The following is a 119,662-nucleotide window of genomic DNA, read 5'->3' on the forward strand; positions in this document are numbered from 1 at the left end:
GTTGTCCCTTAATAAATATAAAGAACTGAATTGTAAATGTATTTTTAATGAAGCTTCGTGAAATATCAATTCGATAGAAAATGAAACATGATAAGTATATTATTTTTTGACTATATCAAGCAGCAAGGTGTGAGAGATTCCTGACCAAACTGAGAGGAGCGCAAATGCTGAGGAGGCAGAGCCGATGTGTATAAAAGCAGCAGCTCTGGGTGTTTGCATTAACTGGCAGGCATCTAAAGCGGGTGAGTACAGTACAACTTTCTTCTACAGTTTCTCAGTTCAGCTGAGTAAATATGTGAATTAAGTTCTTCTACCATTTCTCTAGCTGTTGTAAGTTAATAGACTGCATGTTTTAATCTAAAGTTACTTCAATTTTCCTAAACATTTTGTATTTTAATATAACTCAGAGAATAAAATACTGACAAAACAATGCAAAACGTACACTAATCTATCTTTAACCTTATTTTTACAGCATCTTGACATACACAGGATCAAAGGAAATTTCTCTTTGCATCAGCCGAGGTAAATCCAAAAAAACAAAAACAATAGAAATTAATTGTGAGTTGTGTAATAAACATATGATTTATGATTTTTATTTTCAGTCTTCATTAAAGTGCCACTATGAGCACTGACGCAGAGATGGAGCAGTATGGCGCGGCGGCCATTTACCTCCGCAAGCCAGAGAGGGAGAGGATTGAGGCCCAAGCTGCTCCATTTGATGCCAAGTCGGCCTTCTTTGTGACTGATCCTGATGAGATGTATGTCAAGGGCAAACTTGTCAAGAAGGAGGGTGGTAAAGCCACTGTTGAGACAGAGGGAGGAAAGGTAGATGAATAATCGATGTACTTCACTCATGTGTTTAATATACAAAAGTTGAGGCTGATTTAGAATTTCTATTCAGACGGTCACTGTAAAGGAGGATGACATCCACCCGAGAAACCCTCCAAAGTTTGATAAGATTGAGGACATGGCCATGATGACCCACCTTAATGAGCCAGCTGTGCTGTATAACCTCAAAGAGCGTTATGCATCATGGATGATCTACGCAAGTTTTCACTTTCCTATATTCCTATAGGAATATTCCTATTCCATATTAAAATATCGTAACGATTTGTATATATTCAAATATTATTTATTCTCTATGATACAGACCTATTCTGGGTTGTTCTGCGTTGTCGTCAATCCCTACAAGTGGCTTCCTGTATATGATGCTACATGTGTAGCAGCATACAGAGGAAAGAAGAGGATTGAGGCTCCACCCCACATCTTCTCCATCTCTGACAATGCCTATCAGTTCATGCTCACTGGTAAGATCGATTTACTGTTAAAACTTTTAAATGAAAATTAAACCTTAACAAGTGGGCATTTTTTTTAAAAATTCTATTTGCTAATAATTACTTTCATAGCACTTATTATAATTGCTAAGAAACAACTCAGATTATTCAATAAATGATGGAAGCAGAACTTATGTGAAACTTGTATGTTTTCATTTAGATCGTGAGAACCAGTCTGTCCTGATTACGTAAGTATAATACGAATCTGAGTGTAAAATCTTTATGAACTTTAAGTTATTGAATCTGAAATCTAACAGTATGATCCCTAAACCCCAGTGGAGAATCTGGTGCAGGAAAGACTGTCAACACCAAACGTGTCATCCAGTACTTTGCAACAATTGCAGCTATTGGAGCTAAGAAGGCTGAGCCAACACCTGGCAAAATGCAGGTAGATTCATTATTTAGGATCAAAGTATTTGTGACAGAAAAAATAAATTTGGAACTTCAGCTCAAATAACCACTCTTGCAGGGCTCCCTTGAGGATCAGATTGTTGCTGCCAACCCTCTGTTGGAGGCCTACGGTAATGCCAAGACTGTGAGGAATGACAACTCCTCTCGTTTTGTAAGTTATTAAGACTGAGTTAATGTAAGTAAGATGTTTAGTATTTACTCACATAAACAGCAATATTAATAAAGCTCTACATCTCTAGGGTAAATTCATCAGGATTCACTTCGGCACTACTGGCAAGCTGTCTTCAGCTGATATTGAAACATGTAAGTTTGAACCAGTCTAAATTATAAGTAATTAAAGTTATCTGTGCTTCAGAGTATTTCTACTCACGCAAATTAATTCAGGCTGTAGGAACTGAGAAGTAAGCTAATACTTCTAGGACACAGAAAAGATGTGGGTTTATTTATTTTGTAATGAATATATTTAGATAATTGCTTGGACAGTACATCTGAAACATGATATAAACATATTTATAATTACATAGCAGAAGCTTAACTTCAAGTAGAAGTAATTTTGTATGTGGTAGCACAGGTACACATAAGAACAGTATTGTTACAACCAAGAAAATGTATATGAAACATATGTAAGAAACAGGAGCTACAAGTGGTGTACATCAACACACTAACTGACTGCCATCTGTTGGTCTAGCACACTTTCTATCATAATTGCAGAGTCAATTCACTTATACAACTGAAAAAAGTTCAAAACAATCCCGTAACACAGTATTGATGAGCTAAGAAAATGGCTGGATGCATGAGCCATGCTTTCGTTAAAACATAAAATGTAGTCTGTCATTTCTCATGTCTAAATTGTCCAAAAATAATTTGTTGTTCTTAGATCTGCTGGAGAAGTCCCGTGTCACTTTCCAGTTGTCTGCTGAGAGAAGCTACCATATCTTCTATCAGCTGATGACAGGCCACAAGCCTGAGCTCCTGGGTATGACAACTTCAATATTTTATGACATTTACTAACTGTGACATAATTCAATTCAGTTTTACTTGTACCACATTTATTAACACCATCAGTTTTATATTGTATAGTACTGTATTGCATCTTATATTTTAAGGTGAAAAGCCTGCAATAATAGAGAGAAACCCCCAACAGATGAGATTATTCCGTATGAGCAAACACTTGGCAATGGTGGGAAGGAAGAACATTTTAACCATAAGAAAAAAGTTCAGAAAGGGGTAGGAATCTATCATGATCAGTTGGGGGATGGGGGAAGGAGAAGCGAAAAAGGAGAGCATAGCGAGGCAATGAAAAAATATGGGAGAGAGAAAACAAAATTTAATGACATGTTGTCGATTATGTGGCACGTTGTGTTATGGAGTGCATTAAAAACAAATATGGAGTTAAAAGAGGTGAGTCCAGAAGAAATTCTCAGTACATTAACGCAAGTGTCCCAGCACTCTGAGCACAGTGTGACTAAAAGAATGTTGATGAGTGACCTGATCAAACCCAAACGTTCTTTTAAATAAAAGAGAGAAGTTTGCAGCTTAATATTCAATTAGAGGTTGTCCATCTACTGAATCTATGCTGGAAACTGGTTCCGCAGGAAAGTAGCATGATAGCTGAAGGCTCTGCCCTTTTTGGTTGCAAGATAGCAAGAATGCAAGAATTAAAGAAAATATAATAAGACAACTTAATTAATTTATTAATTTTTATTTTTTTTAGAGGCTCTTCTGATCACAACTAACCCCTATGACTATCCAATGATCAGTCAGGGTGAAGTCACTGTCAAGAGCATCAATGATGTGGAGGAGTTCATTGCAACAGATGTAAAATCACATTTCGTGTTTATCTGCATTCTTGCATTTGGGCATAAATGTCTTTTCTTTTTCAGAATATTTGTTTCTTTCTTTGTTTCTGAATTTCAGACTGCAATTGACATCTTGGGCTTTACTGCTGATGAGAAAATAAACATCTACAAGCTGACTGGTGCTGTTATGCATCATGGCAACATGAAATTCAAGCAGAAGCAGCGTGAAGAACAGGCTGAACCTGATGGCACTGAGGGTAACTGGCAAAACAGTAAAATTGTCATTATGAAGTCTTTTCGTTTATAATTGGGAGGATTGGGACAGTGGAGGGAAGTAACATTTGAAGAAATGTACATTAATTAGATATTGTGCTATTTTTCCTCAGTGGCTGACAAGATTGCATATCTCATGGGCCTGAACTCAGCTGATATGCTGAAAGCTCTGTGCTACCCAAGAGTCAAAGTCGGCAATGAGATGGTGACCAAAGGCCAGACTGTCCCACAGGTAATTTAAATACATTTTTAATAATGTTATATTAAAGATTTGGACATTATAGCTGTATTCATATGGTTTTGTATCATTATAAATTCTTGTTTGCCAGGTCAACAATGCTGTCTCGGCTCTGTGCAAATCTGTCTATGAGAAAATGTTCTTGTGGATGGTTATCCGTATCAATGAGATGCTGGACACAAAACAGCCCAGACAGTTCTTCATTGGAGTGCTGGATATCGCTGGATTTGAGATCTTTGATGTGGGCACTTGAGACATTTCACCACATTTGTTAAATGTTAAATATTGTATTGTCATGAAATTGACCATGTTTTTACTATTGCAGTTCAACAGCTTGGAGCAACTCTGCATCAACTTCACCAATGAGAAACTGCAACAGTTTTTCAACCATCACATGTTTGTCCTGGAGCAAGAGGAGTACAAGAAAGAAGGCATTCAATGGGAGTTCATTGACTTTGGTATGGACTTGGCTGCCTGCATTGAGCTTATTGAGAAGGTAAACAGCTACTCTGGAAGAAATGTACATGTGGGTGCATATGTTACCTATGTTGAAACTTTAATATGACATGTGACATTTTCTCAGCCAATGGGCATCTTCTCCATCCTTGAAGAGGAGTGCATGTTCCCCAAGGCCTCTGACACAACTTTCAAGAACAAGCTGCACGATCAGCATCTTGGCAAGACCAAATGCTTTGAGAAGCCAAAGCCTGCAAAGGGCAAGGCTGAGGCACACTTCTCCTTGGTTCACTATGCTGGTACAGTGGACTACAATATCTCTGGCTGGCTGGACAAGAACAAGGACCCACTGAATGACTCAGTTGTGCAGCTCTACCAGAAGTCTTCAAACAAACTGCTGTGCTTCCTTTACGCAGCCCATGCTGGAGCTGAAGGTAAGAAATAAAAGTGCTCATAAACTCCCATGTCCAGTATAGATAGTATATATCTGTCTAATAACTATAATGTGCATACTGCATACTAAGACTATACAGTGAAAAATAGTGACAATAATGACAATTACTGTGTATGAAAACAGAGGCTGCTGGTGGCAAGAAGGGTGGTAAGAAGAAGGGTGGTTCCTTCCAGACTGTGTCTGCTCTTTTCAGAGTATGTATAGATTTATATTTTAGGAAATCAAAATTAAATGCTCTTTTTAAAATATTTTTTACCTATTATCTAATGATGTTGATCTACAGGAGAATCTGGCCAAGCTGATGACCAACTTAAGGAGCACTCATCCTCACTTTGTCCGTTGCCTGATTCCCAATGAGACAAAGACCCCAGGTACCCCACAGGGCCCCACAGTCCTATTAACTGCAAAAATGACAGAGTGAAATGAAGACATTTTTGAAACGTTATACATTTCTGACTCTCAGGTCTTATGGAGAATGCCCTGGTCATCCACCAGCTGAGGTGTAACGGTGTACTGGAGGGCATCAGAATCTGCAGAAAGGGGTTCCCCAGCAGAATCCTCTATGGTGACTTCAAGCAGAGGTGACAACACATAACAATATTGGAAAGAAAAATTATTTCATTGTTGTTGTAAAGGGCAAACTTGAATATGATGGATGAAAAATCCAAGTAACAACATGATTCTCTCTTGAAGATACAAAGTGTTGAATGCCAGTGTCATCCCTGAGGGACAGTTCATTGACAACAAGAAAGCTTCAGAGAAGCTGCTTGGCTCCATTGATGTGGATCACACACAGTACATGTTTGGGCACACTAAGGTACACTTTGTTATATTAATATACATTAACAAAACACTGTCCATCTGCACTTGTACTTATGCTTTCAATGATTAAATAGGTGTTCTTCAAAGCTGGTCTGCTGGGCACTCTTGAGGAGATGAGAGATGAGAAACTGGCTGAGCTGGTGACCATGACTCAGGCTCTCTGCAGAGGATACGTCATGAGGAAAGAGTTTGTGAAGATGATGGAGAGGAGGTAACATTATCATACTAAACTCTATTGTATTCTCTTTTGTATTGCTTTCTTTATAAGATTGTACTATACTAAAAGTAACACTCTCACATTTGGTTTTTAGAGAATCTATCTTCTCCATCCAGTACAACATCCGTTCTTTCATGAATGTCAAGAACTGGCCATGGCTGAAACTGTACTTCAAGATCAAGCCTCTTCTGAAGAGTGCTGAGACTGAGAAGGAGCTCCAGAACATGAAGGAGAACTATGAGAAGATGCAGACAGACCTGACTACTGCTCTGGCCAAGAAGAAGGAACTGGAAGAGAAGATGGTTGCCCTGCTGCAGGAGAAGAATGACCTGCAACTTCAAGTGGCTGCAGTAAGTAGGAAACAAAAGAACAAATATACAATGCCTATAATGTCTTGTATGCAGGTTAGCTGATTCTGACTGTGTATGTGGCACAAAAGAGTGTAGATTTTTTTTAAATGAATAATGAGCAATTGCCAAGACACACGACATGACAACACTAAATTATACATTGTTGTCTGTTCCATGTGTTATATAGGAAGTTGACAATCTCTCTGATGCTGAAGAAAGGTGTGAGGGGCTCATTAAGAGCAAGATCCAGCTCGAGGCCAAACTCAAGGAGACAAGTGAGAGACTGGAGGATGAAGAGGAAATCAATGCTGAGCTGACTGCTAAGAAGAGGAAGCTGGAGGATGAATGCTCTGAGCTGAAGAAGGACATTGATGACTTGGAGCTCACCTTGGCCAAAGTGGAGAAGGAGAAACATGCCACAGAAAACAAGGTTCAATTTATCTATATTTGAGAGGAAAAAACAACTCTAAATTAAAATCTATTAATTTTTTCCTGAGACATATAGTTGTTAAGTTATATTTAAATACATCCTTTGTACAATCCTTAGGTGAAAAACCTGACAGAGGAGATGGCATCTCAGGATGAGGCCATTGCCAAGTTAACAAAGGAGAAGAAAGCCTTACAAGAGGCCCATCAGCAAACACTGGATGATCTCCAGGCAGAGGAGGACAAAGTCAACACTCTGACCAAGGCCAAGACAAAACTGGAACAGCAAGTTGATGATGTAAGAAAACTATAATCATATTGCTTTTTTAATGGAAAGAGTATTGAATCACTGTCATTCAAACTACTTTATTCAACTGACATGATTTTATAGCTTGAGGGTTCACTGGAGCAAGAGAAGAAGCTCCGCATGGACCTTGAGAGAGCCAAGAGGAAGCTGGAGGGAGATCTGAAACTGGCCCAGGAATCCATAATGGATCTGGAGAATGACAAGCAGCAGTCTGATGAGAAAATCAAGAAGTAAAAAAAAGTTACTGATAAAGTTCCTACACTTGCATTCTGAAGAGCCACAGAGCTGTCAGAGTCATTTCTTCTTCTTCTCCACTTACAGGAAGGACTTTGAAATCAGCCAACTTCTTAGCAAAATTGAGGATGAACAATCCCTTGGTGCTCAACTTCAGAAAAAGATCAAGGAACTTCAGGTAACACTAATGACCAGTGTCCATAAAACATATTGTGCATTTTAATTTAAAGGGATTACAATTTTAGTTTTCATTAATAAGCTTAATTAATTTAAAACTTCAAACTAGGCTCGTATTGAGGAGCTGGAAGAGGAGATTGAGGCTGAGAGGGCAGCTCGGGCTAAGGTAGAGAAGCAGAGAGCCGACCTCTCCAGGGAGCTTGAAGAGATCAGCGAGAGGCTCGAGGAAGCTGGTGGAGCAACAGCTGCTCAGATTGAGATGAACAAGAAGCGAGAGGCTGAGTTCCAGAAACTGCGTCGTGATCTTGAGGAATCAACTCTGCAGCATGAAGCTACTGCAGCAGCTCTCCGTAAGAAGCAGGCTGACACTGTTGCAGAGCTCGGAGAGCAGATCGACAACCTCCAGCGTGTCAAACAGAAGCTGGAGAAAGAAAAGAGCGAGTACAAGATGGAGATTGATGACCTCTCCAGCAACATGGAGGCTGTTTCTAAAGCAAAGGTGAATTATTTATTTGCGTTTCATGTTCATTCTTCAGTTGTAAATGATGAATTTACAAGTTTTAAACTTGAGAAAATCTACAACATATCTTACATTTTGTTACTGTAGGGGAACTTGGAGAAAATGTGCAGGACTCTTGAGGATCAACTAAGTGAACTCAAAGCCAAAAACGATGAAAATGTTCGTCAGCTGAATGACATTAATGCCCAGAAAGCGAGACTTCAGACAGAGAACGGTAAGTGACAAAGAAGTTGTTTTTTGGTGGCGTTATCAATTTTAAACACTTAGATATATTCGTAATATAGAGGTCACCACAAATTGCGACTAACCAAACGGTAAAATGAAGACAACTAATATTAGAACCTGTTTATTAATTACAGGTGAGTTTAGTCGCCAGCTTGAGGAGAAAGAAGCTATCGTTTCTCAGCTCACAAGGGGCAAGCAGGCCTTCACTCAGCAAATTGAGGAACTGAAGAGACACGTTGAGGAGGAAGTGAAGGTCTGAATTATTTTCTGTCTTCTTTTATATTATAGCACTTACTAATTTAAACACATAAGTTTTAAATCGGTTGGATTGTCCTCTAATTTAGTTCTTAGTTGTTGCCATCCTCTCAGCATTAGACTTTAAGATTGATTTAAACATTAAAGTTGTCCATCTGACATTGACTGTGTGTTCAACAGGCCAAGAACGCCCTGGCTCATGCTGTTCAGTCAGCACGTCATGACTGTGACCTGCTCAGAGAGCAGTTTGAGGAGGAGCAGGAGGCCAAGGGTGAGCTGCAGCGAGGAATGTCCAAGGCCAACAGTGAGGTGGCTCAGTGGCGATCCAAATATGAGACTGATGCTATCCAGCGCACCGAGGAGCTGGAGGAGGCCAAGTAAGTCATGACGCTTTCATTGTTTAAATTGGTTTTCAGACTTAAAACCAACCAATTCAGACTTAATTAAAACAACATTATTATAACAATAGGAAAAAGCTTGCCCAGCGCCTGCAGGACGCTGAGGAATCCATTGAGGCTGTGAACTCCAAGTGTGCCTCACTGGAGAAGACCAAGCAGAGGCTGCAGGGTGAGGTGGAGGACCTCATGATTGATGTGGAGAGAGCTAATGCTCTGGCTGCCAACCTTGACAAGAAGCAGAGGAACTTTGATAAAGTAAAGTTTTAAACATAACCAATATCATCAGAATACACATAAACCCATAATAACAACCAACTATATAACCCATATTAATCTAGGTCCTGGCAGAATGGAAGCAGAAGTATGAGGAGAGCCAGGCAGAGCTGGAAGGAGCCCAAAAGGAGGCTCGTTCTCTCAGCACTGAGTTGTTCAAGATGAAGAACTCATATGAAGAGGCTCTGGATCAACTGGAGACCATGAAGAGAGAGAACAAGAACCTGCAGCGTATGCTTATCTTGCTATAGATCATATGGATATGATTTTAAAGTTTATATTTATTTAAATGTTATGTTTTGGCAAAAAAAAAATATATATACATATATCAGCTCCAAGTACTCTAACTCTTGGCTGTGTTTGTTCTGTAGAGGAGATCTCAGATCTGACTGAGCAGATTGGTGAGACAGGAAAGAGCATCCATGAGCTGGAAAAGGCCAAGAAGACTGTTGAGACTGAGAAGTCTGAAATTCAGACAGCTCTGGAGGAAGCTGAGGTAATGCTTTATATATTACAAAAATATGTCTTTCCCTAAAAAAAAAAAAATTTAAGATCAGTCCTCGTCTGTGCAATTCAGATTATTAAGAGATTCTTTAGTAACAGTTGTTATATTTAATCAAAGGGAACTTTGGAGCATGAAGAGGCCAAGATCCTTCGTATTCAGCTTGAGCTCAACCAGGTGAAAGGTGAGATTGACAGGAAGCTGGCAGAGAAGGATGAGGAGATGGAGCAGATCAAGAGGAACAGCCAGAGGGTGATTGACTCCATGCAGAGCACTCTTGATGCTGAGGTCAGGAGCAGGAATGATGCCCTGAGAGTCAAGAAGAAGATGGAGGGAGACCTGAATGAGATGGAGATTCAGCTGAGCCATGCCAACAGACAGGCTGCTGAGGCCCAGAAACAACTGAGGAATGTCCAAGGACAGCTCAAGGTGAGTTGGTAGATCATTTGTGGGTGTGTGAATTTTTAATTAACCTCAAAGCATACAATGATAATTTCTTTTGTTTGTTTGAAATCAGGATGCCCAACTGCACCTGGATGATGCTCTCAGAGGACAGGAAGACATGAAGGAGCAGGTCGCCATGGTGGAGCGCAGAAATGGTCTGATGGTGGCGGAAATCGAGGAGCTGAGAGCCGCTCTGGAGCAGACAGAGAGAGGACGCAAAGTAGCTGAGCAGGAGTTGGTTGATGCTAGCGAGCGTGTTGGACTGCTTCACTCTCAGGTTGGTGTTCATTACTTTACAAGAACTTTGAGACATCAGAGAGTGAGAATCACATCATTAAAACTGTTCCTTTTTTATTCAGAACACCAGTCTTTTGAACACCAAGAAGAAGCTGGAGGCTGACTTTGTCCAGGTTCAAGGTGAGGTGGATGATGCTGTTCAAGAAGCAAGAAATGCTGAGGAGAAGGCCAAAAAGGCTATCACTGATGTAAGTTAGTACGTTACAAGCCTTCTTTTCTTTTCAAAATTCTTGTTCATGCTTGATCAGTAATCCCAACACCACCCATATTTTCAGGCTGCCATGATGGCTGAGGAGCTGAAGAAGGAGCAGGACACCAGTGCTCACCTGGAGAGGATGAAGAAGAACCTGGAGGTCACAGTCAAGGACCTGCAGCACCGTCTGGATGAGGCTGAGAACCTCGCCATGAAGGGTGGCAAGAAGCAGCTCCAGAAACTGGAGTCCAGGGTATGTACTGCATATATTCTTGAGTTATTATTCAAGTATTACAAATAACACTTTGATTCCATCAATTGAACTCTACCCTTTTTTCTCTGTACTCTAACATTTATTAAAAGCTGATTATTTATCATGGCATTAAAGGTCCGTGAATTGGAAGCTGAAGTTGAAGCTGAGCAGAGACGTGGAGCTGATGCTGTTAAAGGAGTCCGTAAATATGAGAGGAGAGTGAAGGAGCTCACCTACCAGGTGATTACACATTTATTTAAATATATTATATATATATATTTAAGTTCCTAAATTCTTTCTTCCTCAGCTATAAATAACAGTTTGTTATCTATGCAGACTGAGGAGGACAAGAAGAATTTGGTCAGACTTCAGGATCTGGTGGACAAGCTGCAGCTCAAAGTCAAGGCTTACAAGAGACAGGCTGAGGAGGCTGTGAGTAAAATGTTTTGTGATTTTACATATGGAATGCACAACTTTATAAATGATATATATTTAGCATATATGACCACATATTTTTTTTTAAAAATACAACATATTGTTACACTGAACAGGAAGAACAGGCCAACACCCACATGTCCAGACTGAGAAAGGTCCAGCACGAGATGGAGGAAGCTCAGGAGCGTGCTGACATTGCTGAATCTCAGGTCAACAAACTGAGAGCCAAGAGCCGTGATGTTGGAAAGGTAATTCATGTAATTTGTTTTACAGAAAATGTAGCTTTGTTTAATGGAGTTGTTTGATAGAAGTTCTATATAGTAATAATTTACTGTGGATTGAAGGTAGAAGAGAGTACAGATATTTTTATGGCCCGTTTAAATTTCAATCCAGCTATATACAATAAGATGGGACAAATTCTACAAATGTTTTTAATATATGTTGAATAACTCTTTTTTTTTTTTTTTCCCAGGGTGAAAGTGCTGAATAATGGACATCCTCTGAAACTTTTTGATGGCATTCATAAAATATGAACTAGCTGTTGAATTGACTTCTTATGATGTATTGATTTAATAAACTCTTTGATTATGATTTAATGATATTTATTCAGTATCATTTATTCTGTATTCTGTAGAAGTTCAATTGGACAATACAATGTTCAACACAGTAGTTTCTTCAGAATTGATGATTTATGATTTATAGCTACAGGACATTGTCCTTTCATATGGGGACAGTGCTTCTTCTTAGTGTTCTCCCTAGCTTTCAGCATTAGTCATGGCACGGTTAGATTAAAAACCGTGCCATTTAAAAAAAAAAAACGAGGTTCATATTACCACAAATTCAATCAGGCATCTTCAAATTAAACTGAAGATGCCTGATTTTGACTTCTAATTCTATCTATTTACAGTTATAAAAATATTCCTTGAGATACAGCAGTATATAAAGGCTGATAATAAAAGGTCCAAATGTATGTTATTACCAAACTTTAATAGGGACATTGGGTAGAAGTGTCAAAATAAGACCTCACAGTTGCAGTAACTTTTGAGAAACGCACATAAAAAAAGACAGTCTGAAATCTGTAGTTAGCATTTTAAAGTTTAATTTTGAGGCAGTTCAAGTGTGGACACAAAGCTATGCCACTGATATATTACTTCTATAAACCTAATATACCCTATGTTTATACAGTTAATTCTCTCTAATTCACTAATTTGTTTTGACAACTGTCAGTAAGATTGTCATGCCATACTACATCGCCTTTCAAGAGAAGTGTTGTTGAGCTTTCACAAAGAATAAGCATTACAGAAAGTAAACACAAATTTCTCTTATTACTGCAGCATGAAAACAAAGCTACATATTGCATATTTCCCAAAGGTTTCTTCAAACACTTACAGTATGAGCAATACATTCTAAATTGACAAATTCACAATTCACTGTGTCCTTCACATAAAACCAAAGCATGAGAATGTGATTAAAACACAAGCCACACATTACTGATTAAATCAGCCAACTGCACAGGCACATGGTCAACTTTATATATATTCCAGAGGTCTCTGACATCTGTTTATGCTTACTGACACATAAGGCCACACTTGCTGTGCTTCTCCCCCATGTCTGTATTTGAGTCTGCTCCACAAACACACCGGCTGCTCAGCCGTGACATGCTGGTGCCTTTCTATTTTTAATCATGCTGTAGAGCTTACCTAAATTGAATTATACAGGCCTCTAATAAAATCTGATATCTCCCCCACAGCACATCTCATGCTCAGAAGAAATGTCTGTCTGTCTGTCTGAGCATGACTCACAAGACAGGACCCTAACTACCCTAGATAGATAAAACATGACAAACAACAGAGGGACACGCAGACACCTAGACTGAAACACTTGACATAGGGACTGGACTACAGAAAACTTAACATGAAAGGTCTGGGAAACCAAATAGGACACAGAGAGGCCAAACAATCATAAGAACAGGACCAGGGAGACAAAGAATAACAAAACACAGAGACTAGACAGACTACAACAGAACACCCTGATGATAAGACATAGACAAGACCAGGAGCAGACTAGGCACAAAATGGACTTAACATAATAAAACAAGAACCAGGAACTAGAAATAACAAACTCAGATACACTAGAGAATTCAAAACTCAAGACTAACTAATACAGAAAACAAAAACAGAACGAAAACATGAACCTCTTAAATCCTAAAGAATGAATCACAAGAATATAACAAATTCAAAAAGTGGGTCAAAGACCCAGAGACTGTTACATCCATCTTCTTCTCATTAACACGTTTTTGTTTGTTTGTTTGTGTGTTTGTTTGTGTGTGTGTGTGTGTGTGTGTGTGTGTCTGTTTGTTTGTTTATTTGTTTGCTTGCTTGCTTGGTTCTACTGAATTTTCTTTTTCTTTTTAGTGTACTTCCAACTCTCCAGGTTCTCTTCCATCCACTTCCTATTTTCACTACAGATCACACTGTCATCTGCCAACGTCATAGTCTATGGAGACTTCTGCCTGACTTAATCTGTCAGCCTGTCCATCACCTTTGCAAACAAGAATCCGACCCACACCTTGGACCCATCTGTCACTTCTACTGCACACCTCACCAGAGGTTGTTTGGTTTTCCCCATGTATAAATCATGGCAATCATCATGGCACTTAACAGCGTACACTACATTACTCTGTTTGTGTCGGGGGACCCGATCCTTGGGGTGGACCAGTTTTCGGCACAGCATGTTTTGGGGATTTAAAAGTCACAGAGACACTGTGTTTAGAAAAAATGCACCTAGACTCAAGTCTTCTGTTGAATACTTTCCTGCACTCGTTCATTCCATTCCAAGATGGCGGCGCGTACAGACGCAGCGGCTTACAGCAGCTCTCCCTATTTGTGCCTTTTTGTATGTCTAGTGTGCTTATCGTACATTGTATGGGCATCTACCTACACAACTGGACGTTACAGTCGGCTGGAGATATTAGACATCGGTTTCCAAACGAAGATGACAATCACCAGCAACTTTCATCGCACACACAACATTCCAGACAGGACAGCGAGACCAGCGGGATCTCCGTGGATTGTTTTCGGATCGAAAATGCGACGCAGACAGCGAAGTGAGAGGAAGCAAAAGCAAGGCTGTAGGGCTGGATTACTGGCTAGACTAAGGAAACAGCCACTCAGACCTTTGCTGCCGAGCCTCTACCTTACAAACACCAGATCCATGGTACACAAGACGGACGATTTGGATTTACAGCTGGCTGGAAATCGCTATGTTCGGGACTGCTGCGTGCTTATCATCGCAGAGACCTGGCTACGTTCACAAATCCTGGATGCTGCGGTGCAGCTAGCAGGCCGCATGCTACACAGATGGGACAGGAACAGTGACTCCGGGAAGAACAGAGGAGGGGGACACTGCATCTACGTGCACAAAGGTTGGTGTAACAACAGCACTGTTGTGGACAGACACTGCTCTCCTGACCTGGAGTTCATGACGATGAGGTGCAGACCATTTTTCTTGCCTAGAGAGCTAAGTGCTGTAATAATCACGGCAGTCAATAAGCACCGGACCGAATGTAAACACAGCTCTCTCTCTGCTGCTAAAGGCCATCACTTCTCACCAGCGTGCCCATTCTAATGGCATCCACATCATAGCGGGGGACTTTAATAAGGCAAATCTCAAGACTGTTTTACCAAAATTTTACCAGCATGTAAAATGCCCAACAGGAGAGAAAAACACTCTGGATCATGTGTATTCCAACATCAAGCACACTTACAGAGCAGTACCCTTCCCCCACCTGGGCCAGTCAGACCACCTCTCTCTGCTCCTCACCCTAGCATACACCCCCCTCAGCCGGCAAACAAAGCCCATAAAGAGGACCATCACCACCTGGCCCAAGGTCACCCTCCCCCGATTGCAGGACTGCTTTGAACACATACAGTGGGATGCCTTCTACAATGAAGATCTGGCAACATTCACAGATATGGTACTGTCTTACATCAAGTACTGTATTGGGAACGTCACTGTGGAAAAACACATCCAGGTGTTCCCGAACCAGAAACCCTGGATGACAAGCCAGGTCCGTATGCTCCTCCGGGCCCGTAATAGAGCCTTCAGGTCGGGTGACAGAGCATTGTACAGCACCACTCGAGCCAACCTAAAGAGGGGCATCAGGACAGCCAAAGCAGAATACAAGAGAAGAATAGAGGAACATCTCAATGACCCCAGACAGGTGTGGCAAGGCTTACAGGCTACTACCAACTACAAAGGATGTTCTGTGACACCTGGGGACTCAGACGTGGGGGTAGCAGAGGAGCTGAACAGCTTTTTTGCCCGTTTTGAGTCTCAAACACAGCACTCAGCCATACCATTCCAACGACCACCACAACCCACACCAGCCTCTAGCAACCCCCTACTTACTCTTGAGGCACAGGATGTGAGGCGTGTACTCTGTGCAGTGAACCCCAGGAAGTCTGCAGGTCCCGATGGAGTACCTGGGAAGGTCCTCAAAGCATGTGCCGAGCAGCTAGCACAGGTCTTCACTGACATCTGCCTCTGGAACAAGCCGTCATTCCAGCCTGCCTGAAATCTACCATAATCATTCCCATCCCCAAAAAGTCACCCATAACCAGTCTCAATGACTTCCGTCCAATTGCACTAACCCCTGTCATCACAAAGTCCTTTGTCTACCCCCCACTCTGGACCCACACCAATTTGCATACCAGACTAACAGATCCAACGAAGACGCCATAGCCATTGCACTCCACACAGCACTGAGCCACCTGGAACAACCGGGGAGCTATGTCAGAATGCTCTTCATTGACTTCAGCTCAGCCTTTAACACAATAATACCAGACATTTTGATCACCAAGTTAGCCAATCTGGGGCTCCCGCCACCCACCTGCTCTTGGATCTTCTCTGTCAACAGACCCCAGCAGATGAAACTGGGTCCTTAACTCTCTTCTCCTCGCACTCTCAGCACCGGCTCTCCCCAGGGCTGTGTACTAAGTCCACTACTCTACTCCTTCTACACATATGACTGCAGTCCCACCCACACAGAGAACCTCATTGTCAAATTTGCTGATGACACAACAGTGGTGGGGCTGATCACAGGGGGAAATGAGGCGGCTTACAGAGATGATTACATGAAACTGGGGGAATGGTGTGCATCAAACAACCTGGCACTCAACATCACCAAAACCAAGGAACTCATCCTGGACTTCAGGCGAAACAGAGCTGCCCCTGCCCCCCTGCACAGATTGAATGTGTAGAGCGAGTGGAGTCCTTCAGATTCTTTGGTGTCCACATCTCTGCAGACCTCTCCAGTCAGCTAACACTACCGCCCTAGTCAAGAAAGCCCAGCAGCGGCTACACTTCCTAAGGATGCTCAGGAAGGACCAACTAAACATCCTGCTGCTGGTGAGCTTCTACAGATCTACCATCGAGAGCCTGCTAACCTATGCAGTGACACTGTGGCACGCCAGCTGCACAGAGGCAGACAAGAAGAGACTGCAGAGGGTGGTAAACACAGCACAAAAAATCATTGGCTGCCCCCTGCCCTCCTTGTCTGCCGTCTACAACTTCCGTTGTCTCAGCAGGGCCAGAAACATCTTAAAGGACACTACCCACTCCGGCTACCATCTTTTCAACCTACTGCCCTCTGGCAGGCGCTACAGATCCATACGGGCCAGAACAAACAGACTCAGGGATAGCTTCTTCCCCAAAGCTATCACTATACTCAACTCAAACTTGCACAAAAAGTAATCTGCACTGAAATATCATCAATTCTCTGCCTGTCTGTCTCTGTCATCCAGTACTGCACTGTGTATTTAAACTTATATTAAGTGTATAGTTAAATTATTGTATAGTTCTTATAATGTGCTAAAGCACGTGTGCACTTTTATAGAGCTGTTTCTAATCTCGTTATTCTATGTATAATGACAATAAAGGCTTTCAATTCAATCTCAATTCAATCAAGTCTCACCTCACTAAGTGTCCTTGTTTTCTTTCTTCCATCCAGAGGATAAACCAAATACCTTCTTGGCAGCTTACCTCACCATTTCAGCTGTACTGCATCTTCTGCATATGATTTAGTCCTGTGTCAGCCTTTCTCCACTCTTATACATCATCTGGTGTTTGTGCGTGTGTGTATGTATTAAATTATATGAATGTGAGGTCACTCATCTCTCCAAACAAAATCAAACTTTGGACTAAGTAGATCAGTCAATGGTTGGACTGCAGAGGAGAACTTTCTGCATAAATTTCTGTAATAACCAACCATTCCCAGAAACCTACATAGCTCACACCTTGTTTTAGTTGTAAGATAATTATTAACTGCCACAACTGTGGTGTTGATGAGGCGTGCCTCACCATGTCCCACTTCCCTGCCTAAGTATGTCACTGTGGCCTTGGCAAATTCACACTTTGCCAGGTTGAGAGTCAGAGCAGCTTGGGCCAACCAGTAAAATACTTGGCATAGAGTCTGCAAATGATCTTGCCAAGTATTTGTATAAACCACCACATCATCCAAACAGGCACTGCAGTTGGAGAGGCCACTCAAAATGTTATTTATCAGCCTATAAAAGATAGCAGGAGCATTACACATACCAAATGCTATGACAGTGTACTGTACAAAGTCATCTTAAATTGGCGTGACAAAGGCTGCGATGTTAATGAACCACGTTCATTTGAGGGGACTTGCCAGTAACCTTTAAGAAGGTCCAATTTGGTTTCATACCTAGCAGCTCCAATATTGTCCACACAATCTTCAGTTCTCGGGAGAGGATATGAGTCAGGCACAGCAACAGAGTTCACTTTAAGAAAGTCACTGATAAAGCATGGTGAACCATCTGACTTGGTCTCTGACAAACAATGTGAGCTCCAGGGACTTTGACTAGGCTTAGCTAAACCATGTTTCAGTAGATATTCAGTTTCCCGTTTCATTAGTGAGCATGCTGCTTGATGGGCTTTGCATTTTGGACATTTATATCATCTTCTAGCACCGTAGTGTGTGTCGGTACATCACCAAGTAAGCAAGTGTACTCATTAATTAGAACAATTATGTCCTCTTGGTGTTCCAGGAACAAATGGCCAAGCTGACTCTTTGACACCTTTAACATCTCTGAGTTTGCAAGACAGGGACTAGAACAGACGGGATAATTCAGTCTTAGACCACCAGCATCATTCATACACTCCACCTCTAGTCAATTTGAGGCTGTAATGGGAGCAGACACCCCATTAGGTTCTGGTGCAGGATGAGAGTGGTACAATTTAAGCATGTTTATGCGGCAAGCAAGCAACTTGCGTCTCCAATTAGGGGGACAGATTACATAGTTATTTTCCCCTATTTTATCATGGACCTCAAAAGGCCCATCATACTTGGCAGACAAGGCTGAGCCCGAAACAGGTAAGAGAGCTATCACCTGGTCTCCCACTTGAAAATCTCTATTGACAGAAGTCTTATCGTAATTGCGTTTCATGTTTCTCTGTGAAACAGCCAGATGCTTTTTAGCCAGAGTTGGCCTCACACAAACGCTCACGACACCTTTGCACATACTTTGTCACGTGCATTGGAGCTTTCTTTAGGAATCAAAAATTTCTCTTTCAGCGCCCTGAGTGTACCACAAGGTGTGTGAGCAAATACCAGTTTGGCTGGACTAAAACCAAGCTACTCCTGATCAGCTTCACAAGCGGAGATTAACACGAATGGGATCCCCTCATGCAAACTCTTTTCAGCCTCTGGGCAGTACTTAAGTAACATAGCCTTTGGGGTCTGCTCTATATTAACAGTTACACACTATATAGAACAACTTTATAGAATTATATTTGTTTGCAGATGTTGGCAGCTATCAGCGAATAGTTATCAGCTATTTTGAAACCAAAAAAAGACACTTTTTATCCATAACAAGAACAGCAAATGAACTGTACAACAGAAAATGCAAATGCTATTTATGGTCTCCTCACAACAATGATAAGAAAAATAAACTGTTTGTTAATACAGGGATACACATGTTAATGTGATCTCTGGTCTTCCACTCAGAGAGACAGGTCTCCGAGTGTCCAGCATTCAGACAGCTACCTGAGGACACGCTTCATGTGAGAGAAAATCTGCTCACACAGATATGTAGAACCAAATACTGTCAATAAGGCCTCTGCAATGTTCTGAAGACAGTTAACCTTTTCAGGTAGTTATGTCCAGCAGGTGAAAATGCAAGCTCCATGAACATGCACAGCTATGGATTCCAGCTGCGTTCGTAGATTTGCAAACTTTGACCCCCACAGAGTCGAGGTTTTCAGTTCAATCAGCTGCATTTCGATGTCGCATTAACTGGCATTAACTCAGCCAGTTAATGCGAGACAAATCCAGCTGCTCATTAAAGCTTTCTGGTTTGATCAGAAAAGAAAACATTGCTCCATACACCTGAAAGTCCCAAAAACCCATTGTGAATTCTGTCTCGAGTCTATGGATGTATCCATGTATTTACGTGGTGTTGATGCCGTGCTGAGCGGACAGCTCCTGAAGCATTTGAAGTGTTGGAATGTGGAAATTTCAACATCGCTTGAAAAAACTGCCAGCTAGCAACGTCCCTCTCACCGGTAGGCTAAGTTATTTTTAGCCAATTACAAGTTGAATCTGATAGTTGGGGTTGTTAGCTAAGATACCGTCATTAAGAAGCGGCACAACTAATGTGTGTATGCGAGCTAATTTGCGATGTGCACCGCTGGCCCGGCCATTTATTTTGTAATGCACCTTCTCAGATTAATTCACTGCGTGTCGTGCCAGGGCTGGACTGGGACAAAAAATTAGCCCAGGCATTTTAACTAGAGAGCGGCTCACCAGGTATTATAGGAAAAGCCATAAAGCCTTTGAATGAAAACAAACGCTGTGACAGTGATGTACACTGTCTTGTTGGTATATGTATGATTTCTATACATTTTACATCAGATAAAAACTTTGTAAGTTTCAGATAATTATTTATTAAAAGCTAGACATTTTAAATGAGAATAAGAAAGAAAAGTTTTTCTTTGTGCCCTCTTTTCTCTGTTAATGCCCTACCTGGCCCCCTGGCAAAACTTTGCTAGACCCGCCCCTGCACAGTTACCAGCTGTCAGCTGCGTAGAAAAAAGATCCTGGTGTTATTTGTCTTCCCTTCAACTCATCCATGTCACCTAAAAGGTAAACCTGTTTCTCCATCACCTGTTCAACTCTGAAGATTCAGAAAGGACATCTTACTGAATGTCCTTACTGGTTTCATCTTCATGTTTCCTTCTCACCAGATAACCAAACCGATATCATGACCAGCAGCTTTTACAGCTGTGGCTCCAGCAAACATCAGCTGATACTAGAAATTAATATTAAATAAATTCTAACAACAGCTTATCAAGCTTAAACGTGCTGCTGTTGTTTAGCGCGACATCCGCTGGTTTCCTCTTTCTGGCGAAAAGTGGGCGATAAATAAACAAGAGAGAAAAGCCGATCAGCTGATCATTGATCAGTTTCATGATTGAAGTAGCAACAGGAGAGGGAGGGGAGATTGTTTATACCGTTACAAAAACAAATGAATAAAAAATCATCGGCCCATAAAAACGAAAAATCACCATCCGGTATGCCCGATGGCCAGTCCAGCTGTGGTCGTGCCATCAGTTAACCCTTCAGGTGCCCAGGGTTGCCGACCCCTGCACTAGCAGTTTGAGTACCAACAAAAGGTGTGGGCAGACCAAACTTGATGAAATGACTGACTTCAGAACCAAAATTATTAAGTCAACATCGGACAAACTTACAAATTCTCTCGCAAAATGGATTGCTCTGGAATGTAGATCACTATCAGTGGTAGAAGACAGGGGGTTAGAAAATGTGCTACAGATTCAGATGAGGAAGCCCTGTGTAACAGGGCCCTGAGTTTTTACAGAGCAGAGTCCACCATCGGCGAGACAGACTTCCTGCTGCAGTTGTGGTCCAGTGGAGCAGGGACCCACCCACAGCTGTCTGTCCTGGCCTGCAAGTATTTGATTGCTCTTGCCACTTCTGTCCCATGTGAGAGACTGTTCTCACTTGCAGGTCATATAGTAACAAAAGCAGAGAGCTGCCTTGAGCTCTGAAAATGTGAACAGGCCAGTTTGTCTAAATAACTGGCTGAAAGAGACAGACAGTAAATAAGATAGGAGATATTGTGAGTCCAATGGGTTTGTTATTTTTTGCACTAAAATGTTCAATGATCACACTGTTTTAGCCTAATGTACAAAATAATGTTAATAAAAATATTACAGGAATTATGTGTAGGCAAAAGAGATTTAACTGTTTGATATGACATTATATGATATTATAATGGGCATATCAGACATGGGATCAAAAATGTAAAGTTTAAAATGCAAATTTCAATATTGCATAATTGCAAACCACAAGATAAAACTAAATCCAATGTATGTCCATGTTCATGGGTGGGTTCATGGGTACTGCTAAGTCCAGTTACTTAGCCACCTACAGTTTGTGTGTATCTGGAAGTCCCATGGGATTTTAGCTCAGTCTCAACAACCCTAGCGGTTGTGTCCCATTTTGTCCTCAGGACTTCCAGGCCATACTCAGCACAGATGTTCCTATATGTTATGCCAGCCACTTGGTTATGGCGTTTCATGTATGCCCTGTCTGATAGCATCTTGCACCCTGCTGTTATGTGCTGAACTGTCTCAGAGCCATCTTTGCACAGCCTGTACCTGGGGTCTTGCTTGGTGTGGCAGACCCTCTCTGACCCACCCTTTGGTGTGGTCTCTATGAATCTTGTGCCAGGAGCTTGTTCCTGTGATGCTATGATCAGTGCCTCTGTGTTATATTTCAGTCCAGCTATGTCCAGCCATTGGTAGGATTTCTTGATATCAGCCAATTCTTCTAACAGTGGTAGAAGGCAGGCACCATCCTTCCATGATGTTTCCTGTTCTTGTTCCTCTTCTTTTTTGGGTTTCAACTGCCTGATGTATTCACTAAGTACACTATTAGTTGTGGCCATCTTCCTGATGCACTCATGGATGTTTGTTGTTTAATCCTGGTGAAAAAGCATGATTCTAAGAAAGGTTGCATTGTCTGGTGATTCCACTGAACTGCATCATCTGTACTTACTGTTCTTTGATAAGAAAAGAAAACCTACAATCTTTTGTCTTTTGTTGTAAAAGCACCATATAGCATTACATTATGACAAGGCAAATATAAGAATTATCATGGAAGCAAAGAAGAAAGAGTAGGGAAGGGGTTAAGATGGTTCAGCAAAACCTTGACTTCACTCCTTGCTTTTCCTCTACCTTCTCAAACTCACAGTAATACTTTTAACTCTATCACTGTATTGTGTTTACTGTATTTAAATTCATTTATAAATCTAACCATGATGATTTTTTATGGTCAATATCTGACAAAGTCTGCCTACAACTTTTTTTATTTGGGGTGGTCGGGGTTCAATCAAATATATATTATGCCTGTATGGGTAGCAAGTGATAGCAAAGTGATCGTTTATAAAATGGTTTGTAAGGGAGTCATGCTCTTCTGTAATGCCAGGGCTAAAAGGAAGCAGATGAAGTCAGTTATTTTCCTGTTTTGGTTATAGCTCCTCCTTAATCAGATGTGTCTACTCTGCATTTTTTTTTTGCTCCGCTGCCTGGTTCTAAGAATTATAGTTAAAATGCACAACATCTTGTACTTTATCCCTTATCTATAACTCCATACTTTTTAGCAAATTAAATATGAATATTAAACAATAAAAAGAGAGAAAGAAAGTACATAAATTAAGATTAAGCTCAAGTTGGGTTATGGTGTTAATATCATTTCTAAATGTGTCCTATAAATATATCTTTCTCTTGTGCCAAACACAAATTGCTTCTCCTTCCCTTTGCTGGATTTATTTTCAAATAAGCTGGTAAGCTGCTGGTAAGATGGCAACTATTAAGCCAACTCCATGCAAAACTTGGAAATGAAAGTTAACCACAGGCTTTCTCTTCTGTAAATTATTTAGCACTCACTCAAGACATCAAAAATTAAAAGCTGTGTATTTCCCAGGAGATATACAACACTTGCCTGGCATAAACAGAAAGTCTTACAGTGAATTTTATTTCAGATGTCTGAGATTTTTATGCTCTGTAACAGAACACCAGTGACATTTCAAGACTTCTCCAAATTTAAACCCATTACTGGCTGCGATATTAAATTAACAGGACACACATGTGCTTCGTATAAACTATGTGAACTTAATATCAGTTTCCCTTCAAGATTTATATGAATAAATAATCTACAAACCATGCAATACACTATTATAATTTGTCTTGGACATTTTGTGGGCATTACGGATCTCCTAAAGATGCAATTTATATACCTTCTGTGGAATATGAATCAAATTACATTGGAATACTGTTTTTTTAATAAGAAACATAATTATATTGATTGTAAAAGTAGTTTTAATATTTTGTGCACTATTGCAAAAGAAAGATTTGAGTTGATGCCATTTAAGTTTAATGTAATTAATCTGCCATTATTATTACATATCATTTGTTTTTAAATAAAATAAAGAAATAAAATGTGTATATAATTATTATTGTATGTATTATTATTAAAATCCTCTGTAAAATGGTAATTTGATATGTAGAAAATGACGCATGATAATTAGCTTATTTTTGACCATATCAACCAGCAAGGTGTCAGAGAATCCTGACCAAACTGAGTGAGCTGCAAATGCTGAGGAAGCAGATCCGATGTGTATAAAAGCAGCAGCTCTGAGTGTTTGCTCTAACTGAAAGGCTTCTAAGGCAGGTGAGTAGAGTCAAAATGTTCCTCTGCCATGTCTCTGCTGTGAGTTAATAGATTACATGTTTTGGTAATCAGTTACTTAAATTATTTTACTCACTGATACATTTTTGTAAACATTTTGTTTTTAAATATATTCTTGAAGTCTTTTACAATATTTACAAGTCAATATAAAAAGTACACTAATCTACCTTTAACCTTATTTTATAGCGCCTTGACATACACGGGATCACAGGATACCAAGGAATTTCTGTTTGCATCAGCCGAGGTAAATTCCATAAAACCAAAACAATGGAGATTAATTGTGGGTTGCATAATAAACATATGATTTATGTTTCAATTGATCATATTTTCAGTCTCAGTTAAAGTGCCACCATGAGCACTGACGCGGAGATGGAGCAGTATGGCGCGGCGGCCATTTACCTCCGTAAGCCAGAGAGGGAGAGGATTGAAGCCCAGACTGCTCCATTTGATGCCAAGACGGCCTTCTTTGTGGTTGTTCCTGAAGAGATGTATGTCAAGGGCAAACTTGTCAAGAAGGAGGGTGGTAAAGCCACTGTTGAGACAGAGGGAGGACAGGTAGATGAATAATCGATGTACTTCATTCATGTGTTTAATATACATTGTGTAATTGTAAAAGTTGATGCTGATTTAGATTTTCTATTCAGACGGTCACTGTAAAGGAGGATGACATCCACCCTAGAAACCCTCCAAAGTTTGATAAGATGGAAGACATGGCCATGATGACCCACCTTAATGAGCCAGCTGTGCTGTTTAACCTCAAAGAGCGTTATGCATCATGGATGATCTACGTAAGTTTTCACTTTCCTATGTTTGCTGTGTGTAAAATGAAAATATCATGCTGATCTGTAAATGTTTAAATATGATTTATTCTTTATGATACAGACCTACTCTGGGTTGTTCTGCGTTGTCGTCAATCCCTACAAGTGGCTTCCTGTATATGATGCTACATGTGTAGCAGCATATAGAGGGAAGAAGAGGATTGAGGCTCCACCCCACATCTTCTCCATCTCTGACAATGCCTATCAGTTCATGCTCACTGGTAAGCTCGATTTACTGTTAATAAGTTTTAATACAAATTATAGACATTACCTTAAATTTCACTTTATTGAAGTAGTCATTAATCCTTGCAAATAAATAGTTTCTTAGCACTTAGATACTAATTAATCATATAATTATTCAGGAAAAGCAGAATTCATGAAGCTTGTATGCTTTTATTTTAGATCGTGAGAACCAGTCTGTCCTGATTACGTGAGTATATTACAAATCTGTGTGTAAAATCTATACAAAACTTTAAGATACTGAAGCTGAAATTTAACAATGTGTCCCATAAACCCCAGTGGAGAATCTGGTGCAGGAAAGACTGTCAACACCAAACGTGTCATCCAGTACTTTGCAACAATTGCAGCTCTTGGTGGTAAGAAGGCTGAGCCAACACCTGGCAAAATGCAGGTAGATTCTTTATTTAGTATCAAGCTACTTGCAACAGAAAAATAAAATAGAAACTTCAGCTCACATAAACACAATATATTCTTGCAGGGCTCCCTTGAGGACCAAATTGTTGCTGCCAACCCTCTTTTGGAGGCCTACGGTAATGCCAAGACTGTGAGGAATGACAACTCCTCTCGTTTTGTAAGTGATTAAGACTGAGTTAAAGTAAGTCAGATATTTACTATATGCTTTCAGAAAAGATCATGCTAATAAAGATTTTCCACTCTAGGGTAAATTCATCAGGATTCACTTCGGTACTACTGGCAAGCTGTCTTCAGCTGATATTGAAACATGTAAGTTTGAACCAGTCTAAATTGTACTTATCTGTGCTAGAAATGTTTCTTAACTACTCAATTCAATTTACTTTATATTTATATATTTAGTTCAATGCAGTACATAAAAAAAAGACTGGGGTACATAATTAGTAAATTATGTAATAAGTAAAGTAATAGAATTGAAATCACTCCCATGACTATCTTTTGATAAACTATGAAAATGGTAGGCTTGACATGAAATGTTAGTCTGTCATGCCTCATGTCTACATGACATGTCTACACTCTCAAACTGAATTTGTTGTTTGTAGATCTGCTGGAGAAGTCCCGTGTCACCTTCCAGTTGTCTGCTGAGAGAAGCTACCATATCTTCTATCAGCTGATGACAGGCCACAAGCCTGAGCTCCTGGGTATGACAAATTTAATTATTTCTGACACTAACTAACGTTGATTGAATTGAATTCAACTATATATGGACAGTTCATATAACAACAACAATATTTTTAAATTTTGTATACCAGTATATAATGACTATTAATTGCACTATTAAAATATAGTGCATTAATTATAATTAATCAATATTAACTAATTATTTATTTAATTATAGTATTAAAATACAAGTTAATTTTTGCACAATATCAGATATTAAATGGTAATGTATAAACCCTGAGGTATTAAAGAGAAAACCCCAACCGATGATGAGAATTGCCTATGAGCCGAAACTTGGCAATGGTGGAATAGAAGAACTGCATTTTAACAAGAAAACCAAAACTCTCCAAACCCAGGCTCAGAGAGGGGTACACAACTAGGGGATGTTTTACTCTGACCTGATCCATTCTTAACCATAAGCTAATTTAAAGATGAATTTTTAAGCATGATCTTCAAAGTAACAAACATGTCTTTCTCCTGAATATAAAGGCGGAAGGCTTTGTTTCCCATTTCATGTTTGAAAAGATTGTAAACAATATCCTAAGAAAACCTCATTGATTTTCGGTATTGCATTTTACAGAGGCTCTTCTGATCACAACCAACCCATATGACTACCCAATGATCAGTCAGGGTGAAATCACAGTGAAGAGCATCAATGATGTGGAGGAGTTCATTGCAACAGATGTAAAATCGCATTTGTCTTTGGATTTGTATACTTAACTAAAAATGAAGTGTTTAAAAAAAAAAAAATTGTTGATTTCATTCTTGTGTCGTACAGACTGCTATTGACATCTTAGGCTTTACTGCTGAAGAGAAGTTAAGCATCTACAAGCTGACTGGTGCTGTGATGCATCATGGCAACATGAAATTTAAGCAAAAGCAGCGTGAGGAGCAGGCTGAACCTGATGGCACTGAGGGTAATTGACAAAATAATATGATTTTTATTGTGAAAATTTTGTATAATGGACAAATAACTGAAGTGTATCTATTGGGTATGATATATTGTTTAATCCAACAGTGGCTGACAAGATTGCGTACCTATTGGGCCTGAACTCGGCTGATATGCTGAAAGCTTTGTGCTACCCAAGAGTCAAGGTTGGCAATGAGATGGTGACCAAAGGTCAGACTGTCCCACAGGTAATTAAAAAAAGGGAGACTTTTATTATCATATTATAATTATAAACATTATAGCTGTATTCATATGGTTTTGTATAATTATAAATTCTTGTTTGGCAGGTCAACAATGCTGTCTCAGCTCTGTGCAAATCTGTCTATGAGAAAATGTTCTTGTGGATGGTTATCCGTATCAATGAGATGCTGGACACAAAGCAGCCCAGACAGTTCTTCATTGGAGTGCTGGATATCGCTGGATTTGAGATCTTTGATGTGAGCACTTGAGACATTTCACCACATTTGCTAAATGTTAAACACTGTATTGTCATGAAATTAAACATGTTTGTAACGTTACAGTTCAACAGCTTGGAGCAACTCTGCATCAACTTCACCAATGAGAAACTGCAACAGTTTTTCAACCATCACATGTTTGTCCTGGAGCAAGAGGAGTACAAGAAAGAGGGCATTCAATGGGAGTTCATTGACTTTGGTATGGACTTGGCTGCCTGCATTGAGCTTATTGAGAAGGTAAACAGCTACTCTGGAAGAAATGTACATATGGCTGCATATGTTACCTATGTTGAAATTTTAATATGACATGTGACATTTTCTCAGCCAATGGGCATCTTCTCCATCCTTGAAGAGGAGTGCATGTTCCCCAAGGCCTCTGACACAACTTTCAAGAACAAGCTGCACGATCAGCATCTTGGCAAGACCAAATGCTTTGAGAAGCCAAAGCCTGCAAAGGGCAAGGCTGAGGCACACTTCTCCCTGGTTCACTATGCTGGTACAGTGGACTACAATATCTCTGGCTGGCTGGACAAGAACAAGGACCCACTGAATGACTCAGTTGTTCAGCTCTACCAGAAGTCATCAAACAAACTGATGTGCCTCCTTTACGCAGCCCATGCTGGAGGTGAAGGTAAGAAACAAAAGTGCTCACAAATTCCAGTGTCCAGTACAGATAGTATGTATCTGTGTAATAACTATAATGTGCATACTGCAGGCTAATATGTATACTGTGAAAAATATTTTTCCAATTCCAATAATGAAATTTACTGTTTATGAAAACAGAGGCTGGTGGTGGCAAAAAAGGTGGTAAGAAGAAGGGCGGTTCCTTTCAGACTGTGTCTGCTCTTTTCAGAGTATGTATAGATTTATATTTAAAAAAAAAATTAAATGCTCATTTTTAAATAGTATTAACCTATTATCTAATGATGCTGATCTACAGGAGAATCTGGCCAAGCTGATGACCAACTTAAGAAGCACTCATCCTCACTTTGTCCGTTGCTTGATTCCCAATGAGACAAAGACCCCAGGTACCCCACAGGACCCCACAGTACTATTAACTGCAAAAATGACAGAGTGAAATAAAGAAAGTTTTGAAATGTTATACATTTCTGACTCTCAGGTCTTATGGAGAACTTCCTGGTCATCCACCAGCTGAGGTGTAACGGTGTACTGGAGGGCATCAGAATCTGCAGAAAGGGTTTCCCCAGCAGAATCCTCTATGGTGACTTCAAGCAGAGGTGACAGCACATTACTGTATTACAAAGCAGAAATGGTTTCATTGTTGTTGTAAAGGACAAACTTGAATATGATGGAAGAAAAATCCAAGTAACAACATGATTCTCTCTTGAAGATACAAAGTGTTGAATGCCAGTGTCATCCCTGAGGGACAGTTCATTGACAACAAGAAAGCTTCAGAGAAGCTGCTTGGCTCCATTGATGTGGATCACACACAGTACATGTTTGGGCACACTAAGGTACACTTCATTATATTAACAGACATTAAAAAAAACACTATCGATCTGCACTTGTACTTATGTTTTCAATGATTAAATAGGTGTTCTTCAAAGCTGGTCTGCTGGGCACTCTTGAGGAGATGAGAGATGAGAAACTGGCTGAGCTGGTGACCATGACTCAGGCTCTCTGCAGAGGATACGTCATGAGGAAAGAGTTTGTGAAGATGATGGAGAGGAGGTAACATTATCATACTAAACTCTATTGTATTCTCTTTTTTATTTCCTTCCTCATAATAAGATCCTACGATGCAAAAAGTAACAATCTCATGTTTGGTTTTTAGAGAATCTATCTTCTCCATCCAGTACAACATCCGTTCTTTCATGAATGTCAAGAACTGGCCATGGCTGAAACTGTACTTCAAGATCAAGCCTCTTCTGAAGAGTGCTGAGACTGAGAAGGAGCTCCAGAACATGAAGGAGAACTATGAGAAGATGCAGACAGACCTGGCTACTGCTCTGGCCAAGAAGAAGGAACTGGAAGAGAAGATGGTCGGCCTGCTGCAGGAGAAGAATGACCTGCAACTTCAAGTGGCTGCAGTAAGTAGCAGAGAAAAGTATATATTACACCTATAGTTCAGGTATATACGTTAGATATAAAAGGACCACATGTTTGTCTCATCCTCTGATTATTTATTTGCTAAAACAAAAGTGTAGTTAAAATTACGATCAAGAAAAAACTAGGACAATGTGACTCACAAATAATCTAACTTGTGTGTTCAACATGTATTATAGGAAGTTGACAATCTCTCTGATGCTGAAGAAAGGTGTGAGGGGCTCATTAAGAGCAAGATCCAGCTCGAGGCCAAACTCAAAGAGACAAGTGAGAGACTGGAGGATGAAGAGGAAATCAATGCTGAGCTGACTGCTAAGAAGAGGAAGCTGGAGGATGAATGCTCTGAGCTGAAGAAGGACATTGATGACTTGGAGCTCACCTTGGCCAAAGTGGAGAAGGAGAAACATGCCACAGAAAACAAGGTTCAGTTCATATTGATTGTATTCTTAGTTCAAGTAAAGCATGTAATGTTGTTCTTTGAATACACACCTTAAACGTTCAAATATTCAGCAAATTCTTGAACAAAATGAAACTTAATGTATACACATTATGTCAGGTGAAAAACCTGACAGAGGAGATGGCATCTCAAGATGAGTCAATTGCCAAGTTAACTAAGGAGAAGAAAGCCTTACAAGAGGCACATCAGCAAACACTGGATGATCTCCAGGCAGAGGAGGACAAAGTCAACACTCTGACCAAGTCCAAGACAAAGCTGGAACAGCAAGTTGATGATGTAAGAAAACTATAATAATGATGTGTTTGTTTTTTGTTTTTTATGGAAAGAATTTTAGTACTAAATCATTGTCTTTCCAACCACTTGAATCAACTGACATGATTTTATAGCTTGAGGGTTCACTGGAGCAAGAGAAGAAGCTCCGCATGGACCTTGAGAGAGCCAAGAGGAAGCTGGAGGGAGATCTGAAACTGGCCCAGGAATCCATAATGGATCTGGAGAATGACAAGCAGCAGTCTGACGAGAAAATCAAGAAGTAGGGGCTTTTTTTGTAAATAATTTTCTTTTCACACACTGCATTGCAATAATCATATGGACTATGATCGTAAAACCTTTCTTCTTCCACACCAAGGAAGGACTTTGAAATTAGCCAACTTCTCAGCAAAATTGAAGATGAGCAGTCTCTTGGTGCTCAACTTCAGAAGAAGATCAAAGAACTTCAGGTAACACTAACGACCAGTGTTCATAAAGAATATTGTTCATCATAATTCATAAACCTAATTAAGTTTAGGTTCTAATCGATAAATCCAAATAATTTTAAACTAGGCTCGTATTGAGGAGCTGGAAGAGGAGATTGAGGCTGAGAGGGCAGCTCGGGCTAAGGTAGAGAAGCAGAGAGCCGACCTCTCCAGGGAGCTTGAAGAGATCAGCGAGAGGCTCGAGGAAGCTGGTGGAGCAACAGCTGCTCAGATTGAGATGAACAAGAAGCGAGAGGCTGAGTTCCAGAAACTGCGTCGTGATCTTGAGGAATCAACTCTGCAGCATGAAGCTACTGCAGCAGCTCTCCGTAAGAAGCAGGCTGACACTGTTGCAGAGCTCGGAGAGCAGATCGACAACCTTCAGCGTGTCAAACAGAAGCTGGAGAAAGAGAAGAGCGAGTACAAGATGGAGATCGATGACCTCTCCAGCAACATGGAGGCTGTTGCTAAAGCAAAGGTGTTGACATTGTTTATAGAGAACAGATTTTTTTTTTGTTTTGCATTTCAGGACCGCCAAAGCGGCTCATTAACTGTTAACATGGATATGACATTACTTGTTGACAGGGCAACTTGGAGAAAATGTGCAGGACTCTTGAGGATCAACTAAGTGAACTCAAAGCCAAAAACGATGAGAATGTTCGTCAGTTGAATGACATTAATGCACAGAAGGCGAGACTACAAACAGAGAATGGTAAGTGATGTACAACAAAAAAACAGTCTGTCTCTGGAAATTTGTCATTTAGAGGTACGTAAAACTACAACCAATCAGTGGGTGAAATGGAACAAACTGGGCCTAATACATGTGTGATATTTACAGGTGAGTTCGGACGCCAGCTTGAGGAGAAAGAAGCTCTTGTTTCTCAGCTCACAAGGGGCAAGCAGGCCTTCACTCAGCAGATTGAGGAGCTGAAGAGACACGTTGAGGAGGAATTGAAGGTCTGAACTATTTTCTATCTTCTTTTCAATTTCGGCACTTACTAATAAAAACAGAGACAAGTTTTAATCAGTTACAGAGACACTCAGTAACTCTAAGACAGATTATCCTTTAATTTCTTTCTTAGGTTTTACCTCTTAAATTTGTTATCCTCTCAGCATTAGACTTTTAAATTGATTTGAACAATAAAATATTGAAATCTGAAATCAACTCTCACTTCAACAGGCCAAGAACGCCCTGGCTCATGCTGTTCAGTCAGCACGTCATGACTGTGATCTGCTCAGAGAGCAGTTTGAGGAGGAGCAGGAGGCCAAGGCTGAGCTGCAGCGAGGAATGTCCAAGGCTAACAGTGAGGTGGCTCAGTGGCGATCCAAATATGAGACTGATGCTATCCAGCGCACTGAGGAGCTGGAGGAAGCCAAGTAAGTCATGATGCTTTCATTGTTTAAATTAGTTTATACAGTTGTTTCACTCTTGATCAATACAAAATTATTTTAACAACAGGAAAAAGCTTGCCCAGCGCCTGCAGGACGCTGAGGAATCCATTGAGGCTGTGAACTCCAAGTGTGCCTCACTGGAGAAGACCAAGCAGAGGCTGCAGGGTGAGGTGGAGGACCTCATGATTGATGTGGAGAGAGCTAATTCTCTGGCTGCCAACCTTGACAAGAAGCAGAGGAACTTTGATAAGGTAAAGTTTAAACATAACCTCTGTCATCAAAGGAGAAATACACCCATTACAACAACTAATTATTTAATTAATTTATTTTTAATTGATCTAGGTCCTGGCAGAATGGAAGCAGAAGTATGAGGAGAGCCAGGCAGAGCTGGAAGGAGCACAAAAGGAGGCTCGTTCTCTCAGCACTGAGTTGTTCAAGATGAAGAACTCATATGAAGAGGCTCTGGATCATCTTGAGACCATGAAGAGAGAGAACAAGAACCTGCAGCGTATGCTTATCTTGCTATAGATCATATGGATATGATTCTAATGTTTATATTCATTCATATGTTATGTTGTGGCAAAAACATTTGCATATGTCAGCTCCAAGTACTCTAACTCTTGGCTGTGTTTGCTCTGTAGAGGAGATCTCAGATCTGACTGAGCAGATTGGTGAGACAGGAAAGAGCATCCATGAGCTGGAAAAGGCCAAGAAGACTGTTGAGACTGAGAAGTCTGAAATTCAGACAGCTCTGGAGGAAGCTGAGGTAATGTATTCATATATTACAAAAATATGTATTTTCCTAAAAAAAAATTAGTCCTAGTCTGTGCAATTCATATTATTAAGAGATTCATTAGTAACAGTTGTTACATTTATTTAAAGGGAACTCTGGAGCATGAGGAGGCCAAGATACTTCGTATTCAGCTTGAGCTAAACCAGGTAAAAGGTGAGATTGACAGGAAGCTGGCAGAGAAGGATGAGGAGATGGAGCAGATCAAGAGGAACAGCCAGAGGGTGATTGACTCCATGCAGAGCACTCTTGATGCTGAGGTCAGGAGCAGGAATGATGCCCTGAGAGTCAAGAAGAAGATGGAGGGAGACCTGAATGAGATGGAGATTCAGCTGAGCCATGCCAACAGACAGGCTGCTGAGGCCCAGAAACAACTGAGGAATGTCCAAGGACAGCTCAAGGTGAGTTGGTAGATCATTTGTGTGTGTGTGTTTTTTTATTAACCTAAAAGCATACAGTGATAATATCTTTTGTTTGTTTGAAATCAGGATGCCCAACTGCACCTGGATGACGCAATCAGAGGACAGGAAGACATGAAGGAGCAGGTCGCCATGGTGGAGCGCAGAAATGGTCTGATGGTGGCTGAGATTGAGGAGCTGAGAGCCGCTCTGGAGCAGACAGAGAGAGGACGCAAAGTAGCTGAGCAGGAGTTGGTTGATGCTAGCGAGCGTGTTGGACTGCTTCACTCTCAGGTTGGTGTTCATTACTTTACAAGAACTTTGAGACATCAGAGAGTGAGAATCACATCATTAAAACTGTTTCTCTTTCATTCAGAACACCAGTCTTTTGAACACCAAGAAGAAGCTGGAGGCTGACCTTGTCCAGGTTCAGGGTGAGGTGGATGATGCTGTTCAAGAAGCAAGAAATGCTGAGGAGAAGGCCAAAAAGGCTATCACTGATGTAAGTTAGTACTTTACAAGCCTTCTTTTCTTTTCAAATTTCTTGTTCATGCTTGATCAATAATCCCAACACCACCCATAATTTCAGGCTGCCATGATGGCTGAGGAACTGAAGAAGGAGCAGGACACCAGTGCTCACCTGGAGAGGATGAAGAAGAACCTGGAGGTCACAGTCAAGGACCTGCAGCACCGTCTGGATGAGGCAGAGAGCCTCGCCATGAAGGGTGGCAAGAAGCAGCTCCAGAAACTGGAGTCCAGGGTATGTACTGCATATATTCTTGAGTTATTATTCAAGTATTAAATAAACACTTTGATGCCATCACATGATCTCCACCCATTTTCTTTCTACTCTTAATATTTATTAAAAGCTGATTACTTATCATGGCATTAAAGGTCCGTGAACTAGAAACTGAAGTTGAAGCTGAGCAGAGACGTGGAGCTGATGCTGTTAAAGGAGTCCGTAAATATGAGAGGAGAGTGAAGGAGCTCACCTACCAGGTGATTACACATTTACCTAAATATTTATTACATTTAAGTTCCTAAATTCTTTCGTCTTTAGCTGTCAGTAACAGTTTGTTGTTTATGCAGACTGAGGAGGACAAGAAGAATTTGGTCAGACTTCAGGATCTGGTGGACAAACTGCAGCTCAAAGTCAAGGCTTACAAGAGACAGGCTGAGGAGGCTGTGAGTAAAATGTTTTGTGATCTTTACATATGGAATGCACAACTTTATAACTGAAATATCTCTCATATATGACCAGATATATTTTTAAATAAAACATATTGTTGCACTGAACAGGAGGAACAGGCCAACACCCACATGTCCAGACTGAGAAAGGTCCAGCATGAGATGGAGGAAGCTCAGGAACGTGCTGACATTGCTGAATCTCAGGTCAACAAACTGAGAGTCAAGAGCCGTGATGCTGGAAAGGTAATTCATGTAATTCATTTTACACAAAATTTACCATTGTTTAATGGAGTTGTTTGATATAAGAGCTTTATGTTAATAATTTTCTGTGAATTGAAGAGAGAAAAGAGTGTAGATACTGTATTTACAATGTAGAATGAATTGTTTTAATGTTGATAATATGTGTTGAATAATTTTACCTTTCATTATTTTTTTCAGGGTGAAATCGCTGAATAAGACACATTCTTCTGGAACTTTTTGGCAGTGTTCATAAAATATGAACTAGCTGTTAAATTGTCTGCTTATGATGTATTAATTCAATAAACCCTTTCATTATGATTTCATGAAATGTAAAGAGTTTAATTTATTCTTTGTTCTAAAAAAAAGTCACATTCACATATACAATTTTTAACACGATAGTTTCTTCAGAATAATCGTGATTCATACCTACAGGACATCGTCCTGTGAAATGAGGACAGCACTTTTTCCTTAGTGTTCTCCCTTCTTGTGTTCAGCATTAGTGATGGCAGTGTTAAGTTAACCTTTAAAAGAAAACACATTTCACACAAACCAAGATACTTTTAATATACATTTTTCGTAATGCCTGATGTCAGCTCACTCTTTGCAGCTATAACGGCTTCAGCTGTTCTGGCTTTCCACAAGTTTTAGGAATGTATCTATGGGAATTTTCAACCATTCTTCCAGAAATATATTTGTAAGGTCAGACAATGATGTTGGAATTCACTGAGCTCCTGAGCGAGACCCGTTCTGCAATAAATGATTGGAGAAGAAGACTGCATGCCTAGGTTCTTGATTTTAAACATGTGTTGCCATGGAAGTTTTTGAAACAACTGAATTCAGTGCTTTGGGTGGGTAATTAAAAAATTCTCTGTAGAACAATATGCCATTCAGCATCTTTAGCAAGTTAAAGGTTTTAGGCTAAATATTACCACAAATTCACAGTCAAAAACTGATCATAGCTGAGATTGACTTCTACATCCAATCTATTTACAGTTATAAAAATATTCCTTCAGACAGAGCTGTATATATGTGTTTATATTAAAATGTCCAAATTAATCTTATTACCAAACTTTAATAGGTATACTCAACAACTGCCATAATAACATCACATATTTTTTTCTGGATAGTTTTTGCAGCTGCACTGCTCTATATATGCAACTCTGGTATACATTTACTTGTGAGAAAGGCAAAGCAGTTAAAAAAGACGGACCGATATCCAGTTAGCTTTTAAAAATATAAGTTGAATTTAAAGCAGTGCAAGTCAACATAAAACAGTGTCACTGATATAATACTGCAATGCTCACTCACATATAAGGCCACACTTGGTGGTGCCTTTCTACTTTCTATTTCGGATCATGCAGTACAGCTTACCTCAACTGAAATCTCCCCCACAGCGCATCTATCTATACACGTGTGTGTGTGTGTGTGTGTGTGTGTGTGTGTGTGTGTGTGTGTGTGTGTGTGTGTGTGTGTGTGTGTGTGTGTGTGTGTGTGTACATGTTTAGACATTTTTGTGAGGACAGGAAATTGGCATACTACTATACTTGTGGGGACCAACAATCCCCACAGTAAAATGAAGAGTAGAAGAGGATTTGAAATTTTGAGCTGGAGGTAGACTAATTACTTGAGTAACCCAAGTAGCATGAGATGCAGTGTCAAAAACTAAAACTACTCCCCTGACACCACCTTGTAGTCCCCTTCAAATTACACCTTATGCACAGGATGTACTCCACCTGTGTGCACCTTTCCTCTGCTCTTTAATGTCACCCTATGGTCATCCCTCTCCTTGAAATATCTGTTCACAACAGCCCTTTCCATTTTTTTTTTTTTTACAAAGCCCACTACCATCTGCTCTTCTGCATTTAACTACTTAATACCATACCTACCCAACACCTCCTAATCACCTCTGCTCATTTTTATTTGTCAAAGTCTGATACAATCAGCACTCTCTCCCCAGGAACACTCTCTACCACTTTCTCCAACTTACTCCAGAATTCCTTTTTCTTTTCTAACTGACACACAACTTGTGGGGCATATGTACTGACAACATTCAGAATCATCCTTTTGATTTCCAGGTTCAAACTCATGTTCCTGCCTGACACTTTATTCACCTCTACAACAGGATAGCAAGATGTGACAGAAGAAAATAATAATGAAGTGATGTGGATAAAAAGAATAGCAAGAAGGGCACAAATATCAGGTCCAGTGTTCCATGACTAGGATGAAAACTGCATTGTTCCTCCTGAATTAAAGGTTCAACTAAAATACACACTCTGCAGCATGCTGGCATATACCCTACCAGAGAGGCTGAGGATGATGCCCACCATTTGACACTCTGTGCTTTCTGCAAATGACTGCAGTTTCATCCTGAGCACTTGAGACACATGTGAAAGGTTCTGGAGAAGCCATGGATAATGTTATCAGACCTCTCATTTGGGCAGAGTACTGGATTTCTCATTCACCATAATAAAGGGATCTTGTCCTTGTCTCATTAGAGTTTAAGGCTTTGTGATTGGTGAAGGTATCACAGACACTTCATGTCTAGAATTGTCAATTAAATTGGGGGATTTTGTGCATGTTAGTGGCATCCATAGATGTCTAAGTGATCAGACAGTACTCATCACTAGCTCTCTCTAATGAGAGAGAGTTAGTAGCTCCATCGTAATTAAGAAATTTCCGTGCACTCGTCCAGATAGAAGTGCAAGCAAAAGTGACTCATCTATGACTCGATATGGACTACAATATTATTTTCACCAAAGTATTAAGATATTAGTAAGTAAGAAGTAAGACGCTTAATACTGTACACCTAGCAAACCACTGCGACATTAGACTGTACTGTATGTAATGTGTTCTTCTGTATTACTAAGGCTAAATAAAAAGCAGATCAAAAAGTGTTTCCATTTTTGGTTGTAATGCCGTGTCTGCTCTGCAGTTTTGTTGCAATTCTACTGGCCCTTGGAATTACAGTGAAAACACACGGCATACTGCATTTGATATTTGACCATGGACTTACCTTACCAATAGGTATAGGTACTTGTGGGTACTTCTGTGTTGTTGAAAAATAAATATATCTGTCTTTTGTGCCAACCACAAACCACTCCTCCTGTTCTTTGCTGGATTTATTTTTGAGCATGATAGTACCTCATGTTCTGCTAGAAAGATAGCAAACATTAAGCCAAGCCTGTGCAAGCTTTGGAAATAAAAGCTAATCCTTGCTATGATCCCAGATTTTCCCTTCCAGTAAGAATTTATCATTTAGTTAGTTCATCTAAATGGTAAGCTAAAAGCTGTGCGCTCACTTCTATCTGCAACGAAATTAAATGTATTTATAACAAACTATTTTATAGTGATAAATTATTTAATATTATGTTCCCATTAGCTATATATAACTCCTTCCTGGCAATAACAGAAAGTCTGACTCTGAATTTTATATCACATGTCTTGGATTTTTATGTCTTGTAATTATACACCAGCGGCACTAGAAGTTTAAAACTGGCTATCAAAATATCAAAGATAGTTGGAAACACAGACAAGCTTAGTATAAACTATATCAAATTAATATCAATATATCTTCAAAAGTTATTAGAATGAATAATCCCCAAACCATGTTGTAATTTACCACTAACTATATTGTTAAAATTTCTTACATTTTCCATATTTAAGACAATAATCACTTGAAGAAATATACCAAATAAACCACAATACATACACATACATACAGCTAAATTGTTTGTTTTTTAAGAGTATGTTGTATTAGAAAAGAGGGATTTCATATGTGGAAAATGAATCAAAATAATTAATTTATTTTTGACCATATCAGTATCAAGAAGCAAGGTGTCAGACATTCGTGACCAAACTAAGCAGAGTGTAAATGCTGAGGAAGCAGAGCCGTTGTCTATAAAAGCAGCAGCTCTGGACATTTGCTCTAACTGACAGGCATCTAAGGCGGGTGAGTACAGTAAAGCATTCAGCTACCATGTCTTATCTATTGTGTATTATATGCTCTAATTAAGTTTATGTTTTACATTTTTAAGTGTTCAGTTATTAAATTTTTTTTTGACACTGAAAATTTTGCTTTTTGAATGGATTCTTAAACTAAAGAGTCAAATGTCCATTGATATACGTTTACCATATTTTATAGCACCTTGACATACACAGGATACCAAGGAACTTCTGTTTGCATCAGCTGAGGTAAATTCCATGAATCAAAAAGAATGGATGTTAATTATGGTTTGTATAATAAGTACAGTATTTGAACTATGTGTCAATCCATCATATTTTCAGTCTCTAGTAAAGTGCCACCATGAGCACAGACGCGGAGATGGCGCAGTATGGCGCGGCGTCCATTTACCTCCGGAAGCCAGAAAAGGAGAGGATTGAGGCCCAGACTGCTCCATTTGATGCCAAGACGGCCTTCTTTGTGACTGATCCTGATGAGATGTATGTCAAGGGCAAACTTGTCAAGAAGGAGGGTGGTAAAGCCACTGTTGAGACAGAGGGAGGAAAGGTAGATGAATAATCTATGTACTTTATCTGTTTGTTAACTATATAGTGCCGAACTTTGAAAGCTGATTTTTTCTAAGTGATCTTTATTTTCTATTCAGACGGTCACCGTAAAGGAAGATGAAATCCACGCCAGGAACCCTCCAAAGTTTGATAAGATGGAGGACATGGCCATGATGACCCACCTTAATGAACCATCTGTGTTGTTTAACCTCAAAGAGCGTTATGCATCATGGATGATCTACGTAAGTTTTCACTTTGCTGTGTGTGAAATGAAAATATCGTGCTGATCTGTAAATGTTTAAATGATATTTGTTCTCTATGATACAGACCTACTCTGGGTTGTTCTGCGTTGTCGTCAATCCCTACAAGTGGCTTCCTGTATATGATGCTACATGTGTAGCAGCATACAGAGGAAAGAAGAGGATTGAGGCTCCACCCCACATCTTCTCCATCTCTGACAATGCCTATCAGTTCATGCTCACTGGTAAGATCAATTCCCTATTGAAGCTTTTAAATGCATTTAGGACTTTGACTTAAACAGATGACCATTAATCACTGCGTGAAAAAAATTGTTTCTTAGCACATAGCTACTTATAAGTGATAGGAAATAAATGAATCCTAAGATTATTCAAGACATGCTTATATGTTTTTCTTTTAGATCGTGAGAACCAGTCTGTCCTGATTACGTGAGTATAATACAAACTACATTAAAAATCTATAAAAACTTTAAGGCATTTTAACAATGTGTCCCATAATCCCCAGTGGAGAATCTGGTGCAGGAAAGACTGTCAACACCAAACGTGTCATCCAGTACTTTGCAACAATTGCAGCTCTTGGAGCTAAGAAGGCTGAGCCAACACCTGGCAAAATGCAGGTATATTCTTTATTCAGCACCAAAGTCTTTGTGACAGAAAAGAAAATAGATTTTGGAAGATCAGCTCACATAAACACAATATATTCTTGCAGGGCTCTCTTGAGGATCAGATTGTTGCTGCCAACCCTCTGTTGGAGGCCTACGGTAATGCCAAGACTGTGAGGAATGACAACTCCTCTCGTTTTGTAAGTGATTAAAACTGAGTTAATGTAAATACGCTTTTTACTACATGCTCTCATGAAAGGCAGTATTAATAAAGATCTACCCCTCTAGGGTAAATTCATCAGGATTCACTTTGGCACATCTGGCAAGCTGTCTTCAGCTGATATTGAAACGTGTAAGTTTTAACCACAGTGCAAATTAAAGTTATCTGTGATAGAAATGATATTTAATCAGTCACTTAAATGTATTCAAACACTGGGGAAAGAGAATCAAACTGATATGTCTAGAATCCCCGCCCCCCCCCCTCCAAAAAAACCTCTAAATATTATGTAACAGATCTGTTTAGTGCTCTTACAGCACATAAAGAGATGAGTCACTTAATTTCAGAAGAAGTAATTTTGTCTGTTGTGGTGGAACACACGGATGCATGTACAGTGTGGTTACACTATATATATAAGTTATATACTGTAACCCAGTAGTTATCATGTGTGTAAGTTTAAGTAGGAACATATTGCATCTTCACAGAACATTAAAGTATAATAAGGTATACTGTGAAGAACGTTATTAGTAAAGCAACAGAACTGAAAAAAGTTTCAAACACCCCCAATGACAGCCAAGAAAATGAATGGATGTATGATTCATTTTGCAGTCTTGACTGTGATGTCTCATGTCCACAGTGTCAAAATTAATGTGTTTTCCTTAGATCTGCTGGAGAAGTCCCGTGTCACCTTCCAGTTGTCTGCTGAGAGGAGCTACCATATCTTCTATCAGCTGATGACTGGCCACAAGCCTGAACTTCTGGGTATGTTGACAGGACAGCTAAATTTAAATTTTAAAACCATTAAAATCACATTCTGAGCAAAAAACAAGTTAACTTCATTTCTCCTTTCAGAGGCTCTTCTGATCACAACTAACCCTTATGACTATCCAATGATCAGTCAGGGTGAAATTACTGTCAAGAGCATCAATGATGTGGAGGAGTTCATTGCAACAGATGTAAAATCACATTTGACACAGAATCTTATACTTAACCATAAATATCTTCATTTCTTTTATTTATTAATAGCTGATTTCATGTTTTTTCTTACAGACTGCTATTGACATCTTAGGCTTTACTGCTGATGAGAAGTTAAGCATCTACAAGCTGACTGGTGCTGTGATGCATCATGGCAACATGAAATTCAAGCAGAAGCAGCGTGAAGAGCAGGCTGAACCTGATGGCACTGAGGGTAATTGACAAAATAATATGATTTTTATTGTGAAAACTTTGTATATTGGACAAATAATTGAAGTAAAGTGTATTTATTTGGTATTATATATCGTTTAATCCAACAGTGGCTGACAAGATTGCGTACCTATTGGGCTTGAACTCGGCTGATATGCTGAAAGCTTTGTGCTACCCAAGAGTCAAGGTTGGCAATGAGATGGTGACCAAAGGTCAGACCGTCCCACAGGTAATTTAAAAAAGGGAGACTTTTATTATCATATTATAATTATAAACATTATAGCTGTATTCATATGGTTTTGTATAATTATAAATTCTTGTTTGGCAGGTCAACAATGCTGTCTCGGCTCTGTGCAAATCTGTCTATGAGAAAATGTTCTTGTGGATGGTTATCCGTATCAATGAGATGCTGGACACAAAGCAGCCCAGACAGTTCTTCATTGGAGTGCTGGATATCGCTGGATTTGAGATCTTTGATGTGAGCACTTGAGACATTTCACCACATTTGTTAAACTTTAAATACTTTAGTGCCATGAAATTAGACATGTTTGTACTATTACAGTTCAACAGCTTGGAGCAACTCTGCATCAACTTCACCAATGAGAAACTGCAACAGTTTTTCAACCATCACATGTTTGTCCTGGAGCAAGAGGAGTACAAGAAAGAGGGCATTCAATGGGAGTTCATTGACTTTGGTATGGACTTGGCTGCCTGCATTGAGCTTATTGAGAAGGTAAACAGCTACTCTGGAAGAAATGTACATATGGCTGCATATGTTACCTCTGTTGAAATTTTAATATGACATGTGACATTTTCTCAGCCAATGGGCATCTTCTCCATCCTTGAAGAGGAGTGCATGTTCCCCAAGGCCTCTGACACAACTTTCAAGAACAAGCTGCACGATCAGCATCTTGGCAAGACCAAGGCATTTGAGAAGCCAAAGCCTGGAAAGGGCAAGGCTGAGGCACACTTCTCCCTGGTTCACTATGCTGGTACAGTGGACTACAATATCTCTGGCTGGCTGGACAAGAACAAGGACCCACTGAATGACTCAGTTGTGCAGCTCTACCAGAAGTCTTCAAACAAACTGATGTGCTTCCTTTACGCAGCCCATGCTGGAGCTGAAGGCAAGAAACAAAAGTGCTCACAAATTCCAGTGTCCAGTACAGATAGCTACAATGTGCATACTGTAGGCTAATATTATACTGTGAAAAATATTTTTCCAATTCCAATAATGAAATTTACTGTTTATGAAAACAGAGGCTGGTGGTGGCAAAAAAGGTGGTAAGAAGAAGGGTGGTTCCTTCCAAACTGTGTCTGCTCTTTTCAGAGTATGTATAGATTTATATATATTAAAAAAAATTAAATGCTTATTTTTAAATAGCATTAATCTATTATCTAATGATGCTGATCTACAGGAGAATCTGGCCAAGCTGATGACCAACTTAAGGAGCACTCATCCTCACTTTGTCCGTTGCCTGATTCCCAATGAGACAAAGACCCCAGGTAAAAACCCACACAGTCCTATTAAGTGTAAAAATTACAGTAATAATATAGAAAAAGATTTGAAATGTTTTGCATTTCTGACTCTCAGGCCTTATGGAGAACTACCTGGTCATCCACCAGCTGAGGTGTAACGGTGTACTGGAGGGCATCAGAATCTGCAGAAAGGGTTTCCCCAGCAGAATCCTCTATGGTGACTTCAAGCAGAGGTGACAGCACATTACTGTATTACAAAGCAGAAATGATTTCATTGTTGTTGTAAAGGACAAACTTGAATATGATGGAAGAAAAATCCAAGTAACAACATGATTCTCTCTTGAAGATACAAAGTGTTGAATGCCAGTGTCATCCCTGAGGGACAGTTCATTGACAACAAGAAAGCTTCAGAGAAGCTGCTTGGCTCCATTGATGTGGATCACACACAGTACATGTTTGGGCACACAAAGGTACACTTTGTTATATTAACAGACATTAATAAATCACTGTCCATCTGCACTTGTACTTATGCTTTCAATGATTAAATAGGTGTTCTTCAAAGCTGGTCTGCTGGGCACTCTTGAGGAGATGAGAGATGAGAAACTGGCTGAGCTGGTGACCATGACTCAGGCTCTCTGCAGAGGATACGTCATGAGGAAAGAGTTTGTGAAGATGATGGAGAGGAGGTAACATTATCATACTAAACTCTATTGTATTCTCTTTTTTATTTCCTTCCTCATATTAATATCATACGTCACTAAAAGTAACACTCTTATGTTTGGTTTTTAGAGAATCTATCTACTCCATCCAGTACAACATCCGTTCTTTCATGAATGTCAAGAACTGGCCATGGCTGAAACTGTACTTCAAGATCAAGCCTCTTCTGAAGAGTGCTGAGACTGAGAAGGAGTTGCAGAACATGAAGGAGAACTATGAGAAGATGCAGACAGACCTGGCTACTGCTCTGGCCAAGAAGAAGGAACTGGAAGAGAAGATGGTTGGCCTGCTGCAGGAGAAGAATGACCTGCAACTTCAAGTGGCTGCAGTAAGTAGTAGAGAAAAGTATATATTACACCTATAGTTCAGGTATATAAGTTAGATATAAAAGGACCACATGTTTGTCTCATCCTCTGATTATTTATTTGCTAAAACAAAAGTGTAGTTAAAATTACGATCAAGAAAACACTAGGACAATGTGACTCACAAATAATCTAACTTGTGTGTTCAACATGTATTATAGGAAGTTGACAATCTCTCTGATGCTGAAGAAAGGTGTGAGGGGCTCATTAAGAGCAAGATCCAGCTCGAGGCCAAACTCAAAGAGACAAGTGAGAGACTGGAGGATGAAGAGGAAATCAATGCTGAGCTGACTGCTAAGAAGAGGAAGCTGGAGGATGAATGCTCTGAGCTAAAGAAGGACATTGATGACTTGGAGCTCACCTTGGCCAAAGTGGAGAAGGAGAAACATGCCACAGAAAACAAGGTTCAGTTCATATTGATTGTATTCGTAGTTCAATTAAAGCATGTAATGTTGTTCTTTGAATACACACCTTAAACTTTCAAATATTCAGCAAATTCTTGAACAAAATGAAACTTAATGTATACACATTATTTCAGGTGAAAAACCTGACAGAGGAGATGGCATCTCAAGATGAGTCAATTGCCAAGTTAACCAAGGAGAAGAAAGCCTTACAAGAGGCCCATCAGCAAACACTGGATGATCTCCAGGCAGAGGAGGACAAAGTCAACACTCTGACCAAGTCCAAGACAAAGCTGGAACAGCAAGTTGATGATGTAAGAAACTATAATAATGACGTGTTTGTTTTTAGTTTTCTATGGAAAGAAGTTTAGTACCAAATCATTGTCTTTCCAACCACTTGAATCAACTGACATGATTTTATAGCTTGAGGGTTCACTGGAGCAAGAGAAGAAGCTCCGCATGGACCTTGAGAGAGCCAAGAGGAAGCTGGAGGGAGATCTGAAACTAGCCCAGGAATCCATAATGGATCTGGAGAATGACAAGCAGCAGTCTGATGAGAAAATCAAGAAGTAGGGCTTTTTTTGTAAATAATTTTCTTTTCACACACTGCATTGCAATAATCATATGGACTATGATCGTAAAACCTTTCTTCTTCCACACCAAGGAAGGACTTTGAAATCAGCCAACTTCTCAGCAAAATTGAAGATGAACAGTCTCTTGGTGCTCAACTTCAGAAGAAGATCAAAGAACTTCAGGTAACACTAACGACCAGTGTTCATAAAGAATATTGTTCATCATAATTCATAAACCTAATTAAGTTTAGGTTCTAATCGATAAATCCAAATAATTTTAAACTAGGCTCGTATTGAGGAGCTGGAAGAGGAGATTGAGGCTGAGAGGGCAGCTCGGGCTAAGGTAGAGAAGCAGAGAGCCGACCTCTCCAGGGAGCTTGAAGAGATCAGCGAGAGGCTCGAGGAAGCTGGTGGAGCAACAGCTGCTCAGATTGAGATGAACAAGAAGCGAGAGGCTGAGTTCCAGAAACTGCGTCGTGATCTTGAGGAATCAACTCTGCAGCATGAAGCTACTGCAGCAGCTCTCCGTAAGAAGCAGGCTGACACTGTTGCAGAGCTCGGAGAGCAAATCGACAACCTTCAGCGTGTCAAACAGAAGCTGGAGAAAGAGAAGAGCGAGTACAAGATGGAGATTGATGACCTCTCCAGCAACATGGAGGCTGTTGCTAAAGCAAAGGTGTTGACATTGTTTATAGAGAAAAGATTTTTTTTGTTTTGCATTTCAGGACCGCCAAAGCGGCTCATTAACTGTTAACATGAATATGACATTACTTGTTGACAGGGCAACTTGGAGAAAATGTGCAGGACTCTTGAGGATCAACTAAGTGAACTCAAAGCAAAAAAAACGATGAGAATGTTCGTCAGTTGAATGACATTAATGCCCAGAAGGCGAGACTTCAGACAGAGAATGGTAAGTGATGTACAACAAAAAAACAGTCTGTCTCTGGAAATTTGTCATTTAGAGGTACCTAAAAAGTGCAACCAATGAGTGGGTGAAATAAAACAAACTGGGCTTAATACGTGTGTGTTATTTACAGGTGAGTTCGGACGCCAGCTTGAGGAGAAAGAAGCTCTTGTTTCTCAGCTCACAAGGGGCAAGCAGGCCTTCACTCAGCAGATTGAGGAGCTGAAGAGACACGTTGAGGAGGAAGTGAAGGTTGTAACTATTTTCTATCTTCTTTTATATTTCAGCACTTACTAATAAAAACAGAGACAAGTTTTAGTCAGTTACAGAGACACTCAGTAACTCTGAGACAGATTATCCTCTAATTTCTTTCTTAGGTTTTAGCTCTTAAATTTGTTATCCTCTCAGCATTAGACTTTTAAATTGATTTCAACGATAAAATATCGAAATCTGAAATCAACTTTCACTTCAACAGGCCAAGAACGCCCTGGCTCATGCTGTTCAGTCAGCACGTCATGACTGTGATCTGCTCAGAGAGCAGTTTGAGGAGGAGCAGGAGGCCAAGGCTGAGCTGCAGCGAGGAATGTCCAAGGCCAACAGTGAGGTGGCTCAGTGGCGATCCAAATATGAGACTGATGCTATCCAGCGCACTGAGGAGCTGGAGGAAGCCAAGTAAGTCATGATGCTTTCATTGTTTAAATTAGTTTATACACTTGTTTCACTCTTGATCAATACAAAATTATTTTAACAACAGGAAAAAGCTTGCCCAGCGCCTGCAGGACGCTGAGGAATCCATTGAGGCTGTGAACTCCAAGTGTGCCTCACTGGAGAAGACCAAGCAGAGGCTGCAGGGTGAGGTGGAGGACCTCATGATTGATGTGGAGAGAGCTAATTCTCTGGCTGCCAGCCTTGACAAGAAGCAGAGGAACTTTGATAAGGTAAAGTTTAAACATAACATCTGTCATCAAAGGAGAAATACACCCATTACAACAACTAATTATTTAATTAATTTATTTTTAATTAATCTAGGTCCTGGCAGAATGGAAGCAGAAGTATGAGGAGAGCCAGGCAGAGCTGGAAGGAGCACAAAAGGAGGCTCGTTCTCTCAGCACTGAGTTGTTCAAGATGAAGAACTCATATGAAGAGGCTCTGGATCATCTTGAGACCATGAAGAGAGAGAACAAGAACCTGCAGCGTATGCTTATCTTGTTATAGATCATATGGATATGATTCTAATGTTTATATTCATTTACAGCTTATGTTGTGGCAAAAACATTTGTATATATCAGCTCCAAGTACTCTAACTCTTGGCTGTGTTTGCTCTGTAGAGGAGATCTCAGATCTGACTGAGCAGATTGGTGAGACAGGAAAGAGCATCCATGAGCTGGAAAAGGCCAAGAAGACTGTTGAGACTGAGAAGTCTGAAATTCAGACAGCTCTAGAGGAAGCTGAGGTAATGTATTTTATAGAATCTTAATTTGTTTGTAATTAAATTTATAAAAGTATCCCTTCTCCAGTTTATCTTGAAATAACCCTTTAATTAAAGGGAACTCTGGAGCATGAAGAGGCCAAGATCCTTCGTGTTCAGCTTGAGCTAAACCAGGTGAAAGGTGAGATTGACAGGAAGCTGTCAGAGAAGGATGAGGAGATGGAGCAGATCAAGAGGAACAGCCAGAGGGTGATTGACTCCATGCAGAGCACTCTTGATGCTGAGGTCAGGAGCAGGAATGATGCCCTGAGAGTCAAGAAGAAGATGGAGGGAGACCTGAATGAGATGGAGATTCAGCTGAGCCATGCCAACAGACAGGCTGCTGAGGCCCAGAAGCAACTGAGGAATGTCCAAGGACAGCTTAAGGTGAGTTGGTAGATCATTTGTGTGTGTGTGTTTTTTTATTAACCTAAAAGCATACAGTGATAATATCTTTTGTTTGTTTGAAATCAGGATGCCCAACTGCACTTGGATGATGCTGTCAGAGGACAGGAAGACATGAAGGAGCAGGTCGCCATGGTGGAGCGCAGAAATGGTCTGATGGTGGCTGAGATTGAGGAGCTGAGAGCCGCTCTGGAGCAGACAGAGAGAGGACGCAAAGTAGCTGAGCAGGAGTTGGTTGATGCTAGCGAGCGTGTCGGACTGCTTCACTCTCAGGTTGGTGTTCATTACTTTACAAGAACTTTGAGACATCAGAGAGTGAGAATCACATCATTAAAACTGTTTCTCTTTCATTCAGAACACCAGTCTTTTGAACACCAAGAAGAAGCTGGAGTCTGACCTTGTCCAGGTTCAGGGTGAGGTGGATGATGCAGTTCAAGAAGCAAGAAATGCTGAGGAGAAGGCCAAAAAGGCTATCACTGATGTAAGTTAGTACTTTACAAGCCTTCTTTTCTTTTCAAAATTCTTGTTCATGCTTGATCAATAATCCCAATACCACCCATATTTTCAGGCTGCCATGATGGCTGAGGAGCTGAAGAAGGAGCAGGACACCAGTGCTCACCTGGAGAGGATGAAGAAGAACCTGGAGGTCACAGTCAAGGACCTGCAGCACCGTCTGGATGAGGCTGAGAACCTCGCCATGAAGGGTGGCAAGAAGCAGCTCCAGAAACTGGAGTCCAGGGTATGTACTGCATATATTCTTGAGTTATTATTCAAGTATTAAAAAATAACACTTTGATTCCAGCATATGAACTCCACCCATTTTCTTCTATTCTGTACTCTTAATATTTATTAAAAGCTGATTATTTATCATGGCATTAAAGGTCCGTGAACTGGAAACTGAAGTTGAAGCTGAGCAGAGACGTGGAGCTGATGCTGTTAAAGGAGTCCGTAAATATGAGAGGAGAGTGAAGGAGCTCACCTACCAGGTGATTACACATTTACCCAAATATTTATTATATTTAAGTTCCTAAATTCTTTCGTCTTTAGCTGTCAGTAACAGTTTGTTGTTTATGCAGACTGAGGAGGACAAGAAGAATTTGGTCAGACTTCAGGATCTGGTGGACAAACTGCAGCTCAAAGTCAAGGCTTACAAGAGACAGGCTGAGGAGGCTGTGAGTAAAATGTTTTGTGATCTTTACATGTGGAATGCATAACTTCATAACTGAAATATGTCTCATATATGACCATATATCTTTTTAAATAAAACATATTCTTGCACTGAACAGGAGGAACAGGCCAACACCCATATGTCCAGATTGAGAAAGGTCCAGCATGAGATGGAGGAAGCTCAGGAACGTGCTGACATTGCTGAATCTCAGGTCAACAAACTGAGAGCCAAGAGCCGTGATGCTGGAAAGGTAATTCATGTAATTCATTTTACACAAAATTTACGGTTGTTTAATGGAGTTGTTTGATATAAGAGCTTTATATTAATAATTTTCTGTGAATTGAAGAGAGAGTGTAGATACTGTATTTACAATGTAGAATGAATTGTTTTAATGTTGATAATATGTGTTGAATAATTTTAACTTTCATTACTTTTTTTCAGGGTGAAAGTGCTGAATAAGACACATTCTTTTGGAACTTTTTGGCAGTGTTCATAAAATATGAACTAACTGTGAAATTGTCTGCTTATGATGTAGTAATTCAATAAACCCTTTCATTATGATTTCATGAAATGTAAAGAGTTTAATTTATTGCTTATTCTAAAAAAAAAAAGTCACATTCACATATACAATTTTTAACACGATAGTTTCTTCAGAATAATTGTGATTCATACCTACAGGACATCGTCCTGTGAAATGAGGACAGCACTTTTTCCTTAGTGTTCTCCCTTCTTGTGTTCAGCATTAGTGATGGCAGTGTTAAGTTAACCTTTAAAAGAAAACACATTTCACACAAACCAAGATACTTTTAATATACATTTTTCGTAATGCCTGATGTCAGCTCACTCTTTGCAGCTATAACAGCTTCAGCTGTTCTGGCTTTCCACAAGTTTTAGGAATGTATCTATGGGAATTTTCAACCATTCTTCCAGAAATATATTTGTGAGGTCAGACAATGATGTTGGATGAGAAGGCCTGGTTCACAGTCTAATTCATTCCAAAGGTGTTTAATCTGGTTTTGGTCAGGACTCTGGCAGACCAGTCAAGTTCTTGCACACCAAATTCCCCCATCCAATTTGTGCACTGACACTCCATCATGTTAGAACAGGAAAGGGGCTTTACTAAACTGTTCCCACAAAGCTAGGAGTATGAAACTGTCCAAAATGTCTTGGTGTGTTGAAACATTTCACCGGAACTAAGGGGCCAAGGCCATCGTGTGAAAAATAACTTCACACCAGCGCGATTCATCTCTCATCCAGAACATATGAACACTGCCACAGTGTCAGCATGCTTTTCTGCATCTTATGCATTGCATTGTGCCTGGTTATGTAAAGCTTAGTGCAGCTGCGTAGCCATTAAAACCCATTCCGTGAAGCTCTCTAAACACTGTTCATGAGCTAATCTGAAGACCACATGAAGTTTAGAGTGTTGTAGTGACTGACTCCAGAAAGTTGGTGACCTCTGTGCACTATGCGAGACCCTGCTTTATCAATTTATGTGGCCTACCAATACATCGCTGAGTTGCTGAGGTTCCTAATCACTTCCACCTCATTATAACACCACTAACAGTTGAGTGTAGAATATTTAGTAACAAGGAAATTTCACTACTTGTTGCACAGGTGGTATTCTATAATGCTGCCACGTTGGAATTCACTGAGCTCCTGAGAGAGACCCATTCTGAAGACTGCATGCCTAGATGCTTGATTTTAAACATGTGTTGCCATGGAAGTTTTTGAAACAATTGAATTCAGTGCTTTGGGTGGGTAATTAAAAAATTCTCTGTAGAACAATATGCCATTTAGCATCTTTAGCAAGTTAAACATTTTAGGCTAAATATTACCACAAATTCACAGTCAAAAACTGATAATGCCTGAGATTGACCTTTTACATCCAATCTATTTACAGTTATAAAAATATTCCTTCAGACAGAGCTGTGTATATGTGTTTATATTAAAATGTCCAAATATATCTTATTACCAAACTTTAATAGGTATACTCAACAACTGCCATAATAACATAACGTATTTTTTTCTGGATAGTATTTGTAGCCACGCTGCTCTATATATACAAATCTGGTATACATTTACTTGTGAGAAAAGCAAAGCAGAAAAAAGACGCACCGAAATCCAGTTAGCTTTTAAAAATATAAGTTGAATTCAAGGCAGTGCAAGTCAACATAAAACAGTGTCACTGATATAATACTGCAATGCTCACTCACATATAAGGCCACACTTGGTGGTGCCTTTCTATTCTGGATCATGCAGTACAGCTTACCTCAACTGAAAATGTGGACAGACCTCTAAGAAAATCTGATATCTCCCCCACAGCACATCTATCTATGCGTGCGTGCATGCGTGCGTGTGTGTGTGTGTGTGTGTGTGTGTGTGTGTGTGTGTGTGTGTGTACATGTTTAGACATTTTTGTGAGCACAGGAAATTGGCATACTACTATACTTGTGGGGACCAACAATCCCCACAGTAAAAATGAAGAGTAGAAGAGGGTTTGAAATTGAAAACTAAAACTACTCCCCTGACACCACCTTGTAGTCTCCTTCAAATTACACCTTATGCACAAGATGTACTCCACCAGTGTGCACCTTCCTCCGCTCTTTAATGTCACCCTATGGTCATCCCTCTCCTTGAAATATCTGTTCACAACAGCCCTTTCCATTTTTTTTTACAAAGGCCACTACCATCTGCTTTTCTGCATTTCACTACTTAATACCATACCTACCCAACACCTCTTAATCAGATTGATTAATTGATTTCCAGGTTCAAACTCATGTTCCTGCCTGACACTTTATTAACCTCTACAACAGAATAGCAAGATGTGACAGAAGAAAATAATAACGAAGTGATGTGGATGAAAAGAATAGCAAGTAGGGCACAAGTATCAGGTCCAGTGTTCCATGACTTGAATGAAAACCACCTTGTTCCTCCTGAATTAAAGGTTCAACTAAAAGACACACTCTGCAGCATGCTGGAATAAACCCTACCAGAGAGGCTGAGGAGGGTTAGTTAGACAAGCACAATCTTCAGTCCCCCTTCCTAACCCTCTAAAGCTTAACCTGTTGCTGCAGGGGTTTTTTTAAAAGATCGGTAATTTCCACAATTCCTGAATCATTGGTTCAATTGAAAGAATTCCAACGCTTCCTGAAAGCAGCAACTCTGTAATTTTTTTGTGATATTAGGGTCATTACAGTAATCCCAGGCACCAGGATCCCCATGAAGGTAAAGGTTGGAAAAGAGATGAGAGAGTGAGTGAGTGTGATGAAGCTCTAAGAAAAAACATTTTGTCAGCCGTAATGTTTTTGCTGTTAGCTGTGTTGTTTTCTGTATTATTTGCTCCTGCTCCCATTGGTTTTAATGGGATAAATAGGGGACTACCACCTCTGAGTGAAAGGAATAAAGGGTGAACTTTGGGAAGATCAGCCAGATAAGAGGGAGGCTGACTATAATATAAAATATAAACCATTACTGGAGTTTATCAGAGTGTTTGATGGACTCTGCTAACATAAAAAATAAGCGTTTGAGAATGTGCCCCAGTGACCATAATAATACAGATAAATGATACTGTGGGAAATCTGGAGCTTCAGATTTGCTTTGGAATACAAGAATTGGCAGTTTCTCCTATGATTAAATTAGTGATTTAATTAATTATTTTACTTTTTCTTTTATTTGGCTTTTATTTATATCTTATGTAATTTTATTATATAGCTCCAATGTACAACATTTTGTGTCAGCTTTGGCTGTTTTAAAGTGCTTTATAAATAAAGGTGATGATGATGTTGATGATGATGATGATGATGATGATGATGAATATGATGATGATGATGTCCACCATTTGGCACTCTGTGCTTTTTGCAAATGAGTGCAGCTTCATCCTGAGCACTTGAAAAATAAATATATCTATTTTTTGTGCCAACAACAAACCACTCCTCCTGCCCTTTGCTAGATTTATTTTTGGCCATGATAGTACCTCATGTTCTGCTAGAAAGATAGCAAACATTAAGCCAAGCCTGTGCAAGCTTTGGAAATAAAAGCTAATCCTTGCTATGATCCCAGATTTTCCCTTCCAGTAAGAATTTATCATTTAATTAGTTCATCAAAATGGTAAGCTAAAAGCTGTGCGTGTCATGAAACGCTGTGTGGCAGGCAGGAGTAGGACCCAAGGTGCAGACACTCAGACTCGAAGGATGAACTCAAAACTCAGCTTTATTGCTGGCAGGGGGAAAGCATACAAAACTAAACTGGGAAATATAAACTTACATTTGACGGGGAGGCACACAAGGAAACACACAGCTTGAGGGACGACGCGACACAGACTCAGAGAAACACAGGGTTTAAATACACTGGGAAGTAACGAGGGGAATGAGACACAGAAGGAGGGCACAGCTGGGAGAAATCAGGACTGACGAGACAGGGAAGCAAAGCACGACACCTTCACATAAGACACGGACCTTCAAAATAAAACAGGAAACACACACACACACACACACACACACACACACACACACACACACACACACACACACACACACACACACGCAAGGACACAGACTCCGAGACGCGGGCTTCACACAGGGACCTGACCACACTAGAGGGGATACACAGGCAGGGACGACGGAAAACAGAGGGAGCACAGAATGAACACTTGGGAAACCAAAACAAACTGTCATAATTCATAATATCAAAAATAAGAGTACAAAATCAAAAACACTGGGTCACCGACCCAGAACCATGACAGTGCGCTCACTTCTATCTGCACAGAAATTAAATGTATTTATAACAAACTATTTTATAGTAATAAATTATTTAATATTATGTTCCCAGGAGCTATATATAACACCTGTCTGGCAATAACAGAAAGTCTGACTCTGAATTTTATATCACATGTCTTGGATTTTGATGTCCTGTAATTATACACCAGTGGCACTGCAAGTTTAAAACTGGCTATCAAAATATCAAAGATAGTTGGAAACACAGACAAGTTTATTATATACTGTATCAAATTAATATCGATTTATCTTCAAGAATTATTAGAATTAATAACCCACAAACCATCCAGAGCACTGTTGTAATTTACCACTAACTATATTGTTATTTTTTTTACATTTTCCATATTTATGAGCATAATCACTTGAAGGAATATATGAACTAAAATACATTGGCAATATTTTTTTCATTAAGAAATACAGCTATATTGATTGTTTTTGAAAGTATGTTGTATTAGAAAAGAAGGATTACATATGTAGTAAATGAAGCAAAATAATTAATTTATTTTTGACCATATCAGTATCAAGAAGCAAGGTGTCAGACATTCATGACCAAACTAAGGAGAGTGTAAATGCTGAGGAAGCAGAGCCGTTGTCTATAAAAGCAGCAGCTCTGGACATTTGCTCTAACTGACAGGCATCTAAGGCGGGTGAGTACAGTAAAGCATTCAGCTACCATGTCTTATCTATTGTGTATTATATGCTCTAATTTACTTTATGTTTTACATTTTTAAATATTCTGTTATTCATTTTTTTGACTGAGACTGAAAATTTTGCTTTTTGAATGGATCCTTAAACTGAAGCGTAAAATGTCCATTGATGTACCTTTACTTATTTTATAGCACCTTGACATACACAGGATACCAAGGAATTTCTGTTTGCATCAGCTGAGGTAAATTCCATGAATCAAAAAGAATGGATGTCAATTATGGGTTGTATAATAAGTACAGTATATGATTTATGTGTCAATCCATCATATTTTCAGTCTCCAATAAAGTGCCACCATGAGCACAGACGCGGAGATGGCGCAGTATGGCGCGGCGTCCATTTACCTCCGGAAGCCAGAAAAGGAGAGGATTGAGGCCCAGACTGCTCCATTTGATGCCAAGACGGCCTTCTTTGTGACTGATCCTGATGAGATGTATGTCAAGGGCAAACTTGTCAAGAAGGAGGGTGGTAAAGCCACTGTTGAGACAGACGGAGGAAAGGTAGATGAATAATCGACGTACTTTATCTATTTGTTAAATACATAGTGCCAGACTGTGAAAGCTGATGTTTTCTAAGTGATCTTTATTTTCTATTCAGACGGTCACTGTAAAGGAGGATGACATCCACCCCAGGAACCCTCCAAAGTTTGATAAGATGGAGGACATGGCCATGATGACCCACCTTAATGAGCCATCTGTGTTGTTTAACCTCAAAGAGCGTTATGCATCATGGATGATCTACGTAAGTTTTCACTTTGCTGTGTGTGAAATGAAAATATCGTGCTGATCTGTAAATGTTTAAATGATATTTGTTCTCTATGATACAGACCTACTCTGGGTTGTTCTGCGTTGTCGTCAATCCCTACAAGTGGCTTCCTGTATATGATGCTACATGTGTAGCAGCATACAGAGGAAAGAAGAGGATTGAGGCTCCACCCCACATCTTCTCCATCTCTGACAATGCCTATCAGTTCATGCTCACTGGTAAGATCAATTCCCTATTAAAGCTTTTAAATGCATTTAGGACTTTGACTTAAACAGATGACCATTAATCACTGCGTGAAAAAAATTGTTTCTTAGCACATAGCTACTTATAAGTGATAGGAAATAAATGAATCCTAAGATTATTCAAGACATGCTTATATGTTTTTCTTTTAGATCGTGAGAACCAGTCTGTCCTGATTACGTGAGTATAATACAAACTACATTAAAAATCTATAAAAAACTTTAAGGCATTTTAACAATGTGTCCCATAATCCCCAGTGGAGAATCTGGTGCAGGAAAGACTGTCAACACCAAACGTGTCATCCAGTACTTTGCAACAATTGCAGCTCTTGGAGCTAAGAAGGCTGAGCCAACACCTGGCAAAATGCAGGTATATTCTTTATTCAGCACCAAAGTCTTTGTGACAAAAAAGAAAATCGATTTTGGAAGATCAGCTCACATAAACACAATATATTCTTGCAGGGCTCTCTTGAGGATCAGATTGTTGCTGCCAACCCTCTGTTGGAGGCCTACGGTAATGCCAAGACTGTGAGGAATGACAACTCCTCTCGTTTTGTAAGTGATTAAAACTGAGTTAATGTAAATACGCTTTTTACTACATGCTCTCATGAAAGGCAGTATTAATAAAGATCTACCCCTCTAGGGTAAATTCATCAGGATTCACTTTGGCACATCTGGCAAGCTGTCTTCAGCTGATATTGAAACGTGTAAGTTTGAACCACAGTGCAAATTACAGTTATCTGTGATAGAAATGATATTTAATCAGTCACTTAAATGTATTCAAACACTGGGAAAGAGAATCAAACTGATATGTCTAGAATCCCCGCCCCCCTCCAAAAACCTCTAAATATTATGTAACAGATCTGTTTAGTGCTCTTACAGCACATAAAGAGATGAGTCACTTAATTTCAGAAGAAGTAATTTTGTCTGTTGTGGTGGAACACACGGATGCATGTACAGTGTGGTTACACTATATATATAAGTTATATACTGTAACCCAGTAGTTATCATGTGTGTAAGTTTAAGTAGGAACATATTGCATCTTCACAGAACATTAAAGTATAATAAGGTATACTGTGAAGAACGTTATTAGTAAAGCAACAGAACTGAAAAAGTTTCAAACACACCCCAATGACAGCCAAGAAAATGAATGGATGTATGATTCATTTTGCAGTCTTGACTGTGATGTCTCATGTCCACAGTGTCAAAATTAATGTGTTTTCCTTAGATCTGCTGGAGAAGTCCCGTGTCACCTTCCAGTTGTCTGCTGAGAGGAGCTACCATATCTTCTATCAGCTGATGACTGGCCACAAGCCTGAACTTCTGGGTATGTTGACAGGACAGCTAAATTTAAATTTTAAAACCATTAAAATCACATTCTGAGCAAAAAACAAGTTAATTTCATTTCTCCTTTCAGGCTCTTCTGATCACAACTAACCCTTATGACTATCCAATGATCAGTCAGGGTGAAATTACTGTCAAGAGCATCAATGATGTGGAGGAGTTCATTGCAACAGATGTAAAATCACATTTGACACAGAATCTTATATTTAACCATAAATATCTTCATTTCTTTTATTTATTAATAGCTGATTTCATGTTTTTTCTTACAGACTGCTATTGACATCTTGGGCTTTACTGCTGAAGAGAAGTTAAGCATCTACAAGCTGACTGGTGCTGTGATGCATCATGGCAACATGAAATTCAAGCAGAAGCAGCGTGAAGAGCAGGCTGAACCTGATGGCACTGAGGGTAATTGACAAAATAATATGATTTTTATTGTGAAAACTTTGTATATTGGACAAATAATTGAAGTAAAGTGTATTTATTTGGTATTATATATCGTTTAATCCAACAGTGGCTGACAAGATTGCGTACCTATTGGGCCTGAACTCGGCTGATATGCTGAAAGCTTTGTGCTACCCAAGAGTCAAGGTTGGCAATGAGATGGTGACCAAAGGTCAGACCGTCCCACAGGTAATTTAAAAAAGGGAGACTTTTATTATCATATTATAATTATAAACATTATAGCAGTATTCATATGGTTTTGTATAATTATAAATTCTTGTTTGCCAGGTCAACAATGCTGTCTCGGCTCTGTGCAAATCTGTCTATGAGAAAATGTTCTTGTGGATGGTTATCCGTATCAATGAGATGCTGGACACAAAGCAGCCCAGACAGTTCTTCATTGGAGTGCTGGATATCGCTGGATTTGAGATCTTTGATGTGAGCACTTGAGACATTTCACCACATTTGTTAAACTTTAAATACTTTAGTGCCATGAAATTAGACATGTTTGTACTATTACAGTTCAACAGCTTGGAGCAACTCTGCATCAACTTCACCAATGAGAAACTGCAACAGTTTTTCAACCATCACATGTTTGTCCTGGAGCAAGAGGAGTACAAGAAAGAGATTCAATGGGAGTTCATTGACTTTGGTATGGACTTGGCTGCCTGCATTGAGCTTATTGAGAAGGTAAACAGCTACTCTGGAAGAAATGTACATATGGCTGCATATGTTACCTATGTTGAAATTTTAATATGACATGTGACATTTTCTCAGCCAATGGGCATCTTCTCCATCCTTGAAGAGGAGTGCATGTTCCCCAAGGCCTCTGACACAACTTTCAAGAACAAGCTGCACGATCAGCATCTTGGCAAGACCAAGGCATTTGAGAAGCCAAAGCCTGGAAAGGGCAAGGCTGAGGCACACTTCTCTCTGGTTCACTATGCTGGTACAGTGGACTACAATATCTCTGGCTGGCTGGACAAGAACAAGGACCCACTGAATGACTCAGTTGTGCAGCTCTACCAGAAGTCATCAAACAAACTGATGTGCTTCCTTTACGCAGCCCATGCTGGAGCTGAAGGCAAGAAACAAAAGTGCTCACAAATTCCAGTGTCCAGTACAGATAGCTACAATGTGCATACTGTAGGCTAATTTTATACTGTGAAAAATATTTTTCCAATTCCAATAATGAAATTTACTGTTTATGAAAACAGAGGCTGGTGGTGGCAAGAAGGGTGGTAAGAAGAAGGGCGGTTCCTTCCAAACTGTGTCTGCTCTTTTCAGAGTATGTATAGATTTATATATATTAAAAAAAAATTAAATGCTTATTTTTAAATAGTATTAACCTATTATCTAATGATGCTGATCTACAGGAGAATCTGGCCAAGCTGATGACCAACTTAAGAAGCACTCATCCTCACTTTGTCCGTTGCTTGATTCCCAATGAGACAAAGACCCCAGGTAAAACACCCACAGTCCTATTAACTGCAAAAATTACAGTAATAATATAGAAAAAGATTTGAAATGTTTTGCATTTCTGACTCTTAGGCCTTATGGAGAACTACCTGGTCATCCACCAGCTGAGGTGTAACGGTGTACTGGAGGGCATCAGAATCTGCAGAAAGGGTTTCCCCAGCAGAATCCTCTATGGTGACTTCAAGCAGAGGTGACAGAAAATTACAATATTAGAAAGGAAAAATGAATTCATTGTTGTTGTAAAGGGCAAACTTCAATATGATGGAAGAAAAATCCAAGTAACAACTGTAATTGTATCTCTCTTGAAGATACAAAGTGTTGAATGCCAGTGTCATCCCTGAGGGACAGTTCATTGACAACAAGAAAGCTTCAGAGAAGCTGCTTGGCTCCATTGATGTGGATCACACACAGTACATGTTTGGGCACACGAAGGTACACTTCATTATATTAATATACATTAACAAAACACTGTCCATTTGCACTTGTACTTATGCTTTTAATGATTAAATAGGTGTTCTTCAAAGCTGGTCTGCTGGGCACTCTTGAGGAGATGAGAGATGAGAAACTGGCTGAGCTGGTGACCATGACTCAGGCTCTCTGCAGAGGATACGTCATGAGGAAAGAGTTTGTGAAGATGATGGAGAGGAGGTAACATTATCATACTAAACTCTATTGCATTCTCTTTTTTATTTCCTTCCTCATATTAAGATCCTACGACACTAAAAGTAACACTCTCATGTTTGGTTTTTAGAGAATCTATCTACACCATCCAGTACAACATCCGTTCTTTCATGAATGTCAAGAATTGGCCATGGCTGAAAGTGTACTTCAAGATCAAGCCTCTTCTGAAGAGTGCTGAGACAGAGAAGGAGTTGCAGAACATGAAGGAGAACTATGAGAAGATGCAGACAGACCTGGCTACTGCTCTGGCCAAGAAGAAGGAACTGGAAGAGAAGATGGTTGGCCTGCTGCAGGAGAAGAATGACCTGCAACTTCAAGTGGCTGCAGTAAGTAGTAGAGAAAAGTACATATTACAACTCTAGTTCATGTATATTAAAGTTAGATATAAAAGGACCACATGTTTGTCTCATCCTCTCATTATTTATTTGCTAAAACAAAAGTGTAGTTAAAATTACGATCAAGAAAAAACTAGGACAATATGACTCACAAATAATCTAAGTTGTGTGTTCAACATGTATTATAGGAAGTTGACAACCTCTCTGATGCTGAAGAAAGGTGTGAGGGGCTCATTAAGAGCAAGATCCAGCTTGAGGCCAAACTCAAAGAGACAAGTGAGAGACTGGAGGATGAAGAGGAAATCAATGCTGAGCTGACTGCTAAGAAGAGGAAGCTGGAGGATGAATGCTCTGAGCTAAAGAAGGACATTGATGACTTGGAGCTCACCTTGGCCAAAGTGGAGAAGGAGAAACATGCCACAGAAAACAAGGTTCAGTTCATATTGATTGTATTCTTAGTTCAAGTAAAGCATGTAATGTTGTTCTTTGAATACACACCTTAAACGTTCAAATATTCAGCAAATTCTTGAACAAAATGAAACTTAATGTATACACATTATTTCAGGTGAAAAACCTGACAGAGGAGATGGCATCTCAAGATGAGTCAATTGCCAAGTTAACCAAGGAGAAGAAAGCCTTACAAGAGGCCCATCAGCAAACACTGGATGATCTCCAGGCAGAGGAGGACAAAGTCAACACTCTGACCAAGTCCAAGACAAAGCTGGAACAGCAAGTTGATGATGTAAGAAACTATAATAATGACGTGTTTGTTTTTAGTTTTCTATGGAAAGAAGTTTAGTACCAAATCATTGTCTTTCCAACCACTTGAATCAACTGACATGATTTTATAGCTTGAGGGTTCACTGGAGCAAGAGAAGAAGCTCCGCATGGACCTTGAGAGAGCCAAGAGGAAGCTGGAGGAGATCTGAAACTAGCCCAGGAATCCATAATGGATCTGAGAATGACAAGCAGCAGTCTGATGAGAAAATCAAGAAGTAGGGCTTTTTTGTAAATAATTTTCTTTTCACACACTGCATTGCAATAATCATATGGACTATGATCGTAAAACCTTTCTTCTTCCACACCAAGGAAGGACTTTGAAATCAGCCAACTTCTCAGCAAAATTGAAGATGAGCAGTCTCTTGGTGCTCAACTTCAGAAGAAGATCAAAGAACTTCAGGTAACACTAACGACCAGTGTTCATAAAGAATATTGTTCATCATAATTCATAAACCTAATTAAGTTTAGGTTCTAATCGATAAATCCAAATAATTTTAAACTAGGCTCAGATTGAGGAGCTGGAAGAGGAGATTGAGGCTGAGAGGGCAGCTCGGGCTAAGGTAGAGAAGCAGAGAGCCGACCTCTCCAGGGAGCTTGAAGAGATCAGCGAGAGGCTCGAGGAAGCTGGTGGAGCAACAGCTGCTCAGATTGAGATGAACAAGAAGCGAGAGGCTGAGTTCCAGAAACTGCGTCGTGATCTTGAGGAATCAACTCTGCAGCATGAAGCTACTGCAGCAGCTCTCCGTAAGAAGCAGGCTGACACTGTTGCAGAGCTCGGAGAGCAAATCGACAACCTCCAGCGTGTCAAACAGAAGCTGGAGAAGGAGAAGAGCGAGTACAAGATGGAGATTGATGACCTCTCCAGCAACATGGAGGCTGTTGCTAAAGCAAAGGTGTTGACATTGTTTATAAAGAAAAGATTTTTTTTGTTTTGCATTTCAGGACCGCCAAAGCGGCTCATTAACTGTTAACATGAATATGACATTACTTGTTGACAGGGCAACTTGGAGAAAATGTGCAGGACTCTTGAGGATCAACTAAGTGAACTCAAAGCCAAAAACGATGAGAATGTTCGTCAGTTGAATGACATTAATGCCCAGAAGGCGAGACTTCAAACAGAGAATGGTAAGTGATGTACAACAAAAAAACAGTCTGTCTCTGGAAATTTGTCATTTAGAGGTACCTAAAAAGTGCAACCAATGAGTGGGTGAAATAAAACAAACTGGGCTTAATACATGTGTGTCATTTACAGGTGAGTTCGGACGCCAGCTTGAGGAGAAAGAAGCTCTTGTTTCTCAGCTCACAAGGGGCAAGCAGGCCTTCACTCAGCAGATTGAGGAGCTGAAGAGACACGTTGAGGAGGAAGTGAAGGTTGTAACTATTTTCTATCTTCTTTTATATTTCAGCACTTACTAATAAAAACAGAGACAAGTTTTAGTCAGTTACAGAGACACTCAGTAACTCTGAGACAGATTATCCTCTAATTTCTTTCTTAGGTTTTAGCTCTTAAATTTGTTATCCTCTCAGCATTAGACTTTTAAATTGATTTCAACGATAAAATATCGAAATCTGAAATCAACTTTCACTTCAACAGGCCAAGAACGCCCTGGCTCATGCTGTTCAGTCAGCACGTCATGACTGTGATCTGCTCAGAGAGCAGTTTGAGGAGGAGCAGGAGGCCAAGGCTGAGCTGCAGCGAGGAATGTCCAAGGCCAACAGTGAGGTGGCTCAGTGGCGATCCAAATATGAGACTGATGCTATCCAGCGCACTGAGGAGCTGGAGGAAGCCAAGTAAGTCATGATGCTTTCATTGTTTAAATTAGTTTATACAGTTGTTTCACTCTTGATCAATACAAAATTATTTTAACAACAGGAAAAAGCTTGCCCAGCGCCTGCAGGAGGCTGAGGAATCCATTGAGGCTGTGAACTCCAAGTGTGCCTCACTGGAGAAGACCAAGCAGAGGCTGCAGGGTGAGGTGGAGGACCTCATGATTGATGTGGAGAGAGCTAATTCTCTGGCTGCCAGCCTTGACAAGAAGCAGAGGAACTTTGATAAGGTAAAGTTTAAACATAACATCTGTCATCAAAGGAGAAATACACCCATTACAACAACTAATTATTTAATTAATTTATTTTAATTAATCTAGGTCCTGGCAGAATGGAAGCAGAAGTATGAGGAGAGCCAGGCAGAGCTGGAAGGAGCACAAAGGAGGCTCGTTCTCTCAGCACTGAGTTGTTCAAGATGAAGAACTCATATGAAGAGGCTCTGGATCAACTGGAGACCATGAAGAGAGAGAACAAGAACCTGCAGCGTATGCTTATCTTGTTATAGATCATATGGATATGATTCTAATGTTTATATTCATTTACAGCTTATGTTGTGGCAAAAACATTTGTATATATCAGCTCCAAGTACTCTAACTCTTGGCTGTGTTTGCTCTGTAGAGGAGATCTCAGATCTGACTGAGCAGATTGGTGAGACAGGAAAGAGCATCCATGAGCTGGAAAAGGCCAAGAAGACTGTTGAGACTGAGAAGTCTGAAATTCAGACAGCTCTAGAGGAAGCTGAGGTAATGTATTTTATAGAATCTTAATTTGTTTGTAATTAAATTTATAAAAGTATCCCTTCTCCAGTTTATCTTGAAATAACCCTTTAATTAAAGGGAACTCTGGAGCACGAGGAGGCCAAGATCCTTCGTGTTCAGCTTGAGCTAAACCAGGTGAAAGGTGAGATTGACAGGAAGCTGGCAGAGAAGGACGAGGAGATGGAGCAGATCAAGAGGAACAGCCAGAGGGTGATTGACTCCATGCAGAGCACTCTTGATGCTGAGGTCAGGAGCAGGAATGATGCCCTGAGAGTCGTCAAGAAGAAGATGGAGGAGACCTGAATGAGATGGAGATTCAGCTGAGCCATGCCAACAGACAGGCTGCTGAGGCCCAGAAGCAACTGAGGAATGTCCAAGGACAGCTCAAGGTGAGTTGGTAGATCATTTGTGTGTGTGTGTTTTTTTATTAACCTAAAAGCATACAGTGATAATATCTTTTGTTTGTTTGAAATCAGGATGCCCAACTGCACTTGGATGATGCTGTCAGAGGACAGGAAGACATGAAGGAGCAGGTCGCCATGGTGGAGCGCAGAAATGGTCTGATGGTGGCTGAGATTGAGGAGCTGAGAGCCGCTCTGGAGCAGACAGAGAGAGGACGCAAAGTAGCTGAGCAGGAGTTGGTTGATGCTAGCGAGCGTGTTGGACTGCTTCACTCTCAGGTTGGTGTTCATTACTTTACAAGAACTTTGAGACATCAGAGAGTGAGAATCACATCATTAAAGTTGTTCCTTTTTCATTCAGAACACCAGTCTTTTGAACACCAAGAAGAAGCTGGAGTCTGACCTTGTCCAGGTTCAGGGTGAGGTGGATGATGCTGTTCAAGAAGCAAGAAATGCTGAGGAGAAGGCCAAAAAGGCTATCACTGATGTAAGTTAGTACGTTACAAGCCTTCTTTTCTTTTCAAAATTCTTGTTCATGCTTGATCAATAATCCCAATGCCACCCATAATTTCAGGCTGCCATGATGGCTGAGGAACTGAAGAAGGAGCAGGACACCAGTGCTCATCTGGAGAGGATGAAGAAGAACCTGGAGGTCACAGTCAAGGACCTGCAGCACCGTCTGGATGAGGCAGAGAACCTCGCCATGAAGGGTGGCAAGAAGCAGCTCCAGAAACTGGAGTCCAGGGTATGTTGTTCTTGAATATCATTCAAATATTTAAAAAAAAAACCCACTTTTATTCCATCACATGATCTCCACCCATTTTCTTCTATTCTGTACTCTTAATATTTATTAAAAGCTGATTATTTATCATGGCATTAAAGGTCCGTGAACTGGAAACTGAAGTTGAAGCTGAGCAGAGACGTGGAGCTGATGCTGTTAAAGGAGTCCGTAAATATGAGAGGAGAGTGAAGGAGCTCACCTACCAGGTGATTACACATTTACCTAAATATTTATTATATTTAAGTTCCTAAATTCTTTCTTCTTTAGCCGTCAGTAACAGTTTGTTATCTATGCAGACTGAGGAGGACAAGAAGAATTTGGTCAGACTTCAGGATCTGGTGGACAAACTGCAGCTCAAAGTCAAGGCTTACAAGAGACAGGCTGAGGAGGCTGTGAGTAAAATGTTTTGTGATCTTTACATATGGAATGCACAGCTTCATAACTGAAATATGTCTCATATATGACCATATATATTTTTTAAATAAAACATATTCTTGCACTGAACAGGAGGAACAGGCCAACACCCACATGTCCAGACTGAGAAAGGTCCAGCATGAGATGGAGGAAGCTCAGGAACGTGCTGACATTGCTGAATCTCAGGTCAACAAACTGAGAGCCAAGAGCCGTGATGCTGGAAAGGTAATTCATGTAATTCATTTTACACAAAATTTACCGTTGTTTAATGGAGTTGTTTGATATAAGAGCTTTATGTTATTAATTTTCTGTGAATTGAAGAGAGAGTGTAGATACTGTAGTTACAATGTAGAATGAATTGTTTTAATGTTGATAATATGTGTTGAATAATTGTACCTTTCATTACTTTTTTTCAGGGTGAAAGTGCTGAATAAGACACATTCTTTTGGAACTTTTTGGCAGTATTCATAAAATATGAACTAACTGTGAAATTGTCTGCTTATGATGTAGTAATTCAATAAACCCTTCATTATGATTTCATGAAATGTAAAGAGTTTAATTTATTCATTATTCTAAAAAAAAAAAAGTCACATTCACATATACAATTTTTAACACAATAGGTTCTTCAGAATAATTGTGATTCATACCTACAGGACATCGTCCTGTGAAATGAGGACAGCACTTTTTCCTTAGTGTTCTCCCTTCTTGTGTTCAGCATTAGTGATGGCAGTGTTAAGTTAACCTTTAAAAGAAAACACATTTCACACAAACCAAGATACTTTTAATATACATTTTTCGTAATGCCTGATGTCAGCTCACTCTTTGCAGCTATAACAGCTTCAGCTGTTCTGGCTTTCCACAAGTTTTAGGAATGTATCTATGGGAATTTTCAACGATTCTTCCAGAAATATATTTGTGAGGTCAGACAATGATGTTGGACGAGAAGGCCTGGTTCACAGTCTAATTCATTCCAAAGGTGTTTAATCTGGTTTTGGTCAGGACTCTGGCAGACCAGTCAAGTTCTTGCACACCAAATTCCCCCATCCAATTTGTGCACTGACACTCCATCATGTTAGAACAGGAAAGGGGCTTTACTAAACTGTTCCCAAAAAGCTAGGAGTATGAAACTGTCCAAAATGTCTTGGTGTGTTGAAACATTTCACTGGAACTAAGGGGCCAAGGCCATCGTGTGAAAAATAACTTCACACCAGCGCGATTCATCTCTCATCCAGAACATATGAACACTGCCACAGTGTCAGCATGCTTTTCTGCATCTTATGCATTGCATTGTGCCTGGTTATGTAAGGTTTAGTGCAACTGCGTAGCCATTAAAACCCATTCCATGAAGCTCTCTAAACACTGTTCATGAGCTAATCTGAAGACCACATGAAGTTTAGAGTGTTGTAGTGACTGACTCCAGAAAGTTGGTGACCTCTGTGCACTATGCGAGACCCTGCTTTATCAATTTATGTGGCCTACCAATACATCGCTGAGTTGCTGAGGTTCCTAATCACTTCCACCTCGTTATAACACCTTGTTATTTAGTAACAAGGAAATTTCACTACTTGTTGCACAGGTGGTATTCTATAATGCTGCCACGTTGGAATTCACTGAGCTCCTGAGAGAGACCCATTCTGAAGACTGCATGCCTAGATGCTTGATTTTAAACATGTGTTACCATGGAAGTTTTTGAAACAATTGAATTCAGTGCTTTGGGTGGGTAATTAAAAAATTCTCTGTAGAACAATATGCCATTCAGCATCTTTAGCAAGTTAAACATTTTAGGCTAAATATTACCACAAATTCACAGTCAAAAACTGATAATGCCTGAGATTGACCTTTTACATCCAATCTATTTACAGTTATAAAAATATTCCTTCAGACAGAGCTGTGTATATGTGTTTATATTAAAATGTCCAAATATATCTTATTACCAAACTTTAATAGGTATACTCAACAACTGCCATAATAACATAACGTATTTTTTTCTGGATAGTTTTTGTAGCTGCACTGCTCTATATATACAACTCTGGTATAAATTTACTTTTGAGAAAGGTAAAAAAGACGGACTGAAATCCAGTTAGCTTTTAAAAATATAAGTTGAATTCAAGGCAGTGCAAGTCAACATAAAACAGTGTCACTGATATAATACTGCAATGCTCACTCACATATAAGGCCACACTTGGTGGTGCCTTTCTATTCTGGATCATGCAGTACAGCTTACCTCAACTGAAAATGTGGACAGACCTCTAAGAAAATCTGATATCTCCCCCACAGCACATCTATCTATACACGCGTGTGTGTGTGTGTGTGTGTGTGTGTGTGTGTGTGTGTGTGTGTGTGTGTGTGTGTGTGTGTGTGTGTGTGTGTGTGTGTGTGTGTGTGTGTGTGTGTGTGTGTGTGTGTGTGTGTGTGTGTGTGTGTGTGTGTACATGTTTAGACATTTTTGTGAGGACAGGAAATTGGCATACTACTATACTTGTGGGGACCAACAATCCCCACAGTAAAAATGAAGAGTAGAAGAGGGTTTGAAATTTTGAGCTGGAGGTAGACTAATTACTTGAGGAACCCAAGTAGCATGAGATGCAGTGCCAAAAACTAAAACTACTCCCCTGACACCACCTTGTAGTCTCCTTCAAATTACACCTTGTGCACAGGATGTACTCCACCTGTGTGCACCTTCCTCTGCTCTGTAATGTCACCCTGTGGTCATCCCTCTCCTTGAAATATCTGTTCACAACAGCCCTTTCCATTTTTTTTTAGAAAGCCCACTACCATCTGCTCTTCTGCATTTAACTACTTAATACCATACCTACCCAACACCTCCTAATCACCTCTGCTCATTTTTATTTGTCAAAGTCTGATACAATCAGCACTCTCTCCCCAAGAACACTCGCTACCACTTTATCCAACTTACTCCAGAATTCCTTTTTCTTTTCTAACTGACATCCAACTTGTGGGGCATATGTACTGACAACATTCAGAATCATCCTTTTTATTTCCAGGTTCAAACTCATGTTCCTGCCTGACACTTTATTCACCTCTACAACAGAATAGCAAGATGTGACAACAACAGAATAGCAAGATGTGACAGAAGAAAATAATAATGAAGTGATGCGGATAAAAAGAATAGCAAGAAGGGCACAAATATCAGGTCCAGTGTTCCATGATTAAGGATGAAAACCACATTGTTCCTCCTGAATTAAAGGTTCAACTAAAAGACACACTCTGCAGCATGCTGGCATATACCCTACCAGAGAGGCTGAGGGTGATGCCCACCATTTGGCACTATGTGCTTTATGCAAATGACTGCAGTTTCATCCTGAGCACTTGAGACACATGTGAAAGGTTCTGGAGAAATAAAACTTTGGAAATAAAAGCTAATCCTTGCTATGATCCCAGATTTTACCTTCCAGTAAGAATTTATCATTTAATTAGTTCATCAAAATGGTAAGCTAAAAGCTGTGCGCTCACTTCTATCCGCACAGAAATTAAATGTATTTATAACAAACTATTTTATAGTAATACATTTTTTAATATTATATTTCCAGGAGCTATATATAACACCCTTCTGGCAATAACAGAAAGTCTGACTCTGAATTTTATATCACATGTCTTGGATTTTTATGTCCTGTAACTATACACCAGTGGCACTGCAAGTTTAAAACTGGCTATCAAAATATCAAAGATGCTTGGGCACACAGACAAGCTTGGTATAAACTGTATCAAATTAATATCAATATATCTTCAAGAGTTATTAGAATGAATAATCCCCAAACCATCCAGAGCACTGTTGTAATTTACCACTAACTATATTGTTAACATTTCTTACATTTTCCATATTTAGGAGCATAATCATTTGAAGAAAAATACCAAATAAACTACAATAAATTGGCAATAGTTTTTTCACTAAGGAATACAGCTAAATTGTTTGTTTTTGAATGTATGTTGTATTAGAAAAGAAGGACTTCATATGTGGAAAATTAATCATAATAATTCATTTATTTTTGACCATATCCGTATCAAGAAGCAAGGTGTCAGACATTCGTGACCAAACTAAGGAGAGTGTAAATGCTGAGGAAGCAGAGCCGTTGTCTATAAAAGCAGCAGCTCTGGACATTTGCTCTAACTGACAGGCATCTAAGGCGGGTGAGTACAGTAAAGCATTCAGCTACCATGTTTTATCTATTGTGTATTATATGCTCTAATTAAGTTTATGTTTTACATTTTTAAGTGTTCAGTTATTAATATTTTTTAAAGACATTGAAAACTTTGCTTTTTGAATGGATTCTTAAACTGAAGCGTAAAATGTCCATTGATGTACCTTTACTTATTTTATAGCACCTTGACATACACAGGATACCAAGGAATTTCTGTTTGCATCAGCTGAGGTAAATTTCATGAATCAAAAAGAATGGATGACAATTATGTGTTGTATAATAAGTACAGTATATGATTTATGTGTAAATCCATCATATTTTCAGTCTCCAATAAAGTGCCAACATGAGCACAGACGCGGAGATGGCGCAGTATGGCGCGGCGTCCATTTACCTCCGCAAGCCAGAAAAGGAGAGGATTGAGGCCCAGACTGCTCCATTTGATGCCAAGACGGCCTTCTTTGTGACTGATCCTGATGAGATGTATGTCAAGGGGAAACTTGTCAAGAAGGAGGGTGGTAAAGCCACTGTTGAGACAGACGGAGGAAAGGTAGATGAATAATCTATGTACTTTATCTGTTTATTAAATATATAGTGCCGAACTTTGAAAGCTGATTTTTTCTAAGTGATCTTTATTTTCTTTTCAGACGGTCACCGTAAAGGAAGATGAAATCCACCCCAGGAACCCTCCAAAGTTTGATAAGATGGAGGACATGGCCATGATGACCCACCTTAATGAACCATCTGTGTTGTTTAACCTCAAAGAGCGTTATGCATCATGGATGATCTACGTAAGTTTTAACTTTGCTGTGTGTGAAATGAAAATATCGTGCCGATCTGTAAATGTTTAAATGATATTTGTTCTCTATGATACAGACCTACTCTGGGTTGTTCTGCGTTGTCGTCAATCCCTACAAGTGGCTTCCTGTGTATGATGCTACATGTGTAGCAGCATACAGAGGAAAGAAGAGGATTGAGGCTCCACCCCACATCTTCTCCATCTCTGACAATGCCTATCAGTTCATGCTCACTGGTAAGATCAATTCCCTAGTGAAGCTTATAAATGCATTTAGGACTTTGACTTAAACAGATGACCATTAATCATTGCGTGAAAAAAATTGTTTCTTAGCACATAGCTACTTATAAGTGATAGGAAATAAATGAATCCTAAGATTATTCAAGACATGCTTATATGTTTTTCTTTTAGATCGTGAGAACCAGTCTGTCCTGATTACGTGAGTATAATACACACTACATTAAAAATCTATAAAAACTTTAAGGCATTTTAACAATGTGTCCCATAATCCCCAGTGGAGAATCTGGTGCAGGAAAGACTGTCAACACCAAACGTGTCATCCAGTACTTTGCAACAATTGCAGCTCTTGGAGCTAAGAAGGCTGAGCCAACACCTGGCAAAATGCAGGTATATTCTTTATTCAGCACCAAAGACTTTGTGACAAAAAAGAAAATCGATTTTGGAAGATCAGCTCACATAAACACAATATATTCTTGCAGGGCTCTCTTGAGGATCAGATTGTTGCTGCCAACCCTCTGTTGGAGGCCTACGGTAATGCCAAGACTGTGAGGAATGACAACTCCTCTCGTTTTGTAAGTGATTAAAACTGAGTTAATGTAAATACGTTTTTTACTACATGCTCTCATGAAAGGCAGTATTAATAAAGATCTACCCTCTAGGGTAAATTCATCAGGATTCACTTTGGCACATCTGGCAAGCTGTCTTCAGCTGATATTGAAACGTGTAAGTTTGAACCACAGTGCAAATTAAAGTTATGTGTGATAGAAATTATATTTAATTAGTCACTTAAATATATTCAAGCTCTGGGGAATGAGTATCAAACTGATATCTTTAGAATCCCCCTGCCCAAAACTCTAAATATTATGTAACAGATCTGCTTATTTATTTCACAGCACATAAAGAGATGAGTCACTTAATTTCAGAAGAAGCAATATTGTCTGTTGTGGTGGAACACGGATGCATGAACAGTGTGGTTACACTATATATATAAATGAGCAGGGGACAAAAAAAAGTGATCTACTGTACACTGACAGAGTAACTGACTGGCATTTATTGGTGTGTCAACACTTTCTGCCGTAACCCAGTAGTTATCATGTGTGTAAGTAAAAGTAGGAACATATTGCATCTTCACAGAACATTTAAATTATAACAAGGTATACTGTGAATCACATTATTAGTAAAGCAATAGAACTGAAAATAGTTTCAAACACCCCCAATGACAGCCAAATAAATAAATGGATGTTCGATCCATTTTGCAGTCTTGACTGCATCACAGTCTTGACTGTGATGTCTCATGTCTACAGTGTCAAAATTAATCTGTTCTTCTTAGATCTGCTGGAGAAGTCCCGTGTCACCTTCCAGTTGTCTGCTGAGAGGAGCTACCATATCTTCTATCAGCTGATGACTGGCCACAAGCCTGAGCTTCTGGGTATGTTGATAGGACACCTAAATTTAGATTTTAAAACCATTAAAATCACATTCTAAGCTAAAAACAAGTTGACTTCATTTCTCCTTTCAGAGGCTCTTCTGATCACAACTAACCCCTATGACTATCCAATGATCAGTCAGGGTGAAATCACTGTCAAGAGCATCAATGATGTGGAGGAGTTCATTGCAACAGATGTAAAATCACATTTGACACAGAATCTTATACTTAACCATAAATATCTTCTTTTGTTTTATTTATTAATAGCTGATTTCATTTTTTTCTTACAGACTGCTATTGACATCTTGGGCTTTAGTGGTGATGAGAAGTTAAGCATCTACAAGCTGACTGGTGCTGTGATGCATCATGGCAACATGAAATTCAAGCAGAAGCAGCGTGAAGAGCAGGCTGAACCTGATGGCACTGAGGGTATTGTGAAAAATTTCTATAATGGAAAAATATTTGAAGTAATTTGCATTTGTTAGGTATTATAATTATTTGTTTTAATCCAACAGTGGCGGACAAGATTGCATACCTACTGGGCCTGAACTCGGCTGATATGCTGAAAGCTCTGTGCTACCCAAGAGTCAAGGTTGGCAATGAGATGGTGACCAAAGGTCAGACTGTCCCACAGGTAATTAATAAAAAGAACTTAAAATATGATTAAATATTTATAGGCATTATAGCTGTATTCATATGGTTTTGTATAATTATAAATTCTTGTTTGCCAGGTCAACAATGCTGTCTCGGCTCTGTGCAAATCTATCTATGAGAAAATGTTCTTGTGGATGGTTATCCGTATCAATGAGATGCTGGACACAAAGCAGCCCAGACAGTTCTTCATTGGAGTGCTGGATATCGCTGGATTTGAGATCTTCGATGTGGGCATTTGAGACATTTCACCACATTTCTTAAATGTTAAACACTGTATTGTCATGAAATTAAACATGTTTTTACTATTGCAGTTCAACAGCTTGGAGCAACTCTGCATCAACTTCACCAATGAGAAACTGCAACAGTTTTTCAACCATCACATGTTTGTCCTGGAGCAAGAGGAGTACAAGAAAGAGGGCATTCAATGGGAGTTCATTGACTTTGGTATGGACTTGGCTGCCTGCATTGAGCTTATTGAGAAGGTAAACAGCTACTCTGGAAGAAATGTACATGTGGCTGCATATGTTACCTCTGTTGAAACTTTAATATGACATGTGACATTTTCTCAGCCAATGGGCATCTTCTCCATCCTTGAAGAGGAGTGCATGTTCCCCAAGGCCTCTGACACAACTTTCAAGAACAAGCTGCACGATCAGCATCTTGGCAAGACCAAGGCATTTGAGAAGCCAAAGCCTGGAAAGGGCAAGGCTGAGGCACACTTCTCTCTGGTTCACTATGCTGGTACAGTGGACTACAATATCTCTGGCTGGCTGGACAAGAACAAGGACCCACTGAATGACTCAGTTGTGCAGCTCTACCAGAAGTCTTCAAACAAACTGCTCTGCTTCCTTTACGCAACTCATGGTGGAGCTGAAGGTAAGAAAAAAAGTGCTTACAAATTCTAGTGTCCAGTACAGATAGCTACAATGTGCATACTGCAGGCTAATATTATACTGTGAAAAATATTTTTTCCAATTCCAATTATAAAATTTACTGTTTATGAAAACAGAGGCTGCTGGTGGTGGTGGCAAGAAGGGTGGTAAGAAGAAGGGTGGTTCCTTCCAGACTGTGTCTGCGCTTTTCAGAGTATGTATAGATTTATATTTTAAGATATCAATTTAAAATCTTAGATTTAAATACTATTAACCTATTATCTAATGATGCTGATCTTCAGGAGAACCTGGCCAAGCTGATGACCAACTTAAGAAGCACTCATCCTCACTTTGTCCGTTGCTTGATTCCCAATGAGACAAAGACCCCAGGTAAAACACCCCAAAGTCGTATTAACTGCAAAAATTACAGTAATAATATAGAAAAAGATTTGAAATGTTATGGATTTCTGACTCTCAGGCCTTATGGAGAACTACCTGGTCATCCACCAGCTGAGGTGTAACGGTGTACTGGAGGGCATCAGAATCTGCAGAAAGGGTTTCCCCAGCAGAATCCTCTATGGTGACTTCAAGCAGAGGTGACAGCATAACAATATTGGAAAGGAAATGTTGTAAAGGGTAAACTTCAATATGATGGAAGAAAAATCTAAGTAACAACATGATTCTCTCTTGAAGATACAAAGTGTTGAATGCCAGTGTCATCCCTGAGGGACAGTTCATTGACAACAAGAAAGCTTCAGAGAAGCTGCTTGGCTCCATTGATGTGGATCACACGCAGTACATGTTTGGGCACACGAAGGTACACTTCATTATATTAATATACATTAACAAAACACTGTCCATTTGCACTTGTACTTATGCTTTTAATGATTAAATAGGTGTTCTTCAAAGCTGGTCTGCTGGGAACTCTTGAGGAGATGAGAGATGAGAAACTGGCTGAGCTGGTGACCATGACTCAGGCTCTCTGCAGAGGATACGTCATGAGGAAAGAGTTTGTGAAGATGATGGAGAGGAGGTAACATTATCATACTAAACTCTATTGCATTCTTTTTTTTATTTCCTTCCTCATATTAAGATCCTACGACACTAAAAGTAACACTCTCATGTTTGGTTTTTAGAGAATCTATCTACACCATCCAGTACAACATCCGTTCTTTCATGAATGTCAAGAACTGGCCATGGCTGAAAGTGTACTTCAAGATCAAGCCTCTTCTGAAGAGTGCTGAGACTGAGAAGGAGCTCCAGAACATGAAGGAGAACTATGAGAAGATGCAGACAGACCTGGCTACTGCTCTGGCCAAGAAGAAGGAACTGGAAGAGAAGATGGTCGGCCTGCTGCAGGAGAAGAATGACCTGCAACTTCAAGTGGCTGCAGTAAGTAGCAGAGAAAAGTATATATTACAACTCTAGTTCATGTATATTAAAGTTAGATATAAAAGGACCACATGTTTGTCTCATCCTCTCATTATTTATTTGCTAAAACAAAAGTGTAGTTAAAATTACGATCAAGAAAAAACTAGGACAATATGACTCACAAATAATCTAAGTTGTGTGTTCAACATGTATTATAGGAAGTCGACAATCTCTCTGATGCTGAAGAAAGGTGTGAGGGGCTCATTAAGAGCAAGATCCAGCTTGAGGCCAAACTCAAAGAGACAAGTGAGAGACTGGAGGATGAAGAGGAAATCAATGCTGAGCTGACTGCTAAGAAGAGGAAGCTGGAGGATGAATGCTCTGAGCTAAAGAAGGACATTGATGACTTGGAGCTCACCTTGGCCAAAGTGGAGAAGGAGAAACATGCCACAGAAAACAAGGTTCAGTTCATATTGATTGTATTCTTAGTTCAATTAAAGCATGTAATATTGCTCTTTGACTAGACACCTTAAACGTTCAAATATTCAACATATTCTCGAACAAAATTAAACTTAATGTATTCACATTATTTCAGGTGAAAAACCTGACAGAGGAGATGGCATCTCAAGATGAGTCAATTGCCAAGTTAACTAAGGAGAAGAAAGCCTTACAAGAGGCCCATCAGCAAACACTGGATGATCTCCAGGCAGAGGAGGACAAAGTCAACACTCTGACCAAGTCCAAGACAAAACTGGAACAGCAAGTTGATGATGTAAGAAATCTATAATAATGACGTGTTTGCTTTTTGTTTTTTATGGAAAGAATTTTAGTACTAAATCATTGTCTTTCCAACCACTTAAATCAACTGCCATGATTTTATAGCTTGAGGGTTCACTGGAGCAAGAGAAGAAGCTCCGCATGGACCTTGAGAGAGCCAAGAGGAAGCTGGAGGGAGATCTGAAACTGGCCCAGGAATCCATAATGGATCTGGAGAATGACAAGCAGCAGTCTGACGAGAAAATCAAGAAGTAGGGGGGTTTTTTGTAAATAATTTTCTTTTCACACACTGCATTGCAATAATCATATGGACTATGATCGTAAAACCTTTCTTCTTCCACACCAAGGAAGGACTTTGAAATCAGCCAACTTCTCAGCAAAATTGAGGACGAGCAATCCCTTGGTGCTCAACTTCAGAAGAAGATCAAAGAACTTCAGGTAACACTAACGGCCAGTATTCATAAATAATATTGTTCATTATCATTCAAAAACCTAATTAAGTTTAGGTTCTAATCGATAAAGCCAAATAATTTTAAACTAGGCTCGTATTGAGGAGCTGGAAGAGGAGATTGAGGCTGAGAGGGCAGCTCGGGCTAAGGTAGAGAAGCAGAGAGCCGACCTCTCCAGGGAGCTTGAAGAGATCAGCGAGAGGCTCGAGGAAGCTGGTGGAGCAACAGCTGCTCAGATTGAGATGAACAAGAAGCGAGAGGCTGAGTTCCAGAAACTGCGTCGTGATCTTGAGGAATCAACTTTGCAGCATGAAGCTACTGCAGCAGCTCTCCGTAAGAAGCAGGCTGACACTGTTGCAGAGCTCGGAGAGCAGATCGACAACCTCCAGCGTGTCAAACAGAAGCTGGAGAAGGAGAAGAGCGAGTACAAGATGGAGATCGATGACCTCTCCAGCAACATGGAGGCTGTTGCTAAAGCAAAGGTGTGGACATTGTTTATAGAGAAAAGATTTTCTTTTTTTTGGCATTTCAGGACCGCCAAAGCGGCTCATTAACTGTTAACATGGATATGACATTACTTGTTGACAGGGCAACTTGGAGAAAATGTGCAGGACTCTTGAGGATCAACTAAGTGAACTCAAAGCCAAAAACGATGAGAATGTTCGTCAGTTGAATGACATTAATGCCCAGAAGGCGAGACTTCAGACAGAGAATGGTAAGTGATGTATAACAAAAAAACAGTCTGTCTCTGGAAATTTGTCATTTAGAGGTACCTATAACTGCAACCAATCAGTGGGTGAAATAAAACAAACTGGGCTTAATACATGTGTGTCATTTACAGGTGAGTTCGGACGCCAGCTTGAGGAGAAAGAAGCTCTTGTTTCTCAGCTCACAAGGGGCAAGCAGGCCTTCACTCAGCAGATTGAGGAGCTGAAGAGACACGTTGAGGAGGAAGTGAAGGTTGTAACTATTTTCTATCTTCTTTTATATTTCAGCACTTACTAATAAAAACAGAGACAAGTTTTAGTCAGTTACAGAGACACTCAGTAACTCTGAGACAGATTATCCTCTAATTTCTTTCTAAGGTTTTAGCTCTTAAATTTGTTATCCTCTCAGCATTAGACTTTTAAATTGATTCAACAATAAAATGTCGAAATCTGAAATCAACTTTCACTTCAACAGGCCAAGAACGCCCTGGCTCATGCTGTTCAGTCAGCACGTCATGACTGTGATCTGCTCAGAGAGCAGTTTGAGGAGGAGCAGGAGGCCAAGGCTGAGCTGCAGCGAGGAATGTCCAAGGCCAACAGTGAGGTGGCTCAGTGGCGATCCAAATATGAGACTGATGCTATCCAGCGCACTGAGGAGCTGGAGGAGGCCAAGTAAGTCATGATGCTTTCATTGTTTAAATTAGTTTATACAGTTGTTTCACTCTTGATCAATACAAAATTATTTTAACAACAGGAAAAAGCTTGCCCAGCGCCTGCAGGACGCTGAGGAATCCATTGAGGCTGTGAACTCCAAGTGTGCCTCACTGGAGAAGACCAAGCAGAGGCTGCAGGGTGAGGTGGAGGACCTCATGATTGATGTGGAGAGAGCTAATGCTCTGGCTGCTAACCTTGATAAGAAGCAGAGGAACTTTGATAAGGTAAAGTTTTAAACATAACCATTATCATCAGAAGAGACATACACCCATAATCACAACAAACTAATTAACCTATATTAACATAGGTCCTGGCAGAATGGAAGCAGAAGTATGAGGAGAGCCAGGCAGAGCTGGAAGGAGCACAAAAGGAGGCTCGTTCTCTCAGCACTGAGTTGTTCAAGATGAAGAACTCATATGAAGAGGCTCTGGATCAACTGGAGACCATGAAGAGAGAGAACAAGAACCTGCAGCGTATGCTAATTTTGTTATAGATCATATGGATATGATTCTAATGTTTATATTCATTTACAGCTTATGTTGTGGCAAAAACATTTGCATATATCAGCTCCAAGTACTGTAACTCTTGGCTGTGTTTGCTCTGTAGAGGAGATCTCAGATCTGACTGAGCAGATTGGTGAGACAGGAAAGAGCATCCATGAGCTGGAAAAGGCCAAGAAGACTGTTGAGACTGAGAAGTCTGAAATTCAGACAGCTCTGGAGGAAGCTGAGGTAATGTATTTTATAGAATCTTAATTTGTTTGTAATTAACTTTATAAAAGTATCCCTTCTCCAGTTTACGTTGAAATAACCCTTTAATTAAAGGGAACTTTGGAGCACGAGGAGGCCAAGATCCTTCGTGTTCAGCTTGAGCTAAACCAGGTGAAAGGTGAGATTGACAGAAAGCTGGCAGAGAAGGACGAAGAGACGGAGCAGATCAAGAGGAACAGCCAGAGGGTGATTGACTCCATGCAGAGCACTCTTGATGCTGAGGTCAGGAGCAGGAATGATGCCCTGAGAGTCAAGAAGAAGATGGAGGGAGACCTGAATGAGATGGAGATTCAGCTGAGCCATGCCAACAGACAGGCTGCTGAGGCCCAGAAACAACTGAGGAATGTCCAAGGACAGCTCAAGGTGAGTTGGTAGATCATTTGTGTGTGTGTGTTTTTTTATTAACCTAAAAGCATACAGTGATAATATCTTTTGTTTGTTTGAAATCAGGATGCCCAACTGCACTTGGATGATGCTGTCAGAGGACAGGAAGACATGAAGGAGCAGGTCGCCATGGTGGAGCGCAGAAATGGTCTGATGGTGGCTGAGATTGAGGAGCTGAGAGCCGCTCTGGAGCAGACAGAGAGAGGACGCAAAGTAGCTGAGCAGGAGTTGGTTGATGCTAGCGAGCGTGTTGGACTGCTTCACTCTCAGGTTGGTGTTCATTACTTTACAAGAACTTTGAGACATCAGAGAGTGAGAATCACATCATTAAAACTGTTCCTTTTTCATTCAGAACACCAGTCTTTTGAACACCAAGAAGAAGCTGGAGTCTGACCTTGTCCAGGTTCAGGGTGAGGTGGATGATGCAGTTCAAGAAGCAAGAAATGCTGAGGAGAAGGCCAAAAAGGCTATCACTGATGTAAGTTAGTACTTTACAAGCCTTCTTTTCTTTTCAAAATTCTTGTTCATGCTTGATCAGTAATCCCAATACCACCCATATTTTCAGGCTGCCATGATGGCTGAGGAGCTGAAGAAGGAGCAGGACACCAGTGCTCACCTGGAGAGGATGAAGAAGAACCTGGAGGTCACAGTCAAGGACCTGCAGCACCGTCTGGATGAGGCTGAGAACCTCGCCATGAAGGGTGGCAAGAAGCAGCTCCAGAAACTGGAGTCCAGGGTATGTTGTACTTGAACTATTATTCAAATATTTAAAAAAAAAAAAAAAACACTTATATTTCATCACATGATCTCCACCCAATTTCTTCTCTGTACTCTTAATATTTATTAAAAGCTGATTATTTATCATGGCATTAAAGGTCCGTGAACTGGAAGCTGAAGTTGAAGCTGAGCAGAGACGTGGAGCTGATGCTGTTAAAGGAGTCCGTAAATATGAGAGGAGAGTGAAGGAGCTCACCTACCAGGTGATTACACATTTACCTAAATATTTATTACATTTAAGTTCTTAAATTCTTTCTTCTTTAGCTGTCAGTAACAGTTTGTTATTTATGCAGACTGAGGAGGACAAGAAGAATTTGGTCAGACTTCAGGATCTGGTGGACAAGCTGCAGCTCAAAGTCAAGGCTTACAAGAGACAGGCTGAGGAGGCTGTGAGTAAAATGTTTTGTGATTTTACAAATGGAGTGCACAACTTTATAACTGAAATATAACCAGCATATATGACCTGATATTTATAAAAAAACCAAAACATATTGTTACACTGAACAGGAAGAGCAGGCCAACACCCACATGTCCAGACTGAGAAAGGTCCAGCATGAGATGGAGGAAGCTCAGGAACGTGCTGACATTGCTGAATCTCAGGTCAACAAATTGAGAGCCAAGAGCCGTGATGTTGGAAAGGTAATTCATGTAATTCATTTTACACAACATTTACTGTTGTTCGATTGAATGTTGAATGTTGCTTGCTTTGTATTATTAATTCGCTTTGATTTGAAGAGAGTAGAGAGTGTAGATACTTGTACAAAAACAACACGCGATAAATTGCTTGTTGTTAATATGTGTTTAATAATTTTACCTTTCATTACTTTTTTTCAGGGTGAAAGCGCTGAATAAGACACATTCTTCTGGAACTTTTTGGCAGTGTTCATAAAATATGAACTAACTGTTAAATTGTCTGCTTATGATGTATTAATTCAATAAACACTTTCATTATGATTTCATGAAATGTAAAGAGTTTTATTTATTGTATATTCTAAAATAGTCACTATCAAATATACAATGTTTAACACAGTAGTTTCTTCAGATTAGTTATGATTCATACCTACAGGATATCGTGCTGTGAAATGAGGACAGCACTTTTGCTTTACCTTTAAAAGAAAACCACATTTCACAAAAACTATTATTATTTAAAAATAATTTTTTTGCAATCCTAAACAATTAGTGCTTCACAAGCAAAATTTCCATTAAACAACAATTAATTCCCATTGTCACATCAGTTAAACAAATGGCTGAATATGTCAGTATTTTTTAATTAATCTGTAAATGCTTTATAAAACATTATTAATGGTTTGTAAAGCATTAGTTAAGGGTGAGAAAGAGAAAAACCTGACCGGTTTCTTGCCAAATAGTGAGCCAAATGTGTTCACCTACATATTTAATCTAGAGTTACTATATTAAACCTTTCAGACTAATTTGCTATCTTGTAAGCATAATAAGCATTTGTAAACATATTTTTAAGCATATAAAATTATACTTTATAAATGAATTATAAATATCCACAACTATCAATCGGAGCTTTGTTGTAAAGTGTAAAACATGTCACCATTTATTAACGACTAATAAACATTTATAAATGCCAAATGGGAGCTTTATTGTCAAGTGTAAAGCATAACACAATTTATTAATGACTAATAAACATTTGTAAATGCCAAAAGTGAGTCTTAAATGTATAACATCACAATTTATTACACTTAGACCTAAATTACAATCATTGCTTGAAATAACATTTAACTACTGTCAAAAATGGCAATGTATTATAAGAGCACCACATGTAACATTAAATGTGTTATTTAAAACACCAAACAGTCACCCCCTCCAAAAAAAGTTCATGCCAGACTCGTTCAGACTCGAAATATTTTTTGTATATCCTTGAATGAAGTCCCAGTGGTCCATCAGTGTGTTGTGAACCAAGCACATGGTTCTTGAGCACTCAAGAACCATGACGTGTTCCTCCAACAACTTCTCAGTACAATTTCTTCTTAGCCTACAGACATGTCCTTGGATGTTCCAATTTTAGATTAGAAATTATTTTAGTATTGTAATTTAATAGTTGTTTGTATTTTAGATTCTTCTTCTAATCTTGCCCCTACTGCAACCATACATGCCAGCCCTCCCGATTTTTCCGGGAGGATCCCGAATTTCAGTGCCCCTCCCGAAAATCTCCCTGAGCCACCATTCTCCCGAATTTCTCCCGATTTTCCACCTGGACAACAAAATTGAAAAACCATTCAAAGCGCGGCCCAGCCAATTCCAGTTTCCAACAATGGCGGCAGCTACTTAGTTTCAATATCACTCTTATTATTCTTTCTGGGTTGCAAAATAAACTTTTAACATATTTTCAGGCAAGAATGTAGGTGTGTAAACTTCAAATATGTGAGCCGGCGAGAACAGCAAACCCCCGTGGTCTTTCGCTACTCTGGTTAAAAATGATAAGTCACTTAGATAACTTAAAAATGTTATTGTTTGGCTTTTTTTCAGTGTTTTATTTGTTTGTGAGTAAATCTGTTTGGCTGAGATTAAAGTTATTAGATTAGATTAGATTAGATTAGATTAGAGTAGATTAGACTAAATAAAACTTTATTATTCCTCCGGGAAGGTCAACCAGAAAACAGATTAAACAGAAGTGTGAGATGGCCGAGAATTTACGCCAGTGTCTGGTTATATTTTAGATAGCAAGGAGCAGACGGCGGAGTTTCACTCCACCGAGAGAGCTCGTGACGTACTTCTGACCGTCCAATTTCACAGTCACTCGCTTCCGGCCTACCTGGCTTTCGGAGGACCCGGCCCACTTAGACTGCGAGGGCCGGGTCCTCAGGTGGATGCAGCCTCTGAATTTGGACACCCCCGCTGTTTCTGGCCGGACAATAATAATGGTGACATTTAAGTTATTTTATCCGATAAATAAACATTGTAAAATTCAAGTTTTTTGTATATATATATGTGTATATGTATACCACTCCCCCACCCCCACACCCTCACCCCCAACAGCCCTTTTGAATGTCTCCCTAATTCTGAGGTCTCAAGGTTGGCAAGTATGACTGCAACTGCTCTTCTTAACAAGGAGCGAGAGAACTGACTTTTCTTAAGAAGAAACTGGAGTGGCAAAAGATAAGAACTGAAGAACTGGAAGGAGAGAAAGATTTCCTCTGAAGTCAGCTATCATCCCTTACAAGTATGAAACTAGACTTGTTCCACAAGCATTATTTTTATTTCACAGTCGTCAGATAAACATAATATAACTGATAAATCCCAGTGAAGTTCCCTTATTGTCATTGTGTTGATTAAAAGATTTTAGTCAGTTAACTTTATGTGTTGTGCCACTTCATTCCTAAAGAGATTTAGTTCCAAATTCCGTTCCGCCAGGTCTAACTTGATTGATTCATTTTCATAGTTCATAAGATCATAGCTCCAGCTAGAACTAGTTATCATTCATTTATCATAATCTTTCAAAAACAAAGTTAACAACATATAGATTATGATGTCATTCACTAATTAGCATATAGGTTATGCCATTACTTTGTATCTGTTTTTATTCTTCTCTGTTGTCTTTTCTCTCATAAACAGTTTTATTATGGCTTTATTATTAATTATTATTAATTTTGTCATTCGCATCCTTTAACCTCCTAAGACCGGAACTCTTTCATGGCATGCATTTTTAATTTCTCTTTGCTATTTGGGTTGATTGCGACCTGATGAATGTAAAAACAAAGAATTACCAGATTTTTTTTTTTTTTACCTGATTTTTGTTTCTGAGAAAAAATAGATCCACATATGAGGACATTCGTTTTAAATTTCGATAGTGGCAGTATAGTGTCCTTGTAAGTTGATACCAGGCCCTTGTAGAGCAACGTTTTGTATTTTGGTCTAAACAACCCAAAATGTAATGTCCACATATGTGGACGCCAGGTCCTAGGAGGTTAATAGTGTGGTGATGGCAGAGTATTCATTTAGACTGTAGTTGTGTCACTTCAATCCCTCTTGTTACCACCTGCTAAGCACAGATGGGATTTGACACAAATGTTTTTTCCCTTTAAAATTTTTTTACAGAGTAAAAAAATACACAGTAATAGGTATTTACTGCCAAGTAATAAAACTTTTGATAATGTTACAGCCTTAAAATCAGAATTAAAATAGTTTTTTTTTTATATATAACTTTATTATAAATATAACTTTATTCATAAGGGCATGTGATGCTTTTCTTTAACAAAATCCACATTCTCTTTAAGCACATACGCTGACTAAATCATCAGTTGTGTAATTTATAAACAGGGAGACTTTGAAGTAGCAGCTACTCTGCACATTTTTGTCACTCAGTGTAACCTGAGTGTTGTAAAATATCTTGTTTCTAAAACAAAGCCATTTTCTTGTTTACATCCTGCAGAACAACCTAAAGACTAACCATGCAATGATCCATTTTCCTAGAAGGCTTCTGGAAACTCAGATTCATCTTCCGCATCTTCATCTGTATCGTCTGTGTTGTCATCCTCATCTTCATCCCCAAAGAAGCGAAAGCACAAATGCAAGAAAAAGTATTTAAGAGTGAAGAAATACAAGAAGGAGCAGAAGAAGCTCCGGCAGCGTGGTGAGCAAAAGATTTTGGTAGAGAAGATTGTTCAGAAGAGGATACTATAAATGTGGCATAAAAGATAGTATTATGATTTTAATACTAAAAAACTACTCTGTGTTTGCTACTCCATCTTAATATAAGGTTTGGACTAACATTTTAAAGAAATTTTTAAAACCGTCCCATGTATATATGAATGCTTTGAGCATTTGCTTTTCTAATTATTTGCTTTGTTTCCAGTTCAAACACCAAATGAGATTGTGCAGCGATACAAATCCCTCCTCAAGACATTTCCAAAGACAAAGACCATGATGAAAGCTTTTCAGAAGCATGGGCACGACAGAAACACTGTTGTGTCCACTTCATTAATATGGGAACTTGCTATTGCGGTCCCCAATGTTTACCAGGAGGTACTATCCAACAGGCCTAGTGGAGAGACAGTACTAACTTTTGCTAAGCGATGTGAGGCTGCAATTCAAGGCACTGATGCAGCGAAAAACAAAATAGAAAGTATGAAGGCCACTGGTACTTTGCTTCCAATTCGAAGAGGGAAATCTGTCTGAAAGCCTAATTTGTTCTAAGTAGTTTGTTTGTTTTGAGCATATTCAACAGAAGAAAAGATCTGCAAAACCAACCATTTTTCAAAGATCTGTTCACGTATGTGTTGAGTTTCCACACAACTAAGAGATTTACCCGTTAGTTTATTTTATTGTTACTTTTTTAAATGTTTTTTGATTTGTATAAATGTGTGTAGAGTAAATAATACAGCTGTGCAGTTTCAGTTAAGGTATTTTATTTATTTGTTATAATTTTCCTTTGTTTTATGACAGTGGTGAATTTAGGGATAGGATTTGTTTCCTTAATATAGTTTTAGCTATCTTTAAAAGACTTGTATATAAGTTTAGCAATGCTAAATAACTGTTGGTGCTTTATACTTTTTATAGTAAGGCCCAGTAATACTTTTACAAATGTTTGTTTGTCATAAATAAATGGTGACATGTTTTAAACTTTACAACAAGACTCCCGTTTGGGATTTATAAATGTTTATTAGTCATTAATAAATGATGTTATGCTTTACACTTTATAATAAGGCTCCCATTTGGCATTTATAAATGTTTATTAGTCATTAATAAATGGTGAAATGTTTTACACTTTACAATAAGGCTCCCATTTGGCATTTATACATTTTTATTAGTCATTAATAAATGATGTTATGCTACCAAACTTATTTTGCTAGCCCCCCCTTTATTTTACAAGAATAAAGCCCCCCCCTTCAACCACACACACCCATATTTTGTTAAACAATTAAAACAATTAAACGAATAAAAGTAAATTGCAATAAATTACAGGTTGAAATAAAATAAACCACTAAACAAACCATCTTTATGGTGTAATTATTTTTAGTATAGTTGTTTTGTCGTTTTTTTACTGTGTGAAAATATTCAACATTGCTATCATTACATTTTTCAAAAAATGTCTCTGTGCAAAATGGGTTTAAAAACATAAACAACTGTGGGATACTGTTTGTCTGTGATTTGCACAAGGGGAAATAATTGTGGCAGCATCAGCCTAAAATTATTTGTATCCCATTGTAAATTTACTGTATAAAGAGCTATAAAGAGAATTGCCTGGATTGTGTGTGGCAGGGTGCCGTGTGAAAAGTTTATGTGATATGGGTGTGAGCATGCGCGTAAGGAGACACCTGATGGCGGTGAGTGAAATGGATAGAGTGGGTGGGTAGAGACGGCAACCAGGGGCAGCGTTCTAATGGGCTACAGCCTATACAGTGTGTAGTCGAAGGAGTTTGCAAAGAAAAGCGTCTGGACTTCTTTAAGTTGCTTGAAGACGTTTCACCTCTCATCCGAGAAGCTTCTTCAGTTCTAAGGTCAAATGGCCAAGAGTCCCAGATTTAAACCCAGTGGGGATATCCCCCCAAGGAGGGACAAAGGACCCCCTGGTGATCCTCTAATCACATGCGCCAAGGTGTGAAAGCGGGTGTGGGACCTAATCAGCCAGGGTTTCGGGTGAGCTCATTGTGAAACCTGGCCCCACCTTGTCATGTGAATTCCTGAGGTCAGATGGCCCAGGATGTGAGTGGGCGTTAAGGCGTCTGGGGAGGGAACTCAAAACTGGATTATAGATGGCAGACAGTTGGTGTCGTAAACCACCGCCTCTGTTCAAAGATGGTCGCTCACAGTGGACATAGATGGCCTCTTTCACTCCTCTTTCAAACCATGTGTCCTCTCTGTCCAAAATGTGAACATTGGCATCCTCGAAAGAGTGACCTTTATCCTTAAGATGCAGATGGACTGCTGAGTCTTGTCCTGTGGAGGTGGCTCTTGTATGTTGTGCCATACGCTTGTGAAGTGGCTGTTTGGTCTCTCCAATGTAGAGGTCTGGGCATTCCTCGCTGCACTGTACCGCATACACCACGTTGTTCAGTCTGTGTTTCGGAGTTTTGTCTTTCGGGTGAACCAGTTTGTGTCTGAGTGTGTTGCGAGGTCTGAAGTACACTGGGATGTCGTGCTTGGAGAAAACTCTCCTGAGTTTCTCTGATACACCGGCTACATAGGATGACAACAACGTTGTTGCGTCTGTCTTTCTTATCCTCCCTCGCTGGTGTCTGATCTTCTTTCTGTGCATCTTCGCTGACTTTATGAACGCCCAGTTAGGATAACCGCATGTTTTCAGTGCTTCCTTTACATGTGTGTGTTCCTTCTTTTTCCCTCAGGCTTAGAGGAACATGTTCTGCCGGTGGTGTAGGATCCTAATTACTCCAAGTTTGTGTTCCAGAGGGTGATGGGAGTCAAAGAGGAGGTACTGGTCTGTGTGTGTGGGCTTCCGGTAAACTTCAATGTTGAGGTTGCCATTCTCTTCAATGTGCACGGCGCAGTCCAGGAAAGGCAAACAGTTATCCTTTGTGTCTTCCCTGGTGAACTTGATGTTTTTATCCACAGTGTTAATGTGCGCAGTGAAGGATTCCACTTCTTGTGTCTTGATTTTGACCCAGGTGTCGTCTACATATCTGTACCAGTGGCTGGGTGCTCTTCCTTTGAAAGAGCCAAGAGCCTTCCTTTCCACTTCCTCCATGTAAAGGTTGGCTACAATAGGTGACACAGGGGAGCCCATGGCACAGCCATGTTTTTGTCTGTAGAAGCCTTCGTTGTATTTGAAGTATGTTGTGGTAAGGCAGAGGTCTAACAGTGTGCAAATCTGATCGGGTGTGAAGTTGGTCCTGTCTTCCAAGGAGCTGTCTTCTTGTAGTCGTTTTCTGACAGTCTCCACTGCTTCCGTGGTGGGTATGCAAGTGAAGAGAGAGACTACATCAAAGGACACCATGGTTTCATCTGGATCCAGGGTAAGTTTCTGGACCTTGTCGGTGAAGTCGGTGGAGTTCTTGATGTGGTGATGTGATGTGGTCATCAAGAACTCCACCGACTTCACCGACAAGGTCCAGAAACTTACCCTGGATCCAGATGAAACCATGGTGTCCTTTGATGTAGTCTCTCTTCACTTGCATACCCACCACGGAAGCAGTGGAGACTGTCAGAAAAACGACTACAAGAAGACAGCTCCTTGGAAGACAGGACCAACTTCACACCCGATCAGATTTGCACACTGTTAGACCTCTGCCTTACCACAACATACTTCAAATACAACGAAGGCTTTTACAGACAAAAACATGGCTGTGCCATGGGCTCCCCTGTGTCACCTATTGTAGCCAACCTTACATGGAGGAAGTGGAAAGGAAGGCTCTTGGCTCTTTCAAAGGAAGAGCACCCAGCCACTGGTACAGATATGTAGACGACACCTGGGTCAAAATCAAGACACAAGAAGTGGAATCCTTCACTGCGCACATTAACACTGTGGATAAAAACATCAAGTTCACCAGGGAAGACACAAAGGATAACTGTTTGCCTTTCCTGGACTGCGCCAGGCACATTGAAGAGAATGGCAACCTCAACATTGAAGTTTACCGAAGCCCACACACACAGACCAGTACCTCCTCTTGACTCCCATCACCCTCTGGAACACAAACTTGGAGTAATTAGGATCCTACACCACCGGGCAGAACATGTTCCTCTAAGCCTGAGGGAAAAAGAAGGAACACACACATGTAAAGGAAGCACTGAAAACATGCGGTTATCCTAACTGGGCGTTCATAAAGTCAGCGAAGATGCACAGAAAAGAAGATCAGACACCAGCGAGGGAGGATAAGAAAGACAGACGCAACAACGTTGTCATCCCCTATGTAGCCGGTGTATCAGAGAAACTCAGGAGAGTTTTCTCCAAGCACGACATCCCAGTGTACTTCAGACCTCGCAACACACTCAGACACAAACTGGTTCACCCGAAAGACAAAACTCCGAAACACAGACTGAACAACGTGGTGTATGCGGTACAGTGCAGCGAGGAATGCCCAGACCTCTACATTGGAGAGACCAAACAGCCACTTCACAAGCGTATGGCACAACATACAAGAGCCACCTCCACAGGACAAGACTCAGCAGTCCATCTGCATCTTAAGGATAAAGGTCACTCTTTCGAGGATGCCAATGTTCACATTTTGGACAGAGAGGACACATGGTTTGAAAGAGGAGTGAAAGAGGCCATCTATGTCCACTGTGAGCGACCATCTTTGAACAGAGGCGGTGGTTTACGACACCAACTGTCTGCCATCTATAATCCAGTTTTGAGTTCCCTCCCCAGACGCCTTAACGCCCACTCACATCCTGGGCCATCTGACCTCAGGAATTCACATGACAAGGTGGGGCCAGGTTTCACAATGAGCTCACCCGAAACCCTGGCTGATTAGGTCCCACACCCGCTTTCACACCTTGGCGCATGTGATTAGAGGATCACCAGGGGGTCCTTTGTCCCTCCTTGGGGGGATATCCCCACTGGGTTTAAATCTGGGACTCTCGGCCATTTGACCTTAGAACTGAAGAAGCTTCTCGGATGAGAGGTGAAACGTCTTCAAGCAACTTAAAGAAGTCCAGACGCTTTTCTTTGCAAACTCCTTCAACTACGATGACCTGGATGACTGAGAACCTTCACAGACATATACAGTGTGTAGTAATCTATTTCAGTATGCCGAAAGCTGTGCTAACACACAAGCTATTGGAGAGGACATATTTGCGCCGCCCGATAGTCCTGCTCAGCTGCAGTTTTCCCGCATGAATCCCTTTGTCGATGCCGAATGTCCAAGCTACGGCCGTGAGGGGAACACAGGCAGCAACTTACACTATTATCCAGCTCCTACTCCCCAAATGAAAGTGCGCTATCCAGACTCAAATCCATTTTCCTCTGCTCAAAAGATAATTTTTGCACATAGCACACCGGCTCCATTTAACACAATGCTATGTACACCCATGCCTTCCAGTAGCCTTAATGAAGCCATAAGCTATGGACAAACCCCTGCACACCGTCAACACCGCTCAAAACCAGGCAAGACCCACTGTGTGCCCCGTCAGCCCCCATCTGACAGTGAAGAGGACGATGATCCTAAAGAGAGGGTCCCCACCTTACATCTGGGCCAATACGACGACACCACACCGTGGAAGGCATTTCTGCACATGTTTGAGAGCTGCGCTGAAGCCAACTATTGGTCAGAAAAGACAATGACAACTCAGGTGAAGTTCTGCCTAGTTAGAGCAGCAGGGACCGTTGTCCACAGAAATCCTCACTCATCCAAATGTGATTACCGCCACCTGGTGGATGAACTGGAAACTGCATACGGCCCTTCTTCTGACCATCCAACTGCTGTTGTTGTAGAACTGAGGCAGCAAGTGCGTAAACCTAGTGAGGCCCTGCATGTTTTCAGAGACGACATTTATGGGAAAGTAGCTGTTGCGTATGGTTACAGAGCAGAGATTGAGCAAGACTCTATAGCTGTTGACGTTTTCATAAATGGGCTGGACAATGCGGAAATATTACAGAAGTTGTTAGAGAGGCGCCCTGCCACACTTGCCTGTGCATATGAAATAGCCCACCGCCATGAAACTGCCCAAAGGGCTGCATCTTATGTAACTAATGCCATGCAGCCAGGAGCCCGCAACTCAGCTGAACGCCGGTCCCGAGCTGCTGTGGTCAAGGAAAAAGACAAAAATGAGACTTTTGCCGAGAATAAACCTGCAGCTAGCCCCTTTACTGAATCGGTTTGTCCCACACACATCCAAAACAAAACCAAACTATTGCAGAAACTTTAAAAGGGGTGGAGTCCACTGCCAAAACTGTCAAGGTTTGGGCCATGTCCAAAAGCAGTGCCCTTCCCCTCACAAAACCACCAAGGCTTTAACATTGAACTGTAACTCCATGAGGACTGGTTGGAGGAAACAACGCGACGCAGCACAGCGCAGCATGGCCTCCAATTCCTGGTTAGCTCTCTAGGTCTGTCCATTAGTCTGTGGGTGAAAACCAGAAGACAGACTGACCTGTGCCCCCAGCTCGGCACAAAACTGCTTCCACACCTGAGAGGCCCACTGGGGCCCACGGTCGGAGACAATATCCTGAGGGATGCCGTAAAGGCGAAAAACCTGTTGAGTTAGGAGCTGGGCAGTTTCCAAAGCGGTAGGGAGTTTGGCAAGGGCAAAAAATGGGCAGCCTTTGAGAAACGGTCGATGATGGTGAGTATTACAGTATTACCAGAGGATGGAGGAAGGCCGGCGATGAAGTCTAGAGTGATGTGCAACCACGGCTGGCTCGGGACGGAGGTGAGTTCGACATTTTATTCCGGGCGCAAACAGGACACGCAGCCACATATTCCCAGACGTCCTGAGAGAGAGATGGCCACCAAAACAATCATCGTAAAAAGGTGATAGTTCGGTTCTTACCCAGATGGCAGGCAAACCTTGCGGTGTGGGCCCAGTGGATAACTTTACTCCTGGCCGCCGAGGGAACATACAGTCTGCCTTCCGGACCAGTTCCGGGGTCGGGTTCCTGTTGCTGGGCATCCTGGACCACCTTTTCAATCTTCCAGGTAAGAACACCTACTATGCAGGAGGTGGGCAGAATGGGCCTCTCTTTCTCCTCAGGGTCAAAGTCTGGCATAAACTGGCGTGACAAGGCATCCAATTTTGTGTTCCAGGACCCGGGTCTGTAGGTAATGGTTAGGTTGAACCATGTGAAAAATAGTGCCCACCTGGCTTGTCAGGCATTCAGATGCTTGGAGGTAGGCCAGATTCTTGTCAGATTCCAAACAACTACTGGATGCTCACTCCCCTCCAGCCAATGCCGCCATTCTTCCAGCGCCAGCTTGATGGCCAGCAGTTCCTGGTTGCCCACGTCGTAGTTCCTCTCAACCTGGGAGAGACAACGGGAGAAAAAGGCACAGGGGTGTAATTTACCATCTCAGCACTGAGAGAGGAAGGCCCCAACTCCTGAATCTGAAGCATCCACTTCCACCACGAATGGCAAGGTGAGGTCAGCCTGGTCGAGGATGAGAGCCGAAGCGAACAGGTGTTTGAGATGGTCGAATGCCTGTTCAGCTGCTGGAGACCACAGAAAAGTCTGTTTGGGTTATGTGGGTTGGGTGAGTGGCAATGCTACCTTACTGAAGTTCCGTCAGTAAAAGTTGGCGAAACCAAGAAAACTCTGCAACTTCTTCTGGGTCGTGAGCACTGGGCACTCCAGTACGGCTTTGATTTTTGCGGGATCTGCTCGCAATCGGCCCTGTTCAACGATAAAGTCCAGGAAAGAGACAGTGGGGACATGAAACTCACACTTCTCCGCTTTGCAAAAAAGCAGATTCTCCAGCAAACGGCACAACACCAGCCTCACTTACTTGACATGCTCTGCTCGGGATCTGGAGAAAATCAGGATATCATCAAGATAAACAAACAAGAAGTGGTTCAGAAAATCTTTTACCAACGCCTAGAACACAGCGGGAGCATTGGTGAGCCCAAACTGCATTACTAGATATTCAAAGTTGCCAAGGTGGGTGTTGAATGCAGTCTTCCACTCGTCCCCTTCACGGATACGGACCAGATGATAGGCATTATGGAGATCGAGCTTGGTGAAAATGGTGGCCCCTTGGAGGAGTTCAAAGGCTGAGGCAAGCAAAGGTAGTGGATATTTGATTTTGACCGTGATTTTATTTAGTCCCGGGAAATCAATGCAGGGGCGTAAGGTCTTGTCCTTCTTTTCGACAAAGATAAACCCAGCACCCAGGGAGGAAGTGGAAGGGCGGATGATGTCAGCAGCCAGGGAGTATGTAGCGTTCCATAGACTCACGCTCGGGCTTTGAGATGCTATAGAGGCAGCTTGAGGGCAAGGGAGCGCCAGGGAGCAAATCTATCCCGCAGTCATACGGACAATGGGGTGGAAGCAATTGGGCCCTGCCTTTGCTAAAAACCTGACCCAGGTCGTGGTAATCAGCAGGCACGGAAGACAAGTCGGGTGGAGTGGGCAGCCCAGCTGGGTCAGTAGACATGCAAGCTGGCACTGCAGAGCTTAAACACTGCCCGTGGCAATGAGTGCTCCACCCCGTGATACACCCCCTAGCCCAGTCTATCTGCGAATTGTGTTGCTGAAGCCAGCAAAAACCCAAAACTAAGGGGGTGTCATGCGCCTTGAAAAGGACCAGGCAAATCCACTCAATATGATTGCCGGACAGGGTGAGTGTAATTTCTTGGGTGCAGTGAGAGACAGAAGCTAGCGGGCTGCCGTTAAGCGCCGAAACTTTGAGTGCTTCAGGGAGAGGAACGACAGGCAAACCCATCTTGTAGGCCAGAGTTTCATCCACAAAACTTTGTTCGGCCCCTGGTTCAATTAGGGCGTCACACGAGTGGGTGCGGGAAAGAAACTGTAATTTAGCAGGGGAGTTGAGGTGGAGAAATGGATTAGCAGGTGCACCCGTCAGTATGCCCACCTTTACTGACAGGCTGACTCTTTTGACCGTGAAGGACAGGCGTCCGTGAAATGCCCCTTCTTCCCACACTCAAAGCACTCACCCACCAGTTGTCTTCTCATGCGGGTGGATCTAGTCCGTCCCAGCTGCATGGTTTGCTCCTTGTCAGCCGGAGAGTCAGGATCCTCCTCTCTCCATTCTAGAGATGGAAGTCCAGTTGGAACTCCTACGCCCCCTGCTGACCGTCACCCATCTCCAGTTCGCCTACCAAACTCTCGCATATGGTCATCCAGACTGATACACATATTCACCAAGGCACTCAATGATTTAGGAAGCTTTTTGGTAGCCGACTCACGTTTGATGTTCTCGTTTAAGCTGTTTAAGAAGGCTCCCCGGAGCGCTTTCTCCTCCCAACCTGCCTCCTCGGACAGGATCCAAAAATCCACGGAAAAGGCAGCCACACTCTGCCGGCCCCACTTCAACGTAAACATGCGATGAGCAGCACTGTCTGGGTTAGATCCTTTATCAAACACACATCGAAACTTGCTTAAAAAGTTACTGTATGAGATAGAGGGCTGAGCGCTCAAAACAGCTTGAGCCCACTGCAGAGCTCGTTCTGTCATTAGCTCAACCATGAAGGTGATCTTGGCTATGCCAGAGGCATAAGCTTGAGTCTGCTGCCTAAGAATCAAAGAGCATTTAGTCAAAACCCCCAGACACTTATCCAAGTCCCCGCAGAATTTTTCAGGCACTGGTAATTTGTGTTCACGCTGTGGCAGGGGTGGAGATGGAGGAAGAGGGGAAGCCGCTGCTTTGTCTAACAGTGCTACAGGTGGTTGTGGTTGTGTGGGGGACCCTGGTGGTTGAATAGGTGCCCTGGGTGTAGCGAGCAACATACCTTTAAGTTCTGATAGCACCTCTAGTAGCGCAGACAGCTCCTCGGTGACATGCTGCAGCATTTTCTCAGTCCGCTGAGTCCATTGCCCTCTGGATTGTTCTGTCACACCTAGGGATGGGTACCGGTGGCACCGGTTCTGACATAAACAGTAGTAACCAGACCGAAAAGCAGCGCACATTTCGGTGCTTTATTTCGGTGCTTTTTTTTTCCTGAGCCAATTCTAGCCAATCATTTTACGTTTCCGAGGATAGTAGGCGGGGCCAGGTACGACGTTCTTTTAGAGCAGAGCTACAGATTAAAATGCCCAAGGCGAAGCGATCAAAAGTCTGGCTGTACTTCACAGCAAAAGATGCAAACTCAGCAGCCTGGAACAAGTGCTTTAAGCTGATACTGTGATACTGTCAAAGGAGGTAACACCTCAAATCTGATGAAACACCTGGCGACGCATAGCGTTTTTTTTTAAAGCCGAGAAATGCGCTGTGTTTGATAGCTTGCTGCGAGACCTCACACCGTGCACATCTACTGCGGGTGTGGTGCCTGTTATCGGACCCGGAGTTAGCAACATCCCCCAAGAACCCGAAGAGGAGAGTCCTGGCCCCTAGCCCTGCCAGCGTAGCAGAAATGATGACGGATGATGATGGCAGCAGCAGCCGTTCTCCTCTGCGTGAGTAGCTTGTTCGTGTGTAATTAACGTTGAGTACGCTAACCACATTATTACATTAATGCATGTAAGGTGAACTAGCAAACACCGCCGTAGTTACATGCGGCTGTCTTCTTGTTTGATGGCAGATACTCCCTTCACCCTGGCCAAAAAGGCTAAAATGACCAAAGAAAAAGTGGAAAACAGTTAAACATGAGAGGTTTTTGGACAAAGTTTGTGTTTTTTCCATTGATTAAGCACTGCTTCCAGCCAAGAGTGAGACCATATATGCCCTATAGCTGCAGAAAAGGCTAACATTGTTATCTTTTTACAAAAAAACAGCTAAACATGAGAGGTTTTTGGACAAAGTTTGTGTTTTTTCCATTGTTTAAGCACTGCTTCCAGCCAAGAGTGAGACCATATATGCCCTATAGCTGCAGAAAAGGCTAACATTGTTATCTTTTTACAAAAAAAAAACAGCTGAACATGAGAGGTTTTTGGACCAATTTTGTGTTCTCCATTCTTTAAGCACCGGTTTGAGCACCGTTTAAGCACCGGCACCGTTTCAAAAGTACCGGTTTGGCACCGGTATCGGATAAAACCTAAACGATACCCATCCCTAGTCACACCTAATGTAAAGTATGGACTCAAGTACGGAGCTCTGGATGCAAAGCAGACAGTGCGTTTATTTACAGTGCTCAAATACAGTCTTAAACAAAGAAGTGCGATTGTCCTAAGGTGACTTTCTCCCAATTCCCGAGGGTGGTTCTCCTCCCAAAGGGATAAAACAAGCAAGCCCTTTTCTCCAATCCTCCACTCCGTACTTGTCCACCTGAGGGACGAGCAACAACAACAGCTGATGAGAAGGCTAGCCTGGCTATGCTAAGTCACAGAATCGCGAGCACACTTAACTACCGAGCTTCGAGTATAATCCAGCGTCGACTGCTGTCTGGACACACCGTTAAATACCTCAGCCCAAGCAAGGAATGATTAGCGGCAGCTAGGTGGAAGATTACACGCAGGTGTGTTGGCAGCCAAGTGGAGTCGCTTCCGGGTCAGGGGTCGGCCACTTTTACACTCCCGGAGGCGCGGCTCCTAGACATAGCCGGACCCGGAGAGTATGGAGAAGGGGGAAAAAGGGAGAGGGAGACACACACACACACACATGCAGATCATCTGGGGAGGACCGTCCAACCGTGACATGAACAGTCGCCCTCGTGACGGCCCAAAACCCACCGTGCTCCACCTTAAGTAAAAGCAAGAAATGAGTATCCCCATGTGCCTCTACGAGGTGGAATTATGTGCTGTTTTGGACAGTGGGGCCCGGAGGAGCATGCTGCCGCTGCCCTAGTAGAATTCCATTCACACACACATGAGGCCACCACTACAGCCCTCAGTTATTGAGACCTTGCTCGTTGTGGGACCTGGGGGCGTGCCAGTGCTAGATGAAGCCCAGATACTTGTCGATATCAACAACTGACAGGTGGACGTTGATAATACAATACAATACAACTTTATTTATACAGCACATTTAAAATCCCAGCAGTACACCAAAGTGCTTTACAATAGAAACAGGGAAATTAAGACATGATTAAATAAAAGACCATTAACAAAGTAGCACATATGTCAGCAGGTTGAAGGCACTAATTATACAGGAATAAAAGGGAATATAAGAACAAACTTACTAAGAACAGAAATAACTAAAAGATGAAGTACATAGATAAAAATGGAGCCAAATATAAAATAGGGACACTAACTAGATGGAAAAGCTTGGTTAAATAAGTGAGTTTTTAAGCGAGATTTAAAAGATAGAACGGAGTCTGACACATGGATAGCGATGGGAAGGTTGTTCCACAGGTTAGGTGCAACATGGGCAAAACCACGGTCCCCCCCAGATTTAAGTCTAGATCTAGGCTGAACCAAGAGTAATTGGGCTGAAGACCTGAGGGTTCGCCCAGGGACATATGGACCAAGGAGATCGACAAAATAGCTAGGGGCTAAATTATTTATAATTTTAAAGGTGAGCAACAATATTTTAAATTCGATACGATATTTGATGGGTAACAAATGCAAATCACTTACCGTGTCAGAAAGAGGTATCAGCTAATAGGCCCTGGGGGATATGGTTGTCAAACACCACAAATTCCGTGTTCTTTTCATTCAGGATAAAGGAGTTGCCCGAAAGCCATTCTTTGACTTCTCTCATGCACTCTAGGAAGCAGTGCAATGATAGAGCAATATCGTCATCATTTAACTGAAAATATATTTGTATATCATCAGCATAGCAGTGATAAGAAATGTTATATTTTTTAAAGGTTAAGCCTAGGGGGAGCATGTATAATGAGAATAACATTGGACCAAGCACAGAGCCTTGGGGCACACCACAGCATAAGGATGCAGTTGAGGAAGAATATGTACCCAAGGTAACAGAGAAAGACCTGTTCAAGAGGTACAATTAGAACCAGTTAAGGGCTTCACCCCGAATGCCCACAGTGCGTTCTAACCTCGTTAATAAAATGTTGATTTCCTGGTGGCAAATATAGCAGGAAATGAGGTGCTGCTTGGGCATCCCTTCCTCACTCAAGCTGAAGCATGTCTTGATTTCAGCAGACGCCGCATCATCCCGTTCAGTGAAGAGGTGTCCTACTACCAAATCGAACCCAGCCTAAAGTCGCATGCAGTGAGGATAGCGAGAACTGAGGTGGTGGAACCGGGGCAAGAGTATATGGTGAAAGGCAATGTGGATCTAGGTGCACCAGCTCGAGGTGACATGATGCTAAACTTCACCAATGACTATGAATAGCTCCAACTGAAACACTTGCTTTGCACTTATGGGCATTTGTTTTCTACAGGGCCTGCCGACCTGGGCCAAACCAGCTTCGTACAACACAACATCATAACCCATCCTGGTTCCCCAGTCAAACAACATCCGCGAAGAATGACAGGTGAAAAGCAGCAACACCCTGACCAGCAGATCTACGACAGCCTACAGAGCGGTCTTGCCCAACACAGCTGCAGCAGCTGGGCCTCGCCCATCGTTATGGTGGGTAAGAAAGATGGGACATACCATCTCTGCATTGACTACAGGGCTCCCAATGACCACACCATAAACGGACGCTTACCCACTACCCCGCATTCAGGACACGCTGGACACACTCTCAACTGCCAGATGGTTCAGCACATTAGACCTTGTGTCAGGCTACTTCAGGTTGAGCCAACACCTAGAGCACATAGGCCCGCCGCTTTCTGCACTAGGACAGGCCTCTTTGAGTGGAACGTCATGCCATTCGGACTATGCAATGCTCCGCCGACGTTCCAGCAGCTGATGGATTGCATCCTGGCAGGCATGCACTGGGAGACCTGCCTGGTCTACTTTGACGACATCATCGTGCTGGCTAAGGACATATTGAAAATGCTGCAGCGGCTTGGCCAGGTATTTTATAGTCTTCAACAAGCTAACTTGAAACTGAAACCTGCTAAATGCTGCCTCTTTCACTGCCAAGTAGCTTATCTTGGGCACGTGGTATCCGAGTATGGTGTTGCTATCGACCCCTGCAAAATTTTAAAAAGTCCAGATGTGGCTTACACCTACGTCCATCCAGGAGGTTAGACGCTTCATTGGCCTGGCCTCATACTACGGCCGGTTCGTGATAGACTTTGCCTCTATAGCCAAACCCCTACACGCACATTTTCAGTGGCATGCTGAGCATCAAGCAGCTTTTGACGAGCTAAAGTGTCATCTGACCTCTGCCCCTGTTCTTGGCTATCAGCTGGACCATGGTTAAATTATACTGCAGACTGATGCCAGTGACAGGGGCAGGGGCATCAGCAATGTGCTGTCACAGATGCAACAGGGCGTGGAATGTTTGTTGGCATATGGCAGTCATAAGCTATCAAAGACTGAACAAAACTACTGCACCACATGGCGTGAACTACTAGCCGTTGTGGATTTCACGTCCCATTTTCATCAGTACCTCCTCAAACGCCCTTTCAAAGTGCGCACAGACCACAGCTGAATGGTCCATGGCTGGACCATGGGGGAGCTGAGCCAAACCCAGGACGCTGATGCAGACATTGCACCCATACGTGCCTGGATGAAGGCCAGCATTAAGCACTCCCCATGGACTACTGTTTCGCCATGCAGCCCAGTTACTAAGACATACTGGGCTCAACGGAAACTACTTCAGAGATGGATTTCTGGCCTTTCGCTTCTACTGCCTTGACGAGACCCAGTTCTACCCCCAAATCATACTGCCACGCAAGCTACAACCAGGAGTGATGAGCCAGATGCACGAAGGGCCAGTGGGCAGACATTTTGGTGTAGAGAGGACTGTGGCCAGACTACAAACGCGATTCTATTGGTATCACATTAGGGAAGACGTCGCTCTCTGGTGCTGTACTTGTACCAGCTGTGCATCCAGAGCCCGACCCAAGAAGACACCGCAAGCTTCGATGACAACTGTCCGGGTAGAAGCCCCAATGGAGTGCTGTAATTGGCCTCGCTAGAAGTCTGACTACCTATCCAAACACCTAAACATCAACCCAGGAACTCCAGACAGTAGATGAGATCTTATAAAGTTTACTGGTTCTTTCATTTTGTGAAACTGCAACAATAAAACATATACAGAGATGTACATTACTTATCTCTACTGTTAACAACGATATGTGCCTTAAACCAATCACCTAACAATGTGATTGAGAAGCTAGCATGACGATTAGCACCGCTAATTAGCATACGAACTGGCGATCTCATTTACATACAAATAGCGCATTGAAAACGTGCTAACTGTGATCCATCACACATAAAGACAACACTTGGAGTGTCTCATTGCATTTTACCATTAAATACTTACAGACAATGCTTTAACAAACACATTGCGCTGGACATTATGGAACCACTGAATAAGACAGAGTGCAGAAACCGATATGTGCTTGTGATACAAGACTACTTTACAAACTGGACCGAAGCCTTTCCTATCCCAGATGAACGGGCTGCGACCGTCGCTGAGGTCATTGCGTCTGAGTGGGTGTGCCACTACAGGACACCTCAAGCACTGCACAGTGACTAGGGATGCAATTTCTAATCTGAGGTGTTCCAGGGGGTGTACAGTTTGTTTGTCATAGACAAGAATCACACAACGTCATTCAGACCCCAGTTGGATGGCCAGGTTGATCGTTTCAATGCCACTCTCCAAAAGATCCTGGGCTCCACAGCATGTTGGGACTTGATGATCCCGTATGCTGTTATGGCCTACAGAGTGACCAAGCACAGTACTACAGGTTTCACCCCAAACTTCATGATGTTTGGCCAAGAACTGAGTGAGCCAGTGGACCTTGTTGCCCTGCTAAAGCATTATCGCTGCTGCAAGCCCCTGGACAACACCTGGGTCCTGGATCAAGCTCATCATTGTTCACCTACAGAGGTCCCACCACCAGCCTTAGAGGATACAATACAATACAATTTAATTTATATAGCACATTTAAAACCAAAGGTACACCAAAGTGCTTCACAATAGCGCAATAAGTCATTGTTATAAAACATTAACAAAGTACAAAAACAAGCACTAGTACTAATACTAACAGATGGGAAACATTAATTACACCAGGAGTGTGGGCTAAATAAAATAGCTATCAGGCCTCAGTTCAAAGATAGGGTCAGTTCATGAATATAAAATATTATCTAGGAGAATCAGCAGTAATGCAGTAAAAATGTTAAAATAGATGAGATAAGGGCATTAGGTAGTGGACAATGCTAAATTAAATAGATATGTTTTCAACAGTGTTTTTAAAGATTGAATATCTTTCATGGGTGTGTCGGCTTGTTTTTACCACCCACTTGGAGGCCAGATCCACCATGCTTTTCTTAACCATCACCGAATAGAGCACCCACATACTGGGGAGGCTATCGCTCACTGCATTGATCAGACATTAGAAAAGTGGACTGTAGGGGAAGAGAAGGTGCTGCTCGTTGTAACAGATAATGGGGCCAATATCGTCAAGACCATACGGCTTGGTCTTCTTCTATGTTTATAATGTTTACATGTTTTATAAGTGTTTGTGTTAGAGTGAATTGTTAAATGTTTGTCATTTTTATGCTTGCCAACTCTGATGGAAGGGATTCCACTGTCCTCCCCCCCCAGATTCTCGGGGTTCTGGGTAGGGGGCTGTAATGTTTTATTGCAGATACATCCTATCTGGAGGATCTACTTCTTTTGATGTAAGCTTCCTGCGTTTACGACCCTTTGGTCAGCAGGAGGTCTACCCCCCCCACACACACACACACACACACACATTCCTACTTACATATAGAAGTTCACACATAAACATACAATGCCTTAGAACCATGGGGGCGTTGCTTTGCTGTGTTTTGTGTGAACTGTCTCTCAATAAAAGCCAGCGAGAGGAGGCCATCATCGGGGTCACTGTCGTGCTGGACACAGATGAGAGGCCTCCCTTGCTCAAGTAATCGATCGAACACTGTTGCCTTGTTTTTCTTTCATGGGAATAAGTCCTGGATACAGCGGGGTCTGAGTTAAGACCCAACATTTATTTGGTCCTCCGAGCCGGAGCCTAACACATCGCATTCACCGAGGAGAGGGAGAGGACGCCACCGCAGTCTGCTAGCAGCCATCGTCTGGGACGATTGATGAAAGCCCTAGTACTTTGCTTTGTTCTAGGCCGGAAAGTTTGCGTCTGAACTCCCCTCGGGATGGATGGCGATTGACGGGAACCAGAGACTCTTCCCATGAACGAAAACAACAGAACAGTGAGTAGAAAAGGCCTTATGCGTCACTGAGACTGCGCGGGCAGACGCGGGTCCAGGGGAGCGCTGGTTGCGCGGGTTACACGCGAACCTAAAACAATAGCGGCTACGTGACCGTGCGGTTTCTCGCAGGAACTGGAGTGCGCCAGCCGTGCGGGAAGGTCGCAGGCTACTAAAGAAACGGCTCCGTAGCTGCGCGGTTTCACACGAGCACGGGAGTCGGTTGGACTGTGCGTTTAGGACGCAGGTCCATGAGAGCTGTGCGTGCAGACGCAAGCGATAGGCCTATGTTGTGTGTGTGCGGGCCAGACGTGGTCTGCGTGAGTGTGGCTGATTGTTGTCTTGTAATGGAGACTAAACTGAGTAAGTCTGCCTTGAAAGAGGATGAAATACACTGCAAAGTTTTTTTATTGGGCAGCACGTGGTGTGTGGATCGTTGAAGAATAAAGTGAAATTGTGCTCTAAGCAGAAGTGAGTGTGAGAGTGTCTGACATCACGGTATGTGTGAAAAGGTATCCAGCTGGGGCAGACGTGATTCTGCAGGTCACCTGCCCAGCGGACAAAGAAATAACATAGTTATGTGGTGAATGATAACAGGAAGAGTGTTTGGTGTTTCTCAGCCTGAAACAGCTGTAATGCTACTTTCTGTTTTGAGAGAAGGATAGTTTAAGAGAGAGAGAGAGAGAGATGTGTGTTGTTTTAAGCAGTGATGAGATTAATGAAAATGTGATGAGAGGAACACAAAAACATACAGAAAATACATCAACTATACTAACCCTACATGCATATACACAATAAATGATACTCATGAAGACCAGACAGCATCTTAAGCATGAGATTCTGTTTGTCATCTTGTCCAAGTCACTAGTAAGATGAAAGTGATACATAGACTAGTGGACTGAATATTATAGGAGGACAGATGACTGCATCATAGAGGAGAAAACAGAATGCTGATGAGGGGTCTTAAATGAGTGAGCTGATTGTGAGTTTCTGGTGTGTGAAGAAGTTTTACCATGGCACACATTTGGTTACATGAGAAGGAATTTATTATGTGATGAGACAACAGGGTTATGCTGTATGTTGTGTGTGGCTGATTGGATGAATGTTTGAGATTGATCTAGCTGTTGATTTGTCTTTTGTTATTAAGTTGAGCCTGCCAAATGGGTTGTTACGATTTATCCCCCTGGCATGAAAAACACGTGTCATGACTTAAACAAGGCCTTTCTTTCCTTTGCTTTCCTTTATTTTATTTCCTTTCTTTTTATTTTGTTACTTTCATGGTGCACTGAAGGTTTCGTTTGATGATCTCTGTTTGAGCAGAGATGCACGATTAGAACAGAAGCGCTATACGACTCGTCGTCGAGAAAACTGTTGCGAAAGTGAGCTTCTCCAAAAATTAAAATGGGCTTGGGAGAAAGCCACTTATTTGGGACAATCAGAAAACAAGTCCCTGCAAAAAAGGATTCAGCGACGGAATCCGATTCTAAAGTTTTTCTTTTTCTTTTTTGAAATGACGTCATTGCTGGCAGTAGAAACTTATTGCGTCACGAGAGGTTCTGCTGTCAGCAAATAAAAAAATGAGTGGAAAAACTGACTGACAAAAGCTGACAAGACTGACTGACTTAACACCATTGTGTGAAGTTAACCCCCACCTAGCGAAGGTGTGGATGTATCTCTGTGTGTGTCTCTATTGCAGGAGCAGAAGGAGAACACAGGAGGAAACATGGGTCACATGACTATGTGAACTCTGCAAATTTAACCTTTTTAGTTTAAAATTTTCTGTGTCTGTGAATTCACCATGGGTGTGTCATTAACTACTTTGTGTTGCTCACAGAGATTACTGTGAGAAAGAGTGTATACGAATGCGCAGCGCTAACATTTACCTTTCTTTTTACAGCAGATGGTTAATCATGTGATTTGATCATGTGATTTATAGCAGGATTTCTATCACAGGATTACTGAGATTTTGTGTGAAGAAAACTGTGGTTACAGGCTGTGTGTTGATGATGAAATTACACTGTGTTGTTGAGAAAATGTTGAAAATTACAGGGAAGAAGTGAATACAGTGTGGGATATATTGTGTTTGAAACTAGTGTTACTTTTCTCACAGCAGAGTGTTAACTTTATGACCATTCACAGCTCCTCTGGAATTTGGATGGCCAACACCTGACCACCAGGATGAACTGTGTGTTAATGTTTGTTTTTTCTTTAAGAGTGCTTGTAAAGGATTCAGCACAGACAGACAAGTGACAATTGAACAAATGTGCAGTGGTTACGGAATAGTTGAATGTGGGGCTCATTAGCTGGCCACTATTGAGCTCACAGTGATAAAAATGAGTGGAGTGACAAACTTAAGGAAAGTCACCGATTAAATTGTGGAATAAATTGGGATGATTCATGATTTGGGACACATTATGATAATAATAATAGTGATTTAATGACTGGAGAAAACTTGCACATGATATTTGTCTTTTATGCTGAATACTTTATTACTCGTATGATCTATAGTTTGTTGGAAATGTGAAGTTTGATTTAAAGACTTTGTCTTCCAGGATACAGGCTCCAGGTGGAGCTGGGAGTTAAACAAGCTAAAGATTTAATTGCTGACTAATGTTTTTACACAGGGTTACAGGTTGGAGTGAAGCTGCTCCAAGGGACAAACCCTGGAGATTGTTTTAGGGAGACTGTGCCACATTCTTGTACAGGTCTCATTGGGGAGTTGACACATGGCGGAAGCCATGTGGCGAGAAGAGTGTCATTTTTAATTTGCAGATGTCGTGAGGTGCCATGACGAGAAAGAGTGACTGAGGAGATCGTCCATAAGATGGAAGCTGAGGCCAGGAGAGAGGCTTCAGAAGGATCAGAGATCATCTTCGGCACAGAGAGCTGTGCTACTGGGCTTCCAGGAGATCGTCATGAGGAGACTCTGCACAGCAAAATCTTAAATAAGCTGAAAGACTTTCGACGTTGACGTTGAGGAAGACAACTAAGGTGTACGACGTGCTCTGCCTTTAAAATCTTCAGCAACGTTGAATCGTGAGAACCTGAGGGAATGTGCCAAGCTCCAAAAGTGACAGCGCAGAGGAGGTCCAGCGATGGACTTGTGGTTCTGTGAACAGCACAAATGCCAGGTGACTGTGAAATAACTAACAGCACTTTTTCCACAAGTGAAACCAGTAACTTCCTATCCTAACAGATTAGCTCTAGTTGCTTGTGCTTTACCTCCATGCATGAGATCAGTATGTGCAGCAGCTTAAGCTGTGCAATGTTCCAGGAAATAGTTTATTTCACCTTTTTGACACTGTTAGTTCCACACGAGGTAGATGTCTACTACTGCAGACTAAAATTACATTTCTGTCACCTACGAACGCTTATCTTTAATGTTACTGTTACTCTCACAACCACATATTACCATAAAGTGATGCACAATTCTGAATCCGTCAACCTTTTGCCAACGAAAGAAGAGGGCACTTCTCATGAGTGTAGAGACCACGTAGAGAAGGAGTTTAAGCCGAGGGATGACTTAATAGATGTGCCACTTGGTGAGGGAAAGGTTTGGTTTGTTGATGGTTTGAGTTTTACAACAGTAGAGGGACAGGCTAAAACAGGTTTTACTGTAGTAGATAGTGAGAAAGTTATCTGTGCAGGACAACTAGCCTGTTTCATATTTGCTCAAGCAGCAGAGATAGTTGCTTTAACAGGAGCGTGTAAAGCTGTAGAGAAATAAGATGTGACAATATACACTGATAGCCAGTATGCATTTGCTACATTACATTTCTTTGTAGTACAGTGGGTGAGACGAGGTGTGACAGCCTCTACAGGGAAACCTGTAGAACACGCCAAACTCTTGCAAAATCTGCTGGAGGCAGAGTTTTTACCCAGTAGGATTGCCGGTTGCAAATGTGTAGCACACATGTGAGGGAAAGATCCAGTTGCATTAGGGAGTGCTTTTGCAGATAAGATCACAAAAGAAGTGACTTTAGGAGAACATGGTGTTAACATTTTAGCAATGCAACACCACCAGACGTTGCCTATTATGCGAGGTGCACTGGTAGACATGCAGGGCCACTCGCCTACTGCAGGGAAACAGTTGTGAATTACAGTAGGAGCGAGCTTGCAGGATGGTGTTTGTTATCTGTGTGATAAACCAATACTGCCTTAGAAGTTGTATAAGACTGCTGCTATTTTGCGCCATGGGCTTTGCCATGTCGCAACAGGAGGGAGATGAGTAGTTTATACTTTAAGATTAAATACCCTTAAAAAAAAAAATTTTGCAGGTCATGTATGATATGTTGCAAGCACAATTCTCGGGGTAATTTGAGACCTAAGAGAGGGAAATTCCCCAGACCCAGTCACCCATTTCAAGTTACTCAGATGGACTATAGAGCTGTCCAGCTGTAATAACTATGAGTATTGTTTAGTGATAATGGTCCACATTTTGTAAATGAAGTGATTAGATTAATGGCACAACATCTAGGGATAAAACTAAAAACATCATTGTTTATATCACCTACAAAGTGCAGGGTTGATAGAGAGAACTAATGGAACAGTAAAGTTAAGACTTAGGAAGAGACGCAGGACATGGTTAGACTGTGTAGAATTAGTTAAGATGTACATGAGGATTACTCCAACAGAGAATGGTCTGACTCGTTGAGATTATATATGTTAGAGCATTTAGAGTCTAGTCTTCTGTAGTGATGATAGAAGAGCAGAAGAGAGAGCATATTAGTAGATTAGATGCTTAAAATGTTTAAAAATAAAGAAGTCTTGAGAACAAATGATCTGCCAGATGATTCTGTTTCTCCGCAGGAGCAGAGTCTGAAGTCTGGAGATTGGATGTTGACAAGGCCATGGAGAGGAAGTGCTGGTCCAGTCCACGGTGGGACGGTCCATATCGGATGCTGCTGACGACGACCACAGCGGTGAAGATTGCTGAAAGGATTACTTGGATACATCAAGCGCACTGCAAGAAGGTGACACACATCCAGGCCAGCTCGGGGTAAGTGGCAGGAAGACCGGGTACAAAGGGGGGGGAAAGCCTCCAGGGCCCCTCGTCTCAATCCGGTGAAGAAACCAACTGAGCCACAGGTACTCATCAGAATGGCTGGGAATGTGCTGTGCGCCTTCTTGTGCCTGTGGACCCAGAGTGGGATGACAGGAGCGCACTGGGACAGAGCAAATCACACCCAGTACCCACATGGGGTTTTCAACAACTACTGGTGGCAGTTTGGGAACACAACCGCTCACATAAAGAACGAGACCAATGGCTATGCTTGTGATGCCACTGGCTACACATTCTTCTGGACTGTGGCCATATAGCATCACTGAGAGCGAGACAGTTTGTTTGGTTGCCTTGGCAACACATCCAGGAGTAAACATATTTGGAACACTGCCAACTTTTCAACTTCTGAACCTGAATGGACGGTTGATTCACCAGTAGCTGGGACGGTGAACTGCTCTGGTACGACAGACTTGATAGTCTGACTCAAAGTATCTGACTTGCTGCAGGACATTGAAAAGCTAAATGAACTGGAAACAGGCCAGTTGCCTATGTGTACGAAGGGCAATGGATTAGTCCAAGTTGGAGATTTACCATGAAATTTGTGCAACATCACGTATTCTTTGTGTCCTCTGCAAGAAGGATGCAAACAGAGAAGCCTTTTGTCTACATTTACATCATGAACACTTCCCTAAGCTGGTTGAGGCTTTGAGCCAAGAAGATCAAAACACCTTGATCCAATTTCCTTTACAAAGCTATTCCTGTGGTGACAACAGGACAGGAGAAGAGTTGTAAATGCGGATAATTTACCAGTTGACTCTAACCCCCACAGGATGCCTATAGTGAAATGATCTGGGGGTTGATTGGAGTCATAAAGAAGGGTGTTGACCAGGCTACATCTTTGAAGTTAGCTGAGAGCCACATGGACAAACGATAAAGTCAACTGATGTGTTTGAATGTCTGTCTGTATACCGTTGGATTGTAGTGACATATGATTTTTGAGTATGTTGATTATTCCTTTTGACTGTTACATTCAATTGTTTACTTGCAGGAATACATAATGAATCGCACGACAGGAGTAGATGCATCACAAGGCTGGATAACTTGGTTAATGTCTGGTCCTTGGTGTCATCTTCCTTTGAAAATATTAATTCCTGTTTTTGGACTGTTGACATTTGATTTGCTTATGTATAGGATGCATTTTACCGTGTATAAGATCAATGCGAACTAAGATGATTTCTAATACATTTGTTAATTATGTACTTTTAGAACAATATGAATTGACTGACATGAATGATATGACAGAAGCCTGTGTATAAATGACTCCTGCGCTGAAATTGTCAAGCAAGAGGTGCATGGATAAGAATATACTACACAGGAATAATTTGGAGCATAAAAATCACAAAACAGGAGGGAATGTTAGAGTGAATTGTTAAATGTTTGTCATTTTTATGCTTGCCAACTCTGATGGAAGGGATTCCACTGTCCTCCCCCCCAGATTCTCGGGGTTCTGGGTAGGGGGCTGTAATGTTTTATTGCAGATACATCCTATCTGGAGGATCTACTTCTTTTGATGTAAGCTTCCTGCGTTTACGACCCTTTGGTCAGCAGGAGGTCTACCCCACACACACACACACACACACACACATTCCTACTTACATATAGAAGTTCACACATAAACATACAATGCCTTAGAACCATGGGGGCGTTGCTTTGCTGTGTTTTGTGTGAACTGTCTCTCAATAAAAGCCAGCGAGAGGAGGCCATCATCGGGGTCACTGTCGTGCTGGACACAGATGAGAGGCCTCCCTTGCGCAAGTAATCGATCGAACACTGTTGCCTTGTTTTTCTTTCATGGGAATAAGTCCTGGATACAGCGGGGTCTGAGTTAAGACCCAACAGTTTGTTTTTCTTTTTTTAAGACCTTGAGCTGCAAGATGGGGAGAACCACAAGTTCCACAGAATGCCGTCCCTAGCACACACTCTCCAGCTCACAATGAAAGATGCCATGAAACACACAAGTGCTGATTCAGTCATAACTAAAGCAAGAAAACTGGTACATGCTGTAGGAAACTCATCAGTGACAAATGAAGAAATGATCAAAAGGTATGGCAAAACTCTGACCTAGGATTGTATCACTCATAGGAACAGTACTTTTGACATGTTGAGACGACTGCTAGAAACCAGAGCTGAACTAAACCAACTGCTTGGTTTCACTTATTCTTTAATCACCAGATACAGCATCGCTGATGAAAGCAGCACAGTCCTTTGTGCAGAACCTGGCAGCTCAGTATAACCAAGCCACTACTTCTTAGCTGTGCAGTGTTGATCTTAACACTGTACAGCCCACTGAAACTGACAGTGTCCTTCAGAAATACAGCTTCCTTGCATCTCATATAGAGATCAACTTGTCATGTGTAAATCAAGGTGGTCTGTTAACCGAGATTGAGAAATATATCACTGAGGTCAAACGGGGTGTGTTTAATGAGACACCACTGCATTTCAGGAAATCAATTTTTGCAGAAACTCCACTCCTTGTTCCAAATTGTGTAGCCTGGCTAAATTAGGACACAGACTATCTGTGGGGTTCTTTTAATCTGAATTATAAAGTAAGCGTCTAGACGAAAATAAGAAGGTTGTGCTGGGATTTATTTTTATCTTTAAGGCTTTAAGGCTTTGGACCCAAAGTGCGGGACAGCAACAATTTCAATCAATTTAGAAATGTACTTTGGCAGCACCTTAAAGCCACCTATCCAGGAATTAAAGATTTGAGAGGTGGAAGATTCACTCAACTTTACTTTCCACTTTATACTTTGTACTTTGGTCAACCTGTGTTTTTTTTTAATGTGCTTACTGTCACGGCTGGGGCAGCAGTCGTGTTGAGGAAAGGAGGACCCAAAATGCAAGCAGCCGACTGATGATATGAGTGAGAGTTTATTTACAGAAGTGGCTGGGTGGCAAACAGGCAGTGAGGCCTGGCAAATAACTGAAGGAGACCTAAACTGGGATAAACTAAATAACAAACCTGAAGTCATACGAAACGGCTGCGGGGCAGAGAGACACAGATGAACACAGATGAACGCAGAGAAGTGCAGAGATACACAGACAAACGCAGACTAACGCAGACGAGCCGACGACAGGCACAGACTGACACCCACTATATATATACACACACACAAACAAGGAGACCAGGTGATGACATACAGGTGGGAGCACAGCTGATTCTAATACACAAGACGACCTGAGGATACAAGCTGAACACGATGACAACAGACAGACCGTCAGAATAAAACAGGAAATCCAGAACACGAACAGGGCACAAGGGGAGGACACAGAATACCAAAATCAGAATACACCCGAGGCACAAAATGAACTTCAAGGAAACAAAACACTGGGTCAAAATGACCCAGGACCATGACAGCACCCCCCCTCCAAGGGCTGGCTCCAGACAGCCCAAAACAAAAACAGACGACCACCCCAGGGCGGGCGGCGGGGGGCCCAGGACGGAGGGACCAACACCAAACAAAAGAAGCCCCAGCGAGTTACAGGAACTGTCCAAAATACAAACACACATGCTGGAGTCCTCGAACAGGGTCCCAAAACACAGTTCAGGAGGCCGGCCCGGAGGCTGACAACTCAGGAGTCTGAAACAGTTCACCTCCGGAGGCCGCCACGTTGGCGGCTCTAAATCAAAAGCCGACCCGCGCGGAAGGCAGCGGTGGCGAAGTGGAAACAGTTCAGGGGGCCGTCCGTGCACACGGCAACGGGCAAACAGTTCAGGGGGCCGTCCGTGCACACGGCAACGGCGGTGGCAGAGCAGGTCCGGAGGTTGGCCGCGAAGCCAGCGGTGGCGGCGAGTTCTTTCAGGAGGCCGCCCTCGACGGCCATGATGCCAGCTTAGAGGCCTGGAAAGCGGCCAACAAGGATGAGGTGGCACAGGGCGAGCTGGCTCTGACGGCAGTGTTGACGAGGCTGAGGCTGACTCGGAGGCTGCAGCCGGAACTGGACCAGGCGAGGCAGGAACAGATGCTGAGGCCGGACCAGGCGGAGAGGCAGGAACAGATGCTGAGGCCGGACCAGGCGGAGAGGCAGGAACAGATGCTGAGGCCGGACCAGGCGGCGAGGATGAAGGCGCGGAGGCTGCAGCTGGCGAGGATGAAGGCGCGGAGGCTGCAGCTGGCGAGGATGAAGGCGCGGAGGCTGCAGCTGGCGAGGATGAAGGCGTTGCGGGGGCTGGGCCAGGCGACGCTGAAGATGAAGCGGACTTGGAGGCTGGACCAGACGAGGATGAAGCCGGAGCTGGACCAGGCGAGGCAGGAACAGATGCTGAGGCCGGACCAGGCGGCGAGGATGAAGGCGCGGAGGCTGCAGCTGGCGAGGATGAAGGCACGGAGGCTGCAGCTGGCGAGGATGAAGGCACGGAGGCTGCAGCTGGCGAGGATGAAGGCGTTGCGGGGGCTGGGCCAGGTGACGCTGAAGACGAAGCGGACTCGGAGGCTGGACCAGACGAGGATGAAGCCGGAGCTGGACCAGGCGACGGCGTGGGAGAAGCTGATGAGGATGAAGCTGCTGCTGGAACAGCTGGTGGCTGGACAGGCTCCTCGGGCCCCCCAGCAGACGAGGAAGGAGGCTGGACGGGCTCCTCGGGCCCCCCAGCTGACGACGAAGGAGGCTGGAGCGGTCCCTCGGACCCTCCAGCTGACGAGTCAGGAGGCTGGACGGGCTCCTCGGGCCCTCCAGCTGATGACAAAGGAGGCTGGAGCGGTCCCTCGGGCCCCCCAGCTGACGAGGCAGGTTGCTGGACGGGCTCCTCGGGCCCTCCATCGGAGACAGGAGGCCGCAGCGGTCCCTCGGACCCCCCAGCTGACGAGGCAGGTTGCTGGACAGGCTCCTCGGGCCCTCCAGCGGAGACAGGAGGCCGGAGCGGTCCCTCGGACCCCCCAGCTGACGAGGCAGGTTGCTGGACGGGCTCCTCGGGCCCTCCAGCGGAGACAGGAGGCCGGAGCGGTCCCTCGGACCCTCCAGCTGACGAGGCAGGTTGCTGGACAGGCTCCTTGGGCCCTCCAGCGGAGACAGGAGGCCGGAGCGGTCCCTCGGACCCTCCAGCGGAGACGAGAATGGGCTGGCCGGGCTCTCCAGAACCCCCAGCGGACATGAGGACGGGCTGGCCGGGCTCTCCAGAACCCCCAGCGGACATGAGGACGGGCTGGCCGGGCTCTCCAGAACCCCCAGCGGAGACTAGAATGGGCTGGCCGGGCTCTCCAGAACCCCCAGCGGAGACTAGAATGGGCTGGCCGGGCTCTCCAGAACCCCCAGCGGACATGGTCACAGAACCAGCGGGCACAGGGGCCCCTGGCACACATCGGGCTGATTGCAGCTGCGCGGAGCACTGGCCCTGCTCAGGCAGCGACAGCTGGGTGCAGTCCTCAGCTGGAGTCTTAGCCTTCAGGGGTCCAGAGTGGGCTGAGGGCTGAAACTCAGCCTCTGGGGAGGCCCTGAAGTGCATCACAGTTTCTGAGATGGCCAGCTTTTGAGGACTGATAACAATATTGTGTTGTTTGTCTCTCTGCTTAGACTGAACAGATGAAAAACAGGTCTTTTCGGGTTGGATCGACTTAGCTTGTTGTACAGGAGGAGTAGGTGAAGATGACGACTGAATAGGTGGCTGATCTGAGGGTGACTGAAGTAAAGGTTGGAACAATAATGGTGGCGAAGTTGGAGACTGAGCTGATGATAAGGCTGATGATTCTTTTACCAACTGAGCTATAGACTGGGAAATGGACTGTAACATAGTTTGTAATAAGTCTGGCTGTGACTGTAACTGAGCTATGGGTTGTGAGGCTGAATGTGATGGAGGTGACGACTGAGCGGCTAGCTGAGCTCCTGGAGGCTGGGCAGCTAAGTGAGCTCCTGGAGGCTGGGCAGCTAAGTGAGCTCCTAGAGGCTGGGCAGCTAAGTGAGCTCCTAGAGGCTGCTGGGCAGCTAAGTGAGCTCCTAGAGGCTGCTGGGCAGCTAAGTGAGCTCCTAGAGGCTGCTGGGCAGCTAAGTGAGCTCCTAGAGGCTGCTGGGCAGCTAAGTGAGCTCCCTAGAGGCTGCTGGGCAGCTAAGTGAGCTCCCTAGAGGCTGCTGGGCAGCTAAGTGAGCTCCTAGAGGCTGCTGGGCAGCTAAGTGAGCTCCTAGAGGCTGCTGGGCAGCTAAGTGAGCTCCTAGAGGCTGCTGGGCAGCTAAGTGAGCTCCTGGAAACACATTCTTGGAAACGACAGTTGCAGGTGAGCCAGGGAAAACACCATCGTCCTTACTGGCTGCACAAAAAACGGCCCCAGAATAAACGGTCCTTAAACTGGAAGGCTTGTGGTTACTGTCTTTTTTACTCACCACAGCCGGCAACTCAGAAGTCTCAGGACACGGCTGTGGCGATGGGCGTCGGCGGCGTGAACGTCGCTTCCCTCTGGGGGATAGCACTGACCGGCCGGGTAATTCCACATCCGGCGTGCCAGGCCGCAGATTCCCCGGCGGGCAGAGCAAAACATTCGCCGCCGGGCTGGGTTGGGAAGCGGTAGCGGCTGGAGGGTGAAGATGAAGCTCGTTGAGGATGAAGTCCTGTGCGGCGGGTGAAGAGAGTCCAGAAGCCAGGTGTGAGTAGATATTAACTGCTGTAGCCTGGCTTCTACAGCGCGGCTGAGTTCCCCTCCCTCATGTTCAAGCCACAGGTTAACCAACCTCGAAGCAGTGTCAATTAATTCCTCCCGAAACTCCTGGGAGGTGCGGATGCTGCTGGGTCCATGTTTGGTCGGCTCGTGCACTGTCACGGCTGGGGCAGCAGTCGTGTTGAGGAAAGGAGGACCCAAAATGCAAGCAGCCGACTGATGATATGAGTGAGAGTTTATTTACAGAAGTGGCTGGGTGGCAAACAGGCAGTGAGGCCTGGCAAATAACTGAAGGAGACCTAAACTGGGATAAACTAAATAACAAACCTGAAGTCATACGAAACGGCTGCGGGGCAGAGAGACACAGATGAACACAGATGAACGCAGAGAAGTGCAGCGATACACAGACTAACGCAGACGAGCCGACGACAGGCACAGACTGACACCCACTATATATACACACACAAACAAGGAGACCAGGTGATGACATACAGGTGGGAGCACAGCTGATTCTAATACACAAGACGACCTGAGGATACAAGCTGAACACGATGACAACAGACAGACCGTCAGAATAAAACAGGAAATCCAGAACACGAACAGGGCACAAGGGGAGGACACAGAATACCAAAATCAGAATACACCCGAGGCACAAAATGAACTTCAAGGAAACAAAACACTGGGTCAAAATGACCCAGGACCATGACACTTATAAATACATTAATTGATTGATTGATTGAACTGAGTCGATTCCAAAATATTTACAGAAAGCAGCTAAGCTTTGGGATCAAATGGGGGGCCTCGGATGAAATGAAACACTATGGGGATTTGAATGTGAACAGGGACTACCACAGGGGGAGCAAGAAAGCCTGGATGAAGTTTCATGGCAGACTGCCTATGGATGGATAACCTCCAGCATTATGTGCACACAGGAAAAATGAGGATCATGAAGAGGAAGAAATAAAACAGTTAAATAAAAGATTTCTGAGATACCAGGTGGCACAAAAGGAAATTAACAAAACAATGGAAAAGGCCAAGCAAATGGTGGTAACAACTATGGACTTGGAAACTTGGATACAAGAAGCAGTAGCCGCTGAATTAGCAAAACAACAACAGCAGACTCCACCAGCACCAGCTATTTGGGGAATATCTCCTAACCAGCCCATAATGTATTAACAATATATACCATGGCACAGAAGATGGACCAATAAGGGACCAAGGGGTCCACCACTCTTAAATTATAAAGTGTACGCTACCTGGAATACATGTGGAGAATGTGGACACTGGTGGAGAGAATGTCCAAAAGGACAAGGAGGCATCCAGTGCTGGATCGAACAACCCAAAATGAGATCACAATTAGGACAAACTGGACTTCAAGGCCCTTACCTAGCCCTTACCACTCACTCCTGATCTAAGGTCTTTCATGGTGAGAGTTAAACCTAAAGTTCCTAAATCACTCTTTCACATAAATATTAAAAATCTAACGGAACGGTTGTCATAGTAAAACAAATAAACAAACAAATGAAGACAGTTAAGTAAATATAGACAATGTTCAAAGTGGAGCCTTATTAGGGTAGGAAATACAGAAAATGCAGAAATCCTATTTTCATATCTTTGCCGCTGTTGCATCATTTAGAGCTCTGTCCACTGCTGCTGCTGCTTCGGTGCTGAATCCCAGGAGTTCCCGAGTTTGCATTGTCTCCTGGGCTTTGTGCAGATCGTCCATCAAGCCCATAAATCCACTGAACTGGAGAAAATGAGGATTCCCCTCGAGGATTGCCTCAATGCGTTTATTCCAACTGCCATTCTCTTTGAATTCAATTCAATTAAATTCAATGTTATTTATATAGTGGCAAATCACAACAACAGAATGAATTTTGTAACATTCACATACATTCATACTTTGATGGATGCATTGAAGAGCATCCATAAATTTAGGGGCGCACAGAGAGGGGGTTCCCCAGAGTATTATGACATTAAACACTTAATACTCTACACCTCGCAAAGCACTACGACATTAGACTACAATCTGTGTAATGTGTTCTTCTGTAATACTAGGGCTAAAAAAAGCAGAGTAAAATGTTTCCATTTTTGGTTGTAATGCTGTGTCTGCTCTGCAGTTGAAATTCCACCTGGCCCTTGGAATTAGAGTGAAAACACACAACATATTGCTTTTGACACCTGACTATTCTTCATGAAAAAAAATTGAAAATCAAATAGATAAGCTCAAATGATTAATTTCTTTTCTTTTCTTTAATCCTAATCCCTATGATGTTGAAAAATGAACATATCTATCTTTTGAGCCAACCACAAATCACTCCTTCCACCCTTTGCTGGATTTATTTTTGACCATGATAGTATCTTGTGTCCTGCTAGAAAGATAGCAAACATTAAGACAAGTCTCTGCAAGCTTTGGAAATAAAAGCTAATCCTGGCTGTGATCCCAGATGTTCGCTTCCAGCAACAATTTATCACTTAGTTCATCAAAATTGTAACCTAAACACTGTATGTTCATTTGTATCCAACCAGATATTAAATGTAGTCATAACAAGCTATTTTATAGTATTAAAGTACCTAATATTATGTTCCCAGTGGCTATATATAACACCTTTCTGGCAATAACAGAAAGTCTGACTCTGAATTTTATACCAGATGTCTTGGATTTTTATGTCATGTAACTATACACCAGTGGCACTGCAAGTTTAAAACTGGATATCAAAATACCAAAGATGCTTGGGCACACAGACAAGCTTATTATATACTGTATCAAGTTAATATCAACGTATCTTCAAGATTTATTGGAATGAATAACCCACAAACCATGCAGAGCACTGTTGTAATTTACCACTAACTATACTGTTAAAATTTCGTACATTTTCCATATTTAGGAGCATAATCATTTGAAGGAATATATGAACCAAAATGCATTGGCAATATTTTTTTTCCATTAAGGAATCCGACTATATAAACATGAGAATTTTACATTTATTTTTTTTATTTTAAAAATATGTTTTATAAGAAAAGAAGGACTTCATATGTGGAAAATTAATCATAATAATTCATTTATTTTTGACCATATCAGTATCAAGAAGCAAGGTGTCAGACTTTCGTGACCAAACTAAGCAGAGTGTAAATGCTGAGGAAGCAGAGCCGTTGTCTATAAAAGCAGCAGCTCTGGACATTTGCTCTAACTGACAGGCATCTAAGGCGGGTGAGTACAGTAAAAGATTCAGCTACCATGTTTTATCTATTGTGTATTATATGCTCTAATTAAGTTTACGTTTTACATTTTTAAGTGTTAGGTTATTACATTTTTTTAATGGCATTGAAAATTTTGTTTTTTGAATGGATTCTTAAACTGAAGCGTAAAATGTTCATTGATGTACCTTTACTTATTTTATAGCACCTTGACATACACAGGATACCAAGGAATTTCTGTTTGCATCAGCTGAGGTAAATTCCACGAATCAAAAGCAATGGATGTTAATTATGGTTTGTATAATGAGTACAGTATTTGAATTATGGGTCAATCATCATATTTTCAGTCTAGTAAAGTGCCACCATGAGCACAGACGCGGAGATGGCGCAGTATGGCCCAGCGGCCATTTACCTCCGGAAGCCAGAAAAGGAGAGGATTGAGGCCCAGACTGCTCCATTTGATGCCAAGACGGCCTTCTTTGTGACTGATCCTGATGAGATGTATGTCAAGGGGAAACTTGTCAAGAAGGAGGGTGGTAAAGCCACTGTTGAGACAGAAGGAGGAAAGGTAGATGAATAATCAATGTACTTTATCTGTTTATTAAATATATAGTGCCAAACTTTGAAAGCTGATTTTTTCTAAGTGATCTTTATTTTCTATTCAGACGGTCACCGTAAAGGAAGATGAAATCCACCCCAGGAACCCTCCAAAGTTTGATAAGATGGAGGACATGGCCATGATGACCCACCTTAATGAGCCATCTGTGTTGTTTAACCTCAAAGAGCGTTATGCATCATGGATGATCTACGTAAGTTTTAACTTTGCTGTGTGTGAAAGGAAAATATCGTGCCGATCTGTAAATGTTTAAATGATATTTATTCTCTATGATACAGACCTACTCTGGGTTGTTCTGCGTTGTCGTCAATCCCTACAAGTGGCTTCCTGTATATGATGCTACATGTGTAGCAGCATACAGAGGAAAGAAGAGGATTGAGGCTCCACCCCACATCTTCTCCATCTCTGACAATGCCTATCAGTTCATGCTCACTGGTAAGATCAATTCCCTATTGAAGCTTTTAAATGCATTTAGGACTTTGACTTAAACAGATGACCATTAATCATTGCGTGAAAAAAATTGTTTCTTAGCACATAGCTACTTATAAGTGATAGGAAATAAATGAATCCTAAGATTATTCAAGACATGCTTATATGTTTTTCTTTTAGATCGTGAGAACCAGTCTGTCCTGATTACGTGAGTATAATACAAACTACATTAAAAATCTATAAAAACTTAGATTAAATTTAACAATGTGTCCCATAATCCCCAGTGGAGAATCTGGTGCAGGAAAGACTGTCAACACCAAACGTGTCATCCAGTACTTTGCAACAATTGCAGCTCTTGGAGCTAAGAAGGCTGAGCCAACACCTGGCAAAATGCAGGTATATTCTTTATTCAGCACCAAAGACTTTGTGACAAAAAAGAAAATCGATTTTGGAAGATCAGCTCACATAAACACAATATATTCTTGCAGGGCTCTCTTGAGGATCAGATTGTTGCTGCCAACCCTCTGTTGGAGGCCTACGGTAATGCCAAGACTGTGAGGAATGACAACTCCTCTCGTTTTGTAAGTGATTAAAACTGAGTTAATGTAAATACGTTTTTTACTACATGCTCTCATGAAAGGCAGTATTAATAAAGATCTACCCCTCTAGGGTAAATTCATCAGGATTCACTTTGGCACATCTGGCAAGCTGTCTTCAGCTGATATTGAAACGTGTAAGTTTGAACCACAGTGCAAATTAAAGTTATGTGTGATAGAAATTATATTTAATTAGTCACTTAAATATATTCAAGCTCTGGGGAATGAGTATCAAACTGATATCTTTAGAATCCCCCCCGCCCAAAACTCTAAATATTATGTAACAGATCTGCTTATTTATTTCACAGCACATAAAGAGATGAATCACTTAATTTCAGTAGAAGCAATATTGTCTGTTGTGGTGGAACACGGATGCATGAACAGTGTGGTTACACTATATATATAAATGAGCAGGGGACAAAAAAAGTGATCTACTGTACACTGACAGAGTAATTGACTGGGATCTATTAGCGTGGCAACACTTTCTGCCGTAACCCAGTAGTTATCATGTGTGTAAGTAAAAGTAGGAACATATTGCATCTTCACAGAACATTTAAATTATAACAAGATATACTGTGAATCACGTTACTAGTAACGCAACAGAACTGAAAAAAGTTTCAAACAACCCCAGTCACAGCCAAGAAAATGAATGGATGTTCGATCCATTTTGCAGTCTTGACTGTGATGTCTCATGTCTACAGTGTCAAAATTAATCTGTTCTTCTTAGATCTGCTGGAGAAGTCCCGTGTCACCTTCCAGTTGTCTGCTGAGAGAAGCTACCATATCTTCTATCAGTTGATGACTGGCCACAAGCCTGAGCTTCTGGGTATGTTGATAGGACACCAAAATTTAAATTTTAAAACCATTAAAATCACATTCTAAGCAACAAACAAGTTAATTTCACTTCTCCTTTCAGAGGCTCTTCTGATCACAACTAACCCCTATGACTATCCAATGATCAGTCAGGGTGAAATCACTGTCAAGAGCATCAATGATGTGGAGGAGTTCATTGCAACAGATGTACAATAGCATTTGCCGCAGAATTCTTATACTTAACCATAAATGTCTTTTTTGTTTTATTTATTAATTGTTGATTTCATGTTTTTTCTTACAGACTGCTATTGACATCTTGGGCTTTAGTGCTGATGAGAAGTTAAGCATCTATAAGCTGACTGGTGCTGTGATGCATCATGGCAACATGAAATTCAAGCAGAAGCAGCGTGAAGAGCAGGCTGAACCTGATGGCACTGAGGGTATTGTGAAAAATTTCTATAATGGAAAAATATTTGAAGTAATTTGCATTTGTTAGGTATTTTAATTATTTGTTTTAATCCAACAGTGGCTGACAAGATTGCATACCTACTGGGCCTGAACTCGGCTGATATGCTGAAAGCTCTGTGCTACCCAAGAGTCAAGGTTGGCAATGAGATGGTGACCAAAGGTCAGACTGTCCCACAGGTAATTAATAAAAAGGCCTCATAATATGATTATATATTTATAAACATTATAGCTGTATTCATATGGTTTTGTATAATTATAAATTCTTGTTTGCCAGGTCAACAATGCTGTCTCGGCTCTGTGCAAATCTATCTATGAGAAAATGTTCTTGTGGATGGTTATCCGTATCAATGAGATGCTGGACACAAAGCAGCCCAGACAGTTCTTCATTGGAGTGCTGGATATCGCTGGATTTGAGATCTTTGATGTGAGCACTTGAGACATTTCACCACATTTCTTAAATGTTAAACACTGTATTGCCATGAAATTAGACATGTTTGTACTATTACAGTTCAACAGCTTGGAGCAACTCTGCATCAACTTCACCAATGAGAAACTGCAACAATTTTTCAACCATCACATGTTTGTCCTGGAGCAAGAGGAGTACAAGAAAGAGGGCATTCAATGGGAGTTCATTGACTTTGGTATGGACTTGGCTGCCTGCATTGAGCTTATTGAGAAGGTAAACAGCTACTCTGGAAGAAATGTACATATGGCTGCATATGTTACCTCTGTTGAAATTTTAATATGACATGTGACATTTTCTCAGCCAATGGGCATCTTCTCCATCCTTGAAGAGGAGTGCATGTTCCCCAAGGCCTCTGACACAACTTTCAAGAACAAGCTGCACGATCAGCATCTTGGCAAGACCAAGGCATTTGAGAAGCCAAAGCCTGGAAAGGGCAAGGCTGAGGCACACTTCTCCCTGGTTCACTATGCTGGTACAGTGGACTACAATATCAGTGGCTGGCTGGACAAGAACAAGGACCCACTGAATGAATCGGTTGTGCAGCTGTACCAGAAGTCTTCAAACAAACTGCTGTGCTTCCTTTACGCAGCCCATGCTGGAGCTGAAGGTAAGAAATAAAAGTGCCCACAAACTCCAGTGTCCAGTACAGATAGCTACAATGTGCATACTGCAGGCTAATATTGATACCG

General features: G+C 41.5%; 5 protein-coding genes and 1 pseudogene across 5 annotated transcripts in view; all 6 read left to right on the plus strand.

Annotated features, from left to right (window-relative positions):
- Window positions 1–606: 606 nt before the first annotated feature.
- LOC116323209 (myosin heavy chain, fast skeletal muscle-like) lies at window positions 607–11,889 on the plus strand. Its single transcript, XM_039611398.1, has 39 exons — window positions 607–825; window positions 902–1,045; window positions 1,151–1,307; window positions 1,495–1,522; window positions 1,611–1,722; window positions 1,804–1,896; window positions 1,985–2,048; window positions 2,623–2,721; window positions 3,460–3,563; window positions 3,663–3,801; window positions 3,931–4,049; window positions 4,147–4,296; window positions 4,381–4,551; window positions 4,639–4,945; window positions 5,089–5,159; window positions 5,249–5,336; window positions 5,429–5,546; window positions 5,659–5,782; window positions 5,862–5,998; window positions 6,099–6,354; window positions 6,542–6,784; window positions 6,902–7,078; window positions 7,172–7,317; window positions 7,409–7,499; window positions 7,608–7,997; window positions 8,106–8,232; window positions 8,378–8,496; window positions 8,679–8,875; window positions 8,968–9,151; window positions 9,235–9,400; window positions 9,541–9,665; window positions 9,792–10,100; window positions 10,189–10,392; window positions 10,475–10,600; window positions 10,688–10,858; window positions 10,994–11,098; window positions 11,195–11,290; window positions 11,410–11,541; window positions 11,766–11,889. Exons 1-39 carry the CDS (start codon window positions 622–624, stop codon window positions 11,781–11,783), a joined length of 5,811 nt encoding a protein of 1,936 aa, XP_039467332.1. The 5' UTR covers window positions 607–621; the 3' UTR covers window positions 11,784–11,889.
- A 12,165-nt stretch (window positions 11,890–24,054) lies between these two features.
- LOC116323211 (myosin heavy chain, fast skeletal muscle-like) lies at window positions 24,055–35,273 on the plus strand. Its single transcript, XM_039611396.1, has 41 exons — window positions 24,055–24,068; window positions 24,273–24,330; window positions 24,419–24,641; window positions 24,731–24,874; window positions 24,969–25,125; window positions 25,307–25,334; window positions 25,424–25,535; window positions 25,623–25,715; window positions 25,804–25,867; window positions 26,158–26,256; window positions 26,856–26,959; window positions 27,054–27,192; window positions 27,294–27,412; window positions 27,512–27,661; window positions 27,746–27,916; window positions 28,004–28,310; window positions 28,463–28,533; window positions 28,620–28,707; window positions 28,800–28,917; window positions 29,031–29,154; window positions 29,235–29,371; window positions 29,475–29,730; window positions 29,926–30,168; window positions 30,303–30,479; window positions 30,590–30,735; window positions 30,832–30,922; window positions 31,026–31,415; window positions 31,523–31,649; window positions 31,776–31,894; window positions 32,118–32,314; window positions 32,397–32,580; window positions 32,672–32,837; window positions 32,971–33,095; window positions 33,212–33,520; window positions 33,608–33,811; window positions 33,894–34,019; window positions 34,107–34,277; window positions 34,412–34,516; window positions 34,607–34,702; window positions 34,817–34,948; window positions 35,144–35,273. The coding sequence occupies exons 3-41, from the start codon at window positions 24,438–24,440 to the stop codon at window positions 35,159–35,161; spliced, it is 5,811 nt and encodes a 1,936-aa protein (XP_039467330.1). The 5' UTR covers window positions 24,055–24,068; window positions 24,273–24,330; window positions 24,419–24,437; the 3' UTR covers window positions 35,162–35,273.
- Window positions 35,274–39,233: 3,960 nt separating this feature from the next.
- On the plus strand, window positions 39,234–49,754 carry LOC120432745 (myosin heavy chain, fast skeletal muscle-like). Its single transcript, XM_039611397.1, is given in 40 exon segments — window positions 39,234–39,452; window positions 39,550–39,693; window positions 39,779–39,935; window positions 40,110–40,137; window positions 40,214–40,325; window positions 40,418–40,510; window positions 40,599–40,662; window positions 41,191–41,289; window positions 41,380–41,483; window positions 41,578–41,716; window positions 41,823–41,941; window positions 42,041–42,190; window positions 42,275–42,445; window positions 42,533–42,839; window positions 42,973–43,043; window positions 43,131–43,218; window positions 43,307–43,424; window positions 43,538–43,661; window positions 43,741–43,877; window positions 43,981–44,236; window positions 44,432–44,674; window positions 44,809–44,985; window positions 45,095–45,240; window positions 45,336–45,426; window positions 45,530–45,919; window positions 46,025–46,081; window positions 46,084–46,153; window positions 46,281–46,399; window positions 46,623–46,819; window positions 46,902–47,085; window positions 47,177–47,342; window positions 47,476–47,600; window positions 47,694–48,002; window positions 48,090–48,293; window positions 48,376–48,501; window positions 48,589–48,759; window positions 48,902–49,006; window positions 49,097–49,192; window positions 49,307–49,438; window positions 49,630–49,754. Coding segments are annotated over 40 exon segments (5,811 nt in total). The 5' UTR covers window positions 39,234–39,248; the 3' UTR covers window positions 49,648–49,754.
- A 5,195-nt stretch (window positions 49,755–54,949) lies between these two features.
- LOC120439949 lies at window positions 54,950–65,435 on the plus strand (annotated as a pseudogene).
- A 3,969-nt stretch (window positions 65,436–69,404) lies between these two features.
- LOC120432770 (myosin heavy chain, fast skeletal muscle-like) lies at window positions 69,405–79,974 on the plus strand. Its single transcript, XM_039611400.1, has 39 exons — window positions 69,405–69,623; window positions 69,721–69,864; window positions 69,950–70,106; window positions 70,281–70,308; window positions 70,385–70,496; window positions 70,589–70,681; window positions 70,769–70,832; window positions 71,440–71,538; window positions 71,629–71,732; window positions 71,826–71,964; window positions 72,051–72,169; window positions 72,267–72,416; window positions 72,501–72,671; window positions 72,759–73,065; window positions 73,199–73,275; window positions 73,364–73,451; window positions 73,540–73,657; window positions 73,755–73,878; window positions 73,958–74,094; window positions 74,198–74,453; window positions 74,651–74,893; window positions 75,028–75,204; window positions 75,315–75,460; window positions 75,557–75,647; window positions 75,751–76,140; window positions 76,247–76,373; window positions 76,500–76,618; window positions 76,841–77,037; window positions 77,120–77,303; window positions 77,387–77,552; window positions 77,686–77,810; window positions 77,904–78,212; window positions 78,300–78,503; window positions 78,586–78,711; window positions 78,799–78,969; window positions 79,109–79,213; window positions 79,304–79,399; window positions 79,518–79,649; window positions 79,845–79,974. The coding sequence occupies exons 1-39, from the start codon at window positions 69,420–69,422 to the stop codon at window positions 79,860–79,862; spliced, it is 5,817 nt and encodes a 1,938-aa protein (XP_039467334.1). The 5' UTR covers window positions 69,405–69,419; the 3' UTR covers window positions 79,863–79,974.
- Window positions 79,975–115,934: 35,960 nt separating this feature from the next.
- The window catches only part of LOC116323216 (myosin heavy chain, fast skeletal muscle-like), a 10,434-nt gene continuing 6,706 nt past the window's right edge, over window positions 115,935–119,662 (plus strand). Inside the window, exons 1-14 of the mRNA XM_039611395.1 lie at window positions 115,935–116,153; window positions 116,251–116,394; window positions 116,480–116,636; window positions 116,811–116,838; window positions 116,915–117,026; window positions 117,119–117,211; window positions 117,300–117,363; window positions 117,954–118,052; window positions 118,143–118,246; window positions 118,341–118,479; window positions 118,566–118,684; window positions 118,782–118,931; window positions 119,016–119,186; window positions 119,274–119,580. Coding sequence (XP_039467329.1) covers window positions 115,950–116,153; window positions 116,251–116,394; window positions 116,480–116,636; window positions 116,811–116,838; window positions 116,915–117,026; window positions 117,119–117,211; window positions 117,300–117,363; window positions 117,954–118,052; window positions 118,143–118,246; window positions 118,341–118,479; window positions 118,566–118,684; window positions 118,782–118,931; window positions 119,016–119,186; window positions 119,274–119,580 — 1,891 coding nt within the window. The 5' untranslated portion in view covers window positions 115,935–115,949. The remainder of the gene's footprint in view (window positions 116,154–116,250; window positions 116,395–116,479; window positions 116,637–116,810; window positions 116,839–116,914; window positions 117,027–117,118; window positions 117,212–117,299; window positions 117,364–117,953; window positions 118,053–118,142; window positions 118,247–118,340; window positions 118,480–118,565; window positions 118,685–118,781; window positions 118,932–119,015; window positions 119,187–119,273; window positions 119,581–119,662) is intronic.

The sequence above is a fragment of the Oreochromis aureus genome, linkage group 4, assembly GCF_013358895.1.
Source record: "Oreochromis aureus strain Israel breed Guangdong linkage group 4, ZZ_aureus, whole genome shotgun sequence".
NCBI classification, from domain to species: domain Eukaryota; kingdom Metazoa; phylum Chordata; class Actinopteri; order Cichliformes; family Cichlidae; genus Oreochromis; species Oreochromis aureus.

What these genes read in the sequence shown, in the direction of transcription:
- LOC116323209 (XM_039611398.1), top strand. Translation starts at nt 622, where the DNA reads ATGAGCACTGACGCAGAGATGGAGCAGTATGGCGCGGCGGCCATTTAC. An exon ending in AACCAGTCTGTCCTGATTAC is followed by an intron (nt 1,523 to 1,610) that starts GTAAGTATAATA and finishes CCTAAACCCCAG; the next exon opens with TGGAGAATCTGGTGCAGGAA. An exon ending in AAAAGATCAAGGAACTTCAG is followed by an intron (nt 7,500 to 7,607) that starts GTAACACTAATG and finishes ACTTCAAACTAG; the next exon opens with GCTCGTATTGAGGAGCTGGA.
- LOC116323211 (XM_039611396.1), top strand. Translation starts at nt 24,438, where the DNA reads ATGAGCACTGACGCGGAGATGGAGCAGTATGGCGCGGCGGCCATTTAC. An exon ending in CAACACCTGGCAAAATGCAG is followed by an intron (nt 25,536 to 25,622) that starts GTAGATTCTTTA and finishes ATATTCTTGCAG; the next exon opens with GGCTCCCTTGAGGACCAAAT. An exon ending in AGGAGTTCATTGCAACAGAT is followed by an intron (nt 26,960 to 27,053) that starts GTAAAATCGCAT and finishes TGTGTCGTACAG; the next exon opens with ACTGCTATTGACATCTTAGG.
- LOC120432770 (XM_039611400.1), top strand. Translation starts at nt 69,420, where the DNA reads ATGAGCACAGACGCGGAGATGGCGCAGTATGGCGCGGCGTCCATTTAC. An exon ending in TGGAACAGCAAGTTGATGAT is followed by an intron (nt 75,205 to 75,314) that starts GTAAGAAATCTA and finishes ATGATTTTATAG; the next exon opens with CTTGAGGGTTCACTGGAGCA. An exon ending in CCAAAAAGGCTATCACTGAT is followed by an intron (nt 78,712 to 78,798) that starts GTAAGTTAGTAC and finishes CCATATTTTCAG; the next exon opens with GCTGCCATGATGGCTGAGGA.